Here is a 144,179-nt window from a genome sequence, read left to right as displayed (position 1 = left end):
CTTCTCTTTTGTCTCTGTTCTGGAACAATTTTTAAAATGCATCAGAACCTATTTGTTTCCTAAGATTTGGTTAAGATTAGCCTCTGACGTCCTCTGGGCCCTGTGTTCTTTGGGAGTCTACCAATTTAACATTTTTTTCTTTTTCTTTTTCTTTTTAAAGATTTTATTTATTTATTTGTCAGAGAGAGCGCATGCACAAGCAGGGGGAGTGGCAGGCAGAGGGAGAAGCAGACTCCCCACTGAGCAAGGAGCCCAAAATGGGACTCGATCCCAGGACCCTGAGATCATGACCTGAGCCAAAGGCAGACGCTTAACCCACTGAACCACCCAGGCGTCCCACATTTTTCCTTTTTCTTAGGTTTCTCATAGTTAATGTTTAGATGTTTCTCTTACCAATTTTCGTAAATTGTATTTTCTTAGAAAAATCATTCATTTCATCTCGGTTTTCAAATTTATTTGCAGGCAATTGAGCAAAATCATCTCCTATGATTCTTTTACTTTGCTTTGCATTTTATATTATGTATATTTGTGCTTTCTTAATTCCCAGTCAGGTTAGCTAGTAGTTTACCTATCTTAATTGGTTAAAAAAATTTTTTAAAGATTTTATTTATTTGAGAGAGGGAGAAACAGGCTCCTCACTGAGCAGGGAGCCCAAAGTGGGACTTGATCCCAGGACCCTGGGTTCATGACCTGAGCTGAAGGCAGCCGCTTAACCGTTTGAGCCACCAGGCCTCCCTTAATTGGTTAAATTTATTCATTGAGATCATTTCTCCATTTTAAATTTTATTATTTTCTGCTTTCACATTTCTCAATTCATTTTTCCTTCTTTCCTTTTTTGGCTGTTGATTTTTCCCCTGTCTTCTTGGTTAATTAATTTACTTTTATTCTTTCTTATTTACTAATATAACTTTTGGCACCACGAATTCGCTTCTGACGATTGCTTTAGCTGTATTCCATGGACACTAATATGCAGCGTTACCAGAATTTTTAGTTTTGATATCCTCGTTGGCTCTAGAGTTTTATGAGAATTTTAAAGTTTCAGGTAACGGGGTCTTTTTGTCTTCTCAATCCATTTGCTTAGTGATCAGAGAATTTCTGCTTTATTTCTGCTTTTTTGGCATTTATTGAGGTTTTTGTGGCCTAAATATGTGGTCAGTTTTTGTGAATGTTTCTTGAGCGTTAAAAAAGAAAGTACTGTCGGGACGCCTGGGTGGTTCAGTTGGTTAAGCATCTGACTTCGACTCAGGTCATGATCTGGGGGTCCTGGGATCGAGCCCCATGTGGGGCTCCCTGCTCAGCAGGAAGTCTGTTTCTTCCTCTCCCTCTGCCCCTCCCCCCACTCGTGCACACGCATGCTCTCTCTCAAATAAATAAATAAATAAAAATGTAAAGAAAAAGTATGATCTCTTTTTTCAGTGAACAGAGTTCAATATATGTCAGATCTAGCTTATAAAATATATCATTTAGTCCACTCTGTATCGAAAGCCCCTTCTCTATGTTCTCCAGGTAGTCTTCCCATGGCTTGGCAGCCTTAAATGAGGAGAGTGGTTTTGCTATAGGTGTTTCACAGCTATGATCCTAAGACAGTGAACATCCCTGCCTCCCAAGCTAAAAACCAATCGTTAGCGGAGGTGTTGATAGGCAGAGGAAACAAACCTATAAGAAGCAGCCATTCATTTATACTGACCAGCAGCCAGCTCAAGCAAACACTAGGATTTACATATTTATACAAAACCAAAACCTTGTGGCGCCTGGGTGGCTCCCTCTGCTAAGCGTCTGACTCTTGGTTTCAGCCCAGGTCACGATCTCAGGATCATGGGATCGAGCCCACATTGGGCTCCATGCTTGGTGTAGAGTCAGCGTGAGATTCTCTCTCTCTCTAAAGTAAATAAATCAAATCTTTTTTAAAAAAAGAAAGCTTTACTTTTTTCTTTCTTTTTCTTTTGATTGTACCAAGGTTTCCACCAGCTACTTCACACAGACTGATCCATATAACACTCTCTGAGCAGTCACTCAGTACAACTTATTTTCTTGCCCAAATCGGGGTGGGATGTCCACTTCCATGTATCTCCCTGTCCTTGGTGCCATGTCTTGGTGTCTACAGTCTTGCCTTGATAATGGCCCTAACATTTATAGATTCTCCTTCCAGCGTGAACAAGCCATAAAATGCTTCTGTGCACCGAATTATGCACATCACTAGACATTTACTTTTTGTTATATTTTATAGGCACCAGTTAATGTTAAATTGGTGGCATCAGGATTATCTCAGCCTGTGTAATAAAAATCCAAACAAACCACAATGGTATTTTTAAAAAAAAGGCGTGGTTTTAAAAATACATGGTTGTTTTTCTCCCATAAAGAGAAGCCCAGTATACCTGCTCAAATTAATACATGATGATTATAAAAAATTTCCAACATTACGGAAGTCCCAACTACTACTTGATACTTTCTTTATTATTTTCTTGATGTACAATTTCTTAACTTCCACACTTATGTATAGGGAGATGCTTTTTATTGAAAATTCTCAAGCAAGAGTAAATACTTAACTGAAAAGTTATTTTGTTCCTATGAGCTAGAAGTTTCTGAAAAATTTCCTATACGTCCAAGGAAATACAGAGATGACACATGAGTTTCATTTTCTAGCGACCTGTAAAAGAATGACCCTGTGATAACATTTTCTGAAATTCATTTTTTTTCAGAAATGATAAGTTTATGATCATCCCATGGGTTGAAATTCTCAGGGAAAAGTGTTCTTTGGGGACTAAGTGTTGCAGCCATCGAACTATCTATCAACCACACTGAAGATTTTTCATTTCCCTGAGGCTGATGTGAGGTATGCCAGCCTAGGACCCCCTTCAAACCCGACTGATGATCTTTATTGTCTACCAACTGCCAGGAAAAAACTGATCTTCAAAAGAAGAAAAAGAGACTTGGAGGTTATAGTGGTTTACAAAATTAAGTATTAATCATAAAGGCAGGTCCAGGCTTCGTGGTCGACTCTGCTATATTCAAAGCCATATTGTCTTTAAAAGTTTGTTAACTGGGGCGCCTGGGTGGCTCAGTCGTTAAGCGTCTGCCTTTGGCTCAGGTCATGATTCGTGGGTCCTGGGATCGAGCCCCGCATCGGGCTCTCTGCTCAGCGGGAAGCCTGCTTCTCCCTCTCCCTCTGCCTCTCCCCTGCTTGTGCTCTCTCTCTGTATCTCTGTCAAATAAATAAATAAAATCTTTAAAAGAAAAAAAAGAAAAGAAAAACTTAAGTAAGGATTGGTAGGGAATACAATGATGTGGAGCAAAATCGACTGTAAGATAAACTATTATTTTCACTATTTACTGTTATAATAATAATACCTATATAATATATAATAGTATATATATAATATAATATATAATAGTAATAACTTGAGTGTGCGTGTGTGCGCACGTGCTCTCTCTCAAATAAATAAATGAAATCTTTAGGAAAAAAAAGAAAGATTTAAAAAAATAAAGAGGAATGGATTCACTGTCATGCTCCTTTTGCTTTTTGCTTCTGTAGCAGACATTGTAGGGGTCGCACCTCTGAGTTAACCCATCTACACTGACCGTTCCCACTTGGGCCCATGCCCCTCTGCTTCTTGGCTTAATGGCTTTCTCTGGGAGCTTGTTTGGTCCTTGTGTGTGGCAGCCTGTAAATACTGAAGTTTAATACCCACAGAGAAGTCTTCAACCAGAGAGTGTGGGGATTTGTTAGTTATCTCCGCTTCTCCATCCCTTGGTGGAGCAATTGTGAGGAACGTTCTGTCAGCTTCCCTAGGAGGTCCCTAGGTAGAGTGAATCTATGTGTCCCCAGCAATAACCACTAAAGCCTCTTGATAGGCTTTTCTCCCTTCCCTTACTTTCTCCACCCTCTCACTTGGCTTCTTGGGACCACCTCCCAAATAAGACCCCTCCACTCCCCAAGTCCTTGACTCATGATCTGATTTTAGGGAAACCTAAACTTACAGTCTTCTTCCTTCTTCCTAGTTGGAATATAGTCATGAGAATTAGAAGGGAAGATATACCATGATTGTAGATAATATAATAGCATAAGTGGAAACTCTAAGAGAATCACTATAAAAATAGTACCAAAACTAAGAGAGTTGATAAGTAGCAATATAAAAAACTAACAAAAATCTACTATCTTCATATATTCAAAGAATAACTAGTGAAATGATATGAAGGGAGGGGAAATCATGCTTATAGTTGCAATAAAAAACTTAGGAATAAACTTAAAGGAAAATATTTACTCTTCAAAGATGTGAAAGTAGACATGAACAAATGTAAAAGCATACCTTGTTCATGGTTAAGATAACTTATATAACACATATGTTAATTCTTCCCAAGTTAATAAATTTAATGTGATTTCAATAAATACCTGGATTTATTTTCCCCCAAAGTAGACTATTAATTCTTTTTTTTTAAAAGATTTTATTTATTTATTTGAGAGAGAGAGAATGAGAGAGAGCAAGCACATGAGAGGGGGGAGGGTCAGAGGGAGAAGCAGACTCCCTGCCGAGCAGGGAGCCCCATGCGGGACTCGATCCAGGGACTCCAGGATCACGACCTGAGCCGAAGGCAGTCGCTTAACCAACTGAGCCACCCAGGCGCCCTAGACTATTAATTCTAAATGAGAGGAATTAGACCTATAATATACTAAAACATTTTATAAAGACTCTATAATTTTAAAAGTGTATATTCATTGGTGCATAAATAGACACAGAATGATAGCATAGAAAATTCAGAATAGGAGCACCTGGGTGGCTGAGTTGGTTAAGGGTCCAACTCTTGATTTCGGCTCAGGTCCTGATCTTAGAGTTATGAGATTGGGGCCTGCATCAGGCACTGTGCTCAGCAGGCGTGAGGAGTCTGCTAGAGATTCCCTCTCCCTCTGCCCCTACCTCCACTTGTACTCGCTCGCTCTCAAGTAAATAAATAAATCTTTAAAAAGAAAAGAAAATTCAGAATAGGACAATTATATGTGAAAAGTTAAGTGACACCTAAAATCAGTGGTGAAAATATACTGTTTTTAATCAATGTTGTTGGCATAACTAGATAGCCATTTGGGAAAAAGCAAAATTGGATCTGTATCTCACACTGGATATCAAAATGAAATGCAAATAATCTAGATATCTACATGTAAAAAGTGAAACCACACAAAAAAACAAGAATTCATTTCTTTACAAACTTGGAGTGAGAAAAGCCTTTCCAACTATGATTATAAATCCAGAAGCATCAAAGACAATTCTAAAACATTGACAAATTTGACTACATAAAAATAAAAAGAACTTGTTCAAAGCAAAAAAAAAAAAAAAGCAAAAATCACAAAACAAAAACCTAGAAGAAAATATTTGCAATTTATATCACAAAATTATATCAGAATCACCTAACTGATAAAGAGCTCTTTAAAAAAAAATGGAAAGAGAAGCCCAAATGCCAATGGGGAGAGAATGTGAATAGAGAGTTCAAAGAAAAGGAAAGTCGATATCCTTCCACTTGTGAAAAAAGGCTGACCTTCACTCCTAAGAAAAAGGCATATTAAAATTACTGAGAGAGGGCGCCTGGGTGGCTCAGTTGGTTAAGCGACTGCCTTCGGCTCAGGTCATGGTCCCGGAGTCCTGGGATCGAGTCCCACATCAGGCTCCCTGCTCGGCGGGGAGCCTGCTTCTCCCCCTGACCCTCTCCCCTCTCATGCTGTTTCTCTCTCTCTCTCTCTCAAATAAAAAATAAATAAATAAAATAAAATTACTGAGAGATATCATTTTCCACCTATTCTGATTGTCAAAAATCCAAAAAGTTGAAAAAATAAAGTGATAAAGAAACAGGCCTCCTCAGGCTTTGCTAGTGGGAGTGCAAAATAATACAACTTCTATGGAAAGGAATTTAGCAATACCTGTGTTGTGTTTTCATTCATCTTTTGACTCAGCAATTCTACTAAAGATATGCTTCCCCGATATGAAATACTGATGAATCATTACTTTTAACAGCAAAAGATTGTAAATAACCCATACATCAATCAGTAGAGGACTGGTTGAATAAAACAATGAGTATGATGCATTAAAAAAAAAAAAATGAGGACGATTTCTGTGAACTGATACCAAGTGAGTTCCGGGAGATACTGTTAGGTGAAAAACGTAAAGTGTGGAGGATTATATGTAATATGTGTTATGAGCTGAATTGTGTCTTTCAAAGAGATGCTGAAGTCCTAACGCCGAGTACCTGCAAATGTGAACTTATTTGGAAATAGGATCTTTGCAGTTGTAGTCAAGGTAAGGTCCTACTGGATTGGGATGAACCCTAATCCAGTGACTGCTTATAAGAAGAGGAAAATTTGGGCACCTGGGTGGCTCACAAAACTGTCAAATACAGTAAATACTCTGATCGGCTGTCTAGTGCAGGACATAGTCTAAGGGCAAAAAGAACACAAAAATGGTTTTAAAATTTCACTCAGTAGGTTTACCGTTAGTGGACATATTAGAACTATAATTTGAAAGTATGCAATTGTTGCAAGAAAACGCAAACAAGTACTATGTTGATAGTGTAAGGAGCCAAGATTTTCAGTGCAAGAGAAAAGAAATGCAAATACAAAAGGGGTTAAGGAAAGGCAAACCTCTGATATTAAATTAGAATTGGTACAAAATGTAAGAAATGAAACCGTGCAATACGAATATATTTTGTAGCTCTGATCTCTGAAAGGGCCTGGATGTGAGGACCCAGGCAGCTGCCTGACCTCGTTGCAGAGGTCTGCTCTGGTTTTCTGTTGGTGGGATTCTTTTTTTTTTTTTTTTTAATTTATTTATTTGACAGAGAGAGAGATAGCGAGAGCAGGAACACAAGCAGGGGGAGTGGGAGAGGGAGAAGCAGGCTTCCCGCGGAGCAGGGAGCCCGATGCGGGACTCGATCCCAGGACCCCTGGATCAGGGCCTGAGCCGAAGGCAGACGCTTAACGACTGAGCCACCCAGGCGCCCCTGTTGGTGGGATTCTTAATCCCTTCTCGGAACTTCCCATCGTAACAAATCGCTGAGAGTCTGCAACAGCAGGTGTCTTGCTTGTGCATGCGTTCCCTTAGAGTATCCATGCTACTGCTGCCCCTGCGGAGACCCCTGAACTGAAGTTCTTGATGGCCTGATTTCCCCTGAGGCTGCCAGATGTTTCCAGACTACCAGTTACAGGGGCTCAGGTGGTGCTATAGCAACAGACCTCATTTTGGACAAAATGTGCGTCTATAGGGAGGTTTTACCTTCGCAATACACCCACGCTGCCTACTTCCTCCTACTTAGTGGGGAGAGGAGAGGGAGCCCATCTTCTGTCTCCACATCTGCCAATGACCTTGTGCTGCAACTCTCCAGTCAGGAAGAGCCCACGCCCCTATCAAAGACGGACATTTCCCCTTGTGTCCTGGACTCCAGGGCACAGACACCCTCCACTCGTCTTCACCTTGAAACCCGACACATCTTCCAGCGACCGCCTCATTTGTCTGATCACCTGTATCGCAAAACCATGGAAATCCCTGTCGTTTCTATTCCTCACCTTCGACATCTCCTCAGTCCTCTCAGCGAGGCTTTGGTCCTCATCATCCCACTGCCAGGGCTCTTGCTGGGGGTGGCCGAGGCTTCCCTGTTGCCAAACCCAACCAGCATTTCTGTTTTCATCTCACTCAGCCTCCGGGCGGCAGACCACACCAGGTCTGTGATCATTCTCTCTTCCAAACACTTTTTTCTTCCATAGACTTCTGGTTTTCCTCTCTTCTCTGGGACCCCTCCTTCGGAGTCTCCCTCCTCCTCCTCCTCCTCCTCCTCCTCCTCCTCCTCCTCCTCCTCCTCCTGTCCGTGTACCTATGTTGGAAGGCCCTAGGACTCAGGTCTCAGATTTCAATGTCTCCTCCGCCTGTGTGAGCTCATTCAGAGTTATGTAAAATATTGTCTACACGCAGGGGCACCTGGGTGGCTCAGTTGGTTAAGCATCTGACTCTTGATTTCGGCTCAGGTCACGAACTAGGGGTTATGAGATCGAGCCCCAGGTAGGGCAGGGAGTCTGCTGCAGGTTCTCTCTCCTTCTCCCTCTGCCCCTCCCCTTGCTCGAACTCTTTCTGTCTCTCTCAAATAAATAAATAAATCTTTAAAAATAAAATGAATATTTTCTGCATGCAGATGAAGACCAAAGTCACATCTTTAGCTCCAGTCTCTCTCCTGGCTCCAGAAGCATTTTATCCAGCTGCCTGTTCAACTTCTCTGCCAGGATGGTCTCTGGAGTCAGGCTGCCTAGGTTTGTATCCTTCTGTGAAAAGGAGATAATTGCAGTACCTACTTCACTGGGTTACTTAGAACAGTGCGAACACAGTTAAGTGCTCAGTAAATACCCTATTTGTTTACTTGTTTAAATTCCCTAGAAGTTAGAAAGAAGGAACCTGTGTGTGTGTGTGTCCGCGCATGTGCACGCGTGTCTAACTCTACAATGAATTCTAAAGGCCTAGAACAGTGCCTGGCATCTAGTAGGAACTGGGTATTGATTGAATGAGCAAAGGGATGAATGAATGAATCCATTTCTTTAGAAGAGGAAAAGGCGGTGCGCCCGGACACCAGGCGAATTGCCGCTGGTTGCCTGTGTTTTAACTACAGGAGTCATCTATGGCTTTTTTCCAACCTCCCGACACAGTTCTCTTTGAAATCTCTCTTCTTATTGACCACGTGTGGCATTTCTGCCTCTGGTATCTGACAGTGTGGGGCATGCCCTGTTTCGTTTCTTTGAAAGTGTGAAATATAGTTAACTGTTCAAGCCCATAAATAAATGCTTTTTCACTTAGACTCAGTTTCACCAGCGCTTAGTAGGAACCTAGAAAGAAGTTCTATTACGTAAAATAGCTCTATGTATCTATAGAGCTCTATCTATATATGACACAAACAAGTTTTATTTATTTATTTATTTATTTATTTATTTATTTATTTATTTATTTAACTGACAGAGAGAGACAGCTAGAGAAAGAACACAAGCAGGGGGAGTGGGAGAGGGAGAAACAGGCTTCCCGCCAAGCAGGGAGCCCGATGCGGGGCTCGATCTCAGGACTCTGGGATCATGACCTGAGCTAAAGGCAGCCGCTCAACCAACTGAGCCACCCAGGTGCCCCATGACACAAACAAGTTTGACAGTAAAAGGTGGGTAGGGGAGCGGAGGTGAATGAGGGGTCTAGAAAGATGTTGCTGAATAAAAGTAGACAAGTGCACGGGAAAAGTTTACACAAACCCGCAGCGGCGCAGTGAGGCTCTGGCCGATCGCCCCGCCCCGCACCCTGGCCCCGCCCTTTTCTGTGCCCCGGCCCCGCCCTGCCCGCGCTCTGGCCCCCCTCAGAGCTCGTTCCGGCCCCGCCCCACGTCTTGGCCCCGCCCCTCCCTGACCCACCCTGCACTCAGGCACTGCCCCACATCTCGACCCCTCCAGCGCTCCCGCCTCGTCCTGAACCCCGGACTCGCTCCTTGCTCCCGCCCCGCCCAGCACTCTGGCCCTGCCTAGCATCCCCGCAGAGCCCCGCTCTGTCTCCCGACCCCGCCCCATCCCTCGGCAGCCTTGCACTTCGGCCCTCCTCCGCCCCGGCCCCGCCCCACATCTCGGCCCCGCCCCGTGCTCCGGGCCGCCCAGCCCCGCCCCACACTTCGGCCCTGCCCCTCCCTGACCCACCCTGCACACAGACATCTCCACCCCGCCTGCGCTCCCGCCTCGCCCAGAGCCCCGGCCCCGCCCAGCGTTCCGGCCCTGCTTTGCATCCCGGCAGAGCCCCGCCCCGGCCCCCGGCCCCGCCCTACATTCCGGCAGAGCCCCGCCCTGCCCGCCCTGAACTCCGGCTCGGCGGCGGCCGGCAACTTGGCAGAGCCCCGCCCCGAGCCCCGGCCCCGCCCCGCGCCCCGGCCCCGCCCCATATCGGCCCCGCCCTGCGCCTTGGTTCTGCCGTGCCCTGCGTCCCGCGGAGCTCCACCGTGCCCGGAACGGTCTGCAGGACCAGGAGCTCCCGCGGCCGGAACCCTCTGGCCCCGGGTGGCCGCTGCGGCCCGAGCAGCTTGGCGAGGAAAGATGGCCGCCCTGACGACGGTCGTGGTGGCGGCGGCGGCCACCGCGGTAGCCGGGGCTGTGGCGGGGGCGGGCGCGGCCACCGGGAGCGGAGTGGGAGCAGCGCAGGTGCCGCAACAGGTAAATCGAGACGGGCCAGACGCCTCTCAGGCAGCGGGCGTGGGCCTGACTGAGGGGGCTGTGGGTGCCGGGGGCGGGACGGGGTCCCGGCGCTCGCCGAACAGGTGTCCTCTGCAGCGCGGTTCCGCAGGCGGGAGGCGCGGCGCTCGCCTCCCTTTGCTCGCGGCCTGGCCCACGCCCGGCGTTGTGCTTTGTTGGCTTGTGCGTTTAACTGCTTCTCCAGAGCCACCTCCATGTGGTTTTGGAATCGAGGAAAGATCTGGGTGGAAACCCGGGCTCTGCCGCTTCTTAGCCTTGTGATGAGAACGTATCCTCTCCGCGACTCAGTGCCTTCTGCAAAAACTGGATCCGGTAACTGCACCTTACGGAGCCGCGGTCCTTGTGTCTGGGAAGGCCCTGGCACAGTGCTTGGTTGGAGAGAGATTCGGTGCCCCGGAATTGGCTGCTTTGTTATTGTACCTGCGTTGGGAACACAAGGAGGAATAAATACGGGGTGGTCCGAGGCAGATGTGTTTCCAGAGATGTGCCTCGGACCCCTTTGTCTGGCAGCGTGGACCACAGGATCCTCAAGAATGGTCGGATCCAGTTGCTTAAGCCAAGACCTTCACTGCTCTCATTGTCTCACAGCCCACACCCAAATCGTGGGCAATTCCTCCATGTTCTACCTGCAGAGTAAATCGGGAATCCCACTCTTCACACCTCCCAGTGCCGCTGTCTTTGTCCACGCCATCATTTCCCCCGGGCCGAAATACTTTCCTAGTTGGTTTCTGTTCTAACACTCTTGTCTTCCTAAAGTATTCACAACAGCCAGGGTGATTCAGTCCAGTAATGACACTCTTCTGCTCAGAACCCTCATAGTCAAAGCCAACGTCCATGGTCTACAGGGCCTGTGAGCTACCCCCACCATCTCCCTGTTAGCTCTTCTCCAGTCCCCTGCTCTAAGTCGGCTGCAACCATACCCGCCTCCTGGTTGACCCTCAGAGAGGCCTCGTTCTCTCCTACCTTATAAGCTTTGTAATTGCTGTTCCCTTTGCTTGAAATGCTCTTCCCTCCTGGTTCTATGGCTGGTTGTGTTTCTTTCACTTAACTTTGTTCAAATGCCATCAGCTCAGTGATTCTTTTCATGACCTCCCTAAACTGAATCCCCTGACCGAGCATGCCCTGTTCCCTTTTCTGGTTTTATTTTGCTCCATATCATTTATTATTATATGCTCAATTACATATTTTTATTTTTCTCCACACCTCTGCCCCCACCATGGGAATGTAAGCTGTAGGAAGGCAGAAACGTTTGGAAGTCTTATTCACTATTGTGTTCCCAGTTCCACTCTTGAGTTTAGTCCTGGAACATAGTAAGCACTCGCTAAATATTTGAGGACCAATCCAAACCTAAAGGAAGGCCGTTGTGAGCTGAGGACAGGTTCCATCCTTTTCTTCCTCTAAGGGAGTATAGCGATTTTCTGTCTTTACTTGTATGAGCTCAGGAAATTCCACCTCAGGCAAATGTTTTCACACATCCTCTGTAATTCTCTTTATTATTCTAACTCTGGCCCAAATGTCTGGGGGGGGGGGAGTAAAATATATAAAAATACATAATGCATAAAATATTTTAAAGATAATTTTTAACATTTTGTTTAATGTATGATCCTAGTGGTTTAGCCATCTTTCTGGCTTTCTCCATGAAACCTTTCTGGCTTACTCTGGTTCAAATTCTTATAACCGTGTTTTGCCTCCTGGTTTGCATTTCTCACAAGTTGCATAATATTGTTATTGATGAACCTTTTCATCACTCCCTTCTGGTGATCCTCAGAGGTTTGCCTTTCCAGGGCATGGACCGAAATCACCTGTGGAGCTGTTTCAAATGTTTTATCTGTTCCTGACGTTTAGCAAAGTCTGGAGATGTTTTTGGTGGTCAGGACTGGGGCAGGGATGGGTTGTGTGGGCTACTAGCATCTAGCGAGTAGAAGCCGAAGGACAGCCCCCCCACAACAAAAAAATTATCTAGTCCAAAATGTCAGGCGTGTTGAGGTTGACACCCCGCTTTCTGTGCTCTCATCATTTTAGGGAAGGCGGAGCCTCGTAGTTGATGACGACAACAGTAACAGAGTAGACTCTCGAGGGTGTTTCGACTTTAAACAAGGAATTAGAATCACCGCTGTACCATATTGAGGTTTTTGAGGATTTTAACTATATGTTATCCATCTTTGGACTTCCCTCAGTATACCACACACATACCTACACACTCAAATTCTCAGCCTACCGTTGAACTTGAATATTTGTCGTATGATTGAGTGAATGAATATTCCCACTGACCCTAATAGTGAAACCAACTAATGTTTTCTTGAGGAGAGATTTTCCTGATGACAACCTCATGATGTAAGAGATGTTCACTAAAATACTTGAAAGTCCTGTATTAGTCTGTTAGGGTATACATAACAAAATACCACAGACTGGGTGGCTTACACAATAGAAGTTAATTTCCTCACAGTTCTGGAGGCTAGAAGTCCAAGATCAAGGTGCTGCCAGGATTGTTTGGTGGTGTAAGGTCTCTCCTTGGCGTGTAGATAGCTGCCTTCTCATGTGTCCTCAGGTGGCCTTTCCTCTGTGCACGCGTAGAGAGAGAGATCACCGATGTCTCCTCCTCTTATAAGGACACTAGTCCTGTTGGAATAGGACCTCACCCTTATGACCTCATTTAACTTTATTACCTTTTCAAAGGCCGTATCTCCAAATATAGTCACAAAGGGGGGTTAGGGCCTCAATGTATGAATTGGGGGGGGAACATAAATTAGTCTATAACAGTTCTTTTAAGTTATTTTGGAGAAATTATCTTTGAGGTTTTAGAAACATTTTATATTTTATTTTATTCTACAACCTCCTTAGGGTGTGGAACCCTATAAATTTCTTACCCATATTGAAAAGTAATACCATGCCCTGTCTGTCCTTTCTAATATTTGCATATTACTTGCTTTGTTTTGTTGTGTTTTCTTTTTAAGATTTATTTATTTACTTGAGAGAGAGACAGAGCTAGAGAGCACGAGCGGGGAGGAGAGGGAGAAGCAGGCTCCCCGCTGAGCAGGGAGCCTGGTGTGGGGCTCAGTCCCAGGACGCCAGAATCATGACCTGAGCCAAAGGCAGACGCTTAAATGACTGAGCCACCCAGGTGCCCCAAGTATATTATTTGTTGATAATCCCCCTCACTATTGCCTTTCAAGACTGAAGACCACAAATCTCTCTACCTTCCTCTCAAATGCCATTTCCCTCTTAATCATTTTAATACTTGAATTATGAGTTTTTAAAGGTATTTCTAACAGTGTCACATTAATGTATGGCTCTGCTTTAAACCATGATAGGGCTGTGTCTTCTGTTTTGTTTTGTTTGTTAAGTGAACTTCCCTCTGATGGCCTACATGTTAGGGCCCTTGGCTGCTTAGAGTAGTCCTTCAGTAATAACTACATTCCTTCTCTGACTTGACATGATTATTCACAAGGAATTTCCTCTAGAAGATCACACACATACATAGGGTTATGTCCATGTTTAGGTGTGGTAGGCTGAATAATGGCCCCCTCAAGCATATTCACATTCTAATCCCCAGCACCTGTGACCCTGTGACCTTGCATGGTTAAAAGGGACTTTGCAGATGTGATTGAATTAGGTATCTTAAAATGGGGAGATTATCCTGGATTATCTGTGTAAGCCTAATGTATTCACAAAGGTCCTTATAAGAGGAAGGCAGAAGGATCAGAGCCAGTGGTAGGAGATGTGACAAGGGAAGCAAGAGGATGCAGTGATGTGAGGAAGGGGCACGAGCCAAGGATGAAGGTGGCTTCTAAGAGCTGGAAAAAAGTGTGGAAGTAGATGCTCCTCTGAAGTCTCCAGAAGGAGCACAAACCTGCCAACACCTTAATTGTAACTGGGCCTCCAGAACTGTGAGAGAATAAATTTGTGTTGTTTAAGCCGGCAAGGTTGTGTTAAACTAACCTGTAGTAAGTTGTTGCAGTAGCAGTAGGAAACCAGTACACCAGGGAGGATCTGAGAAAGCCCTAAACCTTCATCTTTGGCTGGCCTTGAAGCTCTGCACAAGTGATGAAGGCTAAGGTTGACTCGCAAACTGCCTGCCTCCATGTCGAAGCTTCATGTCCTGGTATGCATACAGACCCCCTCAGCAAGGGCTGGGAGATGTATTGGTTCACGGCAGCTAGGAAGACCTCTGACCAGTCAACCATTAGGTGACAACTGAGCTAACCAAGCAGAGGTTTCAGTGCCACACAAACAAACAATAGAGACTTTGCAGAATCAGTGCAGGAAGTTGACTAAACAAACGGCAACAACAACAAAGCTTGGGGTTGGAAGAGAATCTCAGTTTCAGAGTTAAATTATATTTTCTTAATATAATTGTTATATTTATAATATAATATAATAATTATATAGCAATATAATATTTAATTATATTAACCAAATTATAGTTTTTAAACATCAAGTTTTTAACAAAAAAAAAATGAGACATGCAAAAAATGAGGGAAGTATGGTTCACACACAAGAGAATTTTTTTTTTAAGCGGTAAAAAGAAGCTATCTCAAAAGAAGACTAGATATTGGAAATAATAGACAAAAACTTTAAATAAGCTGTTTTAAATTCATTCAAAAAACTAAAGGAAACCATGGCTACAGAACTAAAAGAAAGCATGAGGATAGTTTCTCACCAAATTAAAAATACCTATAAGGAGAGGGGCGCCTGGGTGGCTCAGTTGGTTAAGCGACTGCCTTCGGCTCAGGTCATGATCCTGGAGTCCCTGGATCGAGTCCCGCATCGGGCTCCCTGCTCGGCAGGGAGTCTGCTTCTCCCTCTGTCCCTCCCCCATCTCGTGCTCTCTCTCTCTGTCTCATTCTCTCTCTCAAATAAATAAATAAAATCTTTAAAAAAACAATACCTATAAGGAGATTTAAATTGTTTTAAAAAATCAAATAGAAATTCTGGAGTTAAAAAGTACAAGAACTCAAAGGAAAAGTTCATTAGAGGGCCTCAGCATCTGATTTGAGCTTCAAGATTCAAGGAAACTTGAAGATAGGCCAATTCAGATTATCCACACTGAGGAACAGAAAGAAAAAAAGAAAAATGAACAGAGCCTCAGAGTCCTGTGAGACATCATGAAGGTCATACATACCGAGAGTCTCAGAAGGAGAGGAAAGAGAGATGGGGAGGGGCAGAATATTAGAAGAAATAATGGCTGAAAACATCCCTAATTTTTTTTTAAGTAGGCTCCACAGCCAGTGTGGAGCCCAATGTGGAGCTTGAACTCACAACGACCCTGAGATCAAGACCTGAGCTGAGATTGAGAGTCAGAGGCTTAACCGACTGAGCGACCCAGGTGCCCTGAAAACTTCCCAAATTTGATGAAAAATATTAATCTACATATTGTTAGAGCTTGATGAACTCCAAGTAGAGTAAACTCAAGAGATCATACCTGGACACTTCATAATCAAACTGTTGGAAGACAAAAACAACAAAAAACTTGAAAGCACCAAAAGAGAAGCGATTCGGCACATACAAGGAATCTTCAATAAGATTAACAGCGGACTTTCTCATCAGAAACCTTGGATTCCAGGGGCGCCTGGGTGGCTCAGTCGTTAAGCATCTGCCTTCGGCTCAGGTCATGGTCCCAGGGTCCTGGGATCGAGCCCCGCATCGGGCTCCCTGCTCGGCAGGAAGCCTGCTTCTCCCTCTCCGACTCCCCCTGCTTGTGTTCCCTCTCTCGCTGTGTCTCTCTCTCTGTTAAATAAATAAATAAAATCTTTAAAAGAAAAAAAAAAAACCAGAAACCTTGGATTCCAGAAGGCAGTGGGATGACATAGTCAAAGTGCTGAAAGAAAAGGACTGTCAACCAAGAATTCTATGCCCACCAAAATTATTCTTTAAAAATGGAAAAATTAAGACATTTCCAGACAAACACTAACATATGCCAGCATATATGCCTTACAGGAAGTATTAAAGGAAGTCCTTTAAACTGAAATAAAAAGACTACATAAAAATTCAAATCCACATGAAGAAGAGGATGAATAGGGGCGCCTGGGTGGCTCAGTTGGTTAAGCGACTGCCTTCGGCTCAGGTCATGATCCTGGAGTCCCGGGATCGAGTCCCGCATCGGGCTCCCTGCTCGGCGGGGAGTCTGCTTCTCCTTCTGACCCTCCCCCCCTCATGCTCTCTCTCTATCTCATTCTCTCTCTCAAATAAATAAATAAAATCTTTAAAAAAAAAAAAAAAGAAGAGGATGAATAAAGAGTACTGATAAGTAAACAGGGAGGTAAATATAGAAGTCAGTATAAATATATTTTTTTGTTTCCTAACAAACTTTTTTCAGAATATAGAGGAGGGAACATTTTTCAACTCATTCAACATTTTTCAACTCATTATTTTTACCCTGATACCACAATCAGACAAAGAAAACACAAGAAAGAAAATAACAAACTAGTATTTCTTATGAATATAGATGCAAATTTCCCAACAAAATACTAGCAACCCAAATCTAACAACATATGAAGAGGATTACATACCATGATCAGTTGGGATTTGTTCCAGACATGCAAGGTTAGTTCAGCACATGAAAATCAATCAATGTAATACAACTTATTAATAGAATAAAGGACAAACTACATGATCATCTCAATAGATGTAGAAAGAGCAATTTACAAGATCCAACACCTTTTTGTGATTAAAACAAACATTCAACAAACTAGCAATATAAGGGAACTCCTCAATCTGATACAGGCATCTATAAAATGCTCACAGCTGATTTAATGGCAAAGGATTAAAAGCTTTCCACAGGGGCACCTGGGTGGCTCAGTCAGTTAAGCGTCTGCCTTTGGCTCAGGTCATGATCTCAGGATCCTGGGATCGAGCCCCACGTCGGGCTCCCAGCTCAGTGGAGGATCTGCTTCTCCCTCTCTCCTGACCCTCCTCCCTTGCTTGTGTGCTCTCTCACTCTCAAAATAAAAAAATAAATAATAAATAAATAATAAAAAATTTAAAAAAAATTTTTAAAAAGCTTCCCACATAAGATAAGGAACAAGACAAGAATGTCCATTCTCACCACTTATTCACTGGAGATTCTAGCAAAGGCAATTAGGCAAGAGAAACAAATTGGAAAAGAAGTAAAACTATCCTTATTTGCAGGTGGCATGATTTGTGTATAAAAAATTCAAAGGATCCATGTAGAAATTACTAGAGCAAATAAATTCAGCAAGATTGAAGGATAAAAAAGCAATCAATAAAATCAGTTTTAATTCTATATACTAGCAATGGACAATTCAAAAATGGAATTAAGAAAATAATTTTGTTTACAGTAGTATCACAAGAATAAAGTACATAGGAATGTAAATTCATTGTTAAATTACAAAAGAAGTACAAAGCTTATACTCTAAAAATTCCAAAACATCATTGAAAGAAAGGAAGGAAGACTTACATCATTGGATATTTGAGGTTTATGAATATGAAGAGTTAAGACGGCAATACTCCCCAGATTGATTTACAGGGTTAAAATCCCTTTGAAAATCTAAGTTGTCTTTTTGTGCATACATTGATAAACTGATCCTAAAATTCATATGGGAAATGCAAGGGTCCCAAAATAGCCAAAACAATCTTGAAGAACAAAGTTGGAGGACTCATACTTCCTAATTTCAAAGCTTACTACGAAGCTATAGTAATCAACTGTGTGGTACTGGCATAAGGATAGACATACAGATCAGTGAGCTTTAAGAGGTAAACCCTATGTTTAAGGGCAGTTGATTTTCAACAAGGGAGCCAAGATAATTCAATAAGGAAAGAAGATTCTTTTCAACAGGTGGCGTTGGAATAACTGGGTATGTACATACAAAACAGTGAAGTTGGACTCCTGCCACACACCATATATAAACATTAACCCTAAATGGATGGAGACCTAAATACAAGAGATAAAACTATAAAATTCTTAGAAGAAATGTAGATGTGAGTCTTCATGACCTTTGAATGTTTCTTCTGTAGGATATCTAATGCACAAGCAGCCCAAGATAAAATGGATAGATTGGGCTTTATCAAAATTGAAAATATTTGTGCTTTGAAGAATATTATCAAGGAAATGGAAAGACGGCTCAGGGAAATTGGGAAGGTATTTGCAGGTCTTTTATCTGATAAGGGAGTTATATCCCCAATATATAAAGAATGCTTCCAACTCGACAATAAAAAGACAACCCGATTTTTATTTTTTTATTTTTATTTTTTAAAGATTTTATTTACTTGAGAGAGAGTGTGCATGAGCTGGGAGAGTGCTGAGCAGGGAGCCTGACGTGGGGCTCGATCCCATGACCCTGGGATCATGACCTGAGCCAAAGGCAGATGCTTAACCAGCTGAGCCACCCAGGTGCCCCAACAACCCAATATTTAAAATGAGAAAATAAAACATAGAGTTAACCTATGATCCAAAAATTCCACTGTGAATTGTATGCTCAAGAGAAAGTATATTCATACTAAAACTTGTACACAAATGTTCATAGTAGCATTATTCATATTGGCCAAATAGTGCAAATAACCCATTGTCCATCAACTGATGAATGGATAAACCAAATACAGTAGATCCATACAATAGAATATTATTCAGATATAAAAAGAAATGAAGTACAGATTTATGGTACAATGTAGATGAATATTGAAAACATTATGCTAAGTGAAAGAAGCCAGACATAAAAGGTTACACATTGTGTGATCCCATTTATGTTAATTGTCCAGAACAGGCAAATCCATGGAGTCAAAAATAGATTAAATGATTGCCAGAGGCTTGTAGGGAAGAGGGGTGGAAGTATGATGGGTATGGGATTTCTTTTTGGTATGATAGAAATTTTCCGGAATTAGATAGTAGTGATTTTGCACACTACTTAATATCTTAAAAACCATTGAATTGTACACTTTAGATGGATATACTATATGGTAATGTGAATTGTATCTCAGTGAAAAAAATATTTCCTGAATTCATTACTTTTTTTTTTTTTTTTTAGCTTGCGCCTAGAAATGTAAAGCCTTGTTTCCTTTCTGTCTCATCTACATCAATCTGTCAGCGATTCCTCTTGGTTATAGATGCAAAATCTACTTAGTCTTACTTCTTTTTTTTTTTCAAAGATTTTATTTATTTATTTGACAGAGAAAGACACAGCGAGAGAGGGAACACAAGCAGGGGGAGTGGGAGAGGGAGAAGCAGGCTTCCCGCGGAGCAGGGAGCCCGATGTGGGGCTCGATCCCAGGACCCTGGGATCATGACCTGAGCCGAAGGCAGACGCTTAATGACTGAGCCACCCAGGTGCCCCTACTTCATTTTTTTTTAAAGATTTTATTTATTTGAGAGAGAGAGAGAACAGGGGGAGGAGCAGAAGGGGAGGGAGAGGGACAAGCAGATTCTGCCCTGAGCGTGGAGCCAGATGTGGGACTCAATCCTAGGACCCGGAGATCCTTCTTTTTCTATCTGTGCCACCCCAGTGGTCCTAGACACCATCATTCCTCATCTGTTCCAGCTACTTCCTTGATCCTTCTGCTTCCAGTCCTGCTTTACCTCCTCCCCCACCTCCCACCAATTTATTCTCCGAAAATGGCCAGAAAGAATTTCTTCAAAAATTACATGTGTCATGGTATTCTCCTGCTCAGAACTCTTGAGTAAAATCCAGACCCCCTAAGTGACTTATAATGCCAATGTGATAGGCCACGTACCTGCCTGTCTACCTTCATCTCCTGCCAAGCTCCCCACCTTTACTAACATCATGTCACCTTAGCTCTTTCTCTGCTTAAACCAGCCAAGGTCTTTCCTGCCCTGTGACTTCTGCACACTCTGGGCCGTCTGCCTGGGACCCCTTCCCCTACTATTTTTGATATGGCTGGCTCTAGTCTTCCTTAAGCGTCATCCCCTCAATAGAACCTCTGTGGCCGTTCTTACTGAAAAAACAGTCCTTTAACCCATTATCTCCATCTCAGTCCTGTTTATTTCTTAAGTAGCACTTATTGCAATTGGTGTTTTTTTAATTAATGTTTGTTTACCCTTTTCGTGGTAAATCTGTTTCCCTCACCAGACTTTCAGCCCGGGGCCATATTGATGTGGGTCATCATTGTTTCTGTGGTGTCTAGTACACCACATGTCATAAGTGTTCGATACATATTGCTAAATGACTGAAAGAATTAGATCTTTTTGTAAAAATCCCCAGAGACTTAATATTTCTTAATTTAGCATTTTAAGGTAGATATTCCTTCTTCCACAAATATATTTTTAAAAATTAAATAAGACAGGCCCCCAGATTGTCCCCCAAGAGACTTCATTATTATTACTGATGCTTTCTCTCTGAGAAAAATTCTGCCTTCATCTCTTGCCATTTTTATTATTGATGGTAAATTTGTTTTTGTTCTCTGTGTAGAATGATAGCTGTTTCGGTACTTCAGGTGGGATTCGTCCTTTTCACCTTCAAAACTGGAAGCAGAAAGTTAGTCGGACAAAGAAAGCAGAGTTCATACGCACAGCAGAAAAATTAAAAAATCAGTAAGTATAAGAACATTATCTTCAATTAACATTACTAGCCGTGTTTTTGTGGACAGTATGGAGTTAATTCTACTCTACCCTCTCCAGTCCACATTAAGTTACAAAATTCTAGTCACTGGCTTTCCCGAGATGAATGAGAAAGGCAGGGGTATGAAAAAGACAAATGATAACAGACTATTTAATATAAAGTTTTAAGTAGAGTTATTTTCACATATTATTTTGAATCTGTGTTTTAAGGGAAACAAAACAGTTATTTCTTTAGATCGCATACATCAGTACATTTTCATTGCCCAACGTAAGCACTTGGTAACTATTTTTGAGGGTGTCAGTATTTTTAATGAAGAGTCTGTATCCTCAAGTTATTTTTCTTGAAATGGCCTTTTAATTGATCTCCCTCCCTTGGTCTCCCCTTTCAGATCTGTCTTGCACATCATGACTAGAGTAACTGAGAAGTTGCCATTTATTTTAACTTTTAGTGTATGTGTATTTTTTTCTTTTAATAGCCAGTGATATCTGTTGAATGTTCAACATTGTCAGCAGCACCATGATATGATAAATATTGTGCAGGATGATCAAAAGCATTAGAACTCATACCACCCGACCCTACCCTGCAGCTGAGAGCTTTTTACAAACACTGCTTTGAATTTGTACAATATCAATTTGCTAAAGAAATCAGGAGAAATGGAGCCTGGATTAGTGGCAGTTCTGTTTAGAAATTCTGCCAACAAAAAAGTATACTGTTTAAATTGTGAAACGTTATACCATACTGTAGCTTTGGGAGATTGAATGCTCTCCGCATTGATATAATACTTATATTTTTAATACTCAGAATTTGGGAAAATACAATTTTATTTTATTTTTTATTTCGAAAATGCATGACTTTAGGTAGGACTGGACTGTAGGTTAGGGTTCTGGCTTATGTTTGTCCCTAGATAGGTAATCAGCCAAGTGGTTAATGGCCATGTCTATAGCAAACCAGTAGATTATGGTGGTGTAGAGACTTTCTTTACCAGTATATATTGGTTTTATAGCTCTGATTAGGCTTTCTTCATCTTGTTATAAAATTTTGGAAAAACTCATGGAAAGAGTATTAGAAAAACCCGTTAATAGAGTGTCTCTGGCCAACAATTTTCATTGAATACAAAAAATCACAGTTCAGAATATAATTCTGGGTTTTTTTCAGTATAGGTAATAATATATTCACATGGTTCAAAAATCAACACACACTGAGGGGTGCACAGGGGAAAGTCTCTGTGTCACCCCGGGCCCCGCCACCCACTTCTCTTCCCTTCAGATAGCCACTATTTTTAGTTTCTTTTGTATCCTTCCACAGGATTTTTATACGCTAGGAGGAAAGAAAAATACATATTCAGATTTTTCCTTTTTTATATAAATGGGAGCATACTGTACACACTACTCTGCATCTTGCTTTGTTTTGTTTTATTTTTAACTTAAGAGTATACCGAGGAATTGTTGATTTTGTCAGACAGGATCATGGCATTATAGTTAAGTATCCATAATCTCCAGAGATGCACACTCAGGTATGCTGGGGTGAAATTATATAATGTAGTGGATTTACTTTAGAATGCTTTAGTAAAAGGGAGAGAGAAAGAGAGATTAAAAAGAGAAGAGCTAGGTGAACCGAGAGAGGTCTAATTGTCAAGCAAGAGTGGTGTGAGGGTACATAAGGGGAGTCACTCGATCACTCTCTACTTTTGGTTGTGTGACTAACATCTTCATATAAAACCTTTGTTAGAAGAAGAGTGTATCTCGGGAGCTCTTTCCCTGTCAGCACACAGAACCTGGTACTGCTTTGCTGTATTCCAGGGCGTGAATGCACCGTAATTTATGTAACCTGCCCCGTAGTGATGGACATTTAGGTTATAGTCAGTCTTTGGCCATAATGAATCACAGTACCTACATAGGTCCACGTCATTTTGTGTATGTGGTGGTGCATCTTTAGGAAAAATTCCTAGAGGTAGAAATGCTCAGTCAAAGGCACATGGGTTTGCAGATGTAATAAATATTGCCAAACAGTGCTCCACAGGCAATTTGCAATTCCACGAATAATGTGTGAGAGGACCTATTTCCCCACAGTTTTGTCAACAGAATATGTATTTACACTTGTGATTTTTGCCAGTCTGATAGGTGTACGATGTTACTGTGGTCTAGTTTTACTTTGCATTTCTCCTGTTATGAGTGAGGTTGAGCATCTTTTCCTGTGTTTAGCTATTTGTCTCCATTAGTACATTTTGAATGTCTTTACAGGTGAATATTTCTAATCCAGGAATCACAAAGCATAACTTACCGTCCTAGCATATCCCCTGTACATGTAGACATTTCTGTCTGACCCTATAATTTCCCTCACCTGCAACCAGAGCCTAGATGGGCTTCCCAGTCCTCAGCACAGGACTCCAGTAGCCATGCTCAGTCCTTAAGACTTGATATGTAGACTGAGATCTATTTGACAGCTCTGTCCTACCCTTTGCTTCCTCTCCCAAGCCCACATACTACGGTATGATCTTCTTAGCCTTTGAGGCAGCCGGGTAGGGCCCAGGGCAGTCCCATCTGTTTACCCCACTGAACTTTATAAATACTGACTTTTTTTTTATGGATGGCAAATTGGAAAATATTGGGAAACTCTCTCTTAGATAGTCACCCCTCAGGTTGTATGAAATTAAGTCAATGGCCCGAGACGTTCCACCATTCATTAAATACAGGATTCCTGGAGAAGAATTTGTGTTGATTTCTGGAAGAAGAAAATAAATTTCTTTGTCCAACCAGAAACTCTTCTTGCTAGTATCTGTTTTGTCTTACCCCAGGGTTCAAGCTAACATTAGAACTCCTTACTGGTAGATGGACTAGATCCAAGGAGCAAAAATGACACAGAAGAAGCTTTGAAATCCTTGTAGATGATATCCCTAATTATACCAAAATTCCTGTCTATGTAGATCGTTTGCTTCTTGAAATTTTAGTTTTATTAATTACGTTAGTACACATTTCTGTAGTACATAGTTACTACGTGGAGGTGTGCCCTCATATAATTGAATCACAGCCCTGCTTAGGCAGTAGAGAGCTGCCATTACTCACATTTTAGTGAGGAGGAAGTTCACCCCAGGAGAGCGGAAAGGTCTTGGCTCCGTTTACAGACTAACTGTATCTCCTGTGGAAGGCAGCCGTCAGCAGTGGTGGCCGCTTTGAGACTGAGTTGGAATCAAGAGCCAAATTGCTATTGTATTTTCAAAGCCAGTGCATGACTGCCTTTTCTGAAACTCACATTTTGTAATTTAAACAGCAATTCAAATTACTCATGATTATAGTTGAACTTGACTCTTTTCTAACTACTACTTTGACTCCTTAGCCTTATTAATTCTCGTAATTATATTTGGGCTCTTTAGATGAATTAATCCATCCATAAGTACTGATTATAATGAGTGTCTTCATATTTTAAACAATTAAAAATATATTTAAATCACATTGATGCCATTTGTTTCTTTTCCTAAAGAGTTATTAACATAGAAAAAGATAAACACAGTCATTTCTGCAACCAAAAAAGTGACTTCAGAAGTGAGCATAGTATGCTGGAAGAATTGGAAAATAAATTGATTAACAGCAGGAAAACAGAAAGTAAGTTGAGTTCATGATGAGCTACAAACTGTTGAGTGACATCAAGTTGTAGTTGTTTTGCTTTGTCTTTGTGCTTTGACTGTGTTATATTCTCCATCAAAATACTTTCTAGTTGGTAATAAGTCTGTCTTTTAGGGATTTGTATCTCCTTTTTCAGGTCACTATTTGGTCATTCGAACTGGATTGTTTTCTATGTACATTTCTTTGTCTTTAAAAGGAAAAAGAGGGTTTTGTTTTTTGGTTGCCAAACCAATTAATGCTATTAAAATTTCTTAAAATGAAGGGAAATCGGTTCCTGGGCTTTCTAGTCTTAGCTCATCACCCTGGTATTGTTGACTGAATAGGTCAACATCAGTGGATGCAGAAGCTAGATTTCGTAGTGGTATGAAGTGGGGAAGGCACACAGCTGCTCAAACCTGAGTTCACTTGTCTGTGATAGAAAACCTACCATTTCCGCCTCAGGGGAGCGGTCTGTGCATCCAGTGAGGTAATATATATGAAAGTACCCTATAAAGTGCACAATGAATATGTTCTGTTGTTGGTTACAGATATTCATCATTGTTAACAGTGTACTAAATGTTGCCCTTAAGAAAAGGATTCTGTAAAAATATATTGTTTTGTTGTAGGTTTTATATGTTGCAAAATTTTTATGTTAGAATGGAAAAAAACTGCTTAGCATTACATAAAGGAAAAATAATGATTATCAGCTAAGCCTTATGAACCGTTAAGACTTATATAAAAATTACACTGCCTCTACTCCTTTATAGTCAGTTAAAAGAAATTCTTAATAAATGCTTTCTTTCAGAATATATGACTGTAATATTGTAAAAAGTCATCTTCTGTCAGGTAGTGGCAAGAATCATTCTTCCTCTTCTATTGGGATGACAGCAGGACCTGATATAATTACCAAGTGTCCAGTTCTCCTCTTTGATTTATGGAGACATCTAAACATCCCTAGTTTAATATTTTTTACTTTCTTTTTTTTTTTTTAATTTTTTTTTAAATTTATTTATTAGAGAGAGAGAATGAGAGAGAGAGCGCAAGAGGGGGAAGGGTTAGAGGGAGAAGCAGACTCCCCGCCGAGCAGGGAGCCCGATGTGGGACTCGATCCTGGGACTCTGGGATCATGACCTGAGCCGAAGGCAGTTGCTTAACCAACTGAGCCACCCAGGCGCCCTATTTTTTACTTTCTCTCAGTTCTTTAATAGATGACTAAGAAACTGATCTCTCTTTTTTTTTAAAGATTTTATTTATTTGTTTGTTTGTTTATTTATTTATTTTAGAGAGAGAGCAAGAGTGTGAGCAGGGGGAGGGGAGGAGGGAGAGAAAGAATCTCAAGCAGACTCTCCGCTGAGCCAGAATCAAGAGTCAGACCCTTAACTGACTGAGCCACCCAGGCGCCCCGAGACTGATCTTTCTATCTCTTGATCATGCCATTGTCGGAGTGTCTCCCTTCTGTGCATTCCCTTTTGTAAGGCAACTTTATTTCTTTCTTTTCATTTCCCATTATTGTACAGTTTCGCCTCTCTTTATTCACACTTGGTGTTCATCTTATCTAGGAGAGGAAGGAATGCGCTGTCCCAGTATAAGTTTTTAGACGTTTCTTCTTGCCATATTACAACTTAGAAGTAGTAAATACCTTTTCCTTGCCTCAAATATCATACCACAATTTTGGCCTGTGTTTATGTAATACTGTACTTAAAGGTTGGCCCATACATACTGTCAGTTCCAAATGAATAATTAAGGGATCATTTGCCCTATCGCAGTATCACTGCAGTTGATCAAACTGTGACAAAAACAAAATAACAGAACTGTTTCCTACTTACTACACTTCGCTAGAGAAGTTGCCCAACCTACATTTCCAACAGTGAATGAATGAAATCCTATAAAATACATTGGACATGTTTCTGCTTTTATGGAACTCTTGAATTTTAATAGAAAGCAGAACAAATCCTGGGGCATCTGGCTGGCTCATTCGGAAGAGCATGCAACTCTTGATCTCAGGGCTGTGAGTTCAAGTCCCACATTGGGTGTAGAGATTGCTTAAATAAATAAATAAATTACTTTTAAGAAAAAATAGAACAAACCAAAGTCACATATACATGTGTGAGGTTTGTTTTGGATATTAGCACTGGCTCTGGGCCTATAGGTAAACTTAAAAAAAAAATAATTGGTTTTAAGGGGCGCCTGGGTGGCTTAGTCGGTTAAGCATCTACCTTTGGCTCAGGTAGTGATCTCAGGGTCCTGGGATCAAGTTCTACATCGGGCTCCTTGCTCAGCGGGGAGCCTGCTTCTCCCCCTCCCACTGCCTGCCACTCCCCCTGCTTGTGCTCTCGCGCTCTCTCTCTTTCTCTCTGATAGATAAATAAATAAATAAAATCTTTTAAAAAATTAATTGGTTTTAAGGACTTTGGGACAGCTGTTTGGTACTTCATGCTTATTTGTGGAAAACTTGCAATAAAGGAAGAGGGGGCACATAAAGTACCCAACAATGATAAAATAATATTATCATATGAATATATATATGAATATATGATACTGGCTTAATAATTTAAATAAACATTAAAGTAAGGTTATTACTTCAGAAAGAAAATACAAGAGAAGAATCCAGACTTTCTGCTGCTGATACAGAACATCTGAAAATGTCTTTGAGACCTTCATCTGGCTTTTACTGTGGGCCTAGCGTGTTACTTCAGACTAGCCCATTGGTTGAGCTTGGCAACCTGTAGCATATAGGTACCACTACATGGCAGCTGGGCACCTCCACAAGGCCATGACCGTGACACCAGTGGGTCTCACCGACCCCTGTCATGGAGGATGTGTTTAGATGACATTAATTCTCATCAGGAAGTTTGTCAGTATGCATAGAATTAATATTGGGTAGACAGTTTTAGTATTCCGATGGTAGAGATCAAATTCTGTTTCCATAAATTATAACAAAAAGAAAAAAAAACTTTTTTTTTTTTTTTAAGATTTTATTTATTTGCGAGAGAGAGAATGAGAGACAGAGAGCATGAGAGGGAGGAGGGTCAGAGGGAGAAGCAGACTCCCTGCTGAGCAGGGAGCCCGATGCGGGACTCGATCCCGGGACTCCAGGATCATGACCTGAGCCGAAGGCAGTCGCTTAACCAACTGAACCACCCAGGCGCCCGGAAAAAAAAAAAACTTTTTAAGAATAAAACATGACTGGGGCGCCTGGGTGGCTCAGTCATTAAGCGTCTGCCTTCGGCTCAGGTCATGATTCCAGGTCCTGGGATCGAGCCCCACATCAGGCTCCCTGCTCGGCGGGAGGCCTGCTTCTCCCTCTCCCACTCCCACTGCTTGTGTTCCCTCTCTCGCTGTGTCTTTCTCTGTCAAATAAATAAATAAAATCTTTAAAAAAAAAAAGAAGAAGAAGAAAACATGACTACATCTGAGCTCCTGTTCCATGTATTTAGAACATTGTCCAATCATTCAAACTCCAAAGAGTTAAAAAACGGAGAGAGAGAGAGAAAGAATGAACATTTCCTTTTATAGTAAGACTTAACCCATTGTGCTTTTAAATATTGGAGGAAACTGGGAGATGCTTTAGTTAAGCAAGGTTACTTAAAATGTTCAGGCTGTTTTGACACAAATATCTTTTGTGATATTTTTTTGACCATCTTTTGTCCTTTATTTAATTGCTCTTGGCTATCTTTTACTAAGTGATAGTGATCAGTCTTACGTGTAGAACCCTGAGCTGTAACCACCTTTGTGATAGTTATTTAAAAGTACATACTTCTTCCTTGTAGGAGCAAAAATCCAGCAACAATTGGCCAAAATACATAACAATGTAAAGAAACTTCAGCACCAGTTAAAAGATGTGAAGCCTACACCTGATTGTGAGTGAATTTAGATTTCTGTTCTGTCTTATGTATTAGTATTTGCTATTGCTCATTAGAAATATTTATATACTCTCCTAATAAGTGCTTTTTTTTCCTTTGGCCTTAATGGAGCCAGGCCATAATGTATTGGTTAGGGATCAGGAAAGATACATTAATAATTAACTGTGACATGTGGAATTTATGTAGTTGCTTTACCTTTAAAATGTTATCATATCCTCACAAATTATGAAGTTGATTGAACAGAAAATAGTGTCATGTACAGGATGGAACCTCAGGTATGGAGGAGTTCAGATTCAGCTAACGAAGAAGAAAAGAGGGAATTTCCTGATTCCCAGCCTTGTGCTTTTCCCACCATTTGCTTTTTGAAATAATTGCCTTTCAAATAATTGCATTTCGAATACATAAGGAAAAGGTTAATAGTATTGGGACAAATGCTAGCCATTTGGAAAAAAAGGAAATGGCGTCCTTACCTCCCTGCGCACACCAACATTCATTCCTGAAGGATCAAATCACTTATTAGTTATGTGATTTTAGGCAAATTACTTGGTCTCTCTGAGCTTTTATTTCCTTGACTGTAAAATGGAGATAATCGTAGGACCTCCCTCAGGATTCTTGGGGAGATGAAGTGAGACAATGCATATAAAGCACCTGTCTAATGTTTATAACTTAGGAAGCACTAAAAAATGGTAACTATGACTATCCTAATTATTATTTATTAAATTAATACATGAATTCATAAAAATCCTAGAAAAGAACATGAGTTCATATTTTTATAATTGTCTTCTAGTTTACAAGAATGACAATCAGAAGCCATAAACCCAAGGGCGCCTGGGTGGCTCAGTTGGTTAAGCGACTGCCTTGGGCTCAGGTCATGATCCTGGAGTCCCGGGATCGAGTCCCAGGATCGAGTCCCGCATCGGGCTCCCTGCTCGGCGGGGAGTCTGCTTCTCCCTCTGACCCTCCTCCCTCTCATGCTCTCTGTCTCTCATTCTCTCTCTCGCAAATAAATAAAATCTTTAAAAAAAAAAAGAAAATAGCAAAATGGGGGCACCTGGGTGGCTCAGTCGTTAAGCGTCTGCCTTCGGCTCAGGTCATGATCCTGGAGTCCCTGGATCGAGTCCCGCATCGGGCTCCCTGCTCGGCAGGGAGTCTGCTTCTCCCTCTGACCCTCCTCCCTCTCATGCTCTCTGTCTCTCATTCTCTCTCTCGCAAATAAATAAAATCTTAAAAAAAAAAAAAAAGAAGCCATAAAGCCAAAAATAGACATAATTGACTACTTCACACACACACACACAAACCCAAAAACATAAAGTTGACAAACAAATTAGGAAAATATCAGCAATACATATGTAACTTAAAAAACTAATGACCATAACATATGAAGAGTACCGACAAATTGGAGCAACAAAGGTAAGTAAGCTAATGGAAAGATGGGTAAAGATTATCAGGGGCTCGTTGATAGCAAAAGAAATACAAAACACATATGAAAAAATGCTCAGGCTCATTAATGATCACAAAAATGTCAGTGAAATCAGTCATGATCCATTTCGCCTCTCATTTTGGAAATGGTTCAAGGTGCACAGGAAGGGGACGCTCAGGCACCGTAAGTGAGTAGAGCCTCCAAGCACCAGCAGGACAGTGCACCGTTGTTGACCATACTGTAAAGCACATACACTTTTTGATTTGGCATTCAAATTTTTCAGTTATTGTCTGAAAACACTCGAGCATGCCAGATCACTACACAGAAGTATTTACCACAGCATTGTATCTACTGAAAGGTTCATCACGTGGAGAATTAATGAAATGACTTAGGGTAAATGTAGACAATGAAATATCATGAAGCCATGGGGCGCCTGGGTGGCTCAGTCGTTAAGCGCCTGCCTTCGGCTCGGGTCATGATCCTGGAGTCCCTGGATCGAGTCCCGCATCGGGCTCCCTGCTCAGCGGGGAGCCTGCTTCTCCCTCTGCCCGTTCCCCTGCTTGTGCTCTCTCTCTGTCTCAAATAAATAAATTAAAAAAAAAAATCATTTGCTTTGGGGCACCTGGGTGGCTCAGTCGTTAAGCGCCTGCCTTCGGCTCGGGTCATGATCCTGGAGTCCCGGGATCGAGTCCCGCATCGGGCTCCCTGCTCAGCGGGGAGCCTGCTTCTCCCTCTGCCCGTTCCCCTGCTTGTGCTCTCTCTCTGTCTCAAATAAATAAATTAAAAAAAAAAATCATTTGCTTTGGGGCACCTGGGTGGCTCAGTCGTTAAGCGCCTGCCTTCGGCTCGGGTCATGATCCTGGAGTCCCGGGATCGAGTCCCGCGTCGGGCTCCCTGCTCAGCGGGGAGCCTGCTTCTCCCTCTGCCCGTTCCCCTGCTTGTGCTCTCTCTCTGTCTCAAATAAATAAATTAAAAAAAAAAATCATTTGCTTTGGGGCACCTGGGTGGCTCAGTCGTTAAGCGCCTGCCTTCGGCTCAGGTCATGGTCCCAGGGTCCTGGGATCGAGTCCCGCATCGGGCTCCCTGCTCAGCGGGGAGTCTGCTTCTCCCTCTCCCACTCCCCCTGCTTGTGTTCCCTCTCTCGCTGTCTCTCTCTGTCAAATAAATAAACAAAATCTTTAAAAAAAAAAAAAAAAAGAAATACCATGAAGCCATGAAAAAAATGAGGGGGGACATACGTATATTGACATGGAAACTTAACCACATGTATTTAACCACATTTTGTTAAATGAAAACTGCTTCTCACAAGGCAGTATGTATAGTATAAAACATTTCTGTGGGAAAAATAACGCTAGTATGGTTTAATAATACGTGTGCACAGGAATAAATCTATAATCAGAAAAAAACAGCAGTCATAAACATGAGCTTTATAAAAGCACAACTGTCTTATCCTTTAGGTTAAGAAATGTTGATAAATTAAGGCAACATTCCGTTTTCTCCTAACATTTTATTCTTGGTCCTACTAAAATACGACATAACCGTCTTTCCATGTTATTTTTTTTTACAGTTGTTGAAAAGCTCAGAGAAATGATGGAAGAAATTGAAAATGCGATTAACACTTTTAAGGAAGAGCAGAGGTTGATGTATGTTTTAAGTTCATTTTGATATAAAATTATTGACCTTTATTTTTCATTACCTCTCCACTAGGTTGTTGTACACAAGCTATTTTATTGTTCTGTATTTAATATTAGTCTTACACAAGAGCAATATAGCACCTCTCTTTTATTTTAGGTTTCAGATTGCTTTTCACGTTTCAAGTGAATTTTCACTTATATTTGGACAAGATAGAAAACCTAAATAAGAATTTGAAAGATGTTTTTTTTCCCCTCTTTATAATGTTAATAATTGTAAGTCGAGAAGATGACATGTAAAGAGTCAGGAATAATGAAATTTGAGGGGAAAAAAGGCAAGGTCGATATGGATTTGTTTGTATCTTATTATTCAAAGTTTACCTTTAAAATTTCAGTTATGAAGAGCTTCTTAAAGAAGAGAAAACCACCAGTAATGAGTTGAGTGCCATATCAAGAAAAATCGACACGTGGGCTTTGGGTAACTCAGGAGCAGAGGCGGCTTTCAGAGCCGTGTCAGGCAAGCTTCCTGTAGACAAAGAAATGCTGAGCACTCTTCCAGAAGAAGTGGTAGATTTCGAAAAATTCCTTCAGCAAACAGGAGGGCGACAAGGGGGCTGGGATGACTATGACCACCAGAACTTTGTGAAGGTGAGAAACAAACATAAAGGGAAGCCAACGTTCATGGGAGAAGTTCTAGAAAACCTTCCTGGAAGAACACAGGAGGAAGTTCAGCAGCACGAGAAATGGTATCAAAAATTTCTGGCCCTGGAAGAAAGAAAAAAAGAGGTAATAATCACAACAATAGCTATTACTTGTTGTATGTTTCTGTCTTCCAGGCACAGTGCTAGACTCTTTAACATGGATCATTAACTTTACAACCACTCGTGAAGTGTGTTTATAGTCCCCCACCCCACTGTCCTATAAAAGAGAAACTGAAGCAGTGAGAAGTTAAGTAATCTTACCCAACTAAGGGAGCGCCAGTTGAACTTCCTCAAGGCCAAACATTTCTACCCTAAGAAATGCAACGGGCCAGAAAACTTCTGATGGTGGGCAAAACCCCCCTGTGTCCGCCTGAAGTGTGGGAAATCCAGAGCTACTTAGGCTTTTGGTAAAAGTCATCTTACCACCAAGGCCTGATTGTTTTCAAGAGAAGATAAAAAGGCGGTAGGGAAAGACTCTTTGATTCTTAAATGTTTCTTGGAGTTTTGGAGCTTAAGCCTCATTGTTTATTTTAAAAGACTCAAGGTGTTGGCTACCCCAGAGGAAAGACTAACTCTTACTGGTAGCAAATACCTAACAGGTTCCATTTTCACAATAATATTACTCTGGCTTTGGTTTAAATCAGGACTTCTCAACCTTGGCACCGTGAACTGTTTGGGCTGGAGACTTCTTTGCTGTCCTGTGCACTGTAGATGGTTAGCAGCATCCCTAACCTCAACCCTCTAAATGCCAGTAACACCCCCTTAGTTGTGATCATCAGCGATGTCTCCATGCATTACCCAGTGCCCCCTGGATGGCAAGAATTGCCCCTGATTGAGTACCATGGGTTTAGATAGTCTGAGTCTGAGTCCCTTTTTTTTTTTAAGATTTTATTTACTTGACAGAGAGAGAGAGAGAGACAGCTAGAGAGGGAACACAAGCAGGGGGAGTGGGAGAGGGAGAAGCAGGCTTTCCGCCGAGCAGGGAGCCCGATGTGGGGCTGAATCCCTTTTTTGTAGACTTTCACTATAATAAACATCAGCTAACTTGGTTTGACAGCAGAAGTATGATTGTTCAACAGATGACGTACCTAAGGAGCATTAAAGAAATGTCGATTCCACATTTAATTTAAAATTTTAGAGAAAATAGGGTTCATTTGTTGTTTTTTCTTCCCTTCAAAATAAGTTGAATGTAGGAAAATTGACATTTGGGACTTCAAGAAAATTTTTTTAAATAAGTCTTTTTTTGTTGTTTTTTAGAGAGAGAGAGTGTGCAAATGTGCACTCATGGAGGGGGTGGGGAGGGCAGGAGGAGCAGAGGGAAAGGGAGGATCTTAAGCAGGCTCCACATCCAGCACGAAGCCCATCACGGGGCTCAATCTCATGACCCTGAGACCGTGACCTGAGCCAAGATCAAGAATCAGATGCTTAACCGACTGAGCCACCCAAGCACCTCGAAACAAGTCATTTTTAAAAATTCAAGATAATGAGCTGTTAAGAATTATTTGGGCTTTTTTTCCCAGGATACTGAAAACATGGGGTCCCTGGACCAGCAAAGTCAGCATCACCTAGGACTTGTTAGAACTGTCTGGGCCCTAACCCCAGACCTGATCTGAACTCTGGGTGTGGGGAGCAATCTATGTTTTCACGAGGCCACTGGGCGGTTCCGTTACGAGCTCAAGTTTGAGAGCCACTGCTCTAGGGAAAAGGAGCAGGCACGGTGCTTCTCGTAATAAAGGCGAACCACCTGGATTCTAGCTCACTCTTCTTCTCAGTCTGTTTCCGGTCGTTTGACACCTGATTGAATGTAGGAGTGAGGTAGGTGGGGTGTCAGGTTGTGGGGCTGTTCACTGAAGTAGGACATGTTGGAGAAGAGGGAATTTGGGGGGAGAGCCTCAGGAACGTAGTTTTAACTCTACTGAGTTTAAGATGATGAGTAGGAAGGTGCCTGGCTGGCTAGTGAGTGGAATGTGCGACTCCTCATCTCAGGGTTGGGAGTTTGAACCTCACGTTGGGTCTAGAGATTACTTAAAAATAAAATCTTTAAAAAAAAAAAGATGATGAGTAGGTGATTTTCCAGTTTTATCTCCCACTCCCCTTAACATGTCCTGTGTTTTGCCCAACCGAAGATAATGATGTTCAGACGTGCTCTGAACTTTCTGGCCCGAGCACCCTTGCTTGTCTTGTTCCGTCTTTCTGGAGCCTCCATTCTTTCTTCCCCGCCTTCAGTGCCAGCCCATCAAAATCTGCCCAGATCAGATGCTACTTCCTGCTTGCCCACTGAGACACAGGAAGTCCCCTCAGAATTCACAGACACCTCGTGTATACCTCTTTTGTGTGTGTGTGTGTGTGTGTGATAGAGTGTGAGCAGGGGGCGGAGGGAGGGCAGAGGGAGAGGGAGAGAGAGAATCTCAAGCAGTCTCCATACCCAGCGCTGAGCCCGCCCCAGGCTCAATCCCACTACCCGGAGATCATGACCGGAGCCAAAATCAAGAATTGGACACTTAAGCAACTGAGCCACCCAAGTGCCCCTTGTTTATATGTCTTCTTTGACATGCTGGGGCACATATATGTGCTAGTGTTTATGTATCTTATCTCACCTGGAGCTGTGCTACTCAAACTTGGTCCATGGACTAGATGTTAGTTTGTAAGCTGTTGCTGGTTTCCAGTAGGATAAATCGACTGCACCAGAATCAGCTACTCAATAAGCACACTGTTTAGTTAAGTTCACTTTTTTTTTTTTTTCTGTAGAAAACTTTCTCATTGAAGGAAGCAGTACACTGATTTACATTCTGGCGTAAATTGCTGATATTTTTGTGGACCTGCACTTTGAGAGACTCTGTTCTAGATGGCACTTGGTACTGTTTTAATTATCTGTGGCTCCTATCACACCACCTTGCATATAGTACACATACCACAGGAATTTGTCTCATGAATGTATGATACACCATGAGAAAAGATGAAGAAACAGTGTCCTGACTGGAGGGGAAAGTCATTCAATAGATGTATCCTTTATGGCTGCTAGCAGGCTGCTAGAATTTTAAATAATATTTATATACCCGTAAATGCAATATAGCAATTTTACTTTTTTTTTCACACTTGTGAATCAGTATGTGCCAGGCACTGACTCACTGCATCTTCACAACAACCCTGTTTGAGAGGTACTACCCACTGCCTTTACAGATGAGCAAAATGAGGTCAGAGAAGCTTCGTGACTCATCCAAGAGCACACCTACTAAATGACAGAGCCAGGATTTGGTCCCAGACGGCTGGCTTCAGACCCATGCTCTCAAGCAGCCCACTTGTAATTCCTCTTCTGATATTTGACAGAGAAAAAGTCACTCAAAGTATTCTAAGCCTAGACAGAGGGTTTGGAAGCAGAGTGAGTTGATCAGAAGAAAGAGATGTTCCCTATGAACGCAAACGAAGCGGGTAAAGGAGAGGAGGCCACTTGATGAGGTGCAGTCTTTGTGAACCTGGGGATTAAGAGAGAAAGAAGGCCAAAAGGATAAACCAATACTCAGTGTTTAAAAGGTACATTATTGGGGCGCCTGGGTGACTCAGTCGTTAAGTGTCTGCCTTCAGCTCAGGTCATGATCCCAGGGTCCTGGGATCAAGCCCCACATCGGGCTCCCTGCTCAGCGGGAAGCCTGCTTCTCCCTCTCCCACTCCCCCTGCTTGTGTTCCCTCTCTCGCTGTGTCTCTGTCAAATAAATAAATAAAATCTTTAAAAAAATAAAAGGTCCATTATTTAAAAAAAAAATGAAGTAGGAAAAAAATTGCATTGGTTTAGGAAAAAAAAATGCTTTAAAACCTAAGCAACCAGCATCCTGCAAACAATATTCTTTCTAGAAAGATGGATTTGAGGTTGCCTTTTCGAGCGCTCTTGGTTATTAAAAATGTTTTTCTCTTGCTGTCCTTTTTTTTTTTTTTAATCAGTCTATTCAGAACTGGAAAACCAAAAAGCTGCAAAAGAAGGAGGAAATTGTCAAGTTGAAGGAAAAGGCAGAGAACATCTCTCTGCTCCTGCACAATAAAAAAGAAGATAACCAGAAGCGAGAAGAGGAGCAAAGAAAGAAGCAGAAACTGGCCGTGGAAGCGTGGAAGAAGCAGAAGAGTCTCGAAAGGTCAATGAGGCATGCCTCCCAGGTGAAAGAAGAAGCAGAGAAAGAGAAGCATCAGCAGAAAGAGCGCCGTCGCCAGTTTAAACTAAAAGTGCTCCTGGAGAGTTATGCCCAGCAGAAGAAAGAGCAGGAAGCATTTCTGAGGCATGAAAAGGAGATGAGGGAAAAGGCGGAAAAGGCCGAAAAGAGGAAAACCACTGCCGAGGAGATCTCCAGGTTTCAGGAACGAGTGAGTCAATAACAGTTCCTGGGTAGCCTTCAGGGCCCCCCGTAGGGGTGTTGCCTCCAGACTGAGGTCAGCGAAAACGGGAGACCGCGCAGAAGTGGGGTGATGAAGGTGGTGGGCTGGGGTCTTCAGGAGGCGGGCAGGCAGTGAGGGAAGCCTTCCAGAGCTGCGGGTGGCAGACCGAAGGGGATGCTGGGGTGGAGGCTTGAAGAAGAGGGGTGGGGGGGGTGGATCCTTCCTGGCAGAGGGAACAGCATGAAGGGCAGCTCGCAGGAGGGTGACGGTGTGGTTTGGGGGGAAACCTGTAAGAACTGCAGGAATGTTAGGGCACCACCCAGGAGCTGGGAAGCAGCAGGGGACGAGGCCGGAAAGGTGGCCATGGGCTGGGCCACGCATGTCCTGTCTTCTCTGCCAGACCGCCGGTCTCTACCCCACAGGTGATTTGCTTACTTGTTCACTGTCCATCTCCCCACCATCGTGAAAGCTCCATGAGAGCAGAGGGTTTGTCCTTTTTGTTCATCCTTGTACCCTAGGGTCTGGTACAGTATAGAAACTCAGTATGGACTTAAGGGAATCAAGGTTACTGCAGAGAGGTAGGGGATAATAGGGGATTTTAAAAAAACATACAAGAAAAATGCTAATAGAAGAAAGAGTTTACAGTTTTACTATTAAAGTGGAATTCAGTCCAAAAAGTATTTAAAAAGATAAGACTGTTTTTTCTTTTTTTTTTATTCTTATGTTAATACCCATACATTACATCATTAGTTTTAGATGAAGTGTTCCATGATTCATTGTTTGTGCATAACACCCAGTGCTCCATGCAGAATGTGCCCTCCTCAATACCCATTACCAGGCTAACCCATCCTCCCACCCCCCTCCCCTCTAGAACCCTCAGTTTGTTTTTCAGAGTCCATCGTCTCTCATGGTTTGTCTACCCTCCGATTTCCCCTGCTTCATTCTTCCCCTCCTGCTACCTTCTTCTTCTTCTTTTTTTTTCTTAACATATATTGCATTATTTGTTTCAGAGGTAGAGATCTGAGATTCAACAGTCTTGCACAATTCACAGTGAGGAAGACTGTTTTTTCAAGATTTATTTATTAGAGAGAGAGGGTTGAGGGCGTGTGCATGTGCGCATGGGGGGGGGGGGGCAGGCAGAGAGAGAGAATTTCCAGCAGACTCCGTGCTGAGCGTGGAGCCCAGTGCAGGGCTCAGTCTCACGGCCCTGAGATCATGACCTGAAACCAGGAGTCGGGCACTTAACCAGCTCTACCACCCAGGCACCCCAGGAAGGATACTTTAAAATGAAAAAGGGTTCAAATGAGATAGAACTAGGGGCGGCTGGGTGGCTCAGTCAGTTAAGTGTCTGCCTTTGACTCAGGTAATGATCCTAGGGTCCTGGGATCAAGCCTCCAGGCAGGCTCTCTGCTCAGCAGGGAGCCTGCTTCTCCCTCTGCCTGCCACTCCACCTCTTGTGCACTCTCTCTCTCTGTCAAATACATAAATAAAATCTTTTTAAAAAATGAGATATACCTGTTATGAAATAATTCTTATGAATTGTTATATGCATCAAAAGACATATAAGCAATTGTCATAAAGCAAAAAATAAGGGAAATGCAAAGAAAAATAATAGACAAAAGCACATTAATGGAACTTCCCTTAGCCCATATGTAAAAATCTTCCTAAATAACAAAAGATCCCATGCATTCTTCCCACCGCCCACCAAAAAAGGCAAGCAGGCCGCACTATAAAAGACCTAGAAAAAAAAAATCACGTAAAACAAAAAATATGTGAGAGATCTAAAACCAGACATACCTGTATCAATAAGTGAAAATAGGCTTAGCTCAACTAATAAAAGAAAAGGAGTTTTAGATTGAACTATAAAATAAAACAAGAGATAGCTAAAGAAAGTGATTCAGAAAGGATGTGCATGTGTTACATTTATATTCAGGATAAATACAGCTCTTAGCCTTTGTTGGAAAAGGTTAATATTGAAGTCTTGATAGTAGGTAAGTTCATTTTACTTGCAAGCAACCGACCTTTGAAACAAATTCCACTGAATTTTATTTTCTTAATGTTGCTCTTCTTTTGTTGATGTATTTTTTTAGGATTTACATAAACTTGAATTGAAAATTCTAGATCGACAGTTAAAGGAAGATGAAAAGGCAGAAAAACAAAGGAAACTGGCAAAATTAAAACAAAAGGTGCTGTGTGCTAAGATTTATTTTTATTGTTACTATCCTAACTCCTTGATTTGTAAGGAGACAAGCATAAAATCCATTTTCTTTATATCCAGAGCTCTATTTCTGTATCACTTCCTCTAGATTTCATACTTAACGGATTTACATATTACAAAGCACAGTTTAGTACAACTTAAGCAACTGTTGTTGGAATTCTGCCATTTCACATTCTAAGCACCTTATTTTCTTTTACCCTGAATTAATTTTCTCTTCCTACTCTTCATTCTGTTTTTCATTTTTTTTCTGTATATGCCTCTGTTTTAGACCTATGGCAGCTAGGAGCATTGCTTAATCTCCCTGGGAGTACACGGACTACAGATGTTGGTGACTCTCATGGGAACGGAAGGAACGAAGGACTTCTGGTGGTTATTTATCCTAAATTTATTGTCTGGCTATCCCACTATCACACTTGGTGGCATTACATTTCCCTCAGAACAGAAACAAAATAGAAAAACAGTGGAAGCAGAATAAAGTAATTGAACTAGAAAAAAGAAGCTAAATTAACAGTTTATTAATAGATTGATGGAGTCCAGATTTTAGGTTAGCTCTCAGAGCACAACCAGAAGTTTGCTGAAAAGGTTAACAGTTTTTTTTCTGTTTAGTGAATGTCAAGGATGTTTCTTATAACTGCTTGCTGTTGTTACTAAAGATCTCACTCACTAGTCCAAACTTAATAGTTCATATAAAGTAACTGGCACTCATTTTCATTCTGATTACAGGTTGAAAACAATGTTAGTAGAGATCCCTCTAGGCTTTACAGACCTACCAAAGGTTGGGAGGAACGGACCAAGAAGACGGGACCCACAGGCTCTGGGCCACTTCTGCGTATCCCACACAGGTAAAAAGGAGTTAGAGTGGGTGTCCACTTTATAACAACTTAATAACTACATATTTATATTTTATACAATTTCTATATGCATGCTAGATTTTACAGTAAAAAGCTGGTAAAAGTTGCTAAATAGTGTTCAATTATATAGATGTTCTATCATTCCTATACATTGAAAACTTGAGCTATTTACACTTCGTACCTAATGACATAGAGTGGCATTTTACATGGTGGTTAGATTCTGACATGCATATGTCAACAATCTTGCATGGTCAAAGTCACCCATGAAAAGCCTTTTACTTATATAGGAGGCATATTATCTCTCAGTGAGTCCACCATAGAATTTAATTAGGATTTTTTTTTAATTCCCTTTGTATTTATAATTGCCCTTCTTCTTCTCCCTAGGGCTATTCCAACCTGGAGACAAGGACTTGACAAAAGAATATGAGATAATGAAGTTGGTATTCAGTTGATGAGAATGTCAGCATTTTCATACCAGGAGAGAGTCAATAACTATGTTCTTTAAATAGTACTAGCCCCAGTCAGATTGAGAACTGTGTTATATGTGAATCGACAGGTACTGAGTTTCATGCGGCATTGTTGTAGCTCGTGTTTATACTCAGAGGGTATTTAATGTGTATGTCGGCCTATTATTGATGTAAATGTTTTTTGAATAAGTGTATGTTACAAACATGATTTCATTTAAATACTCAGAACATTTCAAAGATATTTTGTTTTTGTCATGGCATAGCAAAATAAATTGGGACAATCATAGACTAACTTTTTTTTTAAACAAAAATTTTTTAACATTTATAACTTGGAGGTGAATTAGCTCAAGTAACAAAAATGTAAAGGTTTTCCTTTTTTGGGGGAAGTAAGTTAGTACTTTTCTAAGTTTAACAAATTGGTAGTTTGTCAGTTGTTACATTTTTGTGTAATAAATACATTTTGTATTTGTTGGAAGCATGCTTTGTTTTATATAGAGAATATTTATTTTAAAAATATGCCTCACCTCATATATATCCTATTATTTGTATTACCGATATCTTTTTGGTTTCCTTTAGCTATTCCCAATTTCCCTTTAGCCTTTCTGGATGTCACACATTTATAAAGCCTTTGTGTCTATCACATCTTCCTAGCTGGTGCAGTTTTCTTTACTGCTTCTGTTTGACTCAAAATATTTGGTCAAAAGAGTTAACTTTAAAATTTCCAAACTTTTGTACATGAAAACACAATTTAACTTAATTTGACTCAACTTTTCATATTATAAAATCTTAGTTCCTAACTTTAATCATTTCCCATCTTACAGGAAAGATACCATATATGTAATAAATATAGAAAACTCGTTTCTTTTAACTTTTATCTTAGAATATCTTTAATTTATAACTTGATACATCTAGGCCAAATGACTCAGAAATTTACTTCTAATAGTAACCTTTACTTATTTCACAGTTAATCTTCAAAGCAGATGGCTTCCAAATTTTGTAAACCGAATTCTGATTACACAAGTACTGGTGCAAAATGAGAGAAATAACATAAAACATCCTTAATCAGGAATGCGTGTTTTATTTGTAGTCCTTGTTCTCTATAACTTTTTTTTAAATGATTGGAGGCAGTTTAAGAAATAAAATATTGAATTGGACAACAGATTTTAAACACAGAATGGAACTACTACAAGATAGAAAAAAGGTTTCTTACATAATAGATTTTGAACATGTTGTTTTTTATTGCACAGAAAGGCAGCTATCCATTTCCTGCATCTAAGGGAAGCATACTGGGTAGTGTGATTTTATGGCTTTTTGTCTGTTTTTTGGTTTGTTTCTTAATAAAAGTATGGAGTTTTCTTTGACAAAACCAGTCCTTCTAACTGAATCTAAAATAAATGAGGAATTTATTATATGGATCCTCTATATAAGGCATAGAATAAGCAATAATTAATAGTATCTTCAGTTATAGGCTCATAGAAGAAATAAACATTTCTCATACTGATTTAAAAAGGATATGAGTAAGAAATTTAGAAAAAATCCCTAAAAGGAAAATGTTAATAAAGCACCCATAATTCCATTACTCCAGGGTAACTTTTTCCAAAAATATGCCTACATATTTTAAAATAGCTATAGTCATTTTATTTACTATACTAAATCACATTATACATACTTTCCTATGTTTCTATAGAATTCAAACATTATTGTTTAATGGCTAAATAATATTCAATTATATAGATTTTTATCATTCCAATACTTTTTACATGGGGGTTGGATTCTGTCATGCATATGTCAGTAATCTTTTGTGGTCAAAGTCACCCATGAAAACCCTTTTACTTACCTAGGAGGCATATTACATTATTTCTCAGTGAGTCCATCATAGAATTTGGATCAGATTGCTGATTCCTGAGCTGAGAATCAGATGAAAATATTTGGGTTCTCTTTAGTGGCCCAGTTGAATAGGATTGTCTTTCTGAGCATATATAGACTGCATTGTTCATCCTAATAAATTAAATATGTGTGATATGACTGCACTTTGAACATGCTCAGACATTTGGTGGTGCATGTTTGTGAGAGTAAGATCTTAACTGTAATAACAGAACCAAAACTCTAGACTGGGGCATACCTGAAAAGCAAGGAGTGTGGCCTCCCTGTTGTAAGGAAGCCCCAAGAACAGCCCTCCGCCCACACCCAGCCCTTTGGTAATGCGGTATTTGTTAAAGACATACAGGAATACCTGTGAATAAGTAGTTACTAGTACCTAAAATTAGGCGCTCTGGATTACTGAATAGGTAGAAGATAACTCCAGCCCACACAGTATGTATTTTAAGTAGATTTTTCTAAGAAAGCGAACAAAATCATACTCAAACTTAGCCTAGCTGACTATAGAGAACTTAGGTTTGAGCCTGATCTTTGGGTGGATTTTTCCCCCAAAGACTGCCTCGTGACGCAAATTAAGTTCCTCTTAAAAAAAAAAAAAATAGCCAGAAGCATGTTGTTTCATTTTTTAATATACGGGTAGTTGGTGAACATTTGAGCTTGTTTGCTTGGCAAATCGATGCAACATTGATGAACACACAGACTCAAGCATTGAGAATTCAATCTTTTAAGACAAAGAAAATGATGCAGTCACACATACGAATGTTATAAGTCTGTATTGTGTGTATATATGTATATTGTGTATACATACAATATACATATCTATTTTAAGTGATTGCTGGTATCCTAGAGAGGACTAGGAACGCCTCTGAACTTAGGAAGCGTCAATAATTACTTAATAAACATTGATCTCCACGGCTTGATTTGAAGGTCTAGCCTCCCTATCCATTCAGTTTAAAACCGGGGCCTTCCAAAAAGGATTTATTCTGATGCATCCATTTTCACATATACCATCGTTTCGGGCCGTGACTGCCTCAAAGCGAACTGGAAGCTTTTGATCTTGCACTGCCTCTCAAATATCTAACGAGGATAAAAAGTTCTGGAGGGATTTGTGGGCTGCATTTTACAAGGCTCGAGAGGGGTGTCCGAGCCTGCGGGGCTCAGAATAGAAAAGGTGGGATCTAGAGAGAAATCCGAGGCATAAGGCGCTGCGTAAGACCGCTCACAGCGAGTAGCTTCAACCACCGACGGGCGCGCGGCCGGCGCACTGCCCATCCCCGCGCGCCATCGCCGCGCGCCCGCGTCGCCCCTCGGGGCTCCTTCACGCCGCGCGCCAACTGCTTCCGGGTCGCGGCGGACGTCGCTTCCGCAGCAGCATGGCGGCCACGGAGGATGAGCGGCCGGCGGGGAGCGGCGAGGGAGAGCGGCTGGATTTCCTGCGAGACCGGCACGTGCGGTTCTTCCAGCGCTGCCTCCAGGTCTTGCCCGAGCGTTATTCTTCGCTCGAGACCAGCAGGTAACTGGTGGTCACGGTCAACGGGGGTGGGCACGGGGCCCCGGCCCCAGCGGAAAGGCACCGCGGAGCCGGCCGGCTGACCCGGCGCCTGCAGGGCCTGCGCCGCCGCCCGCCCGGCCCTGCCGGGTTCCTCTCCTCTCGGGCGGGCCTGCAGTCACCCTCACTCCCCCGAGCTATGGGGGGAGGATTGGGGCAGCAGTAAGTCGAGGGCTTGTGGAACCTCCAGTTTCTGCCTTCCCAACCATTTTTCCTGTCAACTCTGAGCTTCCTCTTTATTCCCACTACGAGGCTGTGAATCCCTTGGCCTCGTTACTTCCGAGTATAGAAGGAAAAAGACCAGTCATCGTAGGTAAATAGCCTCGCCTGTGCTACCCTTTCCTCCAAAACGTTATTAACTCTGAATTGAATATCTGTGTGGGGTGTTACGTATAGGAGCGGCGCGGAGCCTGTAAGGTTTGAGTAGAAATTAACTTTCCAGGAATTGTAAATCTAAGGGTAGGAGAAGGTTGGCGAAGAGGTGCAGTGTTCCGTGAAGCAGCCTGTTAAAAGTGTATGTGCTGTAGCCTTGTGAGTTGGAGTTGGCTGACGAGTGTGATTTGGCTGCGGCTAAAAAACTGTGAATTAGTCATTCAGAGTAGAAGTCTGGGGATGAGAGGAAGGAGGCGGTCCTTGCTCTGCAGTGCTGTGTTTTGAGTGAGGCTCCAGCGCCGCGTGGGACTGGATAAGGAGAGAGCCGATTGGTTTTGCTCTAATCTCTCCGTGTTTTTTGAACTCTGATTCTCTGGTGTATTTTGAACATTTCATGGCTGGGTCAGATTTGTAAGTTTTATAGATTACTTCTGCCTAGTGCTCTAGAAATTTAGTATGAGAGGAGCTGGAGTACAGCTGAACAAGACAAGTGGTTTCAATAGAGTTCTATGCAGCATAGGGTTAATGTGTGTTAGCATGGGGTTAATGGGAGCGTGTAGGAAGGGCAGATATCTAGCCCAGACTTCTTTCGAGAGGCCTTCCCAAAAGAGATCCATCCCTTCCAGTCCCACCTGAGATGATATATTTATTGGTTTATTTGTTTAATATTTTTCTTTCACGCGGGATTGTAAACTTCACGAAAGATCTTTGTCTAGTTTACCTCTATGATACTGGAGCTGCCCTGTCCGATGTAGTAGTCGCTAGCCACATTTGGCTGTTTAAATTTGGATTAATTAAAATTAAATCACATGAAAAATTCAGTTCTTCTGTTTGCAGTCGCCACTGCATTTCATAGCTTTTGTTGCTATTTCAGCATTTCCATCATCCCAGAAAGTCTTTTGGGCAGTACTGCACTAGGACCTTGAAAAGTATCTGGCGTATAAAGAGGCACGAAGTAAATATTTGTTAAATAATGTGAGCAGAGCCCTAAATAATGAACACATTCTTGCTAAAGGAAGAGTGAAGCATTATTTATAGTCCTTTCTCTATCCATAGGTGTTGATTGATCATCAGAGCACATCCCTAGACCTAAATTAAGGTTTCCAAAACTTACCCCACTGAGTAGAACAATATGCTCTGAAACAAAGCATGTTAATAGATCACACATTTTATGGGGATTAATTTTATGTGAATTTGAAGCGTTTAGATAAAAAAAAATCTTCCATCTTGTGCTTGTTAAACAGTTGAACTTTGCTCGTAGCTGTCATTTTAGGTCTGTGGCTGTATTTTCAAAGTGCCGGTGTGTGTTCTATTTAAAATTCCAGCATGGACAAAACCACATATACTAATGCGTGTTGGTAAACTGTGTAATGGTGCTCATAGCGTAAGTAAAACTGCAAAAATTGTCTGATTGAACAACTGATTTCATAACTTCAGTATAATCTTAGAATCTACACCAGGCATTATATAGTAGATGATAATGTATAATGTCATGGTGCATTAGTTAAGAAATATTATGTCCTTTTTATGCCTGATGCTTATCACTTGAGTAGAATATTTTTTATTTCTTGTTTTCTTATGGCACACTTAATAACCGCATTTAAACTAATGTGCACATAGCAGTTTTTGTAGTGATTTTTTCAAGTTTTTCAGTTTTTCTCTTTCCTGAGTCAGTCTTTGCTTTCCTTAGTTTAGCGTTAAGTCCTTTTGTGGTGTATGTGATTTATAATTGTATGCTTATGAAGGAGCTCTGAGCTTTTAAGCAAAGGCGACTGATCACAAAATTTCTACTGATGCCAAGAGTTTTCAGATAAAACGGTGTGTTTGCTAAGTCACAGTTCTTAACTTGGTATTGCTATTTAATTCCATAGACATTTGTTGAGTGCCTACTGTTTGGGTACAGGGATGCAGTGCAAAACCGGTGATTTTTGGTGTGCCTTTCTTCTTACTGATAGATGTGACAAAGGAGACTCTCAGGAAGGCTGATAACGGACTAAACATTTAGATACTTATTTTTTGACCCACCGTTTTGGCAAAATTACTTTCATTTCCCTTTTGCTTTTAGTTTGACAAATAGGACTGAATAATTTTTATTTTTCTAATAACAATGGCTTTATGAAAATAAAGTGTTGTTTCACTTGTGGCTTTTTTTCATATTAACTTCTGAAAGGTGGTAGTTATTAGTTACCTCATGTGAATATTAAACCTTGGGTTGTGAGCTTTGTGCATTAACAGGCTTCTTTTTTGTGAGTGGTTTAGAGAGTTTTTTGGTCATAAGTTGTTATTGCCATTTGTATTTGGGTAATGGGAGTTAAAATAGGTTTTTTTAATCGGAGAACAAAATACTGACCATTTTCTATGTTACTTTTACAGATCCAGCTGCTCTCAAAGAAGGGTTTAGATGTTTGGTTTTTGTTTTACAGGACATCACAATCTACCTAGTCTTTCCTAGTCCTTCCATATTCCCCTGTGTAGCCTGTGTTGTAACTGCTCAGCTGACTACCGTCTAGCAACTACTCTGCTCTTTCATTCCCTCCCTTACCTGAAATATATTGCAGTCCAGCAGTGTGTTTCTCAAAGCATGATGGCGATGACGGGAGGCTCTAAATCAGTGACATCCTCACATGCTTATAAGATGCAAGTACCTGGGGCACCTGGGTGGCTCGTCAGTTAAGCGTCTGCCTTTGACTCAGGTCATGATCCCAGGGTCCTGGGATCAAGCCCAGTGTCAGACTCCTTGCTTAGCAGGGAGCCTGCTTCTCCCTCTCCTCCCTGCTTGTACTCTCTCACTATCCTTCTCTCTCTCTCTCTCAAATAAATAAATAAAATCTTAAAAAAAAAAAAAAAAAAAGAATGCAAGTACCTGAGCCCCTCCCCGGTTCTGCATCAGACTCTTTGTGGGCCTGCCAGTGTGCATTGTGACAAGCATCCCATATAGTACTCATGCACCCTAACGTTTGAGACTGTTTGCCTGATAGGAGAAACAGATGTACAAACAGATTCTTAAAACAGTGCCTCCCAACTCTACTATGCATATAAATTACCTGGGGATCATCTTAAAATGCAGATTCTGATTGCATAGGTCTGGGAGGGGTCTAAGGCCCTGCAGGTCTAACAGGTTCCCAGGTGATGCTGATGTTGCTGATCCCCTGACCACACTTGAATTTGTTTGCACAATGATTGTGGATTCACAGAATATTATGGGAGCACCTTAGCTCAACCTGAAGAGAGACAGGTCTCAGAGATGGCTTCTTGGAAGAAGTAACCTTGGAGCTAAATACTAAAGAATGTGTTTAGTTTGGGGGGATGGGGGATGGATTATAGGCAAATGGAAAAGACAATAAAGGTAGATAAGTGAATGTTGAGCAGAGACACTGCAATCATTTGTTTAACAGTGGTTCAAAATGTAAGGCAGGTGTGGTAGGAATTTAGTCTGGCGGGCAGACATGGGCCAGATTACAGAAGGCTTTGTGTGCCAGGTCAAGAAACTTGAATTTGATATCACATAAGTGATGGAACGTTGCCAAGCAGTGGATCTTCCTGGTTAGATACGCATTTCAGAGTGATCGTTGAATTTGAGATTGCTTGTTGTAGTAGTAAGTTGGACCAGACCAGAACCAGGAAGACCAGTTAGGGAGCTGTTGTAGACCAGTTAGGGAGCCAGATGCTGGGGCAGAATGGATAGGATGAAGGGGTATAGGAAAAAGGAGGAGTTCCAGGATTCTAGGATTGGAACTGACATCTGGTCTAGAGAACAAGGGGCTAAAGGAGTAGGTTTAGAAAGGAAGATGATTTCTTTCTTTTTTTTTTTTTGACAGCAAGAGCACTAGTGGGTTGGGGAGGGAAGGTGGAAAGGTGGAGGGGAGAAAGGAGAGAGAGAATCTTAAGCAAGCTCCACGCCCAGCACCAGGCGAGGCAGGGCTGGATCTCACGACCCTGACACTTAACCAACTGAGCCACCCAGGTGCCCTGAAGATGATTTCTGTAATAGTACTTATTATATAGCTACTTATTTTTTCCCATAATTTAACCTGCTTAAGATTAGGAGGCTTGTTTTACTTGCTTTTGTCATGACATCTAGTCTGTAGTAGATGTTTAGTAAACATTTCTTATTGAAAAATTATTTTGCATGTAAAGTAATTCCAAAGATGTGTGACTGTACTTAAAAATACTTACCATCAAGCCAGCTACTGAAAAATATTAAAGATAAGAGTAAGGCTTAGGGCGCCTGGGTGGCTCAGTTGTTAAGCGTCTGCCTTCGGCCCAGGTCATGATCCCAGGGTCCTGGGATCGAGCCCCATGTCGGGCTCCCTGCTCCGCGGGAAGCCTGCTTCTCCCTCTCCCACTCCCCCTGCTTGTGTTCCTTCTCTCGCTGTGTCTCTCTCTGTCAAATAAATAAATAAAATCTTTAAAAAAAAAAAAGAGTAAGGCTTAAAATTCTAGCATTCCTGCATCGTTTCAGTCATTAATTCCAGAGTGTTTTTGGGGCCGCTGTGTGCTGTGTATTTTAACTTCATGATTAATTTCCATCTGTCCTCTAAGGCTCTCTCATCATTTCCACTGTTACCAATTTTATTGAAGAACTGTGTTCCTATTTCTAAATATTTCCTGTTTGTAAATGCTTGTTCATAATTTTAGAACTTTTTGCAGTATGATTTAGTTATTGCCCCACCTGAGATCTAGGCAGGAATGCAGTTACCTGTTAAAGACACTTGGAGATGCCGGTAAAGAGACTGTACTGGCGGAAAGGGGCAGAGCAGGTGATCCAAAGTTTGGGAGTCTAGTCAGTGCCCATGTATCAGTGTTTCCAGTATACTCGCAAATGGTCACTTACCTGCTCTAGCCTAACGGTACACTACTCCTTTATTAGCACAGGAAAGTTATTACTATTGCTCAATTCTTTTTTCCACTGCCCAGACTGGTTTTCCTTTTTTTTTCCCCCCTATTTAATCCTTGGGGGTTTTTTGGGGGGTGCTGTTTTTTAAGCCTGAAAATGTTATTCTTAAGCCTGAAAAATTGGAGATCTTCTGGAGACATCATTTAGTTGATGCCTTCCATCTGTGAATTGATCCAATGGGGCAGCAACTTGATTTAGAGGAGACGAACTTTACTACTTCATCCATGTAAGATACACTTTCATATGTGTTGTTCAGAGTGGAAGAAGGGGCAGGAAGATGTGGCTGGCTGGCTTTGCTTTTTCAGGTTATAGTTTCAGAGTTCAATTCTAGGGAAGAGAAGAAAGGAAGAGAACAAACAAATGCTCTCCAAAGCAACAAAGTCGAAATACCTTCACCAGCCTGATTTTAGGCTTGTGTGTTCGCGTGACTTCCCCTCTAGACACCTGCCCCCAGGTGGGTAGCCAGCAGTCCATACCCCAAGTAGCCCTCACTGGGGCACCGTAAAACCCTCCATTATTTCCCTCAGAGGCCCACAGCCCAAAACTGCTTTTTTTTTTTTTTCTTATGACTTATTTAATTCTCTCCCTCTCAGAGTTTTAGGACTGCTTAAGAACTCTGGTGTGCTAAGAAAGGAGTATTTTCCCAGCCTTAGAGGAGAGGCCAGACATTTGCTCCAAATTGACTTCTTGGTTCTGTCTGCTAGCCGCTGCTGGGCGCCTCACTTCATAAGCATAAGCTTTTCACTAGAGCTGTGTTAATCCTAAAACCTTGGTCTCACCTGCTAGGAGTTGAAAATACCGGACTCTCAGAAGCCTTTAATAATTAAGTAGGCAAGATTTTAAAGTAGTTTACCAGCAACTGACTTGATTTCTGGTATTTGCATCCATATTCAGAAGCAAATAAAATGAAAAACAGATCATTCATATAACACTTATATGTAGGTAACAGTATGACTTTGGAGCAGGGTTACTTAACCTTAGCACTGTTGACATTCTGTTGAATGGCGCAGTCCTATGTGTTGTAGGTGGGACATTTAGCGGCATCCTTGGCGTTTACCAGCTAGCTGCCACTGGCACCCTCCTCTATGACAACCAAAAATGTCTTTAGAATGTCCCCTGGGGCATCACTGCTCTAAAGCGGTGCACTTTTTTTTATTTTTAAAGATTTTATTTATTTATTTGACAGAGAGATAGAGCCAGAGAGCACAAGCAGAGGGAATGACAGAGGGAGAGGGAGAAGCAGGCTCTGCACTGAGCAGGGATCCCGATGTGGGACTTGATCCCAGGACCCTGGGATCATGACCTGAGCTGAAGGCAGATGCTTAACCATCTGAGCCACCCAGGCGCCCCCCCCCCCCACTCTTTTTTAAAAACAGGCTCCATGCCCAGCATGGAGCCCAACATAGGGCTTGAACTCATTGAGATCAAGACCTGAGCTGAGATCAAGAGTCATATGCTTAAATGACTGAACCATCCAGCCTCCCCTAGAGCAGTGCTTCTAAAGCCTGGCTGCACATTATCCTCACCTGGGAAGCTTCCCACACTGCACCCCCCCCCCCAATACCAGTTATGCAGACCCCACCTTCCACCTAGAATTTCCATTTCATTATCATAGAGTAAGGCCTGGGCCTCTCTGTGTTTTATTGGTGGTGTTTTAAGTGTTTGTTTTTAAGCTGATTCTAACAATGTAGCCAGGTTTGAGAAACATCCCTGTGGAGAACACCGCCCTGCAACTCCCAGTTCCTAAGTAGTTTTCATTGGTTATCTAGCATTGAAATCTCAAGCAAATTACTTGAGTTCTTTGGACTTCATGGTCTTGAGCTAAAAAAAATTTAAGAGAGTACTTAACTGGGCGCCTGGGTGGCTCAGATGGTTAAGCGTCTGCCTTCGGCTCAGGTCATGATCCCAGCGTCCTGGGATCGAGTCCCGCGTCGGGCTCCCTGCTCCTTGGGAGCCTGCTTCTCCCTCTGCCTCTCTCTCTCTCTGACTCTCATGAATAAATAAATAAAATCTTTAAAAAAAAAAAAAAAAAAGAGAGTACTTAACTTAGAAAAGAATACCAGCTTATCTTTATAGCCCTTTCAATGTTTTCTAATCATGTATGTTTTTTATTGACAGGAAGATCTTTGATTTATCCAGCCTCTGTAGGTTGTCTTATCGACAACCTCATGTTGTCCTCCACTTTTGTCTGTCTTCCTTTTGTTTTTTTCTATAATAACGCTTTAATAAACTAAATTACTAGATAATTTTAATAAATTATATCTGACTATAACCATTTATAGCAAAACCAAAAACCCTCGTGAGAGCTCTCCAGGGGGGTTAGATGAAGTATTGCAGGCCTTTTATCTGTTGGTGACTTCAATAAATATTTGAGTATGTATCACCACAAGGCAGACTTATCTCCTGAGACATAATTGTCGTGAAGAGCAGTGATTCTCAAACATGTCTGCTGTTAGATAGAAGGTCTTCCCATTTCTAAAGTATCGTTTTGTTTTGGGAAAGAGCAGGGTTGTCCGGGGCGGGGGGGGGGGGGGGGGTGGAGAAGGTTGCTAACCAGTGACCTGAGAAAAGGCCTGTAGTGTGACAGCATGTGTAGATCCTGAGGTGGTCGTTGACTCCTGTCAAATCAGGGAGATGACCAGTAATGATAGCTTCTGTTTGTTGAGTGCTTGCTTGTGGGCAGGGAGGGCAGTAATGTGAGGTGTAATAATTTATAGATAAGGAAGTGGACTTAGAAAAGATTTAGAAAAGGGCCTGCCCAGGTTATAGATGGCTGTAAATCAGCCAGCCTAGGATTTGAACCTAGCTCATTTGACGGCAAAGTCTGAACTCTGAACTGTAGCCTCCCACATAAAGGGGTTCCACTGCCCTTAATTTAGTCCTGATCGTGCTCAGATAAATCACCTCCCTAATTCTGGTGGATCTCAGTGGTTTGTTAGAATTAAACTGAGATAGTATATAAGAAATTTTCTAGCTCAGTGTCTAGTACATAGTAATAGTCTCTCAGTAATGTAAGTTTCCCAAAATCTGTTTTTCTTAAGTGTACCAGTATTGCATTATTTTTAGTTTTTGCCTTAAGCTTTGGTTAGAATTACTCTTTGATTTCTCCTTCTGTTATCTAATGTATGCCAGTCTTTTTCAACCAGGAATCAAGGAGAATTATACCCTTAAAAAAGAAAAAAGTGACTTTTCTCGTTTTTCCTCAAGTTGGTAGTATTTTTCTAGATGGCATGGGAAAGAAGTTAATTTATTACACACAGTGGATGCTTTAGAGCGTTAAGGTTTATTTCTCTTTTGGAATCTTAGTTGAAAAGGTTACAGAATGTGTGTCCAGTGGCTTTGCTGTCAGATTTTAGACCAGATGATTTAAAATATTAGTTTGTTATATTAGTTATAGGAATTGTTAGAATACAGAAATGAGATAACCATGCTCAGACAGCAGTATGGAATGCATCTCAACCTGAAAAGAATTATATATAACAAATTCTTTATGTAAAAAGTAATCACTAAAGTACTAGTTTTTATATGAAAACAAAGTTTACATTTCTCATTTAGTGTATAGTCTTGGAGGGGAGTGTGTTGCCTTACAGTTTTTCATTCCATCGAAGAATCCTCTCTGGGAAAATGGAATTGAAATGCATATGTATTTTTTAAAGTATTATTTCCCAAAATTCATTTTAAGTTTTTTCCGGTTACATTATTTGTAAACAAATTTGAATACAGATGGACTTATTCTAACGTTCCTTAAGAATTATGCACAAACTGTAAGTATAGTTGCTCTTGGCAAATAAGTGGAAATAGGGATTTTATATATTTTCAGCCTTTTGAATTTGCTTGTACTAATTAGGTGCAGGCAGTTCTTTTTTAAATCTGCTTTAGCCTTCAGGTTGCTTTAGTGAATCCACGCATGTATCAGATGAGTAGGACTGGTTTTTTAACCCCTAAATGTTCCTTTTTACAAATGAAACAAAGGTTTGATCAATATAAACTCTAAGTATAAACAGGACTTTTTGGCTTTTGTAAAATGAGATTACTGTTGGAATTAAGTTTAAAATTAGAAAGACTTTATTATTTTTTGAACCAGAAAGACTTCAGTGTTTTGACAGTTGAGATGGAATTTTACTTTTTTTTTTTTTCTTTTAGGCTGACAATTGCATTTTTTGCGCTCTCCGGGCTGGATATGTTGGATTCCTTAGATGTGGTGAACAAAGATGATATAATAGAGTGGATTTACTCCCTGCAGGTCCTTCCCACAGAAGACAGTGAGTGAGTTTTTAGCATTTTATTTTTAGTGTGGCTAGTTAGTTGTACTTGGCATAACATGTGTCAGACTAGCAAATCTCAGTATTAATTCATAAACTATTACCATATTTTATTCATCCATGTTTTCCTTGCAATGCTACACTCCCATCCCTTTCAAATATGACACTTGAAAAGTCTAATCATTGGGGCACCTGGCTGGCTCAGTCAATGGAGCGTGGAACTCTTGATCTCAGGGTCGTGAGTTCGAGCCCCACGTTGAGGGTAGAGATTACTTAAAAAAAAAAAAAAAGAAAAGAAATAAATAAAAAATTAAAAAATCTAATTGTTAATCTCTTGAGAGAACCACTATGCAGTTGTCTGGGATTCGAGATTTGCAGTTGTAGCCACATGTTATGTTCTGCACTTCCGTGTGGATGACTACTTGTCAGTTATTTGTACTTGGTATTTTTGTTGAATTAGTTTTGTAGCATTTGCTGTATTTTTCATTCCCAGCCGTTCTTTTTGTCTTTTCAGTGAACTCTTTGTCATCAAAAAATTTCATTTCAGTCTCCTGTCGGTTTTCCTTCTCGGGTTTCATTAGCCTTTCTCTGATGGTTTCTTAGAACTCTTACTAGCACTTCAGTCCTTTTCATGCTTATAAACTTTATAAATTTTGGTCAGTTATTTTTCTTTTTTTTTAATTAGTTTTCAAAATTTATATGTTACCTGATCAACTAAATGCACACAAGCTTTATACACCTTATTGTTCACTCTGTTAAGTGTAACATACCTAACATTGATTTAACTTGTAGGTGTTAGAAATTCTAACCTTGAAAAGAGAAGCAGATAAACTCCTGGGAAATGACACAGTTTTTATCATGGTCACCACTTACCTGGCTTCTAAGAGCCAATATTTATAAAATGACCGTGTGTTTTATTGGTTGGAGTAAACATTTATAAATGTCTCACTTAGATGAACTTTAGGGAAATAATAAGCTAAAGCTTTGTTTAGAAAGAAAGAAAGGTTTGATCTATTAGCAGATGTTCTTGGACGTAATTTTGTCTTTCTAGTTTATTGTTCTTGGATTTCATAGTGTTTGTGTTTATAATTTTTAAAATCTGCCTGTTGAATTCTTGTTTAAAAATGATTAAGCATTTTGGGGCACCTGGGTGGCTCAGTAATTAAGCGTCTGCCTTCAGCTCAGGTCATGATCCCAGGGTTCTGGGATCAAGCCCCACATTGGGCTCCCTGCTCAGCGGGAAGCCTGCTTCTCACTCTTCCACTCCCCCTTTTTGTGTTCCCTCTCTCGCTGTGTCTCTCTCTGTCAAATAAGTAAAATCTTAAAAAAAAAAAAAAATGATTAAGCATTTTGAACTAGGTCTGTTGCACATAAATATCTACTCACTTTTCACCAGCTGCATGAAGCAGCGTATGTGATATTCTGGTCAGTAGAGATTCTAGCATGTTGGTGAGTAGGATTTATTGAATGCCCTGCTAAACGTGTGGAGAAGGGCTGTGATAATTACAAGATATGCTGCTTATTCTCTTGGAGCTTGTGGCTGAGGTGAGGTCACAGTTCTAGACACCTGCAAACTGGAAGTAATTTGTTTCCCCTTTTTACTAGATTTTTTTTTTTTTACTAATTTAAGTAGGTGTGGGATTTTTTCTTAAACTATAAAAGTTAAATATTAGATGTAGTATTATTATAGATTCTAATTTTTGATTGATTATTAAAAATACATATCCTGATTAAATTATACACTGTAGTTTCTTAAAGGGATGTATCTCACATAGTACGCATAGGAAATTATAGTGTTAGTCATAGGAAAGCTATTCTGTATGTTTTTTGCTAAAATATATTTTATATTATTTTTAGAAAGAATTTATTGATACTCATTTCCCTGAAATAAAATAGCCATTGCTACTCTAGAAAAATATGGATCATAACATTTGAGTGAGAGAAGTCAGGTTTTGGTTAGCAGTAATTTGTCATGTATTCACTATGCTTTCTACTTTCTGTCTTCATATTTCTCCCCACTCTTGAGGATTCTTTGCTGGCCTCTGTGATTGAGCTGTGCTATTGTCTTCTCTTAAAATATGTTTATTTTCCTCTACCATTTTATTGTAAGATTTTCACAACCGCTTGATACCCATTAATACATGTATTCTTTTTTAAATGCAACTTGCAGAATGGTTAAAATAACTGGTTAATTCTTCTCCCATTGGAAAAGCAGTGCCACTAAATAATAGGCTCCTGTTTTTACGCTCTTAAATGTGGACTTTATACATGTCATTTTGTTATCCCTTGGGTGTGTGACTAAACAAGTCCATGAACTTTTTTTGTGCAGTTAGTTTAATTAAAACCCATATTCTTGGGGCATCTGGGTCGCTCAGTCGGTTGGGCGTCCAGCTCTTGGTTTTGGCTCAGGTCATGATCGCATGAAGCATGCGATCAGCTCTGCGCTCCATGGGGAAATGTGCTGGAGATTCTCTCCCTCTGCCTCTCCCCCCTCCTGTTCACACGCGCTTGCACACATGTTCTCTCACTCTCAAATAATCTTTTTTATTATTTTAAGTTTTTTAAAAAGATTTTTTATTTATTTATTTGACACAGAGAGAGGCAGCGAGAGTGGGAACACAAGCAGGGGGAGAGGGAGAAGCAGGCTCCCTGCTGAGCAAGGAGCCCGATGCGGGGATCGCCTGGGAGCTCGATTCCAGGACTCTGGGATCATGACCTGAGCCGAAGGCAGATGCTTAACGACTGAGCAGCCCAGGCGCCCCTATATAATCTTTTTTAAAAATCCATATTCTCTCTAAAGACTGCTTTGTTGTGAGAGATTTGCTGTTATCTGAACTTTCATATTATTCGTAATAATTGCATTTGCTACATACTCACTAGAATGGCTAAAATGGAGAAGGTAGAAAATAACAGTTGTTGGCGAGAATGTAGCACAACTGGAACTCTCAGGGGGAGCTGAAGGAAAACTGTCCAAGAGTTGGAAAACTGGCAGTACTTACTAAAGCTGAACATCCGTGCAGTCCATGACCTAGCACTTCTGCTTCCTAGTTCATACCCAACAGAAGTGAAAACGTGTTCACCAGAAGATACGTACTAGAATGTTCATAGCAGTGTTCTTCACAGGAGTCCAGAAGTAGGAACCATAAAAACTACCCATCATTGGTGTAATAGATGAATGATGTATTAAAATATTCACACAATGTAATACTATACAGTGGAAAATGGAAAGGACAGTCTATAACTATAAAACAAAAATTTTGATGAATGTCACAAACATGTTTTGAGAGAAAGAAGTACCTAGTGTATTATTCTCTTTATACAAAGTATAAAAATAGACCAAACCAATGGGAACTTTTGGGGAGTGAAGGAAGTATGAAGAAAAGAAGGTAGGAGCGAAGTAGGAGGGGGGCGTCTAGGGTGCTGTCATGTACTTTTTTTTTTAAAGATTTATTTATTTATTTGAGAGAGCGAGAATGAGAGAGAGAGAGAGAGTACATGAGAGGGGGGAGGGTCAGAGGGAGAAGCAGACCCCCCCCCGCCCCCCCCGCGCCGGGAGCCCGATGCGGGACTTGATCCCGGGACTCCAGGATCATGACCTGAGCCGAAGGCAGTCGCTTAACCAACTGAGCCACCCAGGCGCCCCTGTCATGTACTTTTCTTGAGCCGACCACTGGTTATATGGATAAGTTTACTTTGCAAAGTTCATTGAGTTGTTTCATTATGATAATATGCTTTTCTTATGTTTATTATAGTTTGATGGAAGTTTTAAAATTTTTCTTTGAATTCATATTGGTACTCTCCATCTCTTTTGAGACCCATCAGGATTCTCTTCCGCATTGTACTGTGAACTCCATGGATTTCATTGATTTGAAGCCCATTGCTTTTTTTTTTCCATTTGTCACTGCTTAACTGTTACTTAAAATATTTTTGCTTGCATCTGAATTGTAAACTTCTAGCGGGGGAGAGAATGTGTCCATCTTAGATTTTTCTTTCAGTGCCTAAAGCTTTGTTGTGTCTCAGGAGTTGTTGGACTATTAAATCATCCATACCTCTTCCAACTTAACTGTTGCTCTTCTCTTTATTTTCACATTTGGTCTACAGCATCATGATATTGTGATTTATAAGAAAATGTATATTTGGTCTTCAATCACAGTTCCTGGCTCACAGCTCCCAAAACCCTTGGCATTTCCTAAGCATTGAGAGTGTTAAAAGGTATCTTTTGTTAGGTTAATGAGGTAACTTTTGGAAAGCACCTAAGGTTGAGGGCTGTTGGTCCTTGGAGCCAGCCAGCGATTAGATGGTTGGAACTTTCAGTCCCACCCCCTGACCTCTGGGGCGTGGAGAGGGGCCAGAGGTTGAAGCAATTGCCAGTGGCCAGTGACTTAATCATTCTTGCCTATGTCGTGGAACCTACATAAAAACCCAGAAGGACAGGGTTCAGAGCGCTTCCTGGTTGGCAAACATGTGGAGGTGCCGGGAGAGCGGGGCTCCTGGAGAGAATGGAAGCTCCCTGCCCCTTCCCCATACCTTGCCCTAAGCATCTCTTCCATCTGGCTGTTTCTGAGTTACATTCTTTTATTGTCAAGTAATAGGTTTCTCTGAGTTCTGTGAGCTGCTATGGGAAATTAATTGTACCCAAGGAGAGGGCCTCATGAGAACCTACAGTCCATCGCCAGTCGGTCAGGCGCAGCACAGCTAATGGGGCTTGCATCTGGTGCCTGAAGTTGGGGGTGGGGGGATGGTTTGGAGTCCTGACGGACTGAGCCCTCAGCCTGTGCAATCCGATGGCTATCTGTGCATAGTGTCAGAATTGAGTTGATGACATTGAGTTGTATTCAGTTGAGTTGAATGAATGGCTCGTGTTCTAAGAATTGCTTGTTGGAAATTTCATCTCAGGACACCTAATTTAAGCATCCTCTGACTCCTCAAATATTTCCTCATTCATAAGGCATTTGCAGACTGAGTAGAAGGTGCTTTCTGTAACTCATAGGTCTGTATTTGTCCTACTTTGTGATATCACATAAAATCTTAGGGAATTTAGGGGAAATCGGAGGGGGGGATGAACCATGAGAGACGATGGACTCTGAAAAACAAACTGAGGGTTCTAGAGGGGAGGGGGGTGGGAGGATGGGTTAGCCTGGTGATGGGTATTAAAGAGGGCACGTTCTGCATGGAGCACTGGGTGTTATGCACAAACAATGAATCATGGAATACTACATCTAAACCTAATGATGTAATAATGTATGGTGATTAACATAACAATAAAATGGAAAAAAAGGAAAAATAAAAAATAAAATCTTAAAAAAATCTTAGGGAATTTAAAAATCTATAAATATTAAAAACCCAGGACCATAAAAGAAAAACTTGGTAAGTTTGATTAAATAAACACTTTTAAATGTTGTTTAGTAAGAGGTAAGGTTGAATAAGTAACAGGCTTGGAAATTGTGGTGATATATGTAATAAAATATTAATATCCAGACTGTGAAGAATTCTTAAAGATTGAGAGGAAAATAACACATCACTGTTTAGAAAATGACAAAATTTAAGAATAGGAGGATCTCAAAAGAAGTCAATAACTACATGAAAGAGGATTAACCTTACGAGAAAAGTCAGGGAGATACAGTAGAAACAATGGTGCATTATTTTTTTATCTAACTCATCAATTTAGCCGGAAGTTTGGAAAGTTGGCAAGGATACAGGGGAAAGAGCACCTTATTTTTTTTTTTTTTTTTTTAAAGATTTTACTTATTTATTTGTTAGAGAGCACAAGCAGGAGGAGCGGCAGGCAGAGGCCGAGGGAGAATCAGGCTCCCCCCTGAGCAAGGACTCGATCCCAGGATCTGGGATCATGACCTGAGCCGAAGGCAGACGCTTAACTGACTGAGCCACCCAGGTGTCCTGAAAGAGCACCCTAATATCATTTTGGTGAAAGTGAAAATCATTGTAACCTTTTGAGAGTCATTTTTGAGTATAATCTTTTATCGCATCTGACATATTCTCGTGTGTGTTGTAGTGGGTTGAATAATGGCCCCAAAAAGATAGGTCCGCTCAGAACCTCAGAATATGACCTTAGTTGGAAGAAGGGCCTTTGCGGATGTAATTAAGGTAAGCATCTCCAGATCAGTGACTGGTGTCCTTCTAGGAGAAGGGAAGAGGGAGATTCCAGACCCTGAGGGGAAGGCCCTGTGAGGGCAGAGGTGGAGGTTAGAGTGATGCTTACTACACAGAGGAATGCCAGGATTGTCCAGAGCCACCAGAAGTTGAGAGAAAAGCATGAGACGGTTTCTCCCTCAGAACCTCCGGAAGGAACCGGTCCTGCCAACACCTTGATTTTGGACTTCTGGTTTCCAGAACTCCAAGCGAATAAATTTCCATTGTTGAAATCCTCCGGATTTGTAAGAATTTGATACCTCAGGAAACTAATAACGTGTGCACAAAAATCTGTGTAGAACATGTTTTGGCATTGTTCGTTACACTGACCAAGTAGAAAGGGAGTGAAACAGTTAACTAAACTATGGTCCACCAAGAATACTATGCAGTATTAAAGTGATCGAGGTAGATCTATGTATATACCAACATGAAAATGTTCATATATGGTTAAATTATAAATACCAACATCTGCAGAGATGTTTCAACAATCTTTGGCTATCAACATACAGTGAAAATTCTGAAAGAAAATCTTTGTGGGAGGGGGGTTGGGAACAGACTTGGGGGGATGGCAGGATAAGGTAGTACTTTAATTTTAATCTTTATACCTGCATTGTTTGTGTATTCACAGTAGGTTTCCATATTTAAATATTGAAGTTAGAAAAACCTTGAACCTCTCCTCAAAACACAACAAAAATAAAAAAATAAATTTAATATTACAGGGTTATTATACACAAATATTGATATTTTGCTAATGCAGAAATAATGCTGTACGTTAATTAAAATTTTATGATTTTTAAGGCACTGTCAAATACATTGTCAAATTTGTTCTTCCCCTAATCTGCCTTCTCCAGAAGAGGAAAATGAGAGACAGTGATTAAGAGACCTGCCTGAGCATTTTGGCGGCTGGCTTTGGTTGGGGCCGTCCCGCATCTAAGGCAGGAAGATGGTGGCCGCAAAGAAGACGAAAAAGTCGCTGGAGTCGATCAGCTCCAGGCTCCAGCTTGTTATGAAAAGTGGAAAGTACGTGCTGGGGTACAAGCAGACTCTGAAAATGATCAGACATGGCAGAGCAAAACTGGTCATCCTCGCCAACAACTGCCCAGCCTTGAGGAAATCTGAAATAGAATATTGTGCCATGTTGGCCAAAACTGGTGCCCATCCCTATAGTGGCAATAATACTGAATTGGGCACAGCGTGTGGGAAATACTACAGAGTATGCACACTGGCTATCACTGATCCAGGTGATTCTGATATCACTCGAAGCATGCCAGAACAGACTGGTGAAAAGTAAATCACGCAAAATTTTTCTTTAATAAAACTGGGCACAGCTTGTTTAAAAAAAAAAAAAAAAAGACCTGCCTGAGGCCACGCATAGCTATTAAGTGATAGAGTCAGACTGAAATCCCAGGCTTCTGACTCCCAGGCCCCAGTGCTGCTTTACTGGTGAAATATATAGGTCCCTGGTGGAGACTGTCATGTGTGACACTTAAGTACATCATGAATATTTAATCAGAGTTAACCCTGGCTTTTCACTTGACCCCAGGGTTGTAAAGACCCCAGTGGTATCTTACTATAAGTGTGTGGTCAGACCATTGGAGGGTTGGGGCCCTTCCTGCCAACCTCCGGAAGTGTTCAGGAAACACAGGGGATCGGGCTGGGAGTTGTGTGTTCCCTTATCTCATCAAGGATACAGCCAGAGAATTTTGGAGCTAGAACAGAGCAAGGAATATTATAGTCCGTCATTGTACACGTGAGGATATTAAGATCCAAAGAGACAAATAATTTGTCCACGATAATATAGCTCATTAATGCTAGAGGCAAAATTAGAGTACAGTTTTCTGTTTTCTAGTCCTTTGAGATTCCCATTCCTGGAGATTTCCAGTACTGATTCCGTACAATAGGTGCTCTGTTCATCATGTGTGTTTTCCTGTGAGTTTTGTTTTTTTTTTTTTTAAGATTTTATTTATTTATTTGACAGAGAGAGAGACAGCGAGAGAGGGAACACAAGCAGGGGGAGTGGGAGAGGGAGAAGCAGGCTTCCTGCGGAGCAGGGAGCCCGATGTGGGGCTTGATCATGACCTGAGCTGAAGGCAGACGCTTAACGACTGAGCCACCCAGGCGCCCCTCCTGTGAGATTTTTTTAAAGTAGATTTTTAAGTCCCATTGCTGCCTTTTTAAAATAACATGCCTACAAGTGTAAGTATAGTTGCATGTGCCTAAACTGAGCATGTTGCACATTTCAAAAATTATAGCATGTCTGTTTTGGAAGAATTATAGATCAAGAATTTTTGCAGAGATAGCCCCGCAGTGATTATGTGCCCAACTGTCCCTCACCGTGTGTCTGGTAGGCCACACCACAGATCTTGTCACAGTCCAACTGCAATTCTCAATTCTCCATTTACTGTTTTGTTGCATGAAACTATTAAGTCTCCATCTATGAAAAGAAGTCTCCCACCTGCCTTTTCCTTAGTTGGCCTAGGTCTGACTCTGAAACCAATCTGTGAAATTTAGAAAATAAGTATACAAACCCATTTTGTAGGCTCTAGGATGTTTTGTTTACCTTGTCTAGGTCTCTTGACAGTCTGAAACAAGGAGGTGTACCTAGATGCATATGATATATTGCTATTTGAACGACTTCCCCGTAACAAGATAAACTAGTTTGACTCTGTGCCTCTGCTAGTAGAGGATATATTCACCATATCAGTGGCTCTCGATTCTGACTTGTCTGTCCAACAGGGATTGTTTTTATTTTTATGTATGATTGTCCAGGCCCTACTCTGAAGGTTTTGATGTGGGCCTGAGATAGGACCCAAGAAGCCTGTATATTTTTTTCAGACTATGCAATAGATCCTGTTGGGACCCAGACCCACCCTTCCGGTTTATTTTGCTGCTACTGAATAGGAACACTAGATGGCGCCATCCAGCAACCTCCAAGGAAGCTTAGGCTATCAGGAGTATGCATCCCGTTGTAAATTTGGAATGAATTGTGCATTTATACTTAATAATTATCATGAATAGGGAAGCTAACTAAAATTATGAAGGAACGCACAATAGCAGACAAATATTGACAAGAATCAGAAAGGATTGCCTAATGAATTTTTTTTTAGTGACAGTATACACTTGAAAAGGGGGAAGAGAAGGCGTTTTGATTTTTTTTTTTTTTTTAAGATTTATTTATTTGACAGAGACACAGTGAGAGAGGGAACACAAGCAGGGGGAGTGGGAGAGGGAGAAGCAGGCTTCCCGCCGAGCAGGGAGCCCGACACAGGGCTCGATCCCAGGACCCCGGGATCACGACCTGAGCTGAAGGCGGATGCTTAACAACTGAGCCACCCAGGCGCCCCAATAAATACAATCTTTAAAAAAAAAGAAGAGGGGCGCCTGGGTGGCTCAGTTGGTTGAGCGACTGCCTTCGGCTCAGGTCATGTGAGCCCCACGCCGACTCTGTACTCCGCTCCCTGCTCAGCAGAGAGCGTGCTTCTCCCTCTGCCTCTCCCTCTGTTTCTCCTCAGTGTTCGCGTGCACTCTCTCTTAATAAATAAATGAATGAATGAATGAATGAATGAAATCTTTTTTTAAAAAAACCAAACTTCTTGATAATTACACAGAAGCTGTTACTTTCCTCCTATTTCACTTTTGTAAAAAGCTAATGAATCTGTTGGAACTGGTTACTGTTGACTGTGCCTTGGTCACTGTGCTGAGCATAATCTGCCCATGTCCTTTATTTTATTTTATTTTATTTTTTTAAAGATTTTATTTATTTAATTGACAGAGACATAGCGAGAGAGGGGAACACAAGCAGAGGGAGCGGGAGAGGGAGAAGCAGGCTTCCCACGGAGCAGGGAGCCCAGTGTGGGGCTCGATCCCAGGACCCTGGGATCATGACCTGAGCCGAAGGCAGACGCTTAACGACTGAGCCACCCAGGCACCCCTGCCCGTGTCCTTTAAACCTTACAAGAACCCTGCAAAATACTGCTTGCTGTACATTACTGTTCCTTGTTCAGAAATGGAGGGAACTAGCTCAGAGAGGGTGTTATTTGCCTGTAGAACACAGAGCTAGTAAGAATAGGATCTTGGGTTTGACTCCACTTGGCCATGCCACAGTCTCCTAACCTTTGGTGATGTTTTTGAACATCAGTATTTTTGATGCTGAAATTTTCAGAAAAGTTATTGATGTAAATAAGCTAAAAACATAGAAATGAACAAATAGAAATACTGTTTAGTCATTTACCTGTAAGGAAATGATATTTCATTTAGATTTTTTCAAACCCTGACTAACAGGTGTTCCTCATTTAATTGCACTTCACTTTTTTTTTTTTTTAAGATTTTATTTATTTATTTGAGACAGAGAGAATGAGAGAGAGCACATAAGAGCGGGGAGAGCCAGAGGGAGAAGCAGACTCCCTGCCGAGCAGGGAGCCCGATGCGGGACTCGATCCCGGGACTCCAGGATCATGACCTGAGCCGAAGGCAGTCGCTTAACCAACTGAGCCACCCAGGCACCCTAATTGCACTTCACTTTAATAATGCCTTGCAGATAGAGCATTTTTTACAGATGGAAGGTTTGTGGCAATTCTGTGTCGTGCAAGTCTATTGGTGCCATTTTTCTAACAGCATTTGCTCACTTCAGGTCTCTGTTTTACATTTTGGTAATTTTCGCAATAATTCATACTTTTTCATTATATTTACTATGGTGATCTGTGATCTTTGATGTTATTATTCTGATTGTTTCGGGGCACGACAAACTGTGCCCATATAGGATGGTGCACTTAATTGATAAACGTGTGGGTTGTGACTGCTCCACTGAGCAGTGGTTCCCCTTCATCCCTCTCCTTGGGGCTCCTTAATTCCTGAGACACAGCAGTACTGAAATTAGGCCAGTTAGTAACCCCACAGTGACCTCTGCGTGTTAAAGTGAAAGGAAGAGTCGCACATCTCTCGCTCTACATCATAAGCTGGAAATGATTAAGCTTGGTGAAGAAAGCATGTCAAAAGCCTAAATAGGCTGAAAGCTAGGCCTCTTATGCCAGTTGGCCACGTTGTGTATGCAAAGTAAAAGTTCTTGAAGGAAATTAAAGATGCTACTCCAGGGGTGCCTGGCTGGCTCAGTTGGAAAAGCATGCAACTCTTGATCTCAGGGTTGTGAGTTTGAGCCCCATGTTGGGTGTAGAGATTACTTAAATAAAAATAAACCTTAAAAAAAAAAAGTGATACTCCAGTGAACACACGAATGTTAAGAAAGCAAAACCATCATATTGTTGATGTGGCGAAAGTTTTATTGGTTTTAGTGGTTGTTCAGACACTAGGCACTGTGGACTTTGAAGATGAAATTAAGGTTACTAATCAGCTGACGTCAAGATAGGGAGATTATCTGCAGGTGTTTCATGTACAGGGGTGGGGGGGTGCTAGGTGTTGCCCAGTACAACCACATGGGCCCTTTAAAGAAGGCGGTACGGGGCCAGCGGCAGGAGTGGCTTCCAGGAGTGAGCAAGCACGTGGAGCCCTCAGTCCCACACCCGCCGAACCAGCTGAGGGAACTTGAGGGCCATTGTTCCCCAGAGCCTCCAGCAGGGAGTGCAACCCCTGCCAGCACCCCGGTCCAGCCTGGTGGACCTCACGGACTTCGGAACGTACAGAAGTGTGCGACAATAAGTGGGTGTGGTTTCAGGTAGTAAGTTTGTGATAATTTGTTAGGGCAAAAATGACTCATACCAAGAACAAAATTCACTCTCCTGTCATACCACACAATTTTCTTTTGTTTATTCCCTTCTGGGTTTTGTTGATAAGCATCCTTTGCTTAATTATAAACATAATCACATAAATGTTTGTGTCCTACTTTTGATCATTTCTCCATGTTGCTACATAGTTTTCCCTAAGTATTTTAGCAGCAGTTTAATGTTCCTTTGAGGAGATAGAGTGTCGCATTAACCTGTTGGACTTCTGTTTGCTTCCGGATTTTACCAGTGTAATACTACATTGCGTGTTTCTGTGCATGTGACCTTTCTTATATTGGAAGTTACTGGAGTAAATTCTCAGATGTATCATTATCCAGTCAGAGTCTGAGCCTTTTTATTACTCTTACTGTATATTGACAAGTCTTAAGTGGCTTACCCATTTTTTAGCAAAATCTTTAGCAAAGATGGGAGAACTCTGTTCCTTAGTATCTTCACCATTAGACAATACCCTTTTTCATGTAAATTTTTTTGTTAAAGGGGGAAGGTGGTTAGTGGAAGTTTTACATTTAGTGGGTAAAGTTCCCTAAATTGTTCAAGAAATTAATGTTTAAGTTACTATTCTAAGTACTATTGGAGATATAAAGCTAAATAGAGTACCTGATGTGAAGAAATAGAAGAGTGAAAACTAATTAGTATGAATTAGGCATGTTCCAGTCGTAAGAGATATGAAACTAGTTTCGCACCTCAAAACCTATTTATAGGGGCACCTGGGTGACTCAGTTGTTAAGCGTCTGCCTTCATCTTGGGTCATGATCCCAGGGTCCTGGGATCAAGCCCCACATCGGGCCCCCTGTTCGGTGGGAAGCCTGCTTCTCCCTCTCCCACTCCCCCTGCTTGTGTTCCCTCTCTCTCTCTGTCAAATAAATAAATAAAATCTTAAAAAAAAAAAAAACTATACATCTACTTGATTTTTTTTTAAGATTTATTTATTTTTAGAGTGAGAAAGCACAGGGAGAGGGGCAGAGGGAGACGGTGAGAGAAACACAAGCAGACTCTGTGCTGAGCGTGGAGCTGGACCTGGGGCTCGATCTCATGACCCTGAGATCACACTTCAGCTGAGACCAAGAGTCAAGCGATCAACTGACTGCACTACCAAGGCACTCCACATCTACTTGACTTTTTATTAAAATGCATGCACATTCTGTGGATACTTCACTTCTGTCCTCTACATCTGTCATGCTGATTTTCTAATAGCTATCAGAACCATAATTACGTTCTCATTGTGGGTGTAACTAATTTTTCATTTATAGTTTTCTTATTTTTTTCCAGCTTTATAGAGGTATTATTGACATATATATGAGTGTAAGGTGTACAACATGATGATTTGTTACATGAATATATTGCAAAATGATTACCACAATCCCCTCACATAATTTCCTTTTGTGTGTGTGTGTGTGTGTGTGTGGTGTGACAACATTTAAGATTTCTCCTTATAACTTTTTTTTTTTAAGATTTTATTTATTTATTTGACAGAGAGAGAAAGAGAACACAAGCAGGGGGAGCAGGAGAGGGAGAAGCAAACTCCCCGCTGAGCAGGGAGCCCGATGTGGGGCTCGATCCCAGGACCCCGGGATCATGACCTGAGCTGAAGGCAGACGCCCAACAACTGAGCCGCCCAGGCTCCCCACTCTCCTTATAACTTTCAAGGATATAATACAGTCCTATGAATTATAGCCATCATGCTGTACATTAGATCCCTAGAATTCACTCATCTTACAGGTAGACGTTTGTACTTTTGACCAACATCTCCCCATTTCTCTCAGCCCCTGACAACCACTATTCTACTCTGTTTCTGTGAGTTCAGCCTTTTTAAATTCCACATATAAGTGAGGACATAAAGTATTATAGTATTTATTTCTCTCTCTGACCTACTTCATGTGGCATAATGCCCTCAAGTTCCATGTATTGTCACATAAGGCAGAATTTCCTCTCTTATGGATGAATAACATTCTGGTGTTGTGTCTATGTGAGGAACAGAGAGAGAGAAATTTTCTTTATCCACTCATCTGTCGTTGGACACTTAGGTTGTTTCCATGTCTTGGCTATTATAAATTATGTTGCAGTGATCACAGGGTTGCAGACGTATCTTCAAGATAGCGATCCTGTTTCCTTTGGATATATACCCAGTAGTGGATTGCTGGATCATATGGTAGTTCTAGTTACAATTTTTTGAAGGACCTCCATACTGTTTTCCATAATGGCTGTGCCAATTTATATTCCCACCACCAGTGCACAGGGCTCCCTTTTCATGGATGTGACTCAAGTTTCTGGCTTATTAAGTTCCTAGTACTTCAAAGCAAAGTACGTTATTAGACTCAGAACGAAGATTTGTCCAATACTAAAACACTAAGTACATATATTTTTTGCAACTAGAGCAGCTTATACCTTTAGTTTGCTCACATGTAAAGAAGCAATGAGTTAAAGTAAAAAGACACTGGATGGGAAATTAGGATTCCAGATTCTGATGCGTTACCTTGAACATGTCACTTAACCTCTGGGCTTCTGCTTTCTCTCCTTTAGCATGGGGTTAAATATGTTGATCACATGAAAAATGATCATACGGAAAAGATGTGGAAGCATTTTGTATGCAGTGAGGTAGGCTATAAACTGAAGGTACATGGTAGGAAATCATTATTTTGTCTCTGGTTTGAAAATGAGAAGGGCATCTGGCTGGCTCAGTCGGAAGAGTGTGCAACTGTTGATCTCAGGGTTGTAAGTTCAAGCCCTATGTTGGGTGTGGAGATTGTTTTAAAATAAATAAACTTAAAATTTTTTTTGAAAATTAAATGAGGAAATTCCCACAAAAAGAGAACAGCCTTGGTTCATGGTGAGCATTAACCAATGAAAATGGACACAGTAACAAAGCTTTGGTACTAAACCGTTAGCTAGAATGAAAATGGACACAGTGACAAAGCTTTCATACTAAAATGCTCAGTTTCTGAAAGAATGTTTAATTGAACTGCTGTAGAGTCCGAACAAAAATAAAGTATACTCTAAATAAGTACATGTATTTATTTTCTAGGATCAAATCTAAACCGCTGTGGTTTCCGAGGCTCTTCATACCTGGGTATTCCATTCAATCCATCGAAGGTGAGTTACTGTCTGGGTCAGGAGGAAGAAGAAGGGAGGTGGCTGATAAAATTAGTGAGACAGAAAACTAAGAAATTACCCAGACGGAACCAAGCTTCCATGTTTTGATATAGCTGGATATACTGCCTACTAATGTACATTACACCTGCAGCTCCTGGAAGGAGTGTGGTCCGCACCTCACTTCCTGGCAGAATGCGCAGCCCATACGCGTGCAGAGATCCCTGCTGTCCCAAGTATCGTGACTCTCCTCCTGTCGTTTGTATAAAAATTATTGGTGATTTCCTGGAGAATTGGAAATAAAGCACTCGTGCTTGGTGCTTGCTCTCCAGGAAGCCAGAGAACTTCTGTGTTAGTGAAAGACTACATTCGACTCACGTTTCTTAGGAATAAAAGACAAAGCTCTTGCCAAGGCAGTGATTGAAGACCTGAGCAGTGATGAATTTGAGGACATTGTGGCAACAAGCAGGCTGTCTTGAGGGTTACGGCCAGAGGCTTTGGTACCAGCACACCGCGTGCAGCAAGCAGGGACTCCTCATAGAGGGAGGAACTTCTGCTTCTTCAAAGCATCAGATCCAGAGCCAGCTCTGAAGGTGTTTGCATCTCGGCACAAAATAACTGTTTTTCTATAGTGGAAGCAGAGAGAAACTTCCTCATTTTTTTCAAAAGAGGGCCACACAGCATAGAAACTTTTCCTCTGATGGGGTCACTCTGCTTATATATTGGTTATAAGCTAGTGTCTAGCAACACGGAGTGTGTCAGGATTTATATCCAGTTGCAATCTGAATGTAAATGGCATACTACCCATTTTTTCATGCTCTGCTTCAACATTTTAGAATAAATAGCAGTGATTTGGGAGAAGGCAGCATGATTTCATGGAGGCACTGCCTCAGCTTTCTTCCTCTGTCTTAGGCTCTAGATCCACCTGCCTGTGTCGAGGTCATGTGAATTTGCCAAGATGTCTCCAATCATGTGTGCCCATTGCTTTTAGCAGGGAGTCTGCAAACAGGATTCGTAAACTATGTTCCCTTTTTCCTGCATATACAGTCTTTTCCAGCTGATGCTGGTCCTGAAGAAGATAGCTCTCCCTTTACTCCTAGTGGACAGGCTATCTGGGTGCCATGACGAGTGGTCATGATGACCATTCTCTAGTGCCATATCTTGTGTGTACCCACCCTGATTGAAATAAAACAGGGCTTTGATACATTTTGACAATCCCCTTCCTCTTGTCTCCCCCACCCCCAAGACATTTTTAAACAGGAATAAAATTGAAGAAGAAACCATTTTTGCCTTGGTTGGCAGAGTCTCCTGACACCCATTTTTGGTGACATTCACCTAGACGCCTGGCATCTTCTGGGGAGGCCAGGTCCCACTCTATGCCACATTGTGTTCATCTGAATTTGAGTGGTGGAAGGAGCAAGAGATGCCAGGGGGACTCATATCGGCCTCCCAGGGGTTGTCACTGAGAGTGGTTGGCTGAGAGTCCGCAAGAATCTGAGGAGGCGCATAGGATTGTCCGATGAAGTATATAACAGTAGTGTCATCAGTTTTTCTTCCAAAACCACCAAACCACCTGTGGGCCATTGCCTTACCTGATAAATGCCCAGGGCCTTCCATGGCCATAGAGTACTTCTTGAGAAACAGTGATGGATCCTCTCAACCCACTTTTCTCACTGTTTTCCTTCACAAATGCTATATTCTCTGTTAAATTATGTGTTGTCTCTAATACATGCTAGACACCCAGAATTTTCTTTCTCCACTTCGCTTTTACTTTTTCTTCTACCTATAAAGCCTTCTCTCCTTTCCACCCACCAAGCTCCTCTGCTGCTGCAGAAAAAAAATCCCTTATTTAAGTCTTTGTGTTACTGGGGTGCCTGGCTGGCTGAGTCAGTAGAGCATGCAAATCTTGATCTCAGGGTGGTGAGTTCAAGCCCCACACTGGGCATGGAGCCTACTTAAAAAAAAAAAGTGAAACAGTCTTCAGATTTGACTAACAGAAGATAAGATGACAATTTAAAAAAATAAATCTTGGGGCACCTTGGTGACTCAGTTAAGCATCTGCCTTCGTCTCAGGTCATGATCCCAGGGTCCTGGGATAGAGCCCCACATCGGGCTCCCTGCTCAGCGGGGAGCCTGCTTCTCCCTTTCCCTCTGTCTACCACACCCCCTGCTTGTGCACTGTCTCTGTCAAATAAATAAAATCTTTTAAAAAAACAAAAAAAAGGTAAATCTTTGTGTTAATGTATCTCCCTCATGACGCTTATTACATTCTACTTTGTATTGTAATTACTTGACCAGACCCTTTCTTCTGCCCTTAAGGTTAAGCTCCACATTTGATTTCTGTTTGGATTCCCCACGGTGCTTTTAACATAGTAGATGTTTAGTTTAAGTACCAAAAACTGAAATGTGCTCTAGGAGTTCTAGGCAGGCTATTACAAATGTGGAATAGAATAGCCAGGAGTACCAGAGTTCGAGCTCTAGGGAGGAACTCAGAATGAAAGGGTTAGCAAGATGAAAATTTGTTTGGCATGTTTGTGAGACCACAAAAGAATCGTGTATGTAAGGCCAGATGGGTGGGGTGGGTTCCGATTATAGAAGGTATTGAACACCTTGCAAACTTGTTCTGTGAGGAACCACAGAAGGTGGGTGAGCAGGAAAATAATGTGATTCACTCCCTGGTGGGTCCAGGAACCTAGTTCAAGACTCCCAAGAAGTAGTGGCCCTTTGGATATTTGCCTTGTACTTCCATCAGCATCAGGATAACTAGCATCTTTGTCATGGTAATTTTATTTAATCCTCACAATAACCCCTTGAGGGAGGTATTAATATCCATTTTCCAGAAGGAGGAAGTGAAGCAAGCCAATGAGTAGTAGAGGCAGGATTTGATGCATTTCAGTGGTTATAGAAGTTAACATTTATTAGAGTGGGTAGAGGAGTCTGCTTAAACCAAAACCTTGGTACAAGTTTCACTTTGACCTTCTAGTATGATGAGTATTATTCTAGGATTTGAAGCAATTACTGATTAATCCAAACTAAAATAGAAGGGAAACCTATGACAGAGATGAATTTTAAAATATGCTTGTATTCTGTCAAAATTAAAACGTTCTTCATTGTGTGTCAACTGTACTTCAATTAAAAAAAAAAAAAACCGGGCGCCTGGGTGGCTCAGTTGGTTAAGCGACTGCCTTCGGCTCAGGTCATAATCCCAGGGTCCTGGGATCGAGCCCCGCATCAGGCTCCCTGCTCTGCGGGAAGCCTGCTTCTCCCTCTCCCACTCCCCCTGCTTGTGTTCCCTCTCTCGCTGTGTCTCTCTCTGTGAAATAAAATCTTTAAAAATAAATAAATAAATAAATAAATAATTGTGTAGCCTGGAAAGCATGCAATTGTATTTACATTGAGACCTACAAAATGGAGGTTTGTTTTTTTCAATCAGGTGTTGGTATAAGTCAGTACAAACATTTAATTTTACTAGTTCCTGAAACCTGGTGTCAGATTACTTAATGAACTAAGTTTTCAGTTTACTAGTTAAATAACATCATGTTAATTTTGATTTTAGAATCCTGGAACAGCTCATCCTTACGATAGTGGCCACATAGCAATGACCTACACTGGCCTTTCATGCTTAGTTATTCTTGGAGATGACCTAAGCCGAGTCAATAAGGAAGCTTGCTTAGCAGGCTTGAGAGCCCTTCAGCTGGAAGATGGAAGGTACACATCACTCTGGTTTTTTCCCTTTTCTTTTTTGGAAAAATTTTATAGAACTGAAAAATGGGTATAATACTATACTAGAACTTTAGGGTTTACTATAAACCCTTTTAGAATCCTTTAATGTTCACTCTATGTACAATCCCTAATCAAAAAATAATCCAAGATTTCTTATTTCAGTAAAAAGAAATCATAATAGCAGAGCTCCTTGTTTTTTTCTCTTGTCTAAATTGAGACAGTGAATACATTCATAAATAAGTGGTTGAATGGTTTTAATATTAGGATGGACTTTAATTTACCTTCTGGGTGACAAAAAAGATATTTTGAAGTAAGCATACACTAGTCTGTACTTCTGTTCCTTAAGACATAGTGACTGGGGCAGAAAGGAATGAACATTGACTATTACATTCTAGTGAAGGTAGATTCAGTGATGTTTGTAAAGGATAGAAAAAGAACTTAGTTCAGTAATATTTGGTGGTCTGTATGGTATGTTTAAGGAATCTTCCTAGAGTTTTAAGGTGAAACCTCCCCCCACGCCGCCCCAAATCTAGGAAGTGGCAAAGTGATACCATCTAGAGAAAAAAGTTTGCAAACCAATTCTGCTGTATTGTTACGTTAGTGCTCCATCAGCTGATACCTCTGTTTTCCCTTCAGTGTTTAAAAAACACTGCTCTTGATGAGGAGAAAATTAATTTAGACTTGTAAGATAAATTATCATTAATTGGAAATACTGTAAAAATCTTTACCTCAGCCAGTGTATGTGACTAATATCTCAAAGTTTCCATATAGTCTTTGATTACTGCCACCTTTTCCTTGTTTATAAATAAAGGACTAGATATCAGACTCAGACTGTTACCTCTCTAAAACTAATGGAATAGGTAAAAAAAAAATCACCATACAATATTGTGTTAGTTAGTGGTTATCTACATATACATTTAGGAGAAATTTCACATGTCAAAACTTGGGTTTGGAAATTTCTTACTGCCCAGTGGGTCCCGGGTGCTTTTCCCCCCATTAATTCTCAAGCTAGCATGCCACGATTGTCCGGGATAGGGAACAAAGACACTTCAAGTGGTGCCATCTGGGAAGGATTAACTGGTAGTGTATAAAGCTACCCAGAAATCAGAACTTTGAAATGGAGCGGTGATTTAGAGATCATTTTATATTATTCAAGTTAATAGTCCTGTTCTTTATTGACGAATATAAGTAGTATACGGTTTTTAAATCCATATTTAATCATAGATTTTTCTGCGAGTAAAGACATGAAGTAGGTGTTTCTCACCCCTCCCTCCCCCGCAGAAAAAATAAAAACTAAATTATAGTGCGATGGAATCGTAAATCATAGTGTTATTTCTTTCAGCTTCTGTGCAGTCCCTGAAGGCAGTGAAAATGATATGCGATTTGTATACTGTGCCTCCTGTATTTGCTACATGCTCAACAACTGGTCGGGCATGGATATGAAAAAAGCCATCAATTATATTAGAAGAAGTATGGTGAGTTATGTTGATAAATGACTATTTTAGGTTATTGTTGCTATATGGCGACTGCACTATAATGCACGTCTCATCTCTCCTCCACCAAGAATCTGGAAATAAGGGCAGTAAGGTTGCTTTTTGGATATGTTGTGTAATCAGAACAGCCATATAGAAATAATTGTGAAGGACAGATTGATTCATTGGCCGTTAAAATTCAAACATCATTTGATTGTATCTAAGGAAACAAATGTCTTTACTAGAAAGAGATTGGTCAGCCTTAGAAGGAAAAAAAAAAATGACGTAAAATCTCACAGGCACATGTTTGATGGCCTTTGCTAGCAGGGGTTAGTGCGGAGCCCTGGCCAAGCATAATGGAAAATTATGGTTTCTTAGGTGAGACTATTTCTATATTTGGTGTGAGGTGGGAGTTCCGGAAGTCATTTGATTAGCAAGAACCACATACAACAAGATTGACTGGGCTAACAATAGATTTTTGGATCTTTTTGTTAATACTTGTGTGTGCCCCTCCCCCCCCTTTTTAAAGATTTTTTTATTTATTTGACAGAGAGATAGCGAGAGAGGGAACACAAGCAGCGGGAGTGGGAGAGGGAGAAGCAGGCTCTCCTCTGAGCAGGGAGCCCGATGTGGGGCTCGATCCCAGGACCCTGGGACCATGACCTGAGCCGAAGGCAGATGCTTAACGACTGAGCCACCCAGGCGCCCCGTGCCCCCTTTTTTTTAATCTAAGGTTTATTTTAAGGCAAGTATCAAATAGAAGTGCTATTCTTTCACAATACAACTTAATCTTTTCATTGGCAGTAGTAAGGAAAGCTTAGTCTCAGCCAGAATTATCCCTTGCTCTACTTTTTTGTCTTTTGTATGAAACTGAGACATAGAAATGTTGCTTCCCAGGTTTATTACTTCCCAAATCTGAAGTTTTCGTTTCATAGACTAGACTCTTTTAGGATTAATTCAACTTTTACTCGTCAGTGTTTCAAAATGAAAATTAAGTTCTTAGAGGAGTGAAATTTTTTTTAACTGAAGGTGTGAATATGGGTCAGATTTTGTAGAATCGGCACTAGTCCAAACTTCGGAGAGCCCGTGGAGCAGAAAGAACAGGCCCTTCAAGGAGCTTCAGAGGGAAAGGAGATTTATATTCAGTAGAAGGATGGGTGACGTGTGTTTTGGCGTAACTGCTACGGCGGCAACGCTGTGTTCTCCTTCATGTGTTGTATGTGGAAATACAGCGTATTGATTTGCCCTGCTACCAGTGACGGTGACTTTGGAGCGCCGGTTAGGTTAGCATTTCTCTGCGTATCATTATTCAGTATCTTGTGGTGAGGGATTTGGAGACTGTTAAATAACCTGTTCCTCTTCAAACTTTTATCCGCTGGTGGTGGTATGCAGTTGAGGATTTTCCAGCTCTGTCATTCCTCCTGTGATTTTTCAGTTGAAATTCTGCTTTTAGAAAAAGCTTTCTCTTTACATCTGTCTGTATCACTTTGAACTCCAGATTCTTGTTTTATCCAGTGGGCTATTGCCTGTTACTGTCGTTACTTATTTTGATGGTCAGATTGTCCCGGATTCAGCGAGCCCCACCACGCGGACGCTTGTGCCTTTTTTTGTCTCACCCCCTTCATTCTTTGAGCAGCAGTTGGCTTTCTGGCACAAGATTTTCCAGGTTCATCTTGTACTTTCCGAGCCATAGCCCTGGAATCTGTCATTTTGGCAAGGAGCCCTGGTTCCTACTGGAGGATGGTGTGTAGAAACGAGCATTTGGGCACGATCGCTGTGCTCACTGGCATTGGGATATCATGGCTTCTAGTCCCTCTCTCAGCAGGCTGAGCTAGGAAATGTATGTATGCGTGTGTCTATGCACAGAATCCTTCCCCCCCCCGCCCCCCACTTATACGCACCCACTCACCTCTATTTCCTTATCTATGTGTGTAATAAAAACCATGAGTCCTATTGATACCTCAAATTTCAGTCCAGCACCACAGTTCTTTTTTATCTTCCTCCTTTCTTTTTGTAACTCCCTTCTCAGACAGTCACCAGCCTGGTTCCCATTATCCAAGATACATTGCTCTTTTTGTTTGAACCTGAAGGTATATAGTCAAAATACCATATTTAAGAAATACTTGAGGGGCTCCTGGCTGGCTCAGTTGGTAGAGCATGCCCCTCTTGATCTTGTGGTCATGGGTTCGAGCCCCACATTGGGTATAGAGATTAATATTAAATCTTTAAAAAAAAGTGCTTGAGTTACTTCTGTTATTCCCCACCCCCTTTAGTATGGTTATGTTATTTAGTTAAAATACAGCTAAGTTTGTTGGTGTTTGGGGCTTCATTTTAGGGTTTTCCCCCAATGTTGTTAATTTTTAAAGATTTACTTAATATGTGAAATATTGACTTGGTTCTGAAAGTCAGAACTGTACAAAAAGGGATATTCCAAGATGTGTTACTCCTTACCTCCTGTCCCTTCTGTCTCGCCCCCTTGCTCACTCCTGTCCGTAGTGGCGTAGTTGCCACCTTGTTCCGTTTACACCGTAGGGGACCAATCTCATTAGCATTTGCTTTGTCCTTCCCGTATTTGATGAGCAGATATGTACATTTTTGTTTCTCCTTTCTTCCTCACAAGGTAGCACACCACAGATACTTAGTTTCATAGTACTCCATTGTGTGCATGTACCTAGTTTTTTGAACGGTTCTGAACATGGAACACGTATTTTCCAAAGGCGAACAATGTTGAAATTAATAACCATCTGCATATGCATTTATGTATTTTTGGAGATAGATCTTCAGAGTGAATTCCTAGTAGTGCACTTGCTTGATCAAAAGGTAAATGCATATGTAATTTTACTAGATGTTGCCCATTTTCTCTCCGAAAAGGGCAGACCAGTTTCTCTTCCCACCAGTGTAGGAGAGTGCCTATTTCCATACCACCTCGCCAAAGCAATGTGTTGTCATCCTCTTTAATTTTTATCAGTCTGGTGGGTGAAGAATGATCTTTCAGTGTGTTTATTTTTAATTTGTATTGCTTTTATTATGAGTGAGCTTGACCACTTTCTTCACTCCAGGACGATAGAGCACCAGGTCACACATGAGCACCAGTAGCCTGCAGTTTGCTAACCCGAGTTCCAGTCCATAATTAGTTTGCTTTCCTATAGGAACTCCAGTTTTGTGTATGCTCTTTCTTCTTTGCTTATCTTTGATTTCAGTCACTTTTTCTCTGACCCTTTTTACTGCTGTGTCTTAGTTTTAGTCTCTTGGCTGTTTTCTGCCTTTCGTCAGTGTCCCTTACTGTCTTTTCTTTTGAGACTGTTATTCCTTGGTCTTACTATTCCTTATTTTCTTCCATTTATTTCCTGAAGTCACTGAACTCTTTATTTCTTCCTACTGTTTGTCCTTTCTGTTTTTAACTTTTAGTTTCCTTTTCATACTCTCAGGTGCTTGCTTGATAATCACAGTTGAGTTTGGGCTGCTGTATTACAGTTCTCCTCTGCTTTATGTCCATTTTGGGGAGGCAGGGGCAGATTTTCATACACCGAGATGTTTTCATTCCATTTGCTGTGTTTTCAGAGTTATTTTATATAGATTTGTCTCCTTGTTTAGTCATTTTGCAGATGTTCTTTCTTAGAAAAATTTCTATTTAAGAGTACACTCTTTTCAGTCAACAAAGTGTGATTTCTTTAATGAGTTTTTGTGGGGTTTGATTTTGTTTGTTTGTTTTCATGTTGGGGAAAGTATGTGTTTCATGATTTCCTGGTAGAAGAGAGATTCTCTTGTTTCTCATGTCTCTAAATGTTGGTCCTTTGGTGTCCTTTATGACCTGATCTTTGGCGGGTCCATCTCTCTTCCTTGTTAACTTGATTCATCAAAGTCATTCCCTCTAAGCACTGCACCCTCTGAAGTCCCTTCCCAGTGGTCAGCGCTCTACTGTTCCAGAACTCACACAGTCCCGGCAGCGCTCGCCTGGCGTGGTGGGCCGGCCCGTGATAGGGATTGTGACCACATGGGCTGAGTGAGGCCCAGGGATCTGAGTCGTCAGGGGGAGATCACCACTGCTCTGGGGCCTGTGCAGCTTTTTGCCATCACATCACAAACTCTTCGGGAGTCGTAAGTGTGCGTACAGAGAAGTTTTAAGCGGTAAAACCAGTATTTATTTAGTACATTGTAATATTAAAACATTAGAAATATTGAGAGTTAAAGTGTTTTCTTTGTAAAAAAAAAAAAAAAGCTATATATATATATATATATATATATATAAAAGAATGAAGTAGTTTGGACAGTGTTTGCCTTGTTTCCTTACGTAACTTAGGACAGGGAGGGAGCATCGTTTCTGTCTCGGTAAATGATCAGACTCCTTCCTAAGTTCATAGCAGCTTCCAGCACTTTCTCCTTTGTGTTTTCATCGTTGTGAAACATCTCCAAGGATTCCTTTCTTCATCCTTTGTGTCACAGCCGTGGTCCTCACTCATGCAGGCCCCTGCCTTCACTTAGTTCTTCCGACGGCAGCACCAGCAGCCTTCCCGGGACTAGCCGTTTTTTTCTAATTCTGTGTTTGAGCTCAGTTTCACTTCTAGTGGTGCCGCTTCTCATTTCTTGATTTGGTGGCCAGTCTGTTCTTTTGGTTCTGCCTTTTCAGAGACCGTCACGTGGGTTTACTACTAAGACAAAGGAAGAGACAACACAACCATACATTTTGCTGTCTGTGCATGAACTGAACAATATGTGCAGTGACCAGTTACTAACAGACTCTGAAAAAGGTGGTGGGACTAGTTACTGATTATGATGCACATCTGTTGTTTATGTAGTGACTTGTGAACTGAGATGCTAGCAGCAAGTTTGTACTCTGTGCAGTTGCTCATAGTTAATATACCGTGGTTGCAGAAATTGGAACCATATTGTGTTGTTTAGCTGAAGGATGGTATGTGGAATTTGTGCGTATCAGAACTGCACAAAAGAAGGACTACCTATATTTCGCTCTTAGGGTGGACCTTCTCCCTCCAGCGGTGATTTTAGATCTGTCTCATGCCTACCATTGGCTCCCCCCCGGCCCCTGATTTTCCACAAACTTCCCTTGCTCTCTGCAAAAGGGTGACAGGAGTGGGAGAGACAGCTTGCTGGGATTTGAGGTTTCTTTTTCTATAGACAGGTAATTTAAAGCTTACACACGTCTTCCAGCTTTGCTAAGGTTTCGGCTTTATATAGTTGTATTGTTCTGTTTTGATTTTGTGGGATATATGGGGAGATCCACATTTGGGCAGGTGCTGTTACCCTTAGCTACCCACAAGCCTCAAAATAGACTTGTTCCATGTTTATAATATTTTATTAGTACAGCATCTTTACATTTTCCTTAAACTTGTATAGTCTTGCAAGTAGGAAAAGAATAAGGGTTGGGGCTTTTTATTGGGTAGAAATCAAATATATAGATGCCATCTTTGAACAAACTGTCTCAGAATGTGCCTGCTGTATGCATTTAGTGATTTGACTTGATGAATAAGCCAAGACCAGGTACTTGGAAATGCCTACAACTACTCCTTTGTGGGAAAGAGTATTTTGGAGATATGAGGGAGAAACCAAAATGGAGCAAGAGACCAAAAATTAGCATAACGAGGACTTACTTATTATCATTTCCCTATTAAACTGAATAATGTTTTTCTTTTTCAGTCCTATGACAATGGACTGGCACAGGGAGCTGGACTTGAATCTCATGGTAAGACATCTTAAAGTAAATGAACATGTAGTTTCTTTTATTCCTTTAATTAACAATGGCATCTGCGACATGGAGAACCTTGGAAGTTTGCCTCAGCCCGTGGTTGTTGTCTTTCCTACTTCTCTCTTTTGACGCTTTATGCCACTTTGAATGTCTTCTAGCTCAGTAATAGGTCAGAGAATGTTCAGACTAAGATTTTCATACTTTTCTAGTATTTTCAGGTTACCTATTTGACTGTCAGCTGTATGATAATATCCTGGGGTGATTTCTTAAGATAGTGCCAGAAGACAGCAAGTTTTCTTTTTTGGCATAACACTGAAAAGCTAGAGGCAGAATATTAAGCATGAATCAATGAACTTGTGAAGAAATGAAAATGTCTTTCTCAATATAATAATCCTTAGTCATTGCCGTAAAACATTTTGCTGCATAGCATATGTTCATTGTATAAATTAATAGCGTTTCTCCTTTCACCCTTTTCCCCACTTGGGGCAGAATCAGAATAGGGAAGTGATATACTTAGTCTGTCAGCACATCAGTAGCCTGAAGTTTTTCAAATTGAGTATTTCCATGTAAGAGTAAGTAAGCGCCATGCTCCTTTTTAATTTTTTTTAATTTCTTCCTTTTTTTTTTTTTTTAGATTTCATTTTTAAGTAATCTCTACAACTAGCATAGGGCTCGACTCCCAATCAAGAGTTGCATGCTCTACTGACTGAGCCAGCCAGGCTCCCCAGCAGTGTTCTTTTTTTAAAAAGAAAGATCCTAGATCAAGGAGGCTCTCTGAGTGAACTCCTGAGGTTTCCTCTTTATTATGGCAGTCTCTTTGTGTTCGCCCTCTGGCAGCATGACAGATCTCAGAAAGAACAGGTCTCAGCCCTGATACCTGCTTGGGACCTGGCCCCTCACTTAATCGCTCTGAGGGTTTCCTTGTTGACCGACAAGAAATAATTGGACCTTCCTTTAATTTTAAAATTGTTGCTAGGATTATAAGAGGTAGGGGGAAGGTGGTTTGTAAACTATAAAACATGTATAAAAAGATATTTTTAACATCTACTCCTTGACCCCATCTCCTTGTACTTCCCCTGAGACCTTGTCCTGCTGGTCTTCTCCCTCTCACACATCTTCACTCCCTCCTTCAATGTAGATATTTGGAGGGTGCGTATCACGAAGGGCCACGTAGAAGACTGTCTCTGTGTTTCCTCTGAAGCCGTACTGTAATCAGGACACCATAATTCCTATGTGTGCCTACATTTGGATGAGATTGGGCTTGGGGCAAACTGCAGTCGCAGTTCTGTCACTGGTCATCACCACTTGGTGAGGAGGGATATGTACTCGTGGGTGCACAGAGAGGAAATCTGGTGTCTGAGAATTTCCGAGAAGCCAGGGCCTCGTGCTAGGTGTTGGAGAGGGTGTTAACAGGCACTCTGGCTGAGGCGACACATTACCAGTACGGGAGACCTGTGATACAGATGCCGTGGGTCCCAGGAAATTGGGATTGCATTTGCCGGAACATGAAACAGAGGGCTGCTCAAACATGAGTCTCTCTGACAGCTCCTGTCAGGAAAGCATCTTGCTGAGCCACACTTAGTAGTGATTTTAAGTCTGTATGACTTGAGTAGGATTACACCCATTGAGATCATCAGTCATGGACTGTGGTTCATGCAAAAAGCTTAGATCTATCTTCCTTTTCTCTTTGAATTTGTTTGGTGGGCTTGAGACCCAAAGCTCTAGAGAAGGGCGTCCTACTCAGGGTGCCACAGTGGGCTGGTGTCCTGCCAGTGGGCTCCAGGAATGCTTAGATACCAGCTCCCTCCACCTTGGGGGCAGCCAAGCAAAGCTGTGGGTCTGGAGTCCCCGCTCAGGGTGCCACAGAGTGCGCACGCACGTCAGGCATCCTGTCGTCCGGGTGCTGTGAGGTTAGATAGGCTGAGGAGACTGCTCTGGAGGCCCTTCCTTCCACGCCTTCTCTCCTCTCAGCGCTGCCAGGCGAGACCTCCTCCTCAGAAGTCAGCCTGCAGTTTGGCCGCCCCTGCAAGCTTTTGTCTTCTCCCTTCTTCTTTCTCTGGTTAATCTTTTCAGAGAAGCAGTCCAAATATACTCTTGGCCCTTCTCCACAAGTGGCTTATTCTTCAGCCTTCTGTATAAGCCTCAGCAGCTTCGGGAGTTTCTCTTGTAAAGTCACCAGTGATCGACATTTCAAACCCATTGTCGCCTTCTTACTTCTCGCCCTGTGTTTCCTGAAGCACTGGAAGCTGTTAGCCTCTCCCCTGCTTTCTGGAAGTGTCAGGTTCCTCTTGCCCCGCTTCCTCACGAGTTGTTTCTGGCTCCTTCACTATGCTTGTGTCTTCCTCTTGCCCCCTTACCTGGACCCACCTTTTTCTTGCCTTCGGGTGGTTCCTCTTTCTGAATCTCAGGGCTCTTCTTGTACTTGCTGTGCTGTGTACGGAAAACCCTCCACCCTCACCTCTGGCTTACACTTGGCTCTGTTTCATATCCCTAGGTCTTGGCTCCAATGATTGCTTTTAATTACCATTTTTGAGATTGCAGATCACCCACACACACTCCATTCCCTATCCCCTTTCCTGCCCTTGGTTTTCTCTGTATTCTGTTTTATCATGTGTGTGTTATCTGTCTGTCCGCACACGGGAACGGAGATCTTTACCCATTTCAGTCACTCTTGCGTCCCCCACACCTGGCACATGTGGCGTGTGCTGAGATGAGCGAATGGATGGTTTTATTAGTCCCCCTGTGCTGGTCCTTCAGCACCGCAGGCTGCGCGTTTGTGGAGCCATCGTGTTTTCATTCCTTCCTCCCACGCCTCAATGTGCTCCTCAGGAATGTGGAGCCGCTACTTCCGGACCTACTGGTTTTTCAGTCCATAGAAGCCAGAAGTCCAGAATTCGGGGCGTTTGATCTCATGTTCTGTTTTGTTTTGTTGTTTTATTTGCACTTACACCAGTGTTCTCCTGTAGGTCGCCTGTTTATAATCCTTGATCTCCAGACTGAAAGGACTGGAATTTATGATGAAGCAGCTGCCCTGTGCCAGCTACCAGTTAGTCTCATTTAATCCTCACACCAGCCCTCTGGGAGTGGGCATCTGTGTGTGACTTGGATTCCGTCAGAGAGCGAGACCACCATGAGTAGTAAAGAACTGGGACTTATCGTAGGAATAAGACTGTGGAGGAATATGGAGAAGGAAGGGCCTGAAGGGCAAGTTGCTGGACTGGGGGGAAGTCACTGACAAGGCATCCTGCGGCCCTGGCCCAGGTGGACAGCGAGACCTGGCAGGTCAGGTGCATCCAGCGACCAGAGCAGGGCTGTGGTAGAGGAGTCTGGCGGGGGCCGTTGCTCCAGCATCTGACTATGGGTCTTGGGTCACCAGGGCAAGAAGTAAAGCGGACTTGCATTCCAGGTATGTGGGAGAATAAGGGCAAGGTGCAATCTCCTGGCACCTCTGCCTTTGTCTCTCAGCTCCTTGAACCGCAGCTGGGATAGTGGGTGCTGCTTCTCTCCTTCCAGCGGATCCCACGCAGACTTCGCGGGCTGCAGACCATACAGGGAAGCACCTCTGGCCCAGGCAGGTGGACGCGGAACCAAACCACTGTAGTAGCCATTGTCATTTTTCTCAGAGTTGTGACTTCCCCAGTAGGCTCATATATCGTCGGGCATGTAATGTAGCCCACTGGAAACCCTGTGCGTGCTCAGCAGCGCCCCTCATTTTAGTTCTCCGTGTCCGCTTCCAGCCTCGCTTTGTAGACGCACCCATGGGCCACCCCTTCCGTGCATCCCAGGCTGCAGAGAACGTGTGCTCCCCCCATGTTCTCACGGGCCTTTTCCCTGAGGGACGGGGCCAACATTCTTCCCTTGCCCGAAATGCTTCCCCTCCCACCTGCTTCTCCTCTTTCCCCTTTTCCTAACCTTCCGAGTTTTGCCAATCTTCCTGTGGCTGGTTCCATTCTCTCTCAAACTCTTCATCGTCTCATCCGCTATCCCTAAGCAATGCCTCCCTTTTCTGTATTCCAGCCATACTGGGCTCATACCATCTTCATGGCACCTCCCCATTTGCCTTAGCGTCCCTGCTACATTGTGAGCCAGTAGGTCTCATTCGTGTCCAACTCCACTTGCCCTCATACCGTGCGCTTGTCCAGCAAGTATTTGAATTGACTGTCCCCTCTTCCCCTCGGCATCCCGAAGTGCGGGAGGCTGTGTGTGGGCTGCACGTCCTTCTGCTGCAGTTCATCGGCTCTTCTCCCACAACTGCTTAGCTGAGAGCCCATTTGTCCTGCAAAGCCTTCTAGGCTGTGATCATCAGATGTGAGTATTCCTTTTTATCCTAGTGAGTCTCTTAAGCACTAGCACAGTTGTAGGGTAAAGTGTTCATGTGTTTGGAAGAATTGGGTTTTCCTGCTCTGCTAGAATTAAAGCTATTTTTTCCTCTCAGGATTCATGATATAAAAGTAATAGTTCACATAAATTAATTTGATTCCATGGTTCTTCAAAAATCTCTCTACTCCTTAATCCAGAAGAGAAATTTTCAACTCTCTGGCCTAATTTCATGTAAGCATTCAGCTTCTTGAATTTTCCTTACTTTACCTTTTCCATGGGGTATTTTAAGTGTGAAATGGTGTACTTTTATTTTTATACCTATTTTTAGCTTCCTACTTCATCTCTAGCTATATGATTGTTAACCTTAAATTATATATTTCAGAGCACATGGACTCCTTCAGATAATTTGGTACATGCAAATAAATAGAAGAGAATGCTTAAAATTGGGCTTTAAAACCTTATAGGAGCAGTTAGCTTACACCTGTTAAAACACTGTTAAAATGTAAGTCAGTCCTAGCATCCAGGACTAGAGGCAGGAACACCTCCTTCACCCTGCCCCCAGGAGCACTGAGGTCGGTTGTTAGAACCAACCTTGGTGGTCCCTTCCATCTGTGGTGTCCATGACTATGGTATTCTGCACCACACCGAAATGATCCATATGACCGAAGCATCTGACTTCAGGTGACAAACTCAGCAGGTGCAGTCTTTCTCTTGTTTGCACATGCCTTAATATGTCTTACTGTAAGAGCCTTCAGTACAGAAGATTCTTTTCATACCTTCTTCAGCCAAGGCATAATGAACACAACCTTCTGTTGATGAATTCAGAAAACTATGAGAAGCAGTTTTGTATTGTACTTTAATGTAATGATGTAATATTCCTTTTTTTTTTTAAGATTTTATTTGAGAGAGAGCACGATCAAGCGGGGGGAGGAGCAGAGGGAGAGAGACAAGCAGACTCCCCCCTGAGCGCAGAAGCCTGCAGTGGGGCTTGACTTCCTGACCCTGAGATCATAACCTGAGCCTAGTCAGATGCTCAACCAGCTGAGACGCCTGGGTGCCCCTGTAATTATGTAATATTCTTGAAATGTTTTGAAGCTTGTAGGAATCATTGATGTAACCTTATTTAGCCCCTTTTGGTGCTAAATAGAATATGAGTTCCTGTGCCCACTTTTTTATATTTCTTAATTGACTTATTTATTAAGATGTTACCTGTCTTTTCTTGCTCTCTGTATCTGCGTCTAACACTCTAAGTTAATACTGTTAGCTCAGGTTTTTAGAATTAGTTTTTAAGAATTTTGTATAAAATTTAAAAAAAAAAGAATTTTGTATAAAATATTTGAACCTCTCAGGGGTAAATGTTGGTAAATGAATTTTAGCTTAAAGCATAGATTTTGCAGTAAGTGTTTTTGGCTACTCAGAGCTCAAACTTACTTCAGAAGTTATCATTGTGCAAAGCTGGTGATTTGGGCAAAGTAGAGAGTATTTTTACTTTGAATTGTGCCAGTTTGCTTTAAAGAATCCTAACAAGTAATTTGGAGAGTAACAATTAAATGCCTCTTTTTACCTTTTGGTAGGTTTTTTTTTTTTTTTTCTAAGTTTGATTTATTTAAGTAATCTCTAAACCCAGTGTGGGGTTCGAACTCACAACCCTGAGATCAAGAGTTGCATGCTCTTCCGAGTGAGCCAGCCAGGCACCCCTACTTTTTGGTAGTTAATGAGTACATATTATCTGTTGGGAGATTTTATATTTAATGATGTAATAATACCTGAAGTCATGGCCAGGTTGTCATGAAAGAGAAATTGAAATTGGTAGGTCACTGAAGAGGAAATAAGATTGGTAGTTGCTTAATAGGAATTATTCTAAAAGGTTACTATAAATTTGTTTATTTTTCTCTTTTCATGAACTCATGACTGACATAGATCTCTGGAATCACTGGGAAAAATTCTGAAGATTAAATAGTCCTTACTGGCAGTGACCTTTTTAATGTGCTGCCTGTCTGGAGTTTTCTAGAGGGAATGCTGACTTTTCTTTTGCCAGAGAATGCATCCAAGTCGTGTAACAGTAAAAGGGAAGTTGTAGGATGAAGCGTATTACAAACCCTCCATTTCCATAGCTGAAATTAATCAGTAGTGTAAAGTGTTGTTTCTTTTCCTTTCTGGAGAAATAAGGACTTCTCAGTTCCTGAGGAAAGGAATCACTTTTGTGAGTGTACCGGTTTCCTGTTGCCTCGGACTTAGTGGTATAAAACAGCACAAGCCTGTTCTCTTACAGTTCTGGAAGGCAGAAGTCTGAGCTGCACTTTACAGGGCTGCTTCCTTCTGGAGGCTCCAACGGAGAGTCTGTTCCTTTGCCTCTGCCGACTTCTGTGGCCTCCGACATTCCCGACATGTTGCCGAGTCACTCCAGTCTCTGCTTCACAGTTTCATCGCCGCCTCTTTCTGTCATCCCCTTCTGCCCCCTTCATAAGGACACTTGTGGTTGCATTTATCCAGGGATATCTCTCCGTCTCAGAATCCGTAGTCACATTCACCCAAAGTCTCTTTTGCCGTAGGCGGAAACGTTGCCATGTTCCAGGGGTTAGGACCTGGACTTCTGAATCTTTGCGGGTCATTATTCAGTCTACCACAGGGAATGGATTATCCCCACGTGTCTCCTTCCTCATAGGCCCTTCTTCTCTCCCCGCCCCCAACACGATCTCTCCCTCATCCCTCACTCAGACTTGTCTTCCTTAAATTTTTTAAGCTGAGTAGGTATCATATCTGCATATCTGCTTCTAGCTTGTCTGTGTTATATGTGAAAATTAGTCTGTGGGCTCAGGCAGATGGAACCGCAGTTCATGAGCACTGTGTGGTTTTAAGGGAAAGGAATCAGACTGGGGCGACAGGGAGGAGGAGTCCTAAGTTTTAGTGTCAACTCTTCCATTAAACCATGTAATTTTGAACATGTTCCTTAACCTCCGAAGTCTTTTTTTTTCCCCCAAAAGTAAAATATTTCTTAGAGCTTTAAATTATTTTATTTATTTATTTATTTATTTTTAAGATTTTATTTATTTATTTGAGAGAGAGAGAATGAGAGAGAGCACATGAGAGGGGGGAGAGTCAGAGGGAGAAGCAGACTCCCTGCCGAGCAGGGAGCCCGATGCGGGACTCGATCCCGGGACTCCAGGATCATGACCTGAGCCGAAGGCAGTCGCTTAACCAACTGAACCACCCAGGCGCCTGAGCTTTAAATTATTTTAAATTCCTGCCTGTTTCATCAAATTAATATTGAAGACTCCCAACACTTTCTGGTTATTTTAAAGGTATAATTAATTGTCTTCTAAATTTACTTTATTTTACTGATTTCCAGAATTGTATAACCATTGTTTTTTTTTCTCCAGCCATTTCATGTTATTTTCCTAGGCATCTGATTTGACGTTTGAAGTATTGTGTGGTTTCGATTAACAGGAGGATCAACTTTTTGTGGCATCGCGTCACTGTGTCTGATGGGTAAACTAGAAGAAGTTTTTTCAGAAAAAGAATTGAACCGGATAAAAAGGTGGTGTATAATGAGGCAACAAAATGGTTACCATGGAAGACCTAATAAGCCCGTAGACACCTGTTACTCTTTTTGGGTAGGAGCAACTCTAAAGGTAAGAGAAAGAATAAAATTGAGAAACCTGTACTCTGTGTTGATACAAACTGTGCTTTAAAAGTTTTGGTCTTTGTAATGGTCACTAAATACCATTAAATTTAGGCTGCCGAGTTTTTTCTCTTGCTCCGGCAAAGCTCATCTCTGTACGGTTTTTCTATAGAATTCAGGTATCTGTTGTGCTGCTTGAAAATTGCCATTCTTATAAAACTTAAGTGGCCCAGAACATAGATGAGAAAGGATAAGGTATAAGGTATAAAGGTTGTAAAAATCTTGTTACCAAAACTGACGGACTGGTAGTCTGTCTGGAGCAGGGATCTGTCTGAACATGGTAGCAGTAAAGGCTTTATGGGAAGTTACGAATCTTTTTTTTTTTTTTTTAATTTTTTTTTTTAAGATTTTATTTATTTGTGAGAGAGAGAATGAGAGACAGAGCACATGAGAGGGGAGAGGGTCAGAGGGAGAAGCAGACTCCCTGCCGAGCAGGGAGCCCGATGTGGGACTCGATCCAGGGACTCCAGGATCATGACCTGAGCCGAAGGCGGTCGCTTAACCAACTGAGCCAGCCACCCAGGCGCCCGGAAGTTACGAATCTTAAAAGATAAACCATGGGTCATTCCCTTGAAAACAGTTTGTGGTTTTTAATTTTTTATTGATTTATTTGCCTAACCCTTCTGAATAACTTACTGATTAACACTTTTGCACATTTCTCTCCATTTGTTACCTTTTTGACATGCCTAATTTTATAAGCTTATTAACCACTAAATACCCTCAAGTTTGCTCTGTCTTAAAATTGCCTTTCCCCTTTAAAATGTTTCACCTAATTCTGATATTCTGAAATCTTTTTTTTTTTTTTTTTTTTTTTTTTAAGATTTTATTTATTTATTTGACAGAGAAAGACACAGCGAGAGAGGGAACACAAGCAGGGGTAGTGGGAGAGGGAGAAGCAGACTCCCTGCCGAGCAGGGAGCCCGATGCGGGACTCGATCCCGGGACTCCAGGATCATGACCTGAGCCGAAGGCAGTCGCTTAACCAACTGAGCCACCCAGGCGCCCTGATATTCTGAAATCTAACAAAAGTCCATGTTCATCTTTTATATAATATCCTAATTTTTTCTCTTAAATTCTGAAATGCTGAAAACAGAATGATTAACATGAAGGCAGTATATCTCCCTCTCTCCCCTCACTCCTAGTGCCATTCCTTGGGTGTACCGCTTTAATACTTTTTTAATTATGGAAAATTCCAGACATATTCTGAAGTAGAATAGTGTAATGAACCCCTGTAAGTCCACAGCTGGACGCATCAGCTTTTATCCCAAAGCCAGCTCCAGTCTTATCCATATTCCAACCCCTTGCCCTTCGCCTCACTGTATTATGTGAGGGCAGATCCCAGATAACATTTTTTATATTATCTGGAAATTTTTCAATATAGTTCCTAACCAAAAATAACTTTCTAAGTAACAGAACTGTAGTGTCATTGTCACATCTGAAAAAGCCCTAATTCCTTGATACCTTTAGGTATCTAGTCATTGACTATGTATATTTCCTTTTGCATCACATCAAGAAGCACATAATCTTTGGTCATCTCCTTTTGATCAAAGGGCTCCAGAGCCGTCAGACCGGATTTATCCTCAACAAAGTCCCCCATCAGCTTTTTATTTTATGATGGCAAAATATACATAATATAATATTTATTAGTTTAACTATTTGTAAGTATATAATTCAGTGGTATTAATTACATTCGCAATGTTCTGTAACCCTCACCAGTATGTATACCCAAAACTTTCATTATCCGCAGTATATACTCTGTACTCATTACCATTCTCCTCTCCCACTGGCCCTGGGTCATCTCTCTTCTCTCTGTCTTTATGAATTTGCCTATTCTTGGTACATCACATAAGTGGAATCACACAATATGTGTCCTTCTATGTCTGGCTTATTTTGCTTAGCATAATACTTTCAAGGTCCATCCATGTTGTAGCATATATCAAAATTTCGTTCCTTTTTATGGCTGAGTAATATGCTGTTGTATGTTTATATCACATTTTGTTTACCCATTTATCCGCTGATGGACACTTGGGTTATTTCCATGTTTTAGCTGTTGGGAATAAGGCAACTCTGAACATAGATGTACAAATAAGTGAGTTTATGTTTTCATTTCTTTTGTGTATTTACCTAGGAGTGGAATTGCTGGATCATATGGTAGTTCTCTGTTGAACTTTGTGAGGTACCGCCATGCTTTCCACAATGAGGGTGTGCACCATTTTACATTCCTGCTAGCAGCGTACCAGGGTTCCAGTTACCCTCAATAACACTTGATTTTTCTGTTTGGTTTTTTGGTTTTTATAATAGCCATCCCAGTGGGTGTGAAGTGCTGTCTCATTGTGGTTTTGATTTGCATTTTCCTAATGATTAGTGATATTGAGCATCTTCTGATGTGCTCATTGGCCATTTCTGTATCTTCTTTGGAGAAGTGTCAATTCAGGTCCTTCACCCATTTTTTAATCATGTTTTTTGTTCTCAAGTGTTTGGGATATTAATCCCTTATCAAGATATATGGTATGCAGATAATTTTTTCCCATTCTATGGTTGCCTTTCACTCTGTTGGTAATGTCCTTTGATGTACAAAAGTTTTTAATTGTGATCAAGTCCAGTTTACCTGTTTTTCATGAAATCATTGCCAAAGCCAATGTCATAAGGATTTTCCCCGGTATTTTCTTCCAACAATTTTTGTAGTTTTAGCCCTTGAATTTAGGTCTTTGATTCATTTTGAGTTAATTTTTATATATGGCATAAACTAAGGGTTCAACTTCATTATTTTGCATGTGGATATCCTGCTTTCCCAGGTTCATTTGTTGAAAAGCTGTTCTTTGCTCCATTAAATGGCCTTGGCCCTTTGTGGAAAATCAACTGAACACATACATGTGGGTTTGTTTGTTTTATGGGCTCTCTATTCTGCCCCATTAGTCCATGTGTCTCTCCCTATGCCAGTACCGTACTGTTTTAATCCCTACAGCTTTTGTAGTAAGTTTCCGAGCCAGGAAGTGTGAGTCCAACTTTGTTCTTTTTCATCATTGTTGGGGCTGTTTGGACCCCTTGCAGTTTCATAGGAATTTGAAAATTGGTTTTTCCAATTTTTACAAAAAAATCTATTGCATTGAATCTGAAGATCACTTTGGGTAGTATTGACTTTTAATAGCTTAAGTTCTCCTACAGTGAGCATGGGATGTCTTTTCATTTATTTAGATCTTTAATTTCTTTCAGCAGTATTTTGTAGTTTTCAGCATACATGTCTCTCACGTCCTTGATCAGATTTATTCCTAAATATTTAATTATTTTATACGCTGTTTTAAGTGGAATTGCTTTCTAATTTCTTTTTGGATTGTGTGTTGCTGTTGTATAAAAACCTCATTGGTTTTTTTTTTTTACAGAATCGTTTTAGCAGCCATTGAGGTTAACGTATGTTTTAATCCATTATATTGTTCTTTTTGATGCTCAAAACATCCCATTTTTAGCCAGAGATCCTTCAAGTAGGCTCTTGAGTCTTTTCGATATGACCTTGGTAGTCTTTGACAATTTTCTGAAAGCAACCATTTTTAAACATTTTTTTTTTTTTTAAAGATTTTATTTATTTGACAGAGAGAGCCAGCAAGAGAGGGAACACAAGCAGGGGAGTGGGAGAGGGAGAAGCAGGCTTCCCGCGGAGCAGGGAGCCCGATGTGGGGCTCGATCCCAGGACCCTGGGATCATGACCTGAGCCGAAGGCAGACGCTTAACGACTGAGCCACCCAGGCACCCGCCATTTTTAAACATTTTAAAGATTCTTAATTCTTATGAATATCACAAGTAACTGATTTTTTTTATTTTTAGAAATATTTTCCTGTTTTATTTTTTTAAGTAAGTTTTCCACCCACTGTCAGGCATGAACTCATGATACTGAGATCAAGAGTCACATGCTCTACTGACTAAGCCCACCAGGCACCCCAACTTTAAATGATATCTTAATTTCTCTTTAGACATTATCTTTGATTCCCAACTATGAAGAATGAAGATTTAGCCTCCCTTTTTTCAAGCAGATTATTACTGGTTATATATTTTTTAGTCCTGAAACTTTTCCTCTTTGCACCTTCTAATTCTGTCATATTACCTTTACTTTTATAATGTCGAGTTAACATTCATATTTTATTTAGTAACAGTATTCACATATTTTATGCTTTGCCTGTAGGTTGATTCTAAAATTTAAAAACCGAGAATCAGCACTTACTGTGATCATGTAAATATTGTTTATTGCTGAACCAAGTACATCTTAAGATTATAGTTTCTCCTTATGTAATGACCCATCAGACACTTGATGGAAAATGTTTCTAGCTGATGGATTCTAATGAGTCTCTTTCCTTTTTATTGTATTGACTAAATTAAAATGAATGAATGTGTTTCTTATTTGTATCATAATTCTTTTAGGCTTTGTTTCTCTTTTTGAGAAATAATGGTTCTTTAATCACTCATATCTTCTATGGCTCTTTGATTCATTAACATACTTTCAACTGCTTTGTGTCTTATCAGAAATTTCTTGAACTCTCTTGTCTACTGCTCCACCCTCCCCAACACCCTTTCATAGTTTGAGTTATTCTTTATTTTTTCTATTTAATGGGATCTTGAGAGAGAGAATAAACATATGTCCTAAATCTTAAAGCTACATAGTTTTTTATGCTAAAAGTATACTTGTCTCACCTTTTACCTTTCCTGACTAAAAAGCTACAATTTTTTTACTAGTCTCAAAACTGTCATCTGGTTAATAATTTTTGTTGGTTTTTTTTTTTGAAATATTTTTGGTTCAAGTTACTAACGGTTTGTAAGTAATAGTTCAAAAGCCTATAATAAGAATTAGAATATAGATAGATAAAATTGATAAAATAAAAGATAAAATTGTCCTTTTTAAAAATGACTAAGTTGAACAGATTGGCAGAGTTGTGTTTTGAACCTAGCTAAATGTGATGCAAAGAGATTAGTTGGGCGTGGTTCAGAAGAGGGAAGTAGTGAGTAGGTCAAGGAAAGGAGAGTAGTTGTGATCAGATGACAAAAATGATAATAATGTGGTTGACTGATTCTAAGTGCTCAGGTCTCCAGAGGCTTGCTTTGAGAGCCTTAGCTACAGAAAAGCATATTTAATTGATGTATATCTGAAAATTGAGCCAAAGGTCAAAATGAAAGTTTGATGTCAGTAAATTTATATTTGTCCTGTCATTTCAGCTTCTGAAAATTTTTCAATACACCAACTTTGAGAAAAATAGAAATTACATCTTATCAACTCAAGATCGCCTAGTAGGGGGATTTGCCAAGTGGCCAGATAGTCATCCAGGTAATTCATTTTTTGTATGAATCTAGAACAACTCTATTTCTTGAGTAGACCCTCAGGCATCTTTGTCAGAAAGGGCATAAGAGAAAATTCAGCTACAGTTGTAAACTTAATATGTTTTTTAAAAAGGTAAATTGTTTAAGTTTAGGGGAAATTTAGCATGTTGAGGGGTATAAAGGAAGGGTTGGATTATCAAGATGTATTGCTATAGTATGCCTTGTTTTCCATATATTTCACTTACCAGTGTTTTATTTCATTTGAGGCAGTGAGGCAGATGGTCTCAATGGGCCCTGTCCAAAATAGAGAATCATTTGGTCCATCCAGAATCTTTAGAATTATTAGCTGTCGCTAGAGCCAAGTAGAATGAATTACCAAGTCCAGAAGGGACCTGTTCTTACTCTGTTCAGAAGCCATTACATCAAATATCTCTAATTCTGAAGGTAGCTGTCCCTCACTGTCCATACCCTTGTTCTCTGAATTTCATCAGATTCAGGTTAATTTTTTTAGATGGGTACTTTGCTATCTGAACTCTTAACATTCACTGTCTAAAACTCAGGAGCCAAATAGATTCAGACAATGTGATATTCACTGTTTTCCAAGCTCAGGAGTGGCAGGGAGGTAAAGAACAAAAGATTCTTGGATTTAGTAAGTACAGTCGATCCTTGAACCACACAGGTTTGAACTGTGCCTGTCCACTTGTAAATGGATTTTTTCGATAAATATTGTGTTGTACTGTAAATGTATTTTCTCCTCTTTAATGCTTTTAATTTCTAAAGCCAAAGAATATTTTTTCTAGTTTTATTGAGAAATCATTGACCCTACATCACTGTGTAAGTTGAAGGCATACAGCATGATGGTTTGGTGCACATCTATAATGAAATGACTGCCAGAGTGGGCTCAGCTAGCTCCCGCCTTCTCATAGATACAGAAGACAAGAAGATGGTAAAGGGCGAACAATTTATGTTTGTGATGAGCAGTCTTAGGGTTCACTGTCTGAACACGTTTCCTGTATGTCGTACAGCAGGGTGAGCTGAAGTCCTTGTGTTGTGTGTTACATCCCCAGTACTTACTTAGTAGTGGCAGTTGGTTCCTTTTGACCCCCTTCTTCCAATTCCCCCTCCCCTGCCCACCCCTGCCCCTCCTAAGCACAAGTCCAATCTCTTTTTTTCTATGAGTTTGGTTTTTTGTTTTTGTTTTTTAGATTCCACATCTAAGTGAGATCACACAGTATTTGTCTTTGCCTGACTTATTTCACTTAGCATTACACCTTCAAGGTCCATCCATGTTGTTGCAAATAGTAGGATTTCCTCATCTTTATGGCTGAATCATGTTCCATTGTGTATGCAGATACCACAGATTCTTTATCCATTCATCCATCGGTGGGCATTTAGGTTGTGTCTGTATCTTGGCTATTGTACATAATTCTGTGAACATGGAGGTATAGATACCAAGGTAGTGTTTTCGTTTCCTTTGGGGATATTACTGGATCATATGGTAGTTCCATTTTTAATTTTTTGAGGCTTCTCCATACTTTTTTCCATAAGGGCTGTGCCAGTTTACATTCCTACCAGCCATGTACAAGGGTTCCCTTTTCCACCTACACGCCGGCATTTGTTATCGCTTATTCTTTTGATTATGGCCATTCTAGCAAGAGTGACATAGTATCTCACTATGGCTTTAATTTGCATTTCCCTCATGGTTATTGATGTCAAGCATCTTTTCATGCACTGGTTGGCCTTTTGTATATCTTCTTTGGAGAAAGAGCTATTCAGATCCTTTGCCCCTTTTTCAGTTGGGTTACTTGTTGTTTTTTCTGTTGAGTTGTTGGAGTTCTTTCTGGTTTTTTTTTTTATGTTCTAATTTCTAAAGCAAAATAATATTTTTAAATTTTGGTATGTGTAACCATAGCTATAAATGTTAGAGCAGTACCTCAAGAAAACTGAGAATTGTCTTGATGACATTATTTTTCATCAGAGCTTGTACTATTTTAACAAATGTACATTTTAACAAATGGGAATAGGGAAATGACAATATCTTGGAAAGCATGTCTGGCATAAACATACTTGAAATACATTTTGAGTATTTACAGTAGATTTTTTTTTTTAAAGATCTATTTATTTGCCTTAGTTAGCAAGCGTGAATGGAGGGAGGGCAGAGGGAGAGAATCTTCAAGCAGACTCCCCGCTGAGTGTGGAGCTCGCCAGGGGCTTGATCTCACAACCCCTGAGACTATGACCTGAGCCAAAATCGAGAGTCGGATGCTTAACCAACTGAGCCACCCAGGCGCCCCAGAATAGATTTTTTTTTTTTTAATTCTTGAAGGTATTTTCTAGCACTTAGTTGCTAACTTTAATATTTGGGTAAATACTTGGATATAATACTTTTTACAGATATGGTAAAATGTCTTCAGAACCTGTAAACTGCAGAGCATAGAAGATCTGTGTATCATAAATTGAATTTATGTGGAAAGACCTGTTTAATAGGGCCTTTGGGAAAATCATTTTTTAAGAGTCTTTAAAATTAGGGGCACCTGGGTGGCTCAGTTGGTTAAGCGACTGCCTTCGGCTCAGGTCATGATCCTGGAGTCCCTGGATCGAGTCCCGCATCGGGCTCCCTGCTCAGCGAGGAGCCTGCTTCTCCCTCTAACCCTCCCCCCCTCTCATGTACTCTCTCTCTCATTCTCACTCTCTCAAATAAATAAATCTTTAAAAAAAAAAAAAAAGAGTCTTTAAAATTAGCATATTCTTGGTTCTAGTTAATTTAGTAGCAGATTTGACACAAAGCATTTTTATATACATTTACAGAAGAAACTTAAGAAACTAATGAACTTTTATTATGAAGAAACTATATATTTCAGCATTTGATATGCTTGAATATACCTACAGGTAAGTTTTTTAAAAAAGCTTTGAGGTTTGAAACAATTAAGTTCTGGTTCATTGACTTTTACAGAAAGCTTTCTGAGAAAAAGATGTTTTATTTTTCCATTACGTGGAAAGTAGAAGATCCTATTTTGTTATCCTGGATGGATTTTATTTCTCTTTCAGTTGCATTTTTTCCTAGAAAAGTTTCCTAATTTCTAGTCAATAAAATATAATGTTGGTTTGTGCCTTCTGTAATTTTAGAATAACTACAAGGAAAATTTCATAGTACAGGGGAAATTAAATTTATTTTTTGTGGTCTGAAAATGAGAGAAAAGTGAGCCAGAAGAAACCTAAGCATTCTCTTGAGAAGACATGAAAGGAGATTGACATGGGCCTCCACTAGTGAGATAACATTTTCAGAAATAATCTTGAGTAAGCACAATTATCTGTCCCTCTGTTTTGAAAAGTAGTTGATACTCATGTAAGTAAAACTTTCTAATACTTCTGACAAAGTTTGAGTCGGTAAAGGTGTTCTGAACTTCAGTAGCTCTTGAGGCCATAAATGATGGCCAGTACAAAAATAGGAAAAATGCCTGATGGCTACAAAATATGTTTTTTTGTAGTATGCCCATAACTGCAGATCTCTGAGCTCTTCAGAGTCCGTATAAGGCTGTCCAGCAGGCAACAGCCATGTGATTCCTGTGGCCACTTGAATGGAAGAGGGTCGCTGCCCCCAAAAGACGGGAAATAGTAGGGAGGCCAGTATAGAAGAAAGGTTATGGTATTTATAGCCACAGAGAATGTGAGTTTGTTTTTACTGTCAGGTCAGACATTTTTTGGATGATTGAGATTCCCCTAAATAGGAAAACTAAATTTGGTACAGCATTCCACAGCGGATTATTCTGTTTAGGCATCTTTCACTGAACACAGTACTGTGGTAGAATTGGTTACGGAAATGTCAGAGGTAAAACTTGGTGGGGAGGGGTATTGCTACTTAGAGTCAGAGGTTTATTTTCATTTTTCAGGAAAATTTTTCCTTTTATGATACAGAGCTAAAGCCCCTTATTTCTGTATTCTGTGGGAAGCAAAGGGGAAACCCCCTAAGTGAGAGGTCTTGTATTACTGCTACTCTACTTTGTTTTTTTAATCATAGAGGATGTTGGGAATGTCACCTTTTCATTTGAGAACTGTTTTCCTTTGTTAATGATATTTTCTTCGATAAAATACCTGATTTTGATCATCTGTTTTTTTTTAATTGGTGTTTTGACAAAGACTTTTTGAGAAAGCACATGTTTCAAAACCTGTATTTAACATTTTTCTAAATTTAATTTTAATGTGCTGGACTAATAGATATGTAGCTATAGTACTTTGCAGCATGTACAAATAAGAATGCCTGTTATGATAAAAAAAAAAAAAATACCTCGTTTTCAGATGCTTTGCATGCATACTTTGGGATCTGTGGCCTGTCACTAATGGAGGAAAGTGGAATTTGTAAAGTTCATCCTGCCCTGAATGTAAGCACACGGACTTCTGAACGCCTTCGAGATCTCCATCAGAGCTGGAAAACCAAGGACTCTAAACAGTGCCCAGAGAATGTGCACATCTCCACATGACTGACTTCACTTAGGTCGGGAGGGTGGGGGGATTTGTAGCATAACTGTAGCTCGAGGTTAAAAGCCATGTATAACCAATGTGCTCTTTTTTTAAGAGGTAGTCTCGCAATCAAATCTCGCGCCGATGTCACTTTGGAATATGGTCTTGAGCCCGTAACCTTTGTACTGGGTTTCAAGAAAATCTTTGTTGACGTCTGAACCACAGTGGACTCTGTTGTGGTTCTTAAATGTTTCTACTGTATTTCTAAGAAGTTCTTTGGGGCAAATTAACTATATGTATGTAGGTTATATTTTTAAAAAACTCTACGAATTGTATCATACTGTAAAATGGACACAAATCTTCAAAACAAGTTTACAGTTCACATAGCATCGATAATCCTTGGGTGAACACTTAGTGATCATTTAAAAAGCTTGATAGCTGATGGTAGGAAATTGCTTTAATGAATTAAGTATTTAGGATTCTTCTTTGAAAACAGATGATTCCATAATTTTTAAACAGAAGAATGACTTACTTTGTCTTATTAAGTGTGCCAGTTAAACTTATGAGGCCTACATAAATGAAATTAACTTCATAGCAAGGATGAATAGGCTTAACTAATACAGTAATTTTCTAAAGGGACATTGATTTAAGAAGACTATTATGTAATTGAGGAAAAAATAACTGTATGTGATTGTGAATGAGAAAGTTTTGTGCTGTGTGGGTCACTTATTTAGATGTTTTGAGGGTGAATAACAGTTGTGTTTGATTTTAATTTCATTAGTTGCTTTTTCTTCTTTCTGGGGAGAAAATAGTCATCTAGAAGGAAAGACATTGAGTGGTTTGGTTTATTTTTCTGAAATATGTGATACTATAAATTGTACTTTTATAAGGGAGTTATTTTTAGCTATTGGTTTTTTTTTAGTTTGTTGCCTCCAGAGTGTGTTAGTGGTTCTGATTTCAAAATGACAATTTTCTAATTTTTTCAAAGTAAATAAGTAAAACTCTCAGTAAAAAACCAGAACCACTAAAGTAAATTTAATGGTGCAGCCCCATACATGGTCATTTATAGTTTTATATTTTCAGGTAAGTGGAAGGGAAATGTTCTGTTTAGGGGTTAAAGACTGGGGTGTCGCTTTTGTTCTTCTTGTTTTGTTCATTCTGTGAACTAGCTAATTGTAAAGGAAATCGTGTAAAAACTCATCTTCATTAGTAACCAATTTATCAATAAATCACATCCATCACTGTTGTTGGAATGACGTTCAAAGATGTGAGACAAGTACTGAAATGGAGAAGAAAATCTCTGCACTGAAGGAGATAGGTTAAAGTTAAAGTCTTGGTGATAATAAATGTTGAATTATTCTACACAACTATCAGTATAAAAAATTACTAGTATTACTGTTTAGGAATTATAATATTTAAATTTTAATTTCCTAAATTTGAGGAGAAAATGCCCTTAAATGGTGGTCCTTCCAAAGGGAAATCTGGTATGTGCTTAGAGAAATGATTCATTTGTTGTTGGCATCCTTAGTTTTAAAACTCCTCTTGCCCAAGTCAACTTTATTATTTTTTTAATTAGAAATAAAATCCGTTTTCTGATTGTGGGGGAAAATATAAGCTTAAAAGCAGATGTTATCTTTCAATGAGTTATTTTAGTTGCTTCTATTTAAATCCTGGCAAATTAAGACATCCCTATCTCAAACTAAGTCATTTCCTAGACATCGGGAGTTAAAATAGCATATATGGAATGGCTTTAGAGCGATTATAAAAAACCCAGATTGTTTTTCCTGAATTGCCACTAGCAGTTAGAAGGTAAGAAAGTTAGTAATAATAGTAACCGTATCCGTAAGTGGAAGAGAACTCCAAGTTTAAAAGTATTTCATAAAACTATTAAGAAATATTTCCTAACTCACTTGTATAATTTAATAGCATAAAATTATAAATTACAATATGATTCTAAACAGTACACGTGTGAGGGCCCTTTTTATGAAATTTTGTGGCCCAGTGAGTGTTCACCTTCCATCGTGACGTGCTGACCAAAACACAGGCCAGGGACCTGCAGAGAGACGACTCTTGTTTCTAAACAGTTATTTACAAGAGCAGTATTTATTAAAAACTAAATTATAAGTAATATTTCACATACTTATTCTTTGGCAGTGATACTATAATGAGCAGGGAAGTAGGAAGTCCAAAATCTCAAATAACTCTGTGTTCTGCCCCCACCCTCATTATGGTATTTTTCAGAAGTTAGTACGAGAAGCTTTTTTTTGAGCATCTGCCTGAAAACAAGATTAATCAGGTCATACAACACAGTTCAGTGTATTCATCATCTACAGTATTTTTAGATTTGACCTGTAATATGTATACATTTTTATCAGATCTTTAAATAGTTAATATTTCATTTCAGTTCACATAGAGGTTTGGAAACGGTCGGACCTGCTAGTATTTGAGAGTCTGTTAAGTAAGGAGGTGCTCTGGAGTCTGAGGACTTGAGTTTAAATCCCAGGTCTGCAAGTTCAGCACTGTAATCTTGGACCCTAACTTCCCCATCCATAAAATCAGGGAGGGAGGGCTAACTCCTGAGGTTATTCAAGGATGAAATGAGATAATGCATATAAAGCACTTGACATAGTACCTGAAATACAGTAAATTCCTAATTATAATTTCTGTCCTAACCATCATAAAATGATTGTTATTAAAATCTCTCTTCTCTAATAGAGATCCCACAGGGGTTAAGCTCGGGGACGATGACGGCAATAGTGTACTTTCTGAACCTTCCAGTAAGAATACAGAGTAACCAGGGTAGCCCCAGACCCTGTTCTACAAAACTAGATGACCGTTGTCCTCATGAACTTCAAAGTGCAAGTGAGGAAGGAAGGAAGACAACTGGCCGACGTAGTTTCAGCATCTGTGGGAACGGGGAGAGCAGGCAGCTGTGTTTCTGACAGCCCCCCGTTTCTCAGCCGCCTGGCAGGGGGCCAGTCAACAGAAGCTGCAACTGTGCAGACTTCGACAGGTTCCATTTGCAGGTGAGCGTCACAGCAATGCACCAAGGTCTGCCGAGTGTGCTAACGTAGTCTGGGCCCAGTGCTGTATGTGTCCAGAGCCTAGCACTGAGGAGAAACTGCTAGAATTAGGATTCCAGCTTGACAGGACAGGTATGGTAGGGCAAAGAGAAGAGAAAGTCCAGGTAAAGGCTGGGAAGGAAGGTCAGTAGTGATGTCCTGTCAACCACTGTCAAAATGAAAATGGAGCTTTAGGGCAGTGGAGCTAAAAAAAGTCATCGAAGAACACGCCCCTCCTAAAAAAGTACAGGAAAACGCTCTTCCAAAGAAAAAAACAAAACAAAACTGTGAGAAGGATTACAATCAAACCTCATTGAGAAGTTAGAAGAATTAAGAGAAGCAGCAAGCCAGCATCCCCAAAGATGGTGAGAGCACACCAGAAAGATACGACCACAAGACTGATGAAGGCCTCAATATTTTTTTAAAAAAAACAGTTATGACAGGAAATTTATAGTATTTAGAACTGTATCATTAAAAATGGGAGAAGCTGAAAATTATACAACCAAGCCTTAAAAACTGGAGGAAAAAAGCAAACCAGAAGAAAACTGAAGGAAGGAATTCGTAAAAAGGGAGAGCGGGAGGGAACTTAAATACGCAAACCACCAGCGAACCCCTTCCAGGAAAAAAGGGAGGACGCAGAAATACACATTGAAATGACAACTGGAGAAATAACCACAAAACAGGAAATTTTTCAAAATTATAAGACTAATTTTATATAATTAGAAATATGCAGATTTCCAGGATTTACCCTCATAGACACAGAAATTTAGAACAAACCAATTACCATAGAAGAAACTAATAAAGGACTTCTTACCAAAAAAGTGTCAGGCCTTGATGATTTCAGGGGATTTCTGCTAAACCTTTAAGATTAAATAATCCCAGTGTTGATACAATTCCAGAAGCTAGAAAAAGAATCCTGAACCTCAAAGTGCCAAAAAAAAAATTTTTTAAGACTTCTGAATTGATTTTATAAAGTGAATACATTAGCATTTCCAAAACTGAAAAAAAGATTGTAGCAAAGAGAAAATTATAGACCACTCACAAATATCAATGCAAAAACCTTAGCAGTGTATTAGCAAACACTCCCAACAGCACTTTAAAAAGGTAATAAATCATGACAAAGTTGGGTTTATTATAGGAATGCAAGGATAATTCTATCGTTGACAATCCATCATATTAAAAGAGTTAAGGAGAAACTCATTCCATTTTTCAGAAAAGAGATTTGATGGAATTGAGCATTCAGTTCATGCTGAATGTACTCGGAAAACAGAAACTGATGAGTAATTCATTCACATTGTACCTCTGCCCAAACGCCAGCATCTTAATGTGAAAACAAAAGAGGCTTCCACAAAGTGAAACAAGACATGCCCCTATCTCTCTACCACTTACATTGTGTTGTTGGTTTTAGCCAATGCAGTTTGACAAAACAAAGCCATGTGAATTTCATGGACAGGAGGAGGTTATTTGCAGATACGCATTTACATCTGGAAAACCCGAAGAAATTTGTTGAAAAACTATAAGAGAACTTACTAAAGTAGCAATTACAAATCTACATTCAAATATCATACTTGGATATAAGTTTCAGCACTCAGCAGGCATAAAGGAGTGTATATAACTCTGATTCCATTTAAATGAAGTTCAGAACAGGCAAACTTTATAGGTGTCAAAAATCAGCATCCCCTTTCAGTCACTACCCCCTCCACAGAGGTAAGCACTATCATGACTAAATCACCATCGTTTTGTCTTTTTTTAAACTTTATATAAGTGGAATCATGTACGGTATTTTTCATCTGGCTTCTTTAGCTCAACAAGCCCGGGAAGAGTGCAAGGCAGCTTCCGTGGTGCTGGTTACATCGGTGCCTTCATTCTATGACTACTTACCAAGCTGTATACTTGCCGGTTTGTGCACTTTTCTGTATGTATAATCACAGTTCAATAAAAATGTTCACTAAAAAGGATAAAAGGCTTTATAAATATACAAACCTAGTTAGAAGGTGCCGTTGAAGAGAAGACCCCTTTTGTGATTACAAAAAGAAACTTACGTGTAAACCTTTTTTAAAGTTTATTTTCAATCTCTATGCCCAACGTGGGGCTCAAACTCACGAACCCGAGGTCAGCAGTCACACATTCTCCCAACTGAGCCAGCCAGGTGCCCCTATGAGGAAAACTAAAAAATACACTTTTGATCAAAAATTAGACTTCAACAATTTAAAAAGATGTATCCTATTCTTAAGAAGACTCAACATGAAAACATGTTTTTCTCCCAATAAAAATGATCATGTTTGCTTCTGTTTGAGAGAACATCCCAGAAAAGCTATGGAAACTGAAAAAAAAAGAGAGGGACTAGCCCTAGCAGACATTAAAACACACTCTTATTAAATCCTCCATAATTAAAAGTTTGGTATTGGCACATGATTAGGCAGGACAGAGGAGAAATTCCAGGAATAGACCCAATGGTAGTCATACTGTAAAGGCAGCGTCTCAATTCAATGAGAAGATGAAATTTTTTTCTTATTTTTTAAAAGATTTTATTTTTAAGTAATCTCTACACCCAATGTGGGGCTCAAACTCAAAACCCCAAGATCAAGAGTCACACGCTCTACCCACTAAGCCAGCCGGGCACCCCGAGAAGATAAATTTTAAAATAAATGGTATGGGACTGACCAGTGATTGATTACTTGGATATCTACATATATTGTTAAAGAATTTATAGCTTCTTTCATTTCGAACTTTTTTTTTCTTTGTTACAATGAACATTTATTCTTTTAATTTAAAAAATACGAAAAACAGTGGTAGTCCTCACCCCATCCCACCCCCATCCTATAATTCCTGAAGTTAATCATCACCACTGTTGTGTAAATCCTCAATCCTTTCATCTCTCTCCATACACATGTATGTTTATGTATCTGTATATTTAAGCACTACATACATACTTAAAGAGTTACATATAGATCGACATATAAACATGAGGTATGTATTGGGTATTGCAACTTATTTCCATTCAGTGATACATTATAAATGTCTTTCAATATCCATGCTTTGTTTTCAGCGGTGGTGAATTAGTAGTAGTATTGGTATTATTAGCATTATGTGGCATAAATGTATCATGATTAGTATCTTATTTCTCACAATTACAAAAATATTGTTGCAAGATCCTTGAAATGTATCATCGCCTACTTGGGTGACTCTTGAAGCTAAATTTATGGATGTGGAATGGCTGGGGCAGAGTATGCACATTTTAAATTCTGATAGCTTTTCCGAAAAAGACATGTTTTTCAAAGATTGTGCTGGGACATGCTTCTACCTTGACACTGAGATTTTAAATATCAGAAAATAATCTTCTGATAATAAAATACCTCTCGTAACTCAGAACTGTGGCATTGGAGAAGACCTTAGTGGCTTCATTCCTCACCCTCATTTTACAAACTATAAATCTGAGGCCCAAGATGAAAGATCTCATGCAAGATCATATACATACCATATTCTTAGGTAGGAATGTATCTATCTCTAGAACATATCCTATATCCACATATAAATAGAGACACGTAAGACAGAGATAGATGTAGTTTCTAACATACATAAAGTTTGTGGTGGAGCTTTCCATCTCCAGGACAGGGATTCTGCCCACCCCCTCCAACCCGTGGCATTCCTTTGACGGAGGTATGCGTCCTCTTGCCCATTGTCACATTTTTCCAGATGTTCAGTTCTAATAACTTTTCATTGAGGCTCCCAAGGCTTTGACTAAGGGTTGCCATTAAAAGTACGTGGGATTCCCTGAACTGATATGAGGCACTGCCGTTCTACACCATTGACGAAGCTGGGTGATGGGTGCACGGGGCCTCTTCATAGTTCACTCACAACCTACTGTGAGTCCCTGAACATTTCAAAAAGTTTTTAAAAGCGTCTGTGGGAACATGAAAGGCATGTAAAATTCACTAGAGGAACTCCAAGCCCCTCTTGCTTTCCTGTAAACCAGATGTGCAAGCCAGGAGTTTGGTAGGGCTTTATGAAGTCCCTGAGGAGTGGAAGAAAATCACTGAAGGAATCAATGTGATAAAGTACAGAAGTCACTCGCTCGAATGTTAATGGATTTTCATCTTGCATTTGAATTTCAGCAGCTGACTTCCACACGAGAATATCCACAAGCGATACTCTGCTACAGAGTATTTTCCTTTCTGCTACAGAACATACTGTAGAAAATTATTCAGTGGTTAAATTATAGAGACATGCATAGAAGAAGAATCATTCAGGTAATACCTTTTACTTTTATGACTCTTGGTACCGATTTTAATATTTCTCATTCAGGGACATTTGATTATTTCCAACTTACAGGTGTTGCTGTGAACATCATATATGTTTTCCTGTGGGATTTCTAGCAGGCAATTTCTGGATTAAAGGATGTGTACTTAAAAAGTATTGGTAGTTGCCAGGTTGCAGCACCAAAGAAAAAAAAATAGTATTGGTAGTTACTATTAAATTGGATCCAAAAAGAGGGTAGCCATTCATAAGCTCACCCACAGGAGATTGGAATACCTCTTCCTCATATCCTCTGCAACACTGGATATTATCAGTATTAAAGTTTTCCCATTCTGCATACGAAAAAAATTGGCGTTCCCTTGTTGATAAACAACACATGTAGTCAACAAGCCCTGCCAAGTCTGGGGGAGGTTGATTTGTGCTGTATCAGTCAAGGCTAATTTTTCATGTCTTTGAGAGTGAAATCAGAATAATGTTTCTCCATTAACGTAGGCTTTTAGCAATAGTTTTAAAAGTGTGTGGCCTGCAGACAGGAGCATTGGCATCATCTAGGAACTTTTAGAAATGCGAATCCTCTGGTCCCACTTGAGACCTACAGCATCAGAAGGGGGGTGGGGTGGGGAGGAGTGGCTATCTCTGTTTTAACAAGCCCTCTGAGTGGTTCTGCTGCGCTGTCAAGTTTGAGAACCAGTCACTGATGCAGAATCAGCAGCTTGGGCGGGAGAAGCAAATGAGAACCCCATAAGTGATGGCAAATATCATTTTTAAAAGACAGGTTTTTGTTTTTGTTTTTAATTGAAGTAATCTCTACACTCAACACGGGGCTCAAACTCACAACCCTGAGGTCAAGAGTCACATGCTCCTCTGACTGAGCCCGCCAGGTGCCCCTAAAAAAGATAGGGGTTTGAGTCGACAGTAAGCTCAGCATGTTTCAACAATGTGATCTTCACTCCCAGCCCCAAAAGTTGATACTGTCTTTGTGTGTAGTAACAGGGTTGCAAATGCAGTCAATGCTCAGATGTGCAAAGAAAACATGCATTTTCTCAAACGGACCCGGGCTTCATTTGCCGGTAACTTTGGCTCTCGGGGTAGGGCAGGCTCAGGGGTGGGGCCATTTAAATTATGTCAAGTGACCGTTTCAGTCTTGGCCGGGATCAGTGGCCGCTTCTCCTGCTCCTTGCTATCCCCGATGTATGTGCCTCCTGGCGGTTGATGGGGTCTCTCTTGCAGGTTGCTGCTCTCATCTGGTCCCTCACCTGGTACCCACTGAGCATCTGCCGGTCTGATGCATCCATTCCAGGTGGGTTACTGCCATTTGCCTCTGATTACACTGTCCCAGCACCGGGGCCTCTTGGCTCTTACGCCAGTCCTAGATCTGTATGCCCAAATCTCTGTCTCCATTTGGTATTATCTAGCTACCTCCCCTCCCACTTCGGTGCTGGACGTGGAGCTAAGCTAAGTGTGTTTCTTCTAGGACTCAGCCTCTTGGAGGCTATGCCTAGAGAAGCAGGTCACAAGGCCACCCCATTACCCCATGTGTGAATATCTAAGAGTTACACATCAAACTAGAAAATGATGGGTCTTCCTGGTTGACAAATACACATAATGACAGATTTGGAAAAACAGGTCATACAAATAACTGTGAATAACACAAATCCATAATTAACTTCATTTTCCACCCTAGGCCACCATCTGGCAGTGGTGGTTGCTGGCCTGGAACAGAGTGCACCGTGTGCAAAGCTTTCTCCCTGGGGTGCTGGTTGGCCAGTCCTGGCTTCCTGCAGTCCCTGGGGAGATCCACAGAATAAGTATCGGCTTTCTCCTCTTATTTTATCTATTTATTTTTTTTTTAGTAAACTCTGCCCAACATGGGGCTTGAATTCAGAATCTCGAGATCAAGAATTGCACACTCTACCTACTAAACCATCCAGGTGCACCATCTTTCTCTTCTTAGAGGGGGTGTAGGGACAGCTCTTTACCCACCTGCACCCTCTCCATCTGAGATGCCACACGGTTTGAGTCAGGCCATCTTTGCTCACATGTCCCCAGCCTCCTACTTCACCAACATCACCCCTTCAGGTACCTTAGAGAAACATAAGCCTGGAAAGCCGGGCTCAAATTTAGAAATCTTGGCCTCCTCAAGGTTCCCGGCCTGTGTCCAGCCCTCCTCTTCCCCTCCTAGGCACCCTCCCACACCTTGAGAAGCTTCCCTCCATCGCATCCTGGACCTGGCGTATACACCCTGACAAGCACGGTCCAAAAAGGATGCAGGGAAGAAGCCCATGCAGAGCTGGGAAGTGGGTTCAGGCGGGAGCACCAGGATCTTTGGTACCTGGAGCATGGTCTAGGAAGGGGCCTCACCGATTCCTCATCTTACGGGGAGTGTTGGGATGGGGTCCCCTAAAGTGTGGGGGGGTGGGGAGGTTTGATCTCAGGGCGGTACCCATGTTCATTCCTGTCAGGACCTTGGGCATCCTGACACCTCCCCTCCTCTGCCCCTGCCTTCTACCCTTTCTGCATGGTCCCAGGTCCGGGGATCACAGAACTACCCCCTTGGCCTGTGGCGGCGCCTTGCCTTTCTTCACTTCCCAGGTCGTCTCTGCCACTGACCTGACGTGTTCATTGGGCTTGTAGGAAATCTGGAACGTCCTCCCCCACATGACACAAGCCTGGCTTTAGGATTCTCGTTTTGCTATAACCTCAGAAGCTGCCCCTTTCTTCCCCTTTCTCCATGCCGAAATACTCTAAACCTTTGGAGGCAAATGAGTGCTTCTGGAGGAACAGGAAATGCCAAGGCAAATACATTAAAATTTTTCAGAGTTGGCTAGAATGAAGGGAGGAGGAGACACCGGTGGGCTCTGAACTTTCAGGACACCACAGTCTGTTCAAGCCGCCACACATTCAAAAGGTCGGAGGTGGGAAGATCAGGTTTTGGGGGGAGGGGCGGGGGGGCAGGGAAAAATAGCCATTTGTCATATTCAGGGGGCTTGAGCTCACAATCTCAAGGCAAGGCCATCAGTAAGCAGGTGAGTCCTGGAGGACTTGCCTGGAGGGAGATTTGCATATCATTTGCAACTCCTTTTATTTATTAGACATTTATGTCAGGTCGCTTTAGAGGGAGCAGGTGAGGATTCAAGTGAGTCTTAACCGCACACCCCTGCTTAGCCACCCTCTGGCTCCACCCATACCAGGCTGCTGCAAACCCGAAGCACACACAACAAATAACACGTGGAATAATGGAATTAATCCAGGAATAGCTATGTGAGAAGCTTACAGAACTTGGGGACATGGGAGCCGCAGGAAGCTGGCCCCCCTGGGAAGCCCCAGTAAGTCCCCTGTGCTGGAGAAGGGGAGGCTCAGCGGGAAAGCAGGGATGGAGCGCAGGTCCGCAGGCTGGGAGGGCACAGCAAGACCCACTCGCAGATGGCATTCGGGCTGGACAGGGCGGTGTTTAATGCAAAAACAAACACATGCTTGTTTTATTTATTTTTTTTATTTTTTAAGATTTATTTATTTGACAGAGCACAAGCAGGAGGAGTGGCAGGCAGAGGGAGAGGGAGAAGCAGACTCCCCACTGAGCTGGGATCCCAGGACCCTGAGATCATGACCTGAGCCAAAGGCAGATGCTTAACTGACCGAGCCACCCAGGCACCCCCACACACTTGTTTTATTAACCCATTTCCCTAAAAAGCAAGCATTTAGATTGCCTGCTCCGAACAAATTGCATTTTCAGAGCAAACAGATTATCCTAATTGGTGAGGGGAAGTTCCGGTTTTGTTTTTTTTTTTGTTTTTTTGTTTTTTCAGAAAAATGCTCAGCTCATACATGGAGGGCAAATGGTGGGGATAAAAAAGAACTCTTTTGCAAACACTAATAAGGTCTCGGCAACAAGCATCAATGGATACCAAAGCCTTTAGAAAAGAAGTTGATGGAGAGCTTCATGGTGGAAGGCCAGGTGCTTGCACACGAATCCCTCAGCTTCCGAGAGAACAAGTGGACCTCACGTGCCTCTCGATGAAATGCTCTGTGACGTAAAGAGTATTATCAGTGAAGTATCGCTGCCTGCAGAAAGTTGACACTGAATCTTAATCAGTCTGTTAGATCTAACTTCTCACAAGGGAAGTGGGAACAAGTAAAATGGTACCACACAGAAGCCATCAGCCATACCCAGAAGGTAGGACATCCTAGAGGTGAGCCTGGTTTCTTCAACAAGTCAGTAGCATAAAAAATATGGAGGGCCAGGGATAAGGTAGGCAGCTCTAGATTAAAAGAAATGCAAAAGACAGAAAAGCAAATACAACAACACGTGGAGTTTGGGTCCTAATTTGTACAAACTAACTTTTTTTTTTTAAGATTTATTTATTTGAGAGAGACAGAACACGAGCAGGGGGAGGGGGAGAGGGAGAGAGAGAGAACCTCCAGCAGACTCCCTGCTTAGCCGGGAGCCTGACTCAGGGCTGGATCTCATGACCCTGAGATCATGACCGGAGCTGAAATCAAGAGTCAGACACCTAACTGGCTGAGCCACCCACGCACCCCTGTACAAAGTAACTTTTAAAAGACATTTCTTAGATGGTTAGGGAAATTTGGTGTTATGAACTAGATCTTAGAGAATATTAAAGAATTTTTAATTTCGCTATTTGTGACCATGGCTTGTTATATAAAAATTTTCTCTTATTTTAGAGATATATATTGAATTTGGATTGACAAATTCAGAACTTTGCTTTATTTTTTTTTAAAGATCTTATTTACTTATTTGAGAGAGAGGACACTCAGGTCGGGGGAAGCACAGAGGGAGAGGGAGAAGCAGACTCCCCGCTGAGCAGGGAGCCCAATGTGGGATTCGATGCAGGACTCGATCCCAGGACCCTGTGATCATGACCTGAGCCAAAGGCAGACACTTAACCGACTGAGTCACCCAGGCACCCCCAGAACTTTGCTTTAAAAAAACTATGGGGGGTGGGGCAGGTGCCCGGGTGGTGCAGTAGGTTGGGTATCTGACTTTTTTTTTTTTTAAAGATTTTTATTTATTTATTTGAGAGAGAGAATGAGGAGGGGAAGGGTCAGAGGAAGAAACAGACTCCCTGCTGAGCGGGGAGCCTGATGCGGGACTCGATCCAGGGACCCCAGGATCATGACCTGAGCCAAAGGCAATCACTTAACCAACTGAGCCACCCAGGCTCCCTGTCTGGGATCAAGTCCTGCGTCGGGTTCCATGCTCAGAGGCAAGTCCACTTGGGTGGGACTCTGTCTCCCTTTGCCCCTCCCTCCCCCATGTGCTTCTATGTGCTCTCTCTCTCTCTCTCAAATAAGTAAATCTTTAAAAAAGAAAGACAAAGGGGTGCCTAGGTGGCTCATTTGGTGAGCATCTGCCTTCAGCTTGGGATGGTCTCAGGCTTCCTGCTCAGTGGGGAGTCTGCTTCGCCCTCTGCCTCTGCCCCTCACCCGGTTTGTGCTCTCTCTCTCTCTCTTTCTCAAATAAATAAAATCTTAGAAAAAAAAAGAAAAAGACTATAGTGGAGTGCGCCTGGCTGGCTCAGTTGGTGGAGCATGAAACTCTTGATCTTGGGGTTGTGAGTTTGAGCCCCGTGTTGGGTGTGGAGACTACTTAAAAATAAAATCTTTTAAAAAAATTTAAAAATAAAAAGACTAGTGGGACTCACCTCCAAAACTTTTTATTCACAAAACTACAGTAGAGACAAGAATCTTTTTGTTTTTTTTTTTTAAGCTCTGTGGGCAATTTTGATGAGAAGCCAGCTTTAGGAATCACTACATTAAATAATTCAAAAGGTCCCCTCTAACAGGGAGACTGTATGGCCTTAAGGTGACCTCAAGCTGGTAAATGCACTGTCTCTTAAAATAGTGGTTGGGAGCCATGGCTTTAGGAGGCTGTTATGTTTCTAGCAAAAGGATCCCTTTCCTGGTAGAGGCATCAATAGTAGGAAGCCTGGAGATTTAAAGAAAAAAAAAATCAGAAGCCAAGAAGCTTTCACTTTTCCACTTTAGGCCTTGCTGGTCTAGGCTGTGTCCACCACTGGTAAAGGAAGATGCTGTTATTGAAAACATTTCACAGTGGGGGTTGGCTCTATGATATTTGTCAACAGAAAACATTTCTATTTTATCTCTACATACCTCATAGATGAAACCGGCAAGAGAAGGAAGCATGTCTAAATGTAAGGCCTATTTAATACGTAAACAGACAGAGTTTCAGGAAGCGTGGCTCTGAAATGTCTTACCCACCAGGAGGCGAGGTGATAGGGGACAGCATGACAGAGCTTCAAACCCAAATTACTTTGGCTCCTGTTTTTACAACGGGAACGGACTCACATTACTGTAGAATCTAGAGTTCATGAAGCTCACTCCAGTTTATTAAAATGAAATTGTATTTAAGTCATAGAGGATTACAAAGTGGGTTATAGCCGGTGAATGTTTAATTGTGGTATTTATAAGAGACACAATAATGCCTCTTCCCTGCTTATAAATATATAATAACATAAAGCAGGTTATCCATTCAATGGTAAGAGCAAAGATGGCTTATCTCTGGGCCGTGCTTCTCCCCAAGGTTCTGTGATGGTGTATTTGGGGGCAGAGAGAGGGTGGTGGGGAAGGGCATCAAGGAAGATGCTTACTTGTCTTAAACACAAATGTTTTCCTTCCAGTTCCTTTTTACGTTGTAATATTGTATCTCCTTTCGCTTATGTTTCACTGTTGTCTGAAGAGAGGGCAGAAACTGTCAGCTGGGGACGCAACTAAAAACAATTCTGACTTACGGGGAATTGGTGATGATTTCAAAGGTTTATTTCCTCCCGAACAGACTCCGGATAATGCAGCAGCGTGGGTTCAAAACCAGGAGACGTAAGGACTCTCCCCTGAAACCCACAGAACAGGAAGAGCCTCCAGGAGGAAAGTGTTCTACCCGAACCAGCCCAGCGAGGGGTGCTGCAAATGTCATCAAGCTTTCCACACATCCACACGACTCTGACTTTTCTATGATTTTTTTTTTTTTTAGAAAAGGTAAGTGATCATATCAGAAAAGTTGTAAGCAGGACAGAAGGCATTGTTGACAAGAAGGCCTCCGGGGCACCTGGCTGGCTCAGTGGGCAGGACATGCAACTCTTGACCTCAGGGTTGTGAGTTCGAGCCCCACGTTGGCAGTAGAGATTACTTAAAAAGAAAATCTTTTTTTTAAAAAAAGTTGGGGAAATGCCTGCGTGGCTCAGTTGGTTAAGCGACTGCCTTCGGCTCAGGTCATGATCCCGGAGTCCCTGGATCGAGTCCTGCATCGGGCTCCCTGCTCGGCAGGGAGTCTGCTTCTCCCTCTTACGCTCCCCCCTCTCTTGTGCTCTCTCTCATTCTCTCTCTCAAATAAATAAATAAAATCTTAAAAAAAAAAAAAAAAGTCGGGGAAATGCCTGCGTGGCTCAGTTGGTTAAGTGTCCGACTGTTGATTTCAGCTCAGGTCATGATCTCAGGGTCGTGAGATTGAGCCCCAGGTCGGGCACTGCACTCAGCATAGAGCCTGGTTGGGGTTTTCTCTCTCCCTCTCTCCCTGTTCTCTCTCTCAAATAAATAGAATCTTAAAAAAAAAGCACCTCCCTCCCATTTCTTTTCTAGAAATGGACCTGCAGATATAACCAACTATGTGTGAATACGTTTATACTCACACACTTTCTTACAACAGTGACCCAAAGACCAACAGACTCAGCAGAAATTCAAATTGGCATTCATTTGACACAGGTTGGCATTTTCCTATGCTGGATGGATGTCTATTACTGTCATTAGGAGAAATGGCCAACCTAATCATCTCGGTTCTGTTTTGAGGATGGACAAAGAAATGACTTAAGGGCACCTGAGTGGCTCAGTCAGTTAAGCGTCTGCCTTCAGCTCAGGTCATGATCTCAGGGTCCTGGGATCGAGCCCCGTGTCGGGCTCCCTGCTCAGTGGGGAGTCTGCTTCTCCCTCTGCCTCTGCCCTGCTTGTGTGCTCACTGTCTCTCTCTCTCTCAAATAAAATCTTTAAAAAAAAAAAAAAAAGAAATGACTTAATGTATAAAGCCATAAATATAATAATGAAACACTAAGAACCAGGAGGTCCCAGAACGCGATTCTGTGTTTTCAGCCCATCGTTCCTTGGCTGCCACCACATAACAGCGTCTTGCCACTTTGAGACGGACAGAGGGGCGGCAACAGAAACCACCGCAGGCTGGGATGAACTCAGCCCCACTGGCAGAGACAATTAGGAGTTAAAGTTTAAGTCTCCAAATGCCGAATGCTTAAGGAGACAAGGCTGTGGGCCACGCATGCTAACAGACCCTGTCGGTGGCTTTGGGCAACAGGAGCTATTGCAACACTGTGGGTTCTTAGCAGAAAGCCAGGTTGTGGCTTTGGGAGCATACACCTGCGTGTCTGAGCCGGCCTTGCTTCCCCCTTTTCTTCCCATCACAGAATGTATGGAAAATACTCCTTGTAGCGCACCTGCTGGAAACCCAGGACGCAGCTTGTGGGCACAGCCCACCAGCCTGGAGGCTCTGGTGGCCCAGGTCCCACTGCGCACCCCTCCTCCCAAAGGGCAGAAGGTATCAGGGCTTAGCACACACAAGAAGCCCACTCCTGCTGCTGGAACAGTAATGATGGGATCCCTCAGTGAGGCCTGCAGATCACGGGGTTGCAGCCCCAGAGCACCTGGGGCTCATTAGAAATGGCGACACTCAGATCCATTAGACGTCATTTTATTTATCTTTATTTTTAAAAAATTTATTCATTTTAGAGAGAGAGTGAGCAAGCAGGGGGAGAGGCAGAGGGAGAGAGAGAATCCTGAAGCCGATTCCCCACTGAGCATGGAGCCCGATGCAGGGCTCAGTGTGGGGCTGGATCCCAGGACCCTGAGATCATGACCTGAACCAAAATCAAAAGTCGGCAGCCCAACTGACTGAGCCACCCAGGCGCCCCCATCGAGTGTCGTTTTATTTTATTTTACTGACTTTTTTCGAGTATCATTTTAAAGGAGCTCCCCAAGGGTGCCTTGTGGACACTGAAGTTTGAGAAGTGTTGGTCTACAGGGTAATGTCTAATGTCCTCCTCCTTTGCATGCTATATCAGGCCCTATAAAAGGAGAACTGGGCCCTACCGACCTTCCCAGCCTCATCTTTGGTCATTCCTCCTCCCCAGCCCAATCACAGTGAAGTGTCTATAACCCCTGAATGCACTCTGCACTCTCTGTTCTTTGCACGGCTGATTCTCTGCCTAGAATGCGCTTTACCTGCCCTTCTGAACTCTTGCTTACGCTTCGCTGTCAGTTTAAAAGTCCGGTGTCACCAGCCTCAGCTGACTTAGGCAGAGCAGGACTCTGGCCCCTTATAAAGCCTTCCTTCCACCTGGTGTTCCCATGGTCTGACTATGTGACTATTATAGAACACATCATATTGGACAATAATTTTCTTTTTTTTTTTTTTAAAGATTTTATTTATTTATTTGACAGAGATACAGCAAGAGAAGGAACACAAGCAGGGGGAGTGGGAGAGGGAGAAGCAGGCTTCCCGCCGAGCAGGGAGCCTGATGCAGGGCTCGATCCCAGGACCCCGGGATCATGACCTGAGCTGAAGGCAGACGATCAACCACTGAGCCACCCAGGCGCCCCTGGACAATAATTTTCTGTTTACTATGTATTTTCTCAAGCAGACTGCGAGCTCTTGGTGTCAGCAGCTCAGATTTACTCATCTTTGAATTTGTAGGAGGTAACACAGCACATGGTAGGTGCGAAAAATCATGCTTATTGGATCCGTCAATCAGGGAGTCTTGCTGTCCATTTCTTCCAGAAAACCATTTCCTCTAAAAGCAATAGCGTCATGTATGATACATATAAATCAGCTAAAAATAATTCTCTTTGTATTCCTCTGATTTGCAGCCAGTTTCATAAAAAGCAAAATAACATGTAAACCCATTTCTTATCCCTCAAGCCAGATGTAAAATTATGGCCTATCTTTTCAAGACTGAACATATTTTAACTGTAATAAAGATTTTGCAAGGAGAAGTTAAATCACATCTAAATAAGTTATAGAAGAAAAACATCTTCTGATATGACCTCTATCTACTCAATCACTGTTCAGTGCTTATGTTTTTAAAAATGTAAGCCTAAATATTGATCACAGTTTTTCTTTCCTTAAAGATACTAAGAAATCCGGGGTGCCTGGGTGGCTCAGTCATTAAGCATCATGGGAAGCCTGCTTCTCCCTCTCCTCCCCCTACTTGTGTTCCCTCTCTCGCTGTCTGTCTCTGTCAAATAAATAAATAAAATCTTAAAAAAAAAAGATACTAAGAAATCCTTATGATAGCTGATCTGTATCCACTTTAAAAATCATATTCTCAAAACAAAACAAATCATGTTCTCCTATTACATCCTTTTTCTTCCTCAATAATTGTAAACATCCCCACACACATCCTCAGCTGGCCTCTACACACACCACTTTTTTTTTTTTTAAGATTTTATTTATTTGACAGAGCACGAGTCGGGGGAGGAGCAGAGGAAGAGGGAGAAGCAGGCTCCCCACTGAGCAGGGAGCCTGACGCTGGGCTGATCCCAGGACCCTGAGATCATGACCTGAGCTGAAGGCAGAACCTTAGCCAACTGAGCCACCCAGGCTCTTTCTAAATCTTCATCTGCATACTAGGGCCATTCCGCCATGTTGGGGAGATCCATAAAAGGAAGATGTTACAAAAGACCAACTCCCCACCCTCACCCCCGCACCTTGGCTGGACAGTTATTGGCGTAATTTACCAAAGAATTACAGCCTGGGAGACCACAAGTGTGCTGAATAAAGCCAAACAGAGTTTCTTTCCTTTTCCAAGTTTAGGAAGTGGGTAGGAAGGGGATGTTGACTCTGTCAGGAGATGATGTGAGCGTCCATCTTTGAGAGGGAGAACTTTGGGACACAAGAAGGGGACAGGGTGATGATAGTGAAGACTTCAAGCAGAAAGAGAAGAGGACCCAAAAGGGGGCTGCCCACCAGTCCTCAGAAAACATGGAAAGAGGGAAGTAACTTCAAAATGTATGGAATAAAACTTAGCACAGATGACTGGTGGAGAACCCCCAGTTTAGGCAATTGCTTCTTTTAATGCAGAGACTTAGAAAGAAAAAAAATCTCTCACATGTGCAAAATGGGCTTGTACAGAGCTTTGACCTGAGGCCGAGAGGCCCAATGAGTAAAGAGAACACAAGCGGGGAGAGGGAGAAGCAGATTCCCTGCTGAGCAGGGAGCCCAACTCGGGGCTCGATCCCAGGACCCTGGGATCATGACCTGAGCCGAAGGCAGACGCTTAACTGACTGAGCCCCCAGGCGCCCCTGAAATTACCTATTGCTACTATTATTTGCTCTCCAACTGTAGCACAAGGCTGTTGAGCAGGCAACTGAATCTTGCACGGTTTCAGATTTCCGGTGCTTCCAACACATAAGAGGGGCTAGTTCACTTTTGTTGAATAGAATTGAATTCCTCCCAGTTTCCCTGCACAGCCTGCAGTGGTCCTTGGAAAGGTAAATAAGCAGGTCTCCCCACCCAGCTATGCCCTCGTCCTGGCAACTTTTAGCACGCCCTTCCCTGTGTCAGATCTCATTACTGTACAACACAGGAATCATAAAATGTGCCACCTGGCTCAGCAGAAACAATAAAAACCAGTGTGTCCTTGTCTGGAAAGTGCCCCAAGCTCTTTAGAGTTGAGAGGGTGTTTGGTTCAGGGTTTTTACAATAAGAGGACAGTACATCAGCCAGCTCAGGCAAATCTCAGAGAGAACAGGACTTTCGTCTTGTTTTTTTCAAAAAAAAAAAAACCTTTTTATTTTGGAAGTTTTAGATTTATAGAAAAATTGCAGAGATAGTACCAAGTTCCCAAATACTCTGCACCCAGTTTTCCCTATTTTTTAAGATTTTATTTTTAAGTAATCTCTACACCCACCGTGGGACTTGAACTCACAACCCCAAGATGGAGAGTCGCACTCTGTACCGATGGAGCCAGCCAGGCGACCCCAGTTTCCCTATTATTAACATCTGCTGTTAGTGTGGTACATTTGCTACAATTAATTAACCAATATCAGTGCATTATTATTAACTATATTCCGATCTCAAGTTTTACCTGGTGTCCTTTTTTCTGTTCCAGGATCCCACTCAGGACAGCATATATTTAGTTATCATGTCTCCTCTTGGTTGGGACAGTTTCCAGACTTTCCTTGTTCTTGATGACTTCGACAGTTTTGAGGAACACTGGTCAGGTATTTTGTAGAATGTCCCTCAATTGGCCTGTGTCTAATGTTTTTCTCCATATTAGATGGATTATGGGCTTGGGGAGGGAGATCAGAGAAGAGAACGCATTTTATACCTTTCTCCTTTTTAAAAATCCTGGGTCAGTCCCCACCCCCACACCCCATCTTTTCCTCCCACCTGCCCCACCCCCACACAAAGCTGTTATTGCTTTGAGGGTGTCTGTTAGGACCAAGGAAATGAGATTTTATTCTAGAAAGTATTCCAGGGAGTCATTCTTGCCCAGTCGGATGTCCCTAGCAGGAATGGCTCCTCGGAAAACAATTTCTTGTGGAGCAAGGTGACCTCAGAGCCACAGACCAGAGGCCCTCGTGGGCTTTGGACAGTGAGCTCAGCTGAAGGACCAAGCAAAGGCAAGAAGCCTCTGGCATAGAGAACAGACTTGTTCTTGTGGTTGCCAGGCCTGGTGGAAGACCCTGCCTGAAGGATTTTATAATCCTTTGTAAGCAATAAGAGAGTGGAATGCAGAGCAACAAGTGATAAAAATATGGCCACCGTCAGAGGCGCCTGGTCCCAGAACCATCCCCACTTCCTTGGGAGTGCCCACGGCCTGAAGAAGAAAGGCAGAAGATGGAGAGGTTATGAATATGACAGATCCCGCATGGTGACGAAGAGCCCAGGCCCTCTCCTGGCCCTGCTGCTACCTCCCAAGGTCACTTTGGGACAGGTCATCCCACTGTTAGTGTCTCAGGGGGCCCGTCTCTGTAGGGAGGACGGAACAGTACATGCCTCCTCGAATTCTGCCGAGACCCAACTGGATGATGGAATTGATGGGACGCGGGGGCTGGGAGCAGAGGGTCAGGAAAGAATTCTTGAGACATTTTTGGTGCAAAAAGGTGGTTTTATTAAAGCACGGGGACAGGGCCCGTGGGCAGAAGGAGCTATACTGAGTTTGTAAGGAGCGATTGATGATATACTTTTAAATTTGGGGGGAGAGGGTGGGGTAGAGATAAAGGAAGTTTCCAAAGGATTTTCATATGTAAAAGAAAACTTGGGCAGGACCCCGGAGGTCAGGTGATTGGCGAGCTAAGGTTGCTTTTTGCTTCTAGCAGAGCATTAGCAAGAAGGCAGTTTTGAACTCCTCGAGGAACATCCTGCCTGTCTCAAGTATTTGTCGATGGGCTGCAAGTTGTAAGGAAGCTTAATTTTATCTACATTTCTTTGGCCTTTGTTCTTCCCATCAGTAATTACTTAAAATAGTGCACGACCCATAGTGAGCGCTCAATACATATTAACTCTTACCATTATTATTATATAAAGATCAGAATGGAAATAATCTGGCAGTCATCCTAAAGTTGAAACCTTAAGGCTCAGAAGGCTTCTAAATAAACTAGCTGGAAAAAAAAAAAATTTCAGACTTCTGGAAAAGATTCAGGAAGCTGCTCTCTTAAAAAGAAAAAAAAAAAAAGGGCTCTACTTACGACCCACCTATGTACCTGTGGTCAGGTTAGGGTTTCTCCAGAGCATGGCTGAGTTATGCTTCCTCATGTCCCCTCCCACATGATTTAAACTTGGAATTATGTTCAGAGGGCAGTTAGCCAGGGCTGAGTACACTGCACCGTGTAGGGCCGTGAAATGGAACGAAGCCAACTGGACCTCGTTGGAACAGCGAACTTGGATATCAGCCCCTGAGCCAGCAAGCGAATGACCTGCCAACACAAACAAGCTCCAACCTTCACTTCATCCTAGAACTCTGGTAAGGATGAGAGGAACTGTGGTTTCTGAAAATCACTCCGTATCATCTCTAAAGTGCTTTTATTTACTTATTTATTTTGAGTATATAATTTCTTAATTTATTTTTTTAATTCCAGTGTAATTAATATCATGAATTAGTTCACATTGTTAATCAACAATGTTACACAGTTTCAGGTGTACAATACAGTGATTGGACAATTCTGTACGTGACTCGGTGCTCATCACAGTAAGTGTGCTCTTGATCCCCTGCACCTGCTTCCCCCGTCCCCCACCCCCTCCCCTCTGATAACTACCAATGTGTTCTCTAGAGTTAAGAACCTGTTTTTTGTCTCCTTTTCTCTTTGTTCATTAATTTTGTTTCTTAAATTCCGCATATGAGTGAAATCATATGTTGTCTTTCTCTGACTTATTTCACTCAGCATTATATTCTCTAGATCCATCCATGTTGTCGCAAATGGCAACATTTCATTGTTTTTATGGATGAGTAATATTCCATTGTATATATACATATATATATATATATACCTCCTCTATCCATCCTTCTATCAATGGACACTCAGGTTGCTTCCATATTTTGGTTATTGTAAATGATGCTGCCATAAACATGGGGGTGCATATATCCTTTAGATTCAATGTTTTCTTTTTTTTTTTTTTAAGATTTTATTTATTTATTTGACAGAGAGAGAGATAGCTAGAGCAGGAACACAAGCAGGGGGAGTGGGAGAGGGAGAGGCAGGCTTCCTGCCAAGCAGGGAGCCCGATGTGGGATTCGATCCCAGGACCCTGGGATCATGACCTGAGCTGAAGGCAGACGCTTAATGACTGTGCCACCCAGGCACCCTAGATTCAATGTTTTCTTATTCTTTGGGTAAACCCAGTAGTGGAATTACTAGATCATACGATAATTCTGTTTTCAAATTTTTGAGGAACCTCCATCCTGTTTTCTAGAGTGGCTGCACCAGTTTGCATTCCCACCAACAGTGTAGGAGGGTTCCCTTTTCTCCACGTTCTCGCCAACACTTGTTGTTTCTTGTGTTTTTGATTTTAGCCATTCTGACAAGTGTGAGGTGATATCTCATTGTGGTTTTGATTTGTATTTCCCTGATGATGAGTGATGTTGAGTTCTTTTCATGTGTCTGCTGGCCATCTGGATGTCTTCTTTGGAGAAATGTCTGTTCATGTCCTCTGCCCATTTTTTAATTGGCTTATTTGTGGTTTTTTGGTGTTGTGTTATATAAGTTCTTTATATATTTTGGATACCAACCCCTTATCAGATTTATCATTTGCAGATAGGTTGTCTTTTTGTCTTATTGTTTCTTTTGCTGTGCAGAAGCCTTTTATTTTGATGTAGTCCCAGTAGTTTTGTTTTGTTTTGTTTTTTTGAGATTATTTTCAAATAATCTCTACACCCAACGTGGGGCTCAAACTTACAACCCCGAGATCAAGAGTCTCATGCTCCACGGACTGAGCCAGCCAGGCCCTCTCAGTAGTTTATTTATTTATTTTTTGTTTCCCTTGCCTCAGGAGACATCTAGAAAAATGTTGGTACCACCAATATCAGAGACATTACTGTCCCTCCTCTCTTCTAGGATTTTTATGGTTTCAAGTCTCACATTTAGGTCTTTAATAGTTTTTTAGTTTATTTTTGTGTTTAGTATAAGAAAATGGTCCACTTCATTCTTTTCCATGTAGCTGTCCAGTTTTCCCAGCACCATTTATTGAAAAGACTGTCTTTTCCCCATCGTACATTCTTGCCTCCTTTGTCATAGATCAATTGACTATGTAATTGTGGGTTTGTTTCTGGGCTCTCCATTCTGCCCCATTGATCTGTGTGTCTATTTTTTGTGCCCGTCCCATACTGTCTGGATGACCACAGCTTTGCAATGTAACTTGAAATCTGGCATTGTGATACCCCTCCAGTTCGGTTCTTCTTCTTAAAGATTGCTGTGGCTATTTGGGGTCTTTTATGGTTCCATACAAATTTTAGGATGTCAGGTGCTTTTAATTGAGAAGTATTATCAGTGTTCTGTTAAACTCTTTGCCCAGGTCTCTGCCTCTGAAGAATATGACAGGAAAGAAACGCAGTGATTTCTCCTCTTCGTATGCTCTTTCCTTTCACATTTATTCACCCGGGGTGTTATCCCGGTACAAGTGGATAATAACAGAGAGCATTCATTGAGCCCTCTGTGCTGCTTACACTGCTAAGCTCTTTACATGTGTTAATTCGGGTAGTCCTGACAACTCTCTAGGCCTGTGCTGTGATAATATGCCCATTTGTACAGAGGAGTAAACTGAGCCACGGAGAAGTTAAATGAATTGCCGAAGGTCAAATAGCCATCATGTGGCTTTATCGGCAGGGACTAGGTTTAGTTGCCTGTAACAGAAAACTCAAATAAATGGGTGAAGGGGAGTAGGAGGTACAGGTTTCCGGTTATAAAATGAGTAAGTCATGAGGATGAAAGGTGCGGCATAGATAAGACAGTCAGTGATTGTGCGGTGGCCCATGGTAGCCGACGCCTGTGAGCACAGCGTCATGTGTAAAGATTTTGAATCACCGTGTCATACACCTGAAACTGCTAGGACATTGTGCGTCAGCTGTACTTGCAAGGCTGGAATGGCAGCCCCACCATTCCTAGAGACTCAGGCTGGTCATCTTGGCGCGTCACTTCCATCCTCAGGCTCTCCACAACAGCCCGAGCTGGGGATTCCCTGGAATGCCAGACATCAGAAATGTGTGTGTCAGTCAGAAGAGAGGGAAGGAGGGGCGCCTGGCTGGCTCCATTGGTAGAGGATGTGACTCTTGATCTCAGGGTCGTGAGTTCGAGCCCCACATTAGGTGTCGCGTTTACTTAAAAAAATAACAATAAAGTAAAATATTTGTTAAAAAAAAGAGAGAGGGAAGGAGAGGGCAAAAGGACCATCCAGGAGCCCCACCTAACAACTTCCTTGACATCTCACTGGCCATGTCTACCTGTAAAGAAGGCTGGGAAATTTGTTTTGTTTTTTTAGATAGGGCACGTTTATTAAGGTTCTGTAACAAAGAAAGGGGGGATAATCAATTTCGGACACATGTACCATAAAATATAATTTCTCACACTGGAACTGTGGTGTCGGTTGGCAGGTGAAGAAAGGGCTGCATTACTATTTTTATTTCCCACTTGTGGCAGTCCCTTGGAAAATCAAAGGTGGTGGCTATGATAGAAAAAAAGGAAAATTAGAACTTTACTAAGATTTCCAGTTTTCCCTACCCTTGAATGAGATTTTGTAATTTCATTGTATTTAAATGTTAGTTAGGCTCTTACAATTAAGCTTAAAAGCAAGACAGAAGTGGTATTACGAAGAAATAATTTCCTTCTGCATTTTTATTCTGAAAAAATTTTTTAAAGATTTATTTATTTATTTATTTATTTATTTGAGAAAGAGAAGGGGGGATGGGCAGAGGGAGAGGGAGAGAGAATCTCGAGCAGACTCCCTGATGAGTGCGGAGCCTGACCAGACCCTGGGCTTGATCTCTAGACCCTGAGATCATGACCTGAGCAGAAATCAAGAGTCGGCTGCTCATCCGACTGAGCCACCCCGGCGCCCCTTTTTATTCTGAAATTTTACTCTGACGGCTTTTATTTTCCTCAAGATATCACTCTCAGATTTCCCTTTCAAAGAGTAAATGTCCAATATCAAAGCTTTCATTTGTCTTTTAAGGAAAGAAAGGAAAAGAATATTTGGATTAGCTGTTGAGAGGATTTCATAATTGGGTTAGATACAATGCTTGGTAATGGTCCAAACCTTTCATTTGACCTCAGTTTCTCCAGTTGTAGATATATTCATTTGTTCCTTGAATAATTACTTGTAGTGGGCTTAGTAGGTGTTGGATGCTTTATCTGTGATAGTCATTTTCCTCTCGTTAACAAAATAATGAACTAATGTGTAACAACTGGTTTAAAGTTGGGTGGCTCAGTCGGTTAAGCATCTGCCTTCGGCTCAGGTCATGATCCCGGGATCCTGGGATGCAGCCCCACATCGAGCTCCCTGCTCCACGGGGATCCTGCTTCTCCTTCTGCCGCTACAGCTTCCCCGCTCATGCTTGCTCTCTCTCTCTCAAATAAATAAATAAAAATCTTTAGAAAAAATAAAGTTTGTTTCTCAATGAGAGCTTCTATGGTTAAATTTTTTAAGAAGTATGCCTGTTCATACAGATAAACCAAACTTGCTACATTGCAAAAAGAAACTTAAAACTCTTTTTTGGAATCATGAGGTGCAAATATTTCAACTAAGTACACATTACACATAGCAAAACATATTAGGAATCTTTGTATGTAAGGCTCCTGGAAGATAAATATTAATGATTTTCCTTTTTAAGAGTAAATGATATGTTGTGAAATGCCTTTGTGAAATACAGTGCTTTCCCCTAGCAAGCTGATGTAACTCTACAATGGATATATTTGCAGAAAATATTCTTCTCATTATATTAATGTAGCCGTATTGCTTCTCTAAGGAAATATTGATAAATATTACTCCTGTGTTCCAGAAACGTATTAGGAGGAAAAGCAGAGTGGAAGACTCCATTATGATGGAAAATGTTATAAAAATGTTTCCCCTGATAGAATTCAGAATTGTGTATGTCTCAGTAAATTAAGAGACATGAGTTCAGAGTCAGAGCCTCAGGCTGTGGCTGTGATGTTGTGGTTTGTCTTGGGTTCCTTACTAATTCTGATTACCTCCTGACACCAGACGAGCCATTCAAACCATTGAATTGAATTGTTCCCCTTTTGTTTGCCAGCACGCAGCCCCCCCCGCCCCCCGCTCACCCCCCCCCCCCCCGTGGGCTGCGGGAGGAGCCTCAGAGCACCGAGGAGCTTTTTGGTACACCAGTTAGAGACCTATCTAAATGTGTGGGCATTGGGGAAAGCCACCCCAAAAGTAGTTTGAGGCCTTAGAACGGAGCATATTCACTTGAAATTAGAAAAGACACAGCACCCTCCGTTTCAATTATGGGTCCAAATAAGAAGCAGGTGAAGTAAAGCAGAGTCAATGAGGAGAGGCAGCTAGAATAGCGAGACTCTGAAGGAGAATGTTCTGTTGAAAGAGAGTCAGTATGGCAGATACAAAAACGCAGTTAATAAATACACTTCTCAACATGCTTTCCCTGTGGTGCCCTTGATCTTATTCAGAAAAAGATGATATATTATTTTAAATCTATACTATAGCTCCTCCCCTTGCCTTGGCTTGTAGTTTGGAGACAGGTAAAAATGTGCCTACCTCTTGGCCAAAAGGTTGTCCTTCCTGTTCCTCAAAGTCAATGTTATTTTTATAGCAGGATTTGTTTCTCCTCTGCAAATTTCTTCCCAGATATTTCCCTCCCCTATAATAGAGCAGCAAGCTTGAGCCCTAGCAAATACTTTAATCAATAGATCAGCCTATATCAGTGGTGTTAATATTCTTAATTTCAAAATAATGGAGGTACGAACTGTGCCCTTTGTTGAGGAATCCCAGCACAGCAAGGAGATTTTTAATATATATCTTGGTGGCAAAATAGAACAATAGACACGCTTTGTCAGTTTTTGCCAGAGTCAGTCAACTCCTTGTTTGATAATTAGCAGCCAATCCTATACTAATTGATACCTCTTAATATACCCCATCTCCTCATTCACTGCCATCAAAAACAATACTAGATCAGAATCTGAGATCCTATAAATCGTCCCTCCACCTTCCTCCCTGTTTCTTCTCTTCCCCAACAAAACCACCTTCTAAAACAAATAAGGAACAACAGCAAGACGGCTCTTAGAGCCACCCCATTTGGCTTATTACCCGCACCATCTCTGGCTTGTGACATCTCAAAGCAGCAATGCACTTGAGATCCTTCAGGATGGCAAAAACGTCGATGCTGGGTTATGAAGCTGAAGGTTGGCTACAAAGTGGACCTTTGCCCCAGGAAGATGACTGAGGTGCCGGGAAAGGTTCTTCAGCCTTGGAAAGAGTAAACTTTTGTGGCAGTCACACTGCACGATGAGAGAAGCAGATCAAAGAAACTAAAAACGGAGTATGTGCTTAAATTATTTATGATGATGCTGCAGCTGTATTGATCAGAGGCGGTTTTCTCTCAACCTTACCTTCCCTGGACCTCCAGAAGCTGCCACCTGCCCCCAAAGCATTATGCCACGATGCGGATGGGTGGCAGTAACCCCAGCGGGTTACTGGTCGGGACCTTGGTTAAGAGAAGACTGGTTATCCATTAGAGTTCTGCCGTATCTCGTGACAAACAAACCAACAATCTCCTCACATATCTCATTTCCTAGGAAAGAAATGGTGTATCATTTCACAGTGTACCCTGAAGGAAAAAAAGGTTCTGCCCTCCCTGTCCAGATCACATTACCTCAGCATCCAAACGCCTAATACAAAATTGAAGCTTTCAAAACATGTTCACTGCTGAGTCCGCATTGCAAGAACACTGCAAGGCACACAGTAGGTGGTCAGTCATGGTTAGGGAGTGAATGTTGTTGGTATATCGGGATTCAGGCAATGGATGCTGTGTGCTCAACAGCAGGTGTAGGGAGTTTGCTGGCTCCCTGGATAGCCTGAGCGGGCCATTCTAGGCTTCCCCTTGGGTTAAAGTCTCATTTACTGCCATCTTAGATCGAGGATGGATTTAGGATATGGGCACACAGTTCCAACTTTGCCATTTGGGAAACCCTAAGACAAGGATTGATCCTTTGTCCTTAAACAGACAATCCCAAAGCAATTTGCCCCACTCTTTGGGCCAAAGATTAGGTGTGGTAAACTCCTGAAAAAAAGAAAATATTAGAAGATATAATGTCCTTTTCACCTCAGGGAAAAGGGACTTGAAAAGATTTCTATTCTTTTTTTTTTTTTTTAGATTTTTATTTTCACGTAAATTAATTTAAATCTTATTTTTCTAGATTTTGTTTTCAAGTAGATTACTTGAAAAATAATATTGTGGGGCTCAAATTTACAACCCCCAAATCAAGAGTCGGATGCTTCTCTGACTAAGCCAGCCAGGCACCCTAAGAATACTGTTCTTAATGCCGCTGAGGTAATCAACACTTTATTTTATAATTTTTTTAAATTATTTATTTGCGAGAGAGAGAATGAGAGACAGAGAGCATGAGAGGGAGGAGGGTCAGAGGGAGAAGCAGACTCCCTGCTGAGCAGGGAGCCTGATGTGGGACTCGATCCCGGGACTCCAGGATCATGACCTGAGCCGAAGGCAGTCGCTTAACCAACTGAGCCACCCAGGCACCCTCAACACTTTATTTAAAAAAAAAATCCAATTCTGATATGGAGGAGAAAAAAATTTGGTAGCTGACCGAACTGGTTCATTCCAAGAAGAAATTCTAAGAATTTGTCCCAGATTGGTGCTGAAAGCCATCTAGGAAAGGCATATTGTGACATATCTCCATCACAGACAACTTTGGTCCAGGTACTACCTGTCTGGGGCCCTTCGGTGGCTCAGTCGGTAAGCGTCTGCCTTGGGCTCAGGTCATGATCCCGGGGTCCTGGGATCGAGCCCTGCATCGGGCTCCCTGCTCAGTCAGAGGGAGCTCTCCTCCCCGCTTGTGCTCTCTGTTACTCTCTCTGTCTCTCTCAGGTAAATAAATAAATAAATTCTTTTTTATTTTTTATTTTATTTTTTATTTTTTTATTTTTTTTATTCTTATGTTAATCCCCATACATTACATCATTAGTTTTAGATGAAGTGTTCCATGATTCATTGTTTGTACATAACACCCAGTGCTCCATGCAGAATGTGCCCTCCTCAATACCCACCACCAGGCTAACCCATCCTCCCACCCCCCTCCCCTCTAGAACCCTGTTTGTTTTTCAGAGTCCATCGTCTCTCATGGTTAGTCCACCCCTCCGATTTCCCCCGCTTCATTCTTCCCCTCCCGCTACCTTCTTCTTCTTCTTTTTTTTTTTCTTAACATATATTGCATTATTTGTTTCAGAGGTACAGATCTGAGATTCAACAATCTTGCACAATTCACAGCGCTTACCAGAGCACATACCCTCCCCAGTGTCTATCACCCAGTCACCCCATCCCTCCCACCCCACCCCCCACTCCAACAACACTCAGTTTGTTTCCTGCGATTAAGAATTCCTCATATCAGTGAGATCATATGATACATGTCTTTCTCTGTTTGACTTTAAATAAATAAATTCTTAAAAAGAAAAGGTACTACCTTTCTTCCTAATAGTCAGCATTTTATGGGATTAAATAAAAAAGCATATTATTAAAAGAGACAGAAATGTTAGGTAGGCATGCCTAGTTTTCTGACAATATTTATTTATTTATTTATTTGACACAGAGAGAGAGCAAGAGAGGGAACACAAGCAGGGGGAGTGGGAGAGGGAGAAGCAGGCTTCCCGCGGAGCAGGGAGCCCGACACGGGGCTCGATCCCAGGACCCCTGGATCATGACCTGAACCGAAGGCAGACGCTTAATGACTGAGCTACCCAGGCGCCCCTATACAATTTTATTTTTATTTTTTTAAAGTTTTTATTTTTATTCCAATTGGTTAACATACACTGTAATATTAATTTCAGGTGTACAGTATAGTGATTCAACACTTCCATACATCACCCTGGTGCTCATCACAAGTGCACACCTCAATCCCCTTCACCTACTTCAGCGGTTTCCCACCCCCTCTCCTCTGGTAACCATCAGTTTGTGCTCTATAGTTGAGTCTGTTTCTTGGTTTGTCTCTTTTCTCTCTCTCCTTTTTCCCCCTTTGTTCATTTTTTTTTTAAAGATTTTATTTATTTATTTGAGACAGAGAGAATGAGAGAGAGAGAGCACATGAGAGGGGGGAGGGTCAGAGGGAGAAGCAGACTCCCTGCCGAGCAGGGAGCCCGATGCGGGACTCGACCCTGTGACTCCAGGATCATGACCTGAGCCGAAGGCAGTCGCTTAACCAACTGAGCCACCCAGGCGCCCTGTTCATTTTTTTGTTTCTTAAATTCCACATATGAGTGAAATCATATGGTATTTGTATTTCTCTGACTGACTTATTTGCTTAGCATTATACTGTCTAGCTCCATCCATGTCCTTGCAAATGGCAATGATTCTACCACATCTTCTTTATCCATTTGTCAATTGATGGACATTTGGGCTGCTTCCATTATTTTATATAATGGAAAATATATATATCATAATATATACACACATTTATATATATGCTATATATATACATGTGTATATATATATACATAATTTGTATGCTATATAAAAACAAGAGTATTGGGGCACCTGGGTGGCTCATTCGTTAAGTGTCTGCCTTCGGCTCAGGTCATGATCTCAGAGTCCTGGGATCGAGCCCCGCATCGGGCTCCTCGCTCTGCGGGAGGCCTGCTTCTCCCTCTCCCACTCCCCCTGTTTGTGTTCCCTCTCTTGCTGTGTCTATCTCTGTCAAATGAATAAATAAAAATCTTTAAAAACAAAACAAAACAAGAGTATGGATATAGCATAAATTATTCAAGCATTCCTTTATGGTGAAAATTAAATTTCTTGCAGTCCTTTACCATTATAAACAGTGTTACAATGAACATATTTATACATGCCTCCTTGAAAGGTGCTTCTCTGAATAGATACTGAAAAGTGAAATTGCTGGGTCACTTAACATTGTAATCACTGTTGCCCAATTGCTCTCCAAAGTAGCTGTTTCAGTACTCAAAACTGGAAGTTCTTAAAGGGACATATTCCCTTACACTCTAGAAAATGTTAAATTTTCAAATTCTTTTAATTTCCGATAATCTAATGAATGCATGATGATGTCTCATTGTTTTAATTTCTGTTTCCCTGATTACTTTTGTGGTTCTGCATCTTTTCATGTTTATTGGTCATTTGTTTTCCCTCATTTACAAATAATTTGTCCGTATCCCTTACCCATTTTTCTGTTGGGCTACTTGTTTTTTTCTTATTGATGTGTAGGAGGTTATTCATATATTCCTTTTTTTTTTTTTTTTTTTAAGATTTGATTTATTTGAGAGAGAGGGAGAGAAAGGGAGTGTGCGCGGGCTGGGGAAGAGGCAGAGGGATGAGCCCACTTAGCACCGAGCAAGGAGCCTGATGCGGGGGCTCAATCCCAGGACCCCGAGATCAAGACCTGGACTGAAGTCAGATGCTTAACTGACTGAGCCACTCAGGTGCCCCATTATTTATATATTCTTAAATGTATCCTTTTATCTGTTATATATATTACACATATTTTCTCCCAGTCTCTCTGATTTCTTTTATCTTTGTATCTTGTTGTACAGACTTTTCTCATCAGTATTTGATTTGCCTCCCCTTTTACTGCTGATTCTAAATATCACCTTTAGGTAGGGGGGCAGCCTGATCCGCGGGAAGGGCACCCTAGGGGAGAGGAGGACGCGAGGCACTGTGACAGGAGAAAGTGATGAGTGCCCTTCGTTGTCATCCAGGGAGGAGCACGCAGCCACTCTCCCACTCGACCGCCCACGACCAACTCCTCCACAGAGATGTCAACTGCTGGTGCCCGGGCCTTCAGGCCACCTACCACCGGGTCCTCGATAAAGTGGGAGCTCCTGCTGCCGGAGAGATTGAGGCTGGCGTACAACCACCCGGCAGGTCCCAAAACAGTTTTTTTATGGGCTCCAATTATGAGATGGGGGTTGGTGTGTGCTGGATTAGTTGACATGGCCAGACCTGCAGAGAAGTTCAGCACAGCTCAGTTGCTGTTTTGATGGTCACAGGGTTTATTTGGTCAAGATACTCACTTATAATTATCCCCCCAAAACTGGAGTCTGTTGGCTATTTCTTTGTGGGGGCAGCAGGTTGTATCTCGTATTTGGAGATACAACCAAGAACTAAAAGCTAAAGCAAACGAGTTCCTGACCACCCGAACAATCTAGATGTGGATATAACCACTGGGACTAATTTGATTTATTATTTGGCTATTGATAAGGTGAGATATAAACTGTGCTGTTTGGAAGGCATAAAATTATCAAACTTTAAACGGGGGGCTAATACTTGATTCAACAGAAAAATAAAGCAAACTTTTAATAAAAAATAAAAATAAATATCACCTTTATTTTTAGTAAATAATTATAAATCATGTAAAATGTAATCATGGGCTTTGAATCTAGAGTTTTTATTCTGTCTTCTGACTCTATAATAGAGTCTTTATTCTGTCTATTCTTATACCAGTTATTTTAATTATTATGGCTTCATTTTTGTATTTGATAGAGCATTGTTCTTTTATAAATTTGGGGGGGGCATTCTTATGCATTTCTCCTTTGAATTGACTTTAGAATTATCTTGACCAGGGGCACCTGGGTGGCTCAGTCAGTTGAGCATCTGACTCTTGGTCTCGGCTCAGGTCTACATCTCAGGGTTGTGAGTTCAGGCCCTACGTTGGGCTCCATGCTGGGTGTGGAGCCTACTTAAAAATTTTTTCTTTTGACTTGACCAGTTCCTGGACAATTCTTAAGATTTTTATTGTGATTGTTTTGGATTTACAGCTTAATTAAAAGATTGAAGAGGAGTTCATGACTAATAGCTTATCTTACAAGGTACACTACAGGAAGTCTTCAGGGTAAAAGGAAATGCTTACAGATAAGAAGAAATGATAAGCACCAGAAATTATAAACTTGTGAGTAAATTAATTGTTTCTCTTCTCTTAATTTCTTTAAAGAACACACAGTCTTTTGTTAGATTGTGTAAAGCAATACTTGTAACACTGTAATGTTGGGTTTATAACATATATAGATGTGATATGTAATAGATAATGAAGGGAGGAGGATTATAACCACATTGTAAAGTTGCTCTGTTTTACCAGAATTTAAGTCAGTATTAACCTAGTGTAGATTGTGATCAGTTAATATTTTTTTACATATTTATTTATTTATTTGATAGAGAAAGAAAAAGAGAGTGGGGAGGGGCAGTGGGAGAGAGAGAATCCCAGGCAGACTCCCCACTGAGTGTGGAGCCCGACAAGGGACTCGATCCGAGGACCCAGAGATCATGACTGGAGCGGAAACCTAGAGTCAGATGCTTAACCGACTGAGCCACTCAGGTGCCTGTGATCAGTTAATATTTACATTAAACTCCTACAGTAACTATTAAGAAATAAAAATGTTAAAAATCAACAGAAGAATGGGACAGGTATACTAAAAAGTATTTCACACAAAAGAAGACAGGAAAGGAGGAACAGGAGAACAAAGACAGAAGAAACCAACTTTACCTAACTGATTCATGGAACATTCTACCAACCGCAGAACACATGTTCTTTGGAAGCACATGTGGAATATTACCTCAAATAGATGATTTTCTAGGTGGGAGTCAATAAAGCTACAGCCCAAGGGCCAGCCACCTAAATTTTCAAAACCGTTTTTAAGTGTATAATTCAATGGCATCAATTACATTGATAATGAGCAACCATTACCATTAACCACACTCAAAACTTTTTCATCATCCCCAACATAAACTCTGTCCCCATTAAAGAGTAACTCCTCATTCCCCATTCCTTCCAGCCCCTCTAATCAACTTTGTATCCCTATGAATTGGCCTATTCTAGATATCTCATATATGTGAAATCATACAATATTTGTGTCTCTGTATCTGGCTTATTTCACTTGGCATAATGTTTTCAAGGTCCATCCATATTGTAGCATTTATCGGAAGTTCATTCCCCTTTATAGCCAAGTAATATTCCATTATATGTATATACCATTATATGTATATATATGTGGTATATATGTAAACATATACATTGTTTATCATTCATCTATGATCAACACTTGGGTTGTTGATTATTGTAAAAAAAAATGCAGCAGTGAACATTTGTGAATAAGTATCTGAGTTTTGTTTTTGTTTGTTTCTTAAGTATCTGTTTGAGTCCCTGTTTTCAGTGCTTTGGGGTATACATCTAGAAGTGGGATTGCTGGGTTATATGATAATTTAATGTTTAGCTTTTGGAGGGACCACTAAACTGTTTCCCACAATGGTTCCACCATTTCACATTTCCACTAGCCATGGGTTCCAGTTTCTCCAAATTATCACTGGCACTTATTTTCCATTTTTGTTTGTTTTAATTACAGTTCTCCTAATAGGTATATGAAGTGGAATCCATTGCAGTTTTGATTTGTATTTCTCCATTGACTGATGATGTTGAACATCTTTTCATGTGGTTATTCAGCTGCTTGTTTTTGTAAATAAATGTTTGTTGGAACGTGACCTTATCCACTTGTTTACTTATTGTTGATGGTAGCTTGCATCCTGTAACTGCAGTGGTAAGTAGTCAAAAAGACCATATGGCTGCAAGTGTAAAATGTTTAATTGATATCTCACCCATTAAGAAAAAATGTGCTAACTCCCATGTTAGACTACAAAAAAAGCCTCAATATATTTTAAAAACACTGAAATCAGGGGCACCTGGGTGGCTCCATTGGTTTGAGTGCCCAACTCTTGATTTTAGCTCAGGTTATGATCTCGGGGTCCTGTGTCAGGCTCCTCGCTCAGCTGGAGTCTCCTTGTCTCCCTTTGCCCTCCCCCGGAATAAATAAATAAATCTTTAAAATAAAAACACTGAAACCATTTAAGGCATGGTTTTTCAAAACAGAATTAGATTAGAAATCAACACAGAAATATGGGAAATCTAAAATACTTAGAAATTTGGAATTATTTGGAAATTAAGCAACATATTTCTAAATAACCCATGAACCCTTGTGAAGAAATGCTAACGGTAATTTAGAAAACATTTCTAAAGGGCAAAAGAAAAAAAGGAGAGAGGGAAATAAGCCATAAGTGACTCTTAATGACAGAGAACAAACAGGGTCAATGGAGGGTAGTGGGTGGCAGATGGGCTGGATGGGGGATGGGTGTTAAAGAGGGCACTTGTGATGAGCATTGGGTGTTTGTTGTATGTAAGTGATGAATCACTGAATTCTACTTCAGAAACCAATATTGCACTATATGCTAACTAACAAAATTTAAACTAAAAACATATTTCTTACTGAATGACAACAAAAACAATACATCAAAATTTATGGAATATAGCTAAATCAATACTTAATGGTTAAAGACTAAAAACTTCTCTCATATGATTGGGAATAAGGCAAGGATATCCACTGTTGTCGTGTTTATTTGATATTGTACTGAAGGTGCTAACCAAAGTAATAAGGCAAGAAAAATAAAGACTGGAAAGGGAATAGTAAAACTTGTTTAATTATAGATAATATGATAAGGAATCTACAAACAAAACGTACAGGAATTAATAAATGAGTTTTATAACATTGCAAGATACAAATTAATTATGCAATTATTAGTTGTATTTCTATATGCAAGCAATGAACAGCTCAAAAATGAAATTAAGAAATCAGTTTCATTCACAATAACAAAATATTCAGCAATACATGTAGCAAAAGGAGTGCAATATATCCAACACCAAAAACTAGAGAGCAGAGCTAAGAGAAGTTAAAAACAATCTCAATAAATGGAGAGATATTCCAATGGTTTAAAACTGGATTGGATACCTGGGTGGCTCAGTCAGTTAAGTGTCTACCTTCCACTCAGGTCATGATCCCGGGACCCTGGGATCGAGCCCCGCATTGGGCTCCCTGCTCTGCGGGGAGCCTGCTTCTCCCTCTCCCTCTGCCACTCCCCCTGCTTGTGCATGCACGCTTGCTCTCTCTGTAATAAATAAATCTTTTTAAAAAAACTGGATTATGAGATGATTGCACAACTCCATAATTTAATTTAAAAAACCCTAGGGCGCCTGAGTGGCTCAGTCGTTAAGCGTCTGCCTTCGGCTCAGGTCATGATCCCAGGGTCCCGGGATCGAGTCCCACATCGGGCTCCTTGCTCGGCGGGAAGCCTGCTTCTCCCTCTCCCACTCCCCCTGCTTGTGTTCCTGCTCTCACTATCTCTCTCTCTGTCAAATAAATAAATAAAATCTTAAAAAAAAAACAAACAAAAAACCCTAAACTTTCCACTTACAATTGGTGCATTTTATGGAATGCAAATCATACCTCAACAAAGCTATTTAAAAAGAAAAAAAGAACTGGGTTTTTAAAATGACCTTTCTGGGTACAGGTGCTAGGATGCATTCATGTCTGAAAGCCAGATTTTATGCTTGCACTTTTGAAATAAAAACCCTCGAAGTAAATATGAGGGTTTATTGGGGCACCTAACTAGCTCAGTTCGAAGAACGTGCAACTCTTGATCTCAGTGTTGTGGGTTCGAGCCCCACACGGGGTGTAGCAATTACTGAAATAAATAAAAACTTTTTTTTTTAAAGATTTTATTTATTCAATTGAGAGAGAGAGAGAGAGAGAGCACAAGCAGGGGAAGCGGCAGGCAGAGGGAGAGGGAGAAGCAGGCTTCCCGCTGAGCAGGGAGCCCAATGTGGGGCTTGATCCCAGGATGCTGGGATCATGACCTGAGCCAAAGGCAGACGCTTAACGACTGAGCCACCCAGGCGCCCCAAATATCTTTCTCTCAGGTAGGGAATTTCCCTGTGAAGCAGCATCTGTCCTGTGAGTTTCATTATATTTGAGAACTGTGAATTAACCTTTTTCTTAATTTTAGTTCCTTTGGGGAAAGAAGCTTAATTGATATCAGGGTGTATGATATTAATCTTCATTTGTTCTTAGAAAGTAAATGATAAATCAGCTTGGGTCGGTGGGCTGTCTGTCCCTGTGTCTTTGAAGTCAACGTGTAGAATTTCAGGGGCGATTTCAGTGTGGTCCTCATTTTGTATGCCTGGCAACTGTGAAAGGTCTTTAATGCTCCACAGTGCCTCACATGCAGACAACAATCGAGAGTGGTAAATGCCACTGGGCATCTGAGTAAATGCCAGGACCCAGTTGAGGTTGTAACTTCTGAATTCTCAGGGGCGAGTCCACTCCTGCCACTGCAGCAGGTGATTCTAAGATCCTTGCCCCCACCCCTGTCCTGGTCTTGGGTAGGAATCTGGGCAACCGAGAGGGATATATTCCCTGAAGTATCTCCTAGTAGCAAGTGATCAGGTGGACAGACCTTTTATAATAGCAACTGCTGGTGCTACCAGATGGCAAAGGGAGCCTTAGATCAGAGATCTTAGCATTAAGAGCAGGAGGGGTTAGAAACCAGTTAGTTCAAAACCAGTCATTTTACAGAAGAGAAAACCGAAACTCAGAAAGTTGAATGCATTTACCCGAGGGATAGCAGAAGCTACCAGTTTCCTACCCAGTATCTGTTTCTTCTGTATTAACAAGTCCTTGACTGTTCAGCCTGGCGATGTTTCCAGAGTGAAATGATCACCTTCCCAGCCTTCCTTGAAGCTAGGGGTGGACATATGACCCAGTTCTCACAAGGGATATGTGGAAGTCATTGGATGGGGTGTGAGGGAAAGCTTTTTAAGAGGAAACATTTTGGCTGTATGCCCTCTTTGTCTCTTGCTCGAAATGCAGACATTAAGATTAGTTGTTCACTTTTTTTTCCTAAGATTTCATTTATTTATTTGACAGAGAGACACAGCGAGAGAGGGAACACAAGCAGGAGGAGTGGGAGAGGGAGAAGCAGGCTTCCCACGGAGCAGGGAGCCTGATGTAGGGCTCGATCCCAGGACCCCAGGATCATGACCTGAGCCGAAGGCAGACACTTAACAACTGAGCCACCCAGGTGCCCCTAGTTGTTCACTTCTGACACTGGTTTTTATCAAGTGCCAGAATCCATTCTGGGCATGAAGAACTTTCACTCTGAGAGCAGTATTGCTTCCTGGTAATCTGTAGGGGATTGCTAATATTAGGGAAGAATCCATTCATAAATGCTCCCAGCCTTATTTCAACTCTCAATGCTCCTAGTTTTCTTATAGAAGCAACGACCACACAGGAGGTTCTACAGAACTTGAAAAGGACAAGAAGCTTCCAAGCAAGAAGTGTTCTGATTGTGTCTTACCTCCTACTGAGCCCCAACTAGGAATACCTGGCTCCTTATCTTTTGCTACTTTGCTCTGAGGCTATCAGCATCAGCTCATAGAGTGTAACACATTGAAGAAGTAGCAAAGTTCTGGTAGATGAATAGTCAAGGAGCAACATTATTGGAGCTTTAAGGAGAGGTGCACTGGGGGGGAAAAAAGCAAGAACTTGTTATATAGCTTTCTGGGCCAGAGGGGAGAAATTCGAAAAATGACCCACGGAAGAGGCAAAAGAGGAAAAGCCCCTGTGTCTTACTTATCAAGCCTCCAAAACTGCTGTGTGTCATTTCCATATACCACCCTGCCCACGGATGCTGAGCCAGAGCCAGACTCTGCCCACCCGCTGAAGGTAAGTGGCTTTGCTCTTGTAGTAAATCTCCTATTCGAGTCTAATCCAATGATGGCTGGCAGATTTTGTTTTTTAGGGAAAAACTCAAGCGGTTATCACTTTCCTCCTTTTCAAGGAAGATAAGAGACAGCCGAGGGTGGAGTAATAATAGACCAGGGCAGACTCCTGAAGCCAAGTTTTCTTTTCCAAGGGAAGCAAAGTTGTCAGGTAGGAATGAAGCAGGGATTAGACGGACGGGCCATTTCAGCTGCAGCCTCCTAGGGGAGCTGCTATTTTAAAAAGAAGTAGAAAATGTGAGAGACATGCCCTGAATGTGTAACTCAATTAATGAAACGAGTTAGTTGTAAAAGTGTTAGTCGTCACTAGGGTGACAGTGTTTGGGCAGGAACCTTGCTGGCAGAAATGGTGCTTTTTCCTTTAATTAAGGGAAAGTCGAGTATCAGGAGGATACAGAGATACAATCGCCCTTACACACTTAAGAGTGTTAAAAATACAATCATTGTGTTTGTTCTCATCTCCGAAGCGCTGGGCTTGGGCTTTGTTACCTATTGGATTTCAGGAAGGTTGACTTGAGATGCGGCGTTGCCATTTCCTGGGCCCTCGCATAAATTGTTGTGTGTTTTTTTTTTTTTTTTCCGGCGCCTGCAGCCAGATCCTTTGTTGTTGCCTCCTCTGCATTCAGTCTCCCTGGCCTCGCACCTCCAGACAGTGGGATGGGGGTTTTTCCCGGTCCTGGCGCCGGGGCCTCCGGACGGCCACCTTCCCCGGCATCGGCGGAGGGACTGCTTTAACCCTCCCTGGGGGGTGGGAGGGGTGTGTCCGGGCTGGGACCGCGCCACGCCGGGAGCGGACCCGCTTTTGTGTCGCTGTTTGTCTCTGCAGCCGCCCGAGCCCGGGCGGGAGGCGCGCGGGCCGCGACCCCCGAGGAGGCGGGGCCTGGGCGGCGGGCTCCGCCTGGTGTGCATTTCACGGCCACGGCCGCCGCCGCCCTGGTTTGTTCCGATACCCCGCCCTGGCCGGAGCGCCGCACCCGGAGCCCGGGACGCCGGGCGCTGCTGCCCGCGAGCGCTCTATGGCCTCCATCGCCCCCAGCCGCGCTCTGGCCTCCCCCGCAGCTTGCTCACTTTTCCTCGTTAACCGCCTACGGGAGGGCGCTTGGCAAAACTCAGAATAAAGCAGAGAGAGGGAGGGGGGGAGAAAAAAAAGAAAAAAAAAAAAAAAAAGGAACGCATTCGATGCGCCCGCCCGGCTCCTCCTGAGTTGGTGAAGGTTCGTAACCATGTCTGAGTCGGAGGAGATAAGTGAGTTTGGCTACATCATGGAATTGCTGGCCAGAGGCAAGGTAAGTGCTGGGGCGCGCGGCGTCGCGGCCTGGGCCCCCGCCCCGGGCGCTACCTGGCCCGTCGCTGTGGGCGTCCCGGTCCCTTTCCAGCGCCCGCGGAAGGCGGGGCCCCGAGCCCCGGGTCCGCGCTCCCAGCCAGGGCGTCCCAGCAGCTGCAGAATGCAAAGTAGCCGCCTTTTCTTTATCGCGCGGCATCTCTGAAATGAGCCAAGGGGACTTGGCCAGCTGGGCGACTGCGGGGGGTTCCCGGGAGGGCGAGGGACGAGAGCTCAGCTCCCGGGGATGGACAGGAGGGCGGGGCGTTGGCCGTGGGGGGCACTCCTCGACGCCCCCAGGGCTGCCCACGCGTGGTGACTTCGAGGGGTGACCTCGAGCGTCCAGGCGCGAAGCGGGGAGAGGGGCTCGGACTAGCGGGTGAGTAGTCGGGAGGGCGGGGTCGGGTTCAGCGCGCAGGGCGACCGTATTATAGCGGGTAAATAGGGATAGAACCCCAGGTGGCGTGGCCTTGGCGTTTTCAGTCCTCCTTCCAGGTCCCTAGCCACTGCCCGAGGCCGAGAACATTGCCAGCAGCCTGCCTTTGGAGGGGAGTGGGGGGATGCCAAGGAGCCGGATTTCAGCCCGGCACCTGCCCGGGAGCGGGTTCGAAACGCGGCTGGCGCGCTCCGTGGCGCCTCGCGACCACGCCCTCGGCCGGCCCGGGTGGCGCCGCGCCGAGGCAGGCAGAAAGCCTGGCGGGAGGCCGGCCTCCGCGCTGCATCCGAGAGACTGCCCGGGGAGGCTCCTAAGGGGTCTGCCGGCCGGAGGTGTCGGGAAATGCAAAGGCCGCCCCGGGCGCGCTCAGCCAGGATGCGCAGCCGGCGGGAAAGCGAGAAACGGCGTCTGCGTTTGCCCAGTGCACCTGGAGTTTCGAGAGAGTGCTGGCGCGGGAGAAAAGGACTTCGTGCGTGCGGTCATCAGAAGGATGATTCTGCAGCCCTGGTGTGAGCATCTGAGACTTTAGGCTCACACCTCACCAACCCCAACTCCGCTAGGTTTTAGCTTAAGGGGCGGGCAGTCCCGGCTCCCGGAGCTGGGGAGCCGGTTAATGCACTCTCGCATTCAAGTGTCCCCGGCGAGCCGTGCGCCTCCCGGAATTAAGTCTCCCGCTCAGCAAACACGGGATACGCTCAGCAGAAATAGAATGCTTATTCGCATTTCGAAGATCGGGGCTGTGCTTCGAGCCACCCTTACCATTTGCACCCCGGGACCAGAAGGACACTTGGAGGATCCGTTTTCCACTTTTCTTCCGACCCTAGGCTCCAGCCTGCACCCGGAGGGGCCGATCGCACAGGCGTGGGGACACCCGGACCACCACATCCAAGCTCCTCGTCGCCCCAAGCAGCTTCCGGTTGGCCAACCCCCGGGGCCCGGGGTGCGTGCCACAGCCCGCTCCACCCTCCGGGGGACCGACCCCGAGGAAAGGAGGCGGCCAAAAGGAAGCGGTGGCTCAGAGGAAGAGGCTTGCAGCCAGGGGGTCAGAACCTGGCCTTCTAAAGCGCACAGCAGGACCCTGGCTGTCCAGGAACTCTGGGGGGTAGGATGGGGGTGGGGAGGAAAGAGGATGCCTTTTGTTGATTACAAAATAAATGGACCTCTCTCGATGGGGCCAGGAATGGGGTGACTGAGAGGTGAGTTCAGGCATGTGGCACTCAGTCTGCAAAGTCAGAATTGCACTAGTTGGCTAAGAGTTTCCTTCAGTACAGGCAAAAGTTGAAATTCTGCGAGAATAGTTCTGCAGTGGGACCCAGGAATCTGCATGTTCACTGCAGGGGAATGATTAGTAAGCAGACAGATGAACTTCCCATCAACACTAAGCGGGCAAGTAGGGCACCCTTAAAACTTATGACAAAATCAGGTACACAAAACCAAAAGCAAACCTCTCAGAATTACCAATGTGTTCACAATATGCTTACTGTAATGAAACAACAAAACCAGAATGACCTGGCATCATCCGCTGAATTTCTGTGCCTCACTCAACAGGCACTCAGTCGCTGACTCACTGGGTAGACCCTCTTTGATAGGATTCAGCAACCTACCTGCAGCAAAGACATGAGCCTTCTCAGTTGACTTCCAACCTTAGAGAGGCAGGTGTCCCTCTGAAATCTCTGAGGTTGGAAAGCAGGCTGTCCCTGTAAGAACTTGGTTCCTCCCTCTGCCTTTTTTGTTGGGGTGGAGGTGGGGGATGAGGAGTAGCCTCCTAACCATTTCCGCTCAAGCTTACTCCCTGCCCACTCTCCTCATACCTCCGCCTCCACTCCTTTTAAAACCCTCCTAGTGCTTGTGGTTGTTCAGAAGTTGAACAGCTGAATGCCTCTCTGGGTACTAGCCAGGGAGTAGCAGAGCTTGGAGGCTGACTCGCTTTATTTTCCTTTGAGAAGTTAGGTTCCACTTTGTAGTTCAGGTTTGTAATGTAAAGGATGATATGAAACAGCTCTAAGGACGCCAAGCCCCCTGAGTTAAATTAGGAGAGCAGAAGCCCATAATCTTCCGGCCCCCTCCCCTCCAGTCCTCTCTTCTCTCCTCCTCTGCCCTTCCCTTGCTTTCTTTCCTTAGAGGTCTAGACCAATGGGTTGATGGCCATCACCCTGGTTTCTTTCACTTTTCTCTGATGGCTTTAAAACTCGACGACATTAACACGTGCTTGTTGCGGAAACAGCCAGACTTTACAAAAAGTTTTACAGAGTAAAAAATGGAATTTTACTCCCACCTCCAAAACACTGCCTTCCCCAGTGCAGCAGCTTCTCATGTGTCTATTTCAAATTAAATTAGCTTATTGTGTCTTCTCTGAATGTGGGGAGTGAGCCTTTCATCTTAGGGTAACCTAAAACCCACATGGCGAACTTGATCAACCTACTTGATCAGCTTGTTTTACTCTATTGTGATGATGACTTTAATATTTAAAGTCCACGGGGGACCTCTACCATTGTGGTTTTCCTGCTCATCACACAATACCCTGTAAGTATAGTTAATGCCTATGATAATTCTCAAGAGGTTTAAAATTCAAGGTTAATGGATTTCCTTATATTTCACTCTTAGGGAAAGTTGTACCATTTCTCGAAGATACTTTCTGGTTTCTTGTTTCTTTTGTAGCTCAGTTCTTTGCACTGAGAGAGACCTTTCCAAATCTGTGGTCAATATCTAGGATTACTCAAAGCAGTGTTTTCAAACTTTTAGGCTCTAGAAGGATTTGGCTTATTAATTTTTTTTTTAATCATCTCCAGTCACCTTTTCCCTTCACACCATCACACCCGCCTCTGGAATCATCTAATGAAGATTTGATGACGAGGAACATAGAAGAATTTAAATTTAGTATACCTCTTTCTATTTAGACATTTTAACATTACTTATATTTATGTATAAATGGCCAGAAAGTGCTTGTTTCCCATAGTTCAGTAGTTACTGTTCAGATACCTCCAAGGAGTGCAATAGTTTGAGCGAAATAAAAGAGGCTTTGGAAAACTTACATTTAACTTTGGTAGAGAAACAGGCATTGATTCTAAAATCTGGTGGATTATTACTTTTAACTTCGAGCATCTCTGAGGCCTAAAAAGTTCAAGACCTTTCACAAACACAAAATTTACCGTAAAGCAAGAAGATACTTGTACTCTGAAAGAATTAGATTGAGAAGATCCTCGAATCTAGACTAATGGGAAGTCTTAAACATCTCCTGGGACCAAAACAAAAATACCACCAAATGATCTGTTTCAGAGGGCTCAATGGGTAGTTGCTCACACAACTGAAATCTAAACTGGGTGATAATACTAAGGTTGGGTCCACTGCAAAGTATTCTTTAAAATATATATATTTTTTATATCTTGGGATTGGGTGAAACTCGTGCGTGGTGGGGGGTAGGAAAGGCACACAGAAGATGTAGGCTTTAGCAATATCATTTGAAGCTAGCTAGTTCCATAAATATAATTTTCCTCTGATTTTTTTTTACCATATTGTACAAAAGATAATTTGAAAAAGGAGTATCTTAAACTACTTGGACAAATAATGCTTAAGTCATATTTTTTATGCAACTAAATGACATGTTGTATTGTTACCTGTGGGCGGGCAGGGCAATCGGGAGGCTGGAGGGAGACCCAAGTTGAATCTCAAGGCTCTTTGGCATCTAGGCATGTGACCTTGAGGGTATTACTTAATCTCTGGGTGGAGGTGAAGAGCCCTTGTGGTTGCCACATGGCCCCCTTGAAGGGACTCATACCTGCTCACAGGGCTATTGCTAGGATTAAATGAATATTTTATGCAAAGTTCCTCATACTGTTACTGGCACATAGTAGGTCCTCAATACATGGAAGGTATTACATCTAGCTGCTGTGACAAGTGTTGGGTGTTGAGACACCTCTATCCAAACTGTGATTATTAACAAGAGGACATAGGGAGTTGCCAGACAAAATACAGGATGTAGAATTACATTTGAATTTCAGATAAACAACACATAATTGTTTTACTATAAGTAGGTCCCTTGCAATATATGGGGCATACTTTTTAAATTTAATTTTATTTAAATTCAATTAGTTAACGTAGAGTGTATTATTAGTTTCAGAGGGAGAGTTCAGTGATTCATCAGTTGCATATAACACCCAGTGCTCATTCCATCAAGTGCCCTTCTTAATGCCCATCCCCAGTTACCCCATCCCCTCACCCACCTCCCCTCCAGCAACCCTCAGTTTGTTACCTATGGTTAATTGTCTCCCTCTCTGATTTTGTCTTTTTTAATTTTTCCCTCCCTTCCCCATGCTCCTATTTTGTTTCTTAAATTCCACATATCAGTGAAACCATATGATTATTGTCTTTCTCTGATTGGCTTATTTCGCTCAGCATAATACCCTCTAGCTCCATCCACATCATTGCAAATGGCAAGATTTCATTTTTTTGATGGCTGCGTAATATTCCATTGTATATATACACCACATCTTCTTTATTCATTCATCTGTCGACGGACATCTGGGCTCTTTCCACAGTTTGGCTATTGTGGACATTGCTGCTATGAACATTGGGGTGCAGGTGTGGGGCATACTTGTACTAAAAAAATTAATTATGTGTCTGGAATTCAAACTTATGTGGGTGCGCTGTGTTTTTGCTAAACCTAGCCGTCCCAAGTGTAGGAATAACATGTAGTCCAAGGGGACCTGCTTATAACTTCTAAATATTGCCAGTGTGGTTCCCCTCAAGTTGGACAAGGGACCCCTTTGCCCACCAGTGATGCAGCCTGGACACATTGCCATTAATGGAAAAATGTCTACCCAGAGCAGTACTGTGTTTGTCTCATCAGATTTCAAATTGCTGGTCTGGTGCTACTGTTTAGTAAGTAAATGTCTATTGGATTTTCTCTTAAACAAACAAACAGAAGCTTCAGTGGCTGGGAAGATAAGGCTTACAAGACATCAAACATTCATGTACGAAATGAGAGTATGTAATCGTGTTCAACTGAGTGGAAAGACTCTTAAGTGCCCAAGGAGTTCAGAGTCAGGGGAGCTGATCAATGAAAATGAGACCAAGGAGGGAGGAGGCTCTAGATCTGCAGGCTGAAAGATGAGTAGGATTTGGCCAGGCAATGGACATCTGAACTTCCGGCCTCGCTGCACTCCTCTCCCTGGAGGTTGTTCCCATAGAAACACTTTATGACAGGTAAGCTTGGCCTCTCAGAGGCTTGGGTCAATAACTGATAACTGCCATTCATTGTCCTTCACCTGTAACCTCCTCATGCCCAGCAGTGTAGACAGCGCATGTGCCAATCTACTGGGAAACCCTGTGATTTATTTCTTTGCCAGCTACCTTGTTCCCCCTAAGTCCAAGGGCTCTCTTCATTTTGTCCCCGGGTTGTCCAATGACTAGGAGTCCCCAGCAGGGGGCAACGTGTAGGAGTATGCGGCCACATCCCGGTGTTGTGACTTCTTGTTGAGGACATACTAAAAGAATGGTACCCTGGCGATTTGATCTCAGACCAAACAGATTAAGAGCCATAGTGTCGCCCAGCACAGACTGAAATATGCGCCATGGTTGTGAGGAGCTGACTCTGCCAGGAACTTAATCTCTTGCTGGGTATTAGGAGTCAGTATGGAAAGAGACCAGGTCAGTTTAGTGAGTAGTGGATAGCCTAAAGGGTAACAGGTTTACATTTTAAATGTCAGGTAATGAACACTTACTGAGTTGCTCCTTTACCAAACCTGAATGGTAGAGAGAGAGAGAGAGAGAGTGTGTGTGTGTATGTGTGTGTATGTGTGTGTTAGGGGTGTGGTGGTTGTTGGCACTTGAAGTAGGGGGAAATTGACAACATTCCTCCCTGACCTTTTGGACTTGATGAAATAGACGAAGACAGCTCATGCCTCTGTGATGGAAGAGCAATTAAGCAACGCTGCATGAGATAATGTAGGCAAGAGTGCTGAAGGTCTGTGGACTTGCTGGGGGCGGTGATAGGTGTGGAGTGAGGCTTCCTTGGGTTGGACCTTGACCCCTATTTTTTTTTTTTTAAGATTTTATTTATTTGACAGAGAGAGACAGAGCGAGAGAGGGAACACAAGCAGGGGGAGTGGGAGAGGGAGAAGCAGGCTTCCCGCGGAGCAGGGAGCCCGATGCGGGGCTCCATCCCAGGATCCTGGGACCATGACCTGAGCCGAAGGCAGACGCTTCAGGACTGAGCCACCCGGGTGCCCCTTGACCCCTATTTTAAAAGAAAGTCTTGGAAGCAGAGGTGCTAGGATACTCCAAACTAGAAAGGGGTAGGTACCAAGGGATAGCACGTGCAATGTAAATTGGGAGAATAATGATTGAAAAAAACAAACAATACAGATCGCTCATGTCATTCCCACTTAAAAGCCTTCAGAAGCTTCCTGAAGTCTACAGAAAAGAAGCGTGGCATTCCAGGCCCTTCGTACTGTACTAGACTCATTTTGTATTATTGCAAGTTCACCACCCCTCCTGTCCCTTGCCCCCCAACACGCCAACATTCAAATACATTAATTCACATGCACATACAGCCCTCCCTGTTATAGTCCCACACTAAGCTCCTGGTAGTCTAGGACCTTAGCCTACTCTGCCTGTCACAAATGGAGCTGTAGGGACAGCGATACCCATATGGAATGTCATCTGTAAATACCTAATTGATAGGCTGTTACTGTAATCTAGGTACGGGGAGCCGAGGAGGCTCAGGGTGGGCAGGGGAATTAGCTGTAAGGATGAGAAAGGATAGGATCTGAGAAGGAACAAGAGGATTTGAAGGCTGATCAGAGGTACAGGGGAAGCAGAGAGGAAGATTAGTTTTTTTTTTAATCTTCCTACCAATACAGCCTTTTGTTTTTAAAACTTTATGGGTTAATAGTTTAAATGAATATGGATTAAAATGTTTATGGATTAATTATGTAAATTGCATTAAAAAGTTTCCAGAAGTAAAACATGCACAGATCAAGTGCAAACAATGCAATACAATGTGAGTGAAAAGTGTCTTCCACACCTGATTCCATCCTGTTCTCTACAATCTTGTTGCTATTTTTTGTGCTTTTATGTCAGAGACTTATTTTATTTACTTATTTGCCTATATAAGCTTTTATGCTTGTCTCATTTTTTTTTTTTTTTTTTTGGCCAAAGTGGCAACATAAAGAATCCAATGCCTTTTTACTTCTTTAACACGATGTTTTAGAAATCCTGCTCATCAGTACATTCACTTTATTTTTTTTAGTACATTCATTTTAACTGCTGCACAGTATTCCATGCTATTGTTGTACATCGTGGATGATA

The 144,179-nt window shown here is 41.8% G+C and overlaps 3 protein-coding genes and 1 pseudogene across 5 annotated transcripts; all 4 read left to right on the top strand.

Moving 5' to 3' along the window:
* Positions 1-9,929: 9,929 nt before the first annotated feature.
* On the top strand, positions 9,930-41,258 carry CCDC112 (coiled-coil domain containing 112). 2 transcript variants are annotated; one of them, XM_064595795.1, is made up of 10 exons: positions 9,931-10,192; positions 20,611-20,732; positions 24,238-24,359; positions 28,130-28,219; positions 31,210-31,285; positions 31,669-32,059; positions 35,911-36,324; positions 38,427-38,522; positions 39,278-39,396; positions 39,790-41,257. In XM_064595795.1, the coding sequence occupies exons 1-10, from the start codon at positions 10,076-10,078 to the stop codon at positions 39,830-39,832; spliced, it is 1,590 nt and encodes a 529-aa protein (XP_064451865.1). In that variant the 5' UTR covers positions 9,931-10,075; the 3' UTR covers positions 39,833-41,257. The 2 variants fall into 2 exon arrangements, with proteins under 2 accessions (XP_064451866.1, XP_064451865.1); XM_064595796.1 differs by lacking the exon at positions 38,427-38,522 and having other exon boundaries at positions 9,930-10,192; positions 39,790-41,258.
* A 1,846-nt stretch (positions 41,259-43,104) lies between these two features.
* Positions 43,105-100,132, top strand: PGGT1B (protein geranylgeranyltransferase type I subunit beta). Of its 2 annotated transcripts, XR_010412954.1 has the most exons (10): positions 43,105-43,263; positions 52,712-52,830; positions 67,738-67,805; positions 71,359-71,510; positions 72,868-73,000; positions 78,650-78,695; positions 86,466-86,650; positions 91,900-92,008; positions 94,810-94,890; positions 96,298-96,430. XR_010412954.1 is itself a non-coding variant. In XM_045891040.3 (9 exons), the coding sequence occupies exons 1-9, from the start codon at positions 43,124-43,126 to the stop codon at positions 96,477-96,479; spliced, it is 1,134 nt and encodes a 377-aa protein (XP_045746996.2). In that variant the 5' UTR covers positions 43,105-43,123; the 3' UTR covers positions 96,480-100,132. The 2 variants fall into 2 exon arrangements, 1 of the variants encoding a protein (XP_045746996.2); XM_045891040.3 differs by lacking the exon at positions 94,810-94,890 and having other exon boundaries at positions 96,298-100,132.
* On the top strand, positions 43,134-60,319 carry LOC123855423 (large ribosomal subunit protein eL30-like). The gene is made up of 2 exons (XM_054511179.2): positions 43,134-43,263; positions 59,832-60,319. Exon 2 carries the CDS (start codon positions 59,924-59,926, stop codon positions 60,269-60,271), a length of 348 nt encoding a protein of 115 aa, XP_054367154.1. The 5' UTR covers positions 43,134-43,263; positions 59,832-59,923; the 3' UTR covers positions 60,272-60,319.
* Positions 100,133-128,119: 27,987 nt separating the features above from the next.
* Positions 128,120-132,040, top strand: LOC129046271 (mitochondrial pyruvate carrier 2-like; annotated as a pseudogene).
* Positions 132,041-144,179: the final 12,139 nt, after the last annotated feature.

This window comes from Mirounga angustirostris, unplaced genomic scaffold (assembly GCF_029215605.1).
Source record: "Mirounga angustirostris isolate CCGP_5_RB_7025 unplaced genomic scaffold, mMirAng1.0.hap1 SCAF_7, whole genome shotgun sequence".
NCBI lineage: Eukaryota > Metazoa > Chordata > Mammalia > Carnivora > Phocidae > Mirounga > Mirounga angustirostris.
Note: the sequence above shows the minus strand (reverse complement) of the source record. Positions and strands in the feature narration are given on the sequence as shown.

Excerpts from the sequence above, each read along its gene's own strand:
- LOC123855423 (XM_054511179.2), top strand. The coding sequence starts at position 59,924 with ATGGTGGCCGCAAAGAAGACGAAAAAGTCGCTGGAGTCGATCAGCTCC.
- PGGT1B (XM_045891040.3), top strand. The coding sequence starts at position 43,124 with ATGGCGGCCACGGAGGATGAGCGGCCGGCGGGGAGCGGCGAGGGAGAG. Across the intron at positions 86,651-91,899 it reads GGGTAGGAGCAACTCTAAAG|CTTCTGAAAATTTTTCAATA; the intron begins GTAAGAGAAAGA and ends CTGTCATTTCAG. Across the intron at positions 92,009-96,297 it reads GTGGCCAGATAGTCATCCAG|ATGCTTTGCATGCATACTTT; the intron begins GTAATTCATTTT and ends CCTCGTTTTCAG.
- CCDC112 (XM_064595795.1), top strand. The coding sequence starts at position 10,076 with ATGGCCGCCCTGACGACGGTCGTGGTGGCGGCGGCGGCCACCGCGGTA. Across the intron at positions 36,325-38,426 it reads TCTCCAGGTTTCAGGAACGA|GATTTACATAAACTTGAATT; the intron begins GTGAGTCAATAA and ends GTATTTTTTTAG. Across the intron at positions 39,397-39,789 it reads CTTCTGCGTATCCCACACAG|GGCTATTCCAACCTGGAGAC; the intron begins GTAAAAAGGAGT and ends TCTTCTCCCTAG.